The sequence below is a fragment of the Melopsittacus undulatus genome, chromosome 8 (assembly GCF_012275295.1).
Source record: "Melopsittacus undulatus isolate bMelUnd1 chromosome 8, bMelUnd1.mat.Z, whole genome shotgun sequence".
NCBI lineage: Eukaryota > Metazoa > Chordata > Aves > Psittaciformes > Psittaculidae > Melopsittacus > Melopsittacus undulatus.
The window spans coordinates 43,789,348-43,933,526 of record NC_047534.1 but is presented as its reverse complement, the minus strand read 5'-3'; the positions used below and the strand labels follow the sequence as shown (position 1 = coordinate 43,933,526).

The 144,179-nt window shown below is 37.6% G+C and overlaps 1 protein-coding gene across 1 annotated transcript; it reads left to right on the top strand.

Annotated features, from left to right (window-relative positions):
- Positions 1-86,984: 86,984 nt before the first annotated feature.
- XIRP2 (xin actin binding repeat containing 2) lies at positions 86,985-127,466 on the top strand. The gene is given in 12 exon segments (XM_005155208.2): positions 86,985-87,296; positions 106,310-106,451; positions 107,710-107,727; positions 111,160-111,317; positions 113,822-113,947; positions 119,857-119,964; positions 120,277-120,349; positions 121,023-121,156; positions 125,011-125,144; positions 126,144-126,627; positions 126,754-127,018; positions 127,021-127,466. Coding segments are annotated over 12 exon segments (2,400 nt in total).
- The last annotated feature ends 16,713 nt before the right edge of the window (positions 127,467-144,179 follow it).

The following is a 144,179-nucleotide window of genomic DNA, read 5'->3' as shown; positions in this document are numbered from 1 at the left end:
CAGATGATCATAAACCAGAACAATGGAACTTCAAGGCAACTTTTCAGTAGTTTTCTTTGGGGCTTGAATCAAAAAGTCTTTATATTTTCTGAAGTATTTGTTCTCCCTCATCCCTTTTTCTTCCTCACTTTCTATATTATTCGGGTCTATGTTGTGAGACAAGTCTGCATTAGAATTCATCTGACAGTACAAGCAGTTGTCAGAAATAAAACAGGAAACCTTCCTCAACTTGCACAAAACCATACAAAGCCCACACCTGCCCCCAGAGGACAGGTGGAAACACATGTTTTTATTTACTTTTCTTATTTACTCACTTTGTAACAAAAAACTGGATTAGATGAACTTACCAAAACCCAAACCCTAAAGTTAATGCTACCCTTACACCCACAGGGGAAATGATGGACAAAAAACAGATACAACAGTATCCTGTAAAACAAAATCAAATCAGCAGAATGAAAAAGGAAACATAAATCTGGTCTAGTAATTTCATTTCATAAGCATTTTATTTCCACTGAAAATGTTATGCTTTCCATATTCAAATTCAGAGGTTCAAAATCAAGGTTGCACCAACTGATATTGATTGCCAGCTGATACATGAGTAAGAGACAGCAGTAAAACACTATACCACATTGGGTTGTTGAAAAATACTGAAATGTTAATAGTTATTAATGAAACATTACTATTAAGAATATTAAAATCAAACCAGGGAAATACATTCTGCAACCAATTTACCTGATTCAGAGGCCAGTTTAAAGGACATTACTGCTACGTGCAATGCGAAACAACTTTCAGCAATTAAGTATCCCTGATTTTTGAAGATCAGCAAGTAAAGAATCAACCTCTATGAGCTATTTCACGATAATCTGTAGACAAAGATAAATGATGCAAAAGATTCTGATGTAACACACTCTTCTGGTCATTGACAACAGATAATAAATTCAAAAGGAAAACATCTTTTTCCCCTTGTACTAGTATGATAGATACCCATATTTTCCCAAACATGATTAAGAGTAACAAGACAAAGTTGATCGTTCTATTGACCTAGTTTTTGATAAATTGTGAAATTTTCAAAATGTTTGCACTTACTGTATCAGCTGTGACTACATTAAAAAAAAAAATCTCTGCCAAGTTCACACTGCATTATCAGGGTCTGATACTTGGTAGAAATGAAAGCACATAGAAATGTGTCTGCCAGTAATACCTATCAGAAGTCACAGAATCACCTACAGGTTTATAAACACTAGTTTTCCCTGCCTTAACCCCAATGATTCACAACCTGTCTGAACAAGCCAACCTAGGCACTGCTGTGGTTCAAGTCAGGTTGAATGGAGCTTTGCGCAACCTGATCCAGTGAAAATTGTCCCCATCCGTCTACGATGACAGGCCTCTCTGCCTGTCCCTGCCTGAAAGATGTCCCTATCTCCAATACAGAGAGATAAATAACCTTTTGATAATTACAGGCCCCACCTCAGACACAGAAGTACTTCACAGTCCCACTTCCATTAACACAGCATGATCAGCACAGGAAATCCTCAAAATTGATTTCTCTGACAGTTATCAGTATTCTTTATCAAATCTAGAGCCATTAGGAACAGTTCCAGAAATTATACCTGTTATTCATTTACTTTGCAGCATAAAGCACCAGAAGAATAGAGGCAACCTACAAGCAAATCATTGAAAACACACCTGCAGCGTAAGCATACAGGGCACAGATATTCCCCCCACTCTTCCAACTCTCATTTGCAAATGAAATGAAGGCTGTATTACAAAGTGCCTTTAAAAAAATGAATTAGAGTAACCTAAAATGATATTCCAGGTGAAGGATTACTGGTAAGGTAAAAGGTTCAGCATATGCAATATGCTGTAATTAATATGGTACATGGAATAATCTATTGTTTGGTACATATGGACTAATCTATTGTTCCTTGATAAAGGCACACAGAGTTTTTTACTATGCATGCAGTAGTACATAGTTCCCTAGAAACAAGGAAGTCTTTGCCCCAAAGTGCTACCTGGTTGCAGAAAGCAGAGATTATACTGCACAACAGCCATTCAAGTAAAAAGAAACCACAAGACATTTACAGAAAACACTTTTTCAATTAAAAAAGCACTACACAAAGTACAGCAGCTGGTTAAAAAAAAATCTTTTTCATTTTTTTTTTAAACATAATTCACCATCATTTTCTTTTTCAGGAAAAAAGCAAGCAGCTGTTTCAGACCAGAGCATCAGAGCCATTGTACTTTTATCAGCACTGTGGAATGACACACAGCTTCAAAACCTTCCTTGTTCCTTCCTTCCCAGTCATACAGAGGGAATAAATAATTTAATCATGTATTCATCAGGCAAGAGGAATAGCCTATTAGTCTGTACCTGCGTTCCTCCCCCCCTCACTGCCTTGCTTCTCTTACAGCTCCAGAAGAGGTGGAAGTGTACATCTGTCTCTTTGTGTGTTTTTACAGCTCAGCCAAAAAAACCGCTCTAGGAGCTTAAAAACACAAACAAACAAAACAAAACCCAAACCTGTGAGTATCTTCAAATCCACACACAACTTTCTAACATTAAAATTGGGTAAAGAACCAGGATAAATTGAATGTTACGATATTTGGAAAAGAACCATAAAATTCACACTGCATGAAAAACTAGAAGAATGGCACTGAAACAATACCACTTTTAGAAAAATCAGTTACAAGAGACTTCTTCAATCATTAAACACTCATCTCCCCCTAAAAGATACCTACGAAACATATCACCCGAATGCAAACCATGAAAAAGAGCTACAGGTTTTGCAAGTAGCTCATTTGCTAATAAACAAATGTACATTTCTTATATTACTTGCAAAGTACCAAGCTACTGTCATTGACACATTTGTCCAAAGATGCAAGGAACACTGTCCTCAGTCTGACTGACCAGGGGCAGATTATAAACAGAAAAACTTGAAAGGATCATTCTTTTTTATTATTTCCATTTGAACTGAGCTGGAATCCTCGTAAACAACAAATACAAATGGAGCAGCAACTAGCATCCTTGTCAAGTACCCTTGTCCAGCTTCTAGAGTTTTAACAGAAATGTTTTAACAATGTAAAAGCTTGAGAAACAGAAAAATATATCAGTGCTGGTAAACTCACAATACACCCGTGTTTGGCCCTAGAAATTACTGCATTTGCTTAAAAGAATGGGAGTTGCTGTTCTGATGCTTATGTTTGATGCTATTTGCCTGCTGTTTTATCTGCCTCTCTAATTCAGTTGCCACACTGTTAACCACTCCTCTAAAACCAAAAACCATACAGTCATCATTCCCCCAGGAATTTGAAATCGTTTTACTTTTTTCTAACACTGAAAGCTGTGGCATGGAAGCTGTAGAAACCAACCAACCAGCAACACACAAACACAAAAACCACCCCAAATCCTCACACAGAACAAAAAACCTAAAAAATGCTTACAATATTCACTCAAGATTCACTTCTAGGACAGAGGTACTTTGGCTTCAGTGCAGAACACCCTAATTCTGTATCTATGTCCCTCAGCAAAATGATGAGATAATTGTTCAGCATATCCATGCAGTACTATTTTAAAGTAATTCCTGTAATTTGTCATCTTAGAGTTGTCAAACCCATTTTTTAGATTAATAGAAACACTCTCTCACCCTCTGCATGCCTTTACATTCTTAGGTACTTGTTTGAATCTTGTGGGATCATGGTCCATTTGGCCTTGGGTCCATCTCAAAGAAATACACGAAAAGTAAAACATTACGCAACAGGAAATGCGTCATTTACAGCAATATAGAAAAGCAGTATTTCTGAAAGGCTCTGGAAAACTTCTGGAATCCACAAAACAGAAAGATGGAAAAGCGCAAGGCTATGATAATTTCTGTACTCTTTTCACAGCAGATAAAATGAGCGTCTGAGGGTTTTGTCAAGAACTGAATCAACTTTCTAGAAACAAGAAACAGTTTCATAGTGCCTCACCACAGTCCATTTCATGCTTTTGGACTCCTCTAAATTACCATCTCAGATATATTGGTGCACATGTTTTATAAAAACAGTATGCGTCACAGTCTTAACCACTGTGATTATTTAGAAATGAAATAAACACACATACTTTCGCTCATAGGTCTAGATCATCACAAACCCAATTCTGTTTACTTAGTGCAACAAAGCCCCTGGAAGTTATTATCTTATTCCTTTCCAGCATCCATGAAGTAGTATATCATCACTACATGGAAGGAAAGAACTCTGTTTGAATCCAGAGAAAGGACAAAGATGCAGCAAGATGAAAATAAAATATGTCTCCAGGGATTGGGAGACGGAAGGAGAGTGAAGGAAAGAAGGACTAAGTAAGCGAACATGGCTATTTGGTGCTCCAAACAAATGGACTTTTCTTCCATTCAATTTATTAAATCTAATTAACAAAATAATCTTTTCTAAGCCACGGAAACTGCTACAAAATACCATTAAACATGAAACGTCATTAAGTATTAACCACAAGTATCTACACCCTGAAAGCTTTAAACTGTATCTTCTCCATGACAATCTGCAAATTGATACATCACTTGAAGGACTTTAAGATTACAGTCTTTAAGGTTACAGAGGTAAAAAAACAATTATCACTGGTTTTACTTATATATTCTTCAAAAGTTTTCCAAGGTATCTTTGTAATTTTGAAATATCTTTTCCTACATAAAACTGAGGATCATGTTATTAATAAAATTAATAACACCAGAGCAAGTAGAGATCTCTGTTTGCAAAAAGAGCTGTATACTCTTTAATATAGGAAAATATAGTAAATCCTTCTTAAAGATACATCAGCCTGGAAACAGAAAAATAAGCTTCCGAGAATTAGGATCTATTATTGAATCTAAATGTAAATTAACATATTTTTCTTAGGAAATGTAGTATAAAATACATAGCTCAAAATTTGCTAACACAATGGTCCACTATTAGCTATAGATATGCCCTTTGAAATCTCATACACAGGCTACAGAAGAAACACGGGCTGTTTTGATCAAGAATTTTGAACCCAACAGTGACACAACTGACTGCAGACAGAGGCCTCTAAGACACACCATGAAATCAACCGATGTTCAACACAACCCATCACCACCACTGCTCTGCAAAAAACCTGGAGTCCAAGTCCCAAGCAGTGTAACATAGAAGGAATTGTATTTTTACAGGGATAGAAGAGAAAAATAGATTACACCACGAAAATCTCTCTCCTACCCATTAAGGGGCTTTATTCCTGGACAAGCTCCCTCTGTGCTGAACCTCAGGTCTCTAGTTTAAATAAAGATCTTTCAGGTTTTGATGGATTGGTATGGCAGGCAGCACCTCCGCAGCACGCTTAACACGAGATGACACCAAATATGAAGTTTCTCCATCCCCACTGCTCCTCTTATCAATGTGTTTACCTAAGCAATGCCTCCACATACAATTTTCCTCAGTAAGCATCACCTGCCTGTGACTGTTTTTAAAGCCCCACTCTCTCCTTCCTCTTGCCTTAGTTGTGCTGTATGTACTCAAAGACAACCAAGACTACAAGTACTCTTCCCAATATTTCAGTATTCTCAGATCCTAAATAATGACCCCTTCTTCCCCACCCCTCCCCCCCCCATCTTGGGGCAGGAATAAAAAAGTTAAAACTGTGTGCCAGATAAATAAATCCAGTCCCACTTGCAGCAAACCAGAAGGTTGTTTTTCAAACACATTGTAGCCACGCAGTGTGTAGCTATCTGTACCAATTAATCTGGCTATACATGATAAAAGCTAAAGGGATGGTATATCTTCAAATCACTAACTTTCTTTCAATTCCTCTGAGGTTTTCTGCTGGAATATAAACCTTGCTGCATGAGAAGTGTTTCCAGATAGAATCAGGATAGAGATAAAAGGGCTGAACAGCACAAAAAACCACACCACTTGCTAGCTCACCACAATGTCAATGCCAAAAAAAAACATGCAGCACCCAGGCACCAGGTACCAGAGAAGCCACTGACGGATTTAGGCAAAGAAGCTCAATTCCCTACTAAGAGGCAGGCCTCCAAAACAAACACTTCATCACTGGCATACTAGCTGCTCAGGAGGCACGCTTCTCACTATTGCAAAGAATCTGAGTGCCTGTTGATCAAGCCAGATGGCCAAGAAGTATACACACATTAACTAAGCATTTGAGTACCAGAAGCAAAAAGCTCCTTCCTGCCTGCTATCCCTTCAAGTATCAAACAATTCCTCTACACATGCAGTTAAACTGCCAGCATGAGAGCTGCACAACTGTGTCTAGCCCTGGAGTGAAATGGCCACAGCGGGTGGAGGCAGCAGGATAAAAGTCAGAAGGAAAGTGTGGAGACACAAGGGTGGCTATGATAAGAAGGATGAGGTGTGAAACAGTTAAGAATTGCTAACAGATTGAAGAGAAATGCAGCAAATGCAGTAGGAAGGGAAGCCTTTATGCAACTAGCCTATCCAGTGATTTAGAAATTATTTATACAGAGTAAAAATATTTGGGCAAAACACTTCTCAGGCATGTTGTAAATATTGAGACATGTATTATACATTCAGGAAACCTGGAGATGCATTAATGAGCACAGCAGTATTTAAAATTGCTAACTTAAGGCACAAGAAAAAAACAACCCTTTTCAATACCACTGTAGCAAGGTAAATGGGTATCTGTACAAGTTTTGTTAAGTTATATGCACTTTAAAATAAGATCAAGGTGAGTTTCAAGACTGTGTATGTTATTTGGTTATCTTTCTTCTACAGTATCTTTTCACTACACTTACTCATTTTCATATCAGGATTATCTGTACAGTAAATCACAGTAGTCCAGACACAAAGCCAGTGAGCCAGATGCAAAGGGCTTGCCCAGCTTTTTCCAGGAACCCAGGTAGCAAGACTTGGTGGTCTCTCAGGAGAGACGGATAAAAACTAGAGACAGCTTGCCGCCTGCTGCTTTGGGTCAAGAACAAATGGCATCAGCACTCTACACCCTGGCAAGTACGGTGGGCATAGTACCAGTACCTATGGCACCCCAGCACTGCTTACCTCCAGATACAGGAACATCTAATAGAGAATGCATGCTCCAACCCATCTGCAGAAGCAGGTTACACTGCAAGGGCACAGAGGGACACCTTATGTCTTTTGGCTACTAAGATATGACTTTTCTAAACAAGAATTTCATGCTCAAAAGTTCAGGATAACACTGGATAATGATTCTGCAAACCCACCACTTGAGAAAAATGCCATTTCAGGCTGAAAAAAATAAATTTGATCTATACAATAATAATCTTGCCAACTGTATACTAACGCAAGAGGATCAACTAAACATGTAGGTGGAGGTGGAACTCCCATGTAATACCTGTCATGAAAATTCATGCTCCCAGAGGCTTGCTGGAACATTGTTGTTGTTTTCCCTCACTTAACTTTGTTGAACTCAAGGCAAGAAAATTTCACAGCATGACTTTCAAACAAAGAGTCCAAACTTGACACAGAACTTAACAAAACTTCTATGGAAATAACTCTGTTAAACTTCCTGCTCACATGTGAAAATATATTCAGATTATGTTGGGGGTTTTGTTTTTCTCTTTTCCAGAATGCAGCAGCTGCATGCAGGATAATTTTTCTTTTAAACTTTGTTTTGCTACTGATTTTTTTCCAAGACTGTAAAAAATCTATACTGAATTTATGACGCTGCATGGGAAAATGCAACCTGTATTTAGAAATGGGAGAAAGGGTTTATCTCTTGTCTGGAAAACCACCAGTTAACAGTGACAAAAACCTTAACAAGAAGAACAAGACAATTAATGGGAAAACTTCCCTGGCAACAGATCAATGGGCTTTGGACACAAGTGCTTCAACCAGCACAACCACTCAATGTTGAGGATGACTCAACTCTCTCTAAGGAGCATGACATCTGTGATTATTATTGATAAACTGTAAACTCAGCCCAGGATGAGGATGTATTTATTTCAACAGGAGGGAAGAATCTTTCTGAAGATTAAATTATATGAGCTTTCTCTCCATGTGTTCTGGACTGCATGCACACATGCAGTCCCGAAGGACGTGCTGCAGAAGGCATCCAAGTTAGTGTCCTTGTAAAAAAAGTAAATGAGGACATATGTGCCTAAAGGCTTTGATCCAGGGATAGTTTGTTTCTTGGACCTGAATAAGGTGGAATATCTTTTACATGCTATCACTGTTTATTAGTAACATGTATGTATTAAGAATCAATTAGATTTGCTTACATGAAGAAAACCAAAGTCTTTATCTTTTCAGCACTGTATCAAAGCTTCATCTTTGCCTTAAACAACAGAAATGAGTTTTAAATAAAGTATTGAAGGTAAAAACTGTCCATATCAATACTGTTCTGCTGGGAATAAAAACTCAGATTAACAGAATCTGTGTAAAACCCCAGGATTTTGTTCATGTCTCATACTATTTATCTGACTTTGCATTTATTTTAATGGGTCTAATTTTAAATATCAACAACCTGCTTCACTCCTTTCCATTTCTCTGTTGAGCTTCAGCTGCAAACACTGGATATTTTTTTAAATATGAAAGGGGCAATGTTTGCTTTTGTGTCTCTTACAAATAATATAAAAGTATCAGCCTAAGATTTATGCAAATCTTGTATTTTCATCAAATCTGTCTTGGTAAAAACTTCAGGTAAATAAATCCTTACAAGACCACTTTAAAAACGCAGTATTTAATACATATGTGTGTGTGTTTGTAAGAAATAAATAAAAAACAAGGTCCTAGATGAAACTGTCCTCTTGAATCCTTAACCATGATAGGTGATGGGGTTGGAGTGTGGGTGAAGATGACATTAAACCCTTGGCCTGGCCGACAGCCAACCTAGCCCTTGGTGTATCTTACAGCAGCCTGTGCAGCCCTCCAACCGCCCTGCCCCTCAGTGTGTGAAGCACACAGCAGAGCTCTGCTTCCCATCCTGACACACCCTTTTCCATCAGGACTGGCCAGGGAGCCGCTGTGTTTCTTGCAGAGAGATCAGAGCCAACACACAGATCGGGTTCTTCCCAATTGCCTGCAACAGTTCCATTTGGCAAACAACAACAACACAGGAACCAATCAGATTCTAATAAAAAGTAGATTTTTCAGACCACCGAGAAGCTAGAAGACATTCCCCCCCCCCCCCCCCCCCCCCCCCAATATTGACAGGCAAATGGCAGTGTCAGAACTACTTTCACCCCATATGAAAATTCACATCTCAATACTTGTGTGGTACTGTGCATTAAATGGTAAAATGTCATTACAGTAATTCATCCTACAAAATACCAATTTTTTTTTTATCATGGGCTGGGTTTTTTTTATTGCTAACTCCCACACACAGATTTGCTCTAAAACAAGTTTAGCTGGGAAAAAAAGAAACCAAGTTTTACCTTCCACTCTTAATTTTGCTTTTTGCACCCCACCCAAACTAGATGTCTTTTTAACATACCCCAGGAACAGAGATGTTTGGGTAACAAAGAAATGTCTGGGTAACAAAGAAACATTATATAGATTGGAGTCCTCAAGTGAAACAGCAAAATCAAAATTTACACAAGTAGGTAAAAAGTGTAAGGAAATTTTCTTGACTGAAACCATCCACTTTTCATAAAACAATCACATAATTTTGTATGAAGGATTGCTCCAAAAATTCATTTTCCTATCAAGGTTTTTATAAGGTTTAAGCAGTACCACTCACATATAAAGTACAAAGTGTGTTTTTCTAAATTACTATTCTTTGTATAAAAGTAACAACAAACCAATCTGGATAAAGCAAATAACTCTACCCAGAGTAGGAGACAGGATGCGAGAAGTTTAGAGTTATTGTAACCAAGCACATAAGAACAATAAATGTATCATGCTTTTACTTTCTACACAAAAACCCGGGCATTGAGGTTGCCCGAGATGAGCACACGCTGTTGTTCCTGTTGCGCTCTCCTCTGTGAGCTTCTTCCATCTTTCCTACAGATGTTGTCACCCCTGCTCTGCAACCACGGAGACCCGATGGCACAGAGGAAAATACCCCCATCTAAATCTCACCCTGCTCCACCTCCGCAGCTGCAGACTCTCTTTCACAGCAAATTAAGAATTCGTTTGCTTTGTTGCCTCAGAGATACCAAGTGGGACCTCGGACACAGCTTGGAGAGAGATTATTTTTTCCTGGGTGGTTGTATGGGACAGAACTGAACAAGCTGGATACCAGGAGAATCTGGGTTCTGTCGGCAAAGCAGCTCCCCAACATAATGCCAGTTTTAAAACAACCAACCAAACAAAACCGACCAAACAAAACCAAACCAAAACAAGCAACCCAAGTAAACAAACCGAGCAGGTGCCACACAACGATGTGGCGATGGGGAAGAGAAAAGCAATGGAAAGAAGGGATGCAACCGAACACATTACCTACTTTTACTCAGCGCTCCAGCCGCCCTCCCAGGCTAGGAGGGGTCGGAGGGACCCGCAAGAGGCAGCTGAGAGCAAGTTCGGGCACAGCCCCATGAACAAGACTGGGGAAAGACAATACTCACTTCTCCCATGCCACAGGTAGCGGTGCTCTCCGCGCCCAGGGGCAGACACCGCCTCCCGGCCGCTGGTGCCGTCGGCTCCACCCGGCTCCTCACTGCCTGCGAGCGCCTCGCCCTTCCCTGCCTTGCCCTGCTCCGCCAGGGAAGCGGCCTCGCCCGCCGCCACCGCAGCGCCCCCCCGCGGACTCCGTGGGCCGGGCGGGGCCGCGGGGAGAGGCCGAGCTGTAGCACAGCCCACCGTGGGCGGGGAGGGGAGGGTATCAGTGCCCTGGGGCGAGGCTGCCCGTCCGTGAGCGCGGACGGACGCAACGGGAGCGAGCAGGGACCTGCGGTAGCTCTGTGGGATGCCACTGCTGGCAGGTGGCCATGGAGAGCCTCTTGGGCTGGACAGCGCGTTTGCTCCGGCAGCCAACCCGCTGCCGCCTGCCCGTGACCGCCGCGCTGACTGCTCCTGAGAGTCCCACGGGAACTGGAGAGGGACACCATGGGCCCTGCGGGACAGGTCCACGCACCTCCGGATGCGGCTGTCTGCGGTCTGCGGGCACCGGACGCTTCACATCCGTGTGTCGTTTCTTGTGAACGCAAAGCCAAAGTGGCTCTTGACAGCCGTTCCTTCTGCTGTTCTTTGACGTTTAGTGCTAAATGGGTTTCCGAGTGGAAGTCATTCCTTGGTGTCCTTGGGCTGTAATCCAAGGCAGTTATATTATGTGTTTGTGTAACGAGCTTTTAAAAATATTTAGGCCCATTTTGCTTACTGGTGACTGACTGTAATACCTTTCAAAGGTCCCTTGGAGAGCGAGCAATGAAAAGTAAGTTAGTCTGCAGCTCAGTGCGGGAAGAGGTGTTTTATGTTATTTTACTAAATGAAGTGTCTCAGTGTGGTTGTGTCCTGCGTGCACAATAAATTGTCCTCCATGATAATTCTGTGCAGATTTTAGGAGAAAATAGGAACCCGAATACCAGCAAGCATTAGAACTGTAGTACCTCATTTCTCACTGTGTGTATCTAAAACCGTTACGGATAGCCAGCCACAACCAAAATCACAACTATCCATAAGTTAAATGTTTAGCCCCTAAATTAAAAAGCCAACCAGTCTAGGTTCCCCAGCGCTTTCACCACCAGCGCTTCATAATCCTGAATGCCTCCTGCTGTGGGGTGGGTACATTGTCTGCACTGATTCCCCATTCTTGATGTTCTTAGCACCTCAGTGGATCTAGAAGGCTGTATAAATTTATCACATCTGTAGTTTTTGACTGCCATAGTGTAAGACCATGAAAAGTCACCAGAAATATCTTGAGTTCCCTGCTGCCTCAGAGCAGGGATGGGCAACATAGGATATGATATCGGATATGAAAACTCAGCATATACCTGTCACAACAGAATAATAATTGAAGTAACAGCAATTGTTTTCTTCATCTTTCTAAATAAATCTTCACCTTCCTTAGAACTATGAAAAATACACTGTAAAAATTCAGAAGCATAGATTTGAACGTGTTCCTATGTGATGTCTCCTGTGCTCCCATTTGCTTGCCCCAGATCTGCCACTTTTCCTGTACAGACTACAGCCTATTTACTTATTTCATCCTTGTTTTCACGCAGCATCAGCACACCACAACAGGAAGGAAGAGATGTCAGGAGGGTGTGTTTCTTTTCATTTCTACCTTTTTAGCACAGGTAATGGGTCATGTGTTTCTGTAGCACACTAGGTTGTTTTGCCAGGTTGTGTGAGCTTTTGAACCAGCCCACAGCCACATGGAGCCTGCATGGAACAGTACCCATATTGCCCTGTCTGACTGCCAGAAACCAGATTCTTAACTGTGTCTAGTTTTCTCTTATTTTTAAATAACTAAAATAAAGAACAAATGGGCACTTATTCCCTGCAGTACAGTAACAGTATTTGATAGCTTCAGTCTGGTTGCTCCAAAGACAGACAATCAGGGGTCTGGAGCATCTCTCTAATGAGGAGAGACTGCAGGAGCTGGACCTGTTTAGAAAAGAGGAGACTGAGAAGGGATGTCACTAATGCAGATAAATATCTCAAGGGCAGTTTCCAGGAGGATGGTGCCAGACTCTTTCCAGTGGTGCTCAGTGACAAGACAAGGAGCAGTGGCCATAGACTAAAGCACAAGGAGTTTCATCTCAACACAAGGGAGAACTTCTTTACATTGAGGTGGCAGAGCACTGGAACAGGCTGCCCAAGGAAGTTGTGGAGACATTCAAAACCCACCTGGATGTGTAACCTGCCCTAGGTGGCCCTCCCTTGGCTGGGGATTGGAATAGATAATCTCCAGAGGTCCCTTCCAACCCTAACAATCCTGTGATATTCTAAGAAGCTGTAAATTAGCATAGGAGACTGTTGTCTGACTTTGGTGACTACAAATGAAACCTTTAGATTTCTGTAGTTATTTAAAGCTGAGTATTAAACTGGAACAGATCACATGCAGGAGAATTTTCTTTTTCTCTTCGTCTTTCTCAAAACACAATCCAAATTGTCCCCCTTTTTACTATGCCCTTTTACATTTCCTTATTTTTTTCTTTTCCTTATTGTTTTGACATTTTAGTGCTGGTGTACGTTTGCTTCCTGAATGCCTTGTACATGTTGAAATCTAAAATATTTCAGTATCCAGTGTTACTGGAATAGTCCTATTTGTCTTGAGGAAAAGACAGTCCTGTGATATTCCACATAATGATGATTATGTAGTTAGCTAAAAATGGCAGTGTTTTTAAAATGCCTGCATTATAGAACTGGTAGATTTCTGTATGACATAGAATGCTAAGTTAATATTTGTTACATTAAATTGAAATAGGTCATTCAAAATTGTCCCCATACAGCTGTGGCAATTTTATCTGTTCATATAACATCATCTACTGCAATGGGAAATGGATTCATTATGAGACTGTGATTACTCAGTGCTAGAGTAGCACAGACAGTGAGTACAGACTACAGCCTATTTACGTATTTGGTCCCTGTTTTCACGCAAAGTCTTTGTCACACCTCATAATAATAAAGCCATTACTACTATTTAATACAAGTAATAGGATCATAATTGTAATTGCTAATTAATAAGTGAAAAGTGATCGGGTTTGTCAGATGGTACACCCTGTTTCCAAGGGAGAAGACAGTGATTTGGAATAGTTAATATCGTAGCACCACTCAGTGTTCGAAGTGGATATTGTTTTGTAATCAGTACATTTCATAACAACTGCGATGCCACCTGAAGAATCACTGTGATTGTATTATTTATAATCTTATTAGTCCTATACATATGGTAAAGTGCAGCTTCCTTCAGGTATACCATAAGAGAAGTAAAGTATGAATACAAACGTGCACTGAACATAAACATATTGGAAGAAAAATATCTAGTGCCTATCTTGATATAAATTAGTCAAAATGGAAGTCTTAATGGACTTGAAATCACAACAGTTTATTGCCAGCATCTTTTCTCCAAAAGCTAAGAAAGAATTTCTGACCTCTTTAGTACTTTAGTTCCTCATTCATCTATTTTCCTACTTACAGTATATCATCCTGAAGGACAGAACAGACTTACTGTCTGCCCACACTTCCTGCCAAATAATGTTAGACCATATAATGTGCTAACTTCTCATTCATGGACATGATTAGCAAGGAGATGGTCGGTAATTGGCTTCAGAAAGTCTAATCTCTTGAATCATATTTCCAGCTTGGCATTCAGCCACGTTAAAGTCACAATGCTTGTATTAATGTGATGGTTTCCTCACAAGGACTGAATATATGTGAAGTTAAAATGATCAGATTTTCTTTTCCAGAAAACCTTGTTTCTGTCAGTCATGAAATATGCTGTCTCAGGAGCTGCTTCACTGGTGCCTCTGCAATAAGCCAAGATCATTGACTTCCTCAATGCCTGTCAGCAGTCAGAAACAATTAATTTTTCATTGATTTTTTTTAGTGTACTTATATTAATCTTCCCTTCCTCTTAGTCAATAGTTGTAATTTTTCTTTAAACATTGTATCATCAGACTTCACTACTTATGCTGTCCAGTTAGGTGTTTCTTTCTGGCATTATGCTGCCTACATTCTCCTGGCATTTTTTTACAGTATCTTCTGTATTTTTAAGATAAGTTATTCAGATGGCACCCTACAGGAGAATTATAATGTGTGTGAACTCATTCTGTCATGAGAGTGGTCTAAGAGTTCAATATCAAACTCAATCCAAAATGTGTTTTAATGATATGAGTCAATATTAGCATAGAAAATATACATGCCAAAATATGCAGTATGTGAATAAAGCCAAAAGTACCATGTCATAAAGACACTGCTGCAACAGCCTCATGAATTACTGGTCTAGATTCAACTAATTCTGCAATGCTATTCCATCAAACTACTTAATAATTGTAGAAGGTAAAGCATTGCTGGCTTTGTGATTCCTCTGCTCTTCTACAGTGTATCTGCCATTGGCTAGTACCACAGAAGTAGTGGACTATATCACTGAAGTATTAAGATCTTTCAAAATCTGCCAATGAACTAGAATATGGCTATGAAATTATCTAACTTTTAAAAATACTGGAAAAGTAAACAGCAGTCAAAATTTGCAGTTAAAACTTTTCCTACTGTTCATCCACTTCATTTTAAGCAAAAATTAAGTTCTTGCTATGCAAAGAAACCTAGATGCAGTACCTGAAGGGTCTCACTAAGTTGCAGTGTCACTGGGCTCAGACGCTATACAGAAAACACTGCTTCAAGACAGTGAGTTGAATTAAGAGAATTGATGTACTGCTTTTACTCTTTCACCCTCTTTCAACAGCCCATCAAAAGTGATCTCCTACTTCTTACTGAAGATTTTTTTTCCTCTTATTTTAGCGGAATTGGCATCCACAAATACAGTGTGTTTACAGAGATGAATTCAGCTTCTTGTTGATTATAAAAAGTTTTCAAGAAAATAAGTATCTCTAAAGCACAGTTTATTTCTAAATGAGTATTGCTTCTTTTGTCTCAATATGAGTGTCTGAGCCAACCCTGTAGAGCAATCAAACTAAGGATAGTGCAAAATCTCATTGGATTGCTGAACTCTTGAAACATTTGACTATCAGTTTCACACTGGAAACACATTTTTTGCCACTGCATTATAAATACCAGAGCAGGTGAAGTGGATGGAAAAATGTATTTTGTATAAATATCATAACTTGTACTTAGCCAGGTGTTTGAAGACTGGATCCCATTCTGTCTGTTCGAAGTAGAACCATTATCAGTAAATACCTGCAGACCATCCAGTTCCTTTAGAGAAGCTCAACAGATAGTTCTTTATACACTTACCATCACACATATTTTCCAGATTTAAAATTATTTGTTCTATTATTTTCTTACCCTCTTCCAGTTTGTTAATTCTTTGAGCTGTGGTAGCAGTAGAACCATTTTCCACAAATAGGCTCACTAAAACTGGATTTGTTTGTTAGAGTAGCTCCAAGGGCAGCTTTCCATTTCCCTTCCTTTAAAGCAAAAGGTAAAATGTGTTACACAGTGCTAAGCAAGAGAAAAATACATTGGTAATTCAAACTGCTCCTTAGGCGATTCCTTTTACACTCGGACACAAGTTATTCGCATCTTTAGATATTAAAAAGATATAAGGTTACTTTCAATCTTCAGTACTTTCAATGTTACCAGTGAATACAGATGTTTAAAAATGTTTAAGCCTTGGTTAAGCAATTCATTAGCACACTACACTAACATCTAAACCATTCTGCTTAATTTAGAACAATAACAGGAAAATTAATAACAGTATTTTTTGTATTATAACTGATAAGTTCAGATAGTATTATAGCACCACATCTTACCTGAATATGACCTGGATTTTACACCCACCTTTCCAATCACATTATATTGGCATATCCACATGAAAATACTGCATTGCTGCACATGTCATTATACCTGTGAAGACGGAATATGAAACAATGGAAAGTTGTGGATAGCTGAAAAATGTTAATAGCATTTTAATTGCCATTTAAAAAGCACTTTTAAGTAGAAATAAAACAAAAAAAATGTATGTTTGACAATAAGTAATTTTTTTGTGGGAAATTAATATTTCTATTCTTAAAATGGTTTGCCTAAATCTCCCTTTCACAACCACATCAATATAGCCATTTATCTCAGTTTCCAAAACACAGAGTAATACAGATAAGGTTGAATCTACTTTACATACATGAAATGTATACTTAAGCCGTAATCAAATGTTACTAAATTATACTGAAAATTAATGTGGGAAAATATTAGGTGCTATTAATTATGTTTTTATTTAAATCAAGTCTTTCCCCAGCTATCCACATTTCTTAAGTCTTGTTTTCCCCAAAGGTTGACTAATTTTTTCTGCATCACTTTCAGTTGCACTGGCACAATTTCTATCTGTGACTGAAAGAGAAATCTAGTTGTTTCAGTGAAAGGTAAAATTGCCCTAAAGAGAAAGACTCTCATAGAAGCATCCTATGAAGAAACAAAGTGCTTATTTCAAATAGTCTCTACTTTCTGAGTCACATTTTATTACTTCTCCACCTACGGTAGTCTGTGTTGATTTGTAAAGAAAACCATGTCTATTAAGCCCATAAAAAACTTGAAAACTTCAGCAAGACTTCGTGCCGACAATCTCCATAAGAGGGCACTATTATCTAACAGCTGATTTTAAAGCAAAAAAAAAAAAATATATATATATATATAAATATAAATAAAAATGAAAATGCCCTTCTAAAAGCCTTAGGAGGGGATAAAACCCTATGCAGAGTTTAGGGGGAAACAAAGCTATTAAATTATCTTAATTGTAATTTTATTGCTGATCAGGCAAATCTAACCTAAAGTATGCATTAAATTTATATTGAAGTTTTCCTAAAACAACTTTGTTGAAATTTCCTTGTAATCTTGAAGTTAAAATAACATAATTAGCTCACCAGATTTACAAAGCCTTTTTTTGCATTGTCTAGTAGTATAGGTTTATTTAACCAAGACAGACTTGCTAGCAGAAGCAACGGTGTCTAGCTAACACATCCTTAAGCAAGAACATTCCACCACCCACTTTGTTTCATATTTTATTACCATAGTAAGGTCAGGCTTTGTAATGTTGTCAATAGGGAGCCAGTACTGACAAGACTGTTAGCTACTGTGTCTGGCTCAATTACTACTAATATGTCTGTGATCATGTCAGTGATAATATTTACATGGTAAAAAGTTTGTAAACAGTGAATAAAATTATTTCATTTCTACAGTGTCATCTTTAAAATGCCATGAAAATGTCTGTCCATTTGGTATGGTGTTCAGAAGAAAGGAATGCCATTTAAAAGTGTCAGATATATATTGACGTGTGCGTCTGTTGCAAAATAACTATTGCTCTGCCAAGAAACGTTAACATTTTCACTCATCTTCCCCCCTACCGTTTACAACAGAACAATTTCCATTTACAAGAAATTTGCACTGGTTCTAACTTCCAACTTGGAGGAACACTGTCATACAGAAAATGTACTTTGGTTAAAACAATATGGCTATTGAATCTTGAACAAAGACAATTATTGCTTAAATATTAACCCACATTAAATTGTACTATATATAAAAAAACAAAAATAACAAAAAAAACCCAAAAAAGATACCTTTAAAAGAACTTGTTTTAAAAATTTTGCTATGTCCACTTCAATTTCTCATTTTACTAGTTCTAAAGACATCACACATTTTAAAAACTCTAAGCATGTGTGAAAAGTGGTTATATGTGTGGAATGGGAAACTTAATGCAGCAATAAGAAGGTCTGTCTAAGAGACATGTTCAACAAGATGAAGGGTTTTCTAGAGTACATGTTTTGCAGCTCGCTGATTAGATGTTTATGCAGACTACTATAAGGGGAATGGCAACATAACCAAATAGGGGCCAAGAAATTTCAGTTTGTGCATTGTCAGAAAAAAAAACCAAACAACTAGTCGCCATCAGAATTATGCAAAAGGGAAATAATCACTGGAAGAACTTCAGCATCAGACCCTAAGCTATCTACACACTGGGTTTGTGTCCTTAGAATGAGATTAACCTCCCCTTAAATCCTAAAGAAATATTTTTAATAGTAATATCCAAATAATTGACCTGTTAAAGTATTTCAGGGTGCTGGTGACACTCTTGTTTATTTTTCTGTCTGTTTTGTAGGTCTCTGTTAGTACCAGATTTCCTGGGCAAACTCAACACAGCAAAACTGTTCAGACCAATGGGACTGGGCTTCCTCAGTGAGCACAGCTGTAAGGGATAGGCTGCAATGTGTCATCTTCTTAGGATGGTGGCAGAAGCTGAAGTACTCTTCTCAGAAAGGCTGAACACTGGTAGTTTCAAGCAACAGACTTGTTTATATGAAGGAGGCAGGGAGGTTTGGTTGTTTTTTCCTCATGAGCCTTTAATTTGACTATTTTTTTTTCCCCACTCAGGGTGTGTTTGTTCAAACAGGCAGTTTGAACAGACCTTCTAAACAGATATTTTAGACCGTTCCAGAACAAAAGGTCCTTCATGGGCTTGTGAAGTCTGTATTTTGCATTGTCTGGCTTTCTTTTGTAGTTAGGTTTAACTACACTTAACCAGGGCCTAACTCTCCCTGTCCCCAGATGTAATGTCTTTAAGATCAGACATCATTTGTTGTTACCATCTTCTGAGTACAGTAACACAAATGGGCAGAATCCCTGGAATAATGAGACAAGCACAAGCTTAGCACCAAGATAACACAAATTGCTAACAAGGTTAGCTACAGCTCCCTTCTGACTAGTGCTGCTCCTTCTAATCAGACGGGGGGGGGGGGGGGTGGGTGGGTTCTGCTTTCTCAGGCTATGATCTCAGGATTACTCCTTGAGTCTGAAGTCATCCTCCTTTGAAAAGACCTACTGCTTGCTTGGAACCTGTCTATGTCACATGTGCAGAAACACACAAAGCAAACTTCAATGTATGTTTTGGCTCAGTAAGCTGATGAAAAATCACTCCCTTCTCATTAATTTCAGAGGATGAAAACCATCAGAGAAAGGGCTTATGTTGGCTACACCTTCTGAAAGAAGGGTAGTAGCTGAGATAGAAATGACCCCAACATTCATCACAAGGGTGAAAAACATGCCTGTTCTGACATGGGAAATTGTCAGAAATTCCTACTGACTGATGCAAAGCATTTATGAGCGTTTCCTATACAGAGCACTGTAGGCAAGACGAGTTGTACCATTACTTTGTTATCAGACTAGTAAATGCATTGCCAAACCCACTATATATTAGGTCATATACAGTATTATGTACAAACTTCATTTTTTCTTGAATTTTGAAGATCATAGAATCATAGAGTACTTAGGATTGGAAAGGACCTCAAGATCATCTAGTTCCAACCCCCCTGCCATGGGCAGGGACACCTCACACTAAACCATGTCACCCAAGACTTCATCCAACCTGGTCTTGAACACTGCCAGGGATGAAGCATTCACTACCTCCCTGGGCAACCCATTCCAGTACCTCACCACCCTCACAGTAAAGAATTTCTTCCTTATATCCAGTCTAAACCTCTGCTGTTTAAGATTCAACCCATTACCCCTTGTCCTATCACTACAGTCCCTAATGAATAGTCCCTCCCCAGCATCCCTGTAGGCCCCCTTCAGATACTGGAAGGCTGCTATGAGGTCTCCATGCAGACTTCTCTTCTCCAGGCTGAACAGCCCCAACTTTCTCAGCCTGTCTACATATGGGAGGTGCTCCAGGACCCTGATCATCCTCGTGGCCCTCCTCTGGACTTGTTCTAACAGTTCCATGTCCTTTTTATGTTGCGGACACCAGAACTGCACACAATACTCCAGGTGAGGTCTCACAAGAGCAGAGGGGCAGGATCACCTCCTTTAACCTGCTGATCACGCTGCTTTTGATGCAGCCCAGGATACGGTTGGCTTTCTGGGCTGTGAGTGCACACTGAAGTCGGCTCATGTTCATTTTCTCATTGACTAACACCCCCAAGTCCTTCTTGTCATGGGTTCAGCCGTAGCAGTCATTTTTCTCCTTCTTGTAGCTGGTACAGTGCTGTGTTTTGACTTCTGGGCTGGGAACAGTTGCTTGATAGCGAGCATGTTTTGAGGGTGTTTTTGTTCAAGGCCTTTTCTGAGCACATGCTCCAGCCAGGTGGAGGAAGGGAGGCCGGAAGGAAGGAGAGACAGGACACCTGACCCAGGCTAGCCAATGAGGTATTCCATACCATAGCACATGATGCCCAGGATGCAACTGGGAGAGAGAGAGCTGGAGGAGTGGAGCTCTGGAGGGAAATGGAGGAGGGAGCACGCGGTGCTCAGCCGGGCAGGGTGGAGTGAGTTATGGATCAGTGGCTGGTGAGGTGTTGTATTCTTTTCGCTTGTTATTGGCTGTATCATTAGTATTGTGTTATGCCTTGGCTATTAAACCGTTCTTATCTCAATCTGTGGGGGCTACATTCTTTGGATTTTCCTTCCTAAATCTCCGGGAGTTTGGGGACTTGGTTTAAACCACGACACTTCTCCACAGGACTGCCATGAATTTCCTTTTTGCCCAACCTGTAACTGTGCCTGGGATTGCTCCCACCCAGGTGTAGGACCTTGCACTTGGCATGGTTAAACTTAATGAGGTTGGCATCAGCCCACCTCACAAGTGTGTCAAGGTCCCTCTGGATGGCATTCCTTCCCTCCAGCGTATTAACAGAACCACACAGCTTGGTGTCATCAGCAAACTTGCTGAGGGTGCACTCATTTCCATTGTCCATGTCAGCAACAAAGATATTAAACAAGACTGGTTCCAACACCAATCCCTGAGGGACACCACTCGTTACTGATCTCCAGCCGGACATTGAACCGTTGACCACAACTCTTTGTGTGCGACCATCCAGCCAGTTCTTTATCTACCAAGTGGTCCACCTATCAAATTGGGGCTTGAAGAATGGCGGACTAGGGAGGACTATCAATCTATTGTTTCATTTGTGAGAAAGGATAGTTTAGACCCTGTCCCGCAGGTGAAAAAGGGTACTAGGACAAGAGTTAGCAGAGCTAACTCACAGAGCTTCAGGTTAAATTCAAAGTGCGAGGGGGTCGTAGCTGAACTAGTGAGGCATTGTTCTACTATTAATGAAGACCAAAAGGCCTCCCACCTCCCAAGGGTGCCATCAGCGTGCTCTGCTCGCTCCCTGAAATGCCTGTACACCAATGCACGCAGCATGGGGAATAAACAGGCGGAGTTAGAAGTCTGTGTGTGGTCTAAAGGTTATGACCTAGTGGCAATTACAGAGACATGGTGGGACAGCTCACATGACTGGAATGTGCTCATGGATGGCTATGTCCTTTTTAGGAAAAATAGGTCATCAGAGCGAGGTGGTGGAGTTGCTCTTTATGTGAGAGAGTGACTAGAACATACTGAGTTCTGTCCAGGGGCAGATGAGGAGAAAGAGGAATGTCTGTGGGTACGAATTAAGGGACAGGCTGGTACGGGTGATACAGTTGTGGGAGTCTATTATAGACCTCCTGATCAGGACGAAGGAATTGATGAGGCTTTCTACAGGCAACTGGAAGTAGCCTTGCGACTACATGCCTTAGTCCTCGTGGGGGATTTTAACTACCCTGATATTTGCTGGAAGACTCACACAGCCAATCATTCAGAGTCTAGGAGGTTCCTCCAGTGCATTGATGATAACTTCTTAATGCAAATGGTGGACAAACCAACTAGGAGAGGAGCGCTGCTAGATTTAGTACTCACCAACAAGGAGGGTTTGGTTGAAGTGGTGATGGTCAATGGCAGCCTTGGCTGCAGTGACCATGAGATGGTGGAGTTTAGGATCCTGTGTGGGAGGAACAGAATACCTAGCAAGGCCACAGTTCTGGATTTCTGAAGGGCCAACTTTGGCCTGTTCAATCAACTGCTAAGGGAAGTCCCATGGGAAAGGGTACTAGGTGGTAAAGGGGCTCATGATAGTTGGTCAGCATTCAAGGACCACTTCTTCCAAGCTCAGGATCAGAGCATCCCAATGAGTAGGAAATCAAGTAAGGGATCTAGGAGACCAGTGTGGTTAAACAAGGAGCTGCTGGGCAAACTCAAGTGGAAAAGGAGAATCTATGGATTATGGAAAGAGGGGCTAGCCACTTGGGAGGAATATAGGACAGTTGTTGGAGGATGTAGGGAGGCAATTAGGACAGCTAAGGCCTCCTTGAAACTTAATCTTGCAAGTCGGATTAAGGACAATAGAAAGGGCTTCTTCAAATACATAGCAAATAAAACTAACACAAGAGGCAATATAGGCCCACTGTTGAACGAGGTGGGTGCCCTGGAGACAGAGGATACAAAGAAGGCAGAAGTGCTGAATGCTTTCTTTGCCTCTATCTTTACTCCTGCAGACTCTCCCCAGGGGCCCCAGATTCCTGTAGCCCCAGAAGGAGTCAGAACAAAGGAGGAGTTTGCTTTGGTAGATGAGGTTTGGGTTAGGGATCAGCTATGCAATCTGGACATCTATAAATCAATGGGTCCGGATGGAATGCACCCATGGGTCATTGCTAGACCACTCTCCATAATCTTTGGTAAATCATGGGAAACGGGAGAGGTGCCTGAGGATTGGAAGATGGCAAATGTCACACCAGTCTATAAGAAAGGCAAGAAGGAGGACCCGGATAATTATAGACCAGTCAGCCTTACCTCCATACCTGGAAAGGTGATGGAACAACTTATTCTTGACTCCATCTCTAGGCATATCAAGGATGAGGGGGTTATTAAGAACAGCCAACATGGTTTTATGAGGGGGAAGTAATGTTTGACCAACCTTATAGCCTTCTATGAGGAAGTGACTAGGTGGAGGGATGATGGTAGAGCGGTAGATGTGGTTTTTCTTGATTTCAGTAAGGCATTTGATACTGTCTCCCACAGCATTCTCATAGATAAGCTAAGAAAGTGTGGGCTTGACGATCAGGTAGTGAGGTGGATCAAGAACTGGCTGAAAGGAAGAAGGCAGAGAGTTGTGGTCAATGGGGCGGAATCTAGCTGGAGGTCTGTGACTAGTGGAGTCCTCAGGGGTCGGTATTGGGACCAGTGCTGTTTAATATTTTCATCAACGACCTGGATGGCAAATGGCATCCTAGGGTGCATTAGAAAGGGTGTGGTTAGTAGGGCAAAGAGAGGTTCTCCTCCCCCTCTACTCTGCCTTGGTGAGGCCACATCTGGAATATTGCGTCCAGTTCTGGGCCCCTCAGTTCAAGGACAGGGAATTGCTTGAAAGAGTCCAGCACAGAGCCACAAAGATGATGAAGGGAGTGGAACATCTCCCTTATGAGGAGAGGCTGAGGGAGCTGGGTCTCTTTAGCTTGGAGAAGAGGAGACTGAGGGGTGACCTCATCAGTGTTTACAAATATGTAAAGGGTGAGTGTCAGGATGATGGAGCTAGGCTTTTTTCAGTGATATCCAGTGATAGGACAAGGGGCAATGGGTGTAAACTGGAGCATAGGAGGTTCCATGTTAACATCAGGAAGAACTTTACTGTAAGAGTGACAGAGCACTGGAACAGGTTGCCCAGGGAGGTTGTGGAGTCTCCTATGTTGGAGATATTCAAGGCCCACCTGGACAAGTTCTTGTGTGATGTACTCTAGGTTACCCTGCTCCTGCAGGGGGGTTGGACTATATGATCTTTTGAGGTCCCTTCCAACCCTTGGGATTCTGGGATTTTGTAATTGATGACACTCCAATTTAGAGACAAGGATGTCATGTGAGACAGTGTCAAACGTTTTGCACAAGTCCAGGTAGATGACGTCAACTGCTCCACTCCTCTCCATCACTTTTGTAGCCCCGTCATAGAAGGCCACCAAATTGGTCAGGCAGGATTTTCCCCTAGTAAAGCCATGTTGGCTGTCACCAAGCACCTTTCTCTTTTTCATGTGCCCTAGCATGCCTTCCAAGAGAATCTGCTCCCAGATTTTGCCAGGCACAGATCTATCTATAGTTCCATGTACTTTGCTCTGTGCCAAGTGCGTTTCTTTCCTTAAATCTACGTCTAACTTGTAGCTACCGTCTTGTGTGTCTCCAGGTACACTCAGATTTTAACCCTAGTTAGAGATGCAGCTGCACTGAAGAGTACATTATTACTCCTGAATTATGTGGTGTAGCTAACTTTTAAGAGCAGACTTCAGCCATTCCTATGAAATACCAAAGGGGACAAATCTGAATCACTCCCTGAGCAATTTCTGTTAAATAGCAGTAGTTCAAAGAAAAACATCACTTATTTAAGAAGAATAAAATGGAAAAAAACCCAACAAAGGCAGTAATTTCCATGCCACAAGTCACAGACATAATTCACAAGAAAGGAAACTTTAAATAAAATGGTAAATGTGTTTGAAATTGTTTTTAAATGAGAATGAAGGTAGGATGACTTAACCTTGAATTGTAAATTCAATATTTAACCATTATTTTTAGTGTCACAGGTTATTTACTATTTATTTTAAGAAGATGCAAGTTGTCTCTGCTGAATTTTAGGAATAAAATTACTGATTTCCAAAGGAAAACCGTTTTCATTTCAGCTGATACCTCACTTAAGGATTATTTATGTCAGTAGCTGCAATTAAGTGCCAAGAAACCTGTAAAATGACAGGAACTTTGTGTCCCAGCTGTGTTGAGCTAAGAAACAGTTTCTTTAGGTGCCTGTTCCTAGTTGGAACTATTCAACTCACAACTCTTGTTGATAGGGAAAACTGACACTAACATTTATGTGTGTGCATTTGCTCCCTTAATTGTGAGACTATACCTTTTCTAGACTTGTTGACAAGCTTTCCCTCCTCGCCATATGCTTACATAATATAAAATACTTTCAGCCTAAAAATAAGGAAGTTTTAGGGAACTTTGAGTTTTTAAGGAGTATTTAAACTATGAAAAAATATGTACGACACAAGAATAAGGCCAGCAGCAATTGAAAACCAAGACTGGGGTATCAGTAGTAGCTGACATACTGTATTTTGTTCCCTTCTTTGTATTTTACTTTCATAATTTTCCTTGTTAGAATTTTTTTAAAAAATGGCTATTAACACGTGGTAAACAACCACATATGCAACACACAATTTACATTAGCAGAACATAATAGACTAACAAACTTAGCACTACTAGCGCTATGAATATGAAACAAATTATTTGTTACACAGGGGCTTTTTGTTTCATTCAGGAAGAAAGAATTCAGAAGAACATGCAAAGTAGCCCATTTACCCATAATGCCAGCAGACAGCTTTTGACAATCTACTTCATTTACTTTTTTCTCCATGGAGCTTTTAGTAGTTGTGGAAGGCATTGAACTGATTTTCCTGGAGACAGAAAACTCTGACTTACAGCAAAGCAAGCTTTCTTTATCTCCAGGATAAGGGATGGGGGAGGAACCTTGGAGAAGTTTCAACACTCACTCATTCTAACCAGAGATCAGAGATATAAATGGTGATGGTTCTTTTTGTGTCCACTGGAAGCTGACCTACATTACAAAAGTAGTGGCACTATATTTCTCAATGCAGCAGCAGGCTGCAGTGTTTATCCCATCTATCTTTAATGTTACCTTGAGTGCTTCTACATATGCATTACAGGTGACAAGAGTACAGCAGCAGGGCCATAAGGAGAATGTCAATAAAAAGTCAAATTTGACCTACTTACCCAGAGATTCGTAGCATCTTATTTTTAAGCAGGAAAAATTGATGGCACACCTTATCTACATAAGCAAACCAGATAAAAATAGCAGGAACTTGACAGGTAAGCTAAAAGGACTGCTATAAAATATGAATTCAAGAGAATAAGGTGGTGAAGAGGCAGCCCCTCCCTTGGCTTATGTCTTTCTTCTTTCCAGGACTGAACATTCAGACTTCTCACTTTATTCCACTCAAACTGGGCAGTAGGAAAGAACATGATATGAGAGGGTGATTTGCTAAATAGTACCTGTGAGGCCTTACTGACCAATAGCATGTGCCAAATTTGAACTTTGCCGTCCCTTATGTGACTGTCAGGTATATACTATGTTAAATATTGACGACTAATTTATCACACTACTAGATGCACATGTTGATGGCACAACCATTCTGGTTCTAAGAGAGGTTAAAGTACAACTGTTACATTTTTGTTTGTTTGTTGTGCTAATTATTCCAGCCCATTCAATATTATCAAGATAAAGTGTTTGCCTTCATATGACAGATCTAAGCTTTCATCTGTACAACACCCCTCCCTGCTTTTAGGGATTCTCAGCAACTGGAAGTCCTGACAAGTACACTTATTTATATTAACCTGGTCTTCCAGTTTCAGAGAAGAGAATACAAATAGATGAAGAGCAGTCTCTCTGACCATGAAACAAAAGAGGGTTCTCACATTAAAGGAACCAAAAGCAACTGAGTCTGTTTCATAAAAGGATTATGCTTTTAAAGGCCTAAGTGTAGGAGAGTTGTGAGCTGTTTTGTATTTTCTGCTAGTAAGTGCAAGATGAAAGTCTTGAGGAAACTTAATGAGACACTATTTCTTAGCAGTCATTCTCCAGTAGGATTTTCTTCTCCTTTTTTCCTTTTTCTTTATAAAGCAAGGGCTTTATATCCTAGCTTTTGTTTCAGAGGCTGAAACCAAACAGAAAAAATGGAGCATTTGCACTATGAATATAAGAAGAATTAGATCTTCAAAAGGGATTGCTGTGTTGCTGAAGAGCCTATCTTTCACCTGAGCATCCAGATTAATATCAAAGGATTATCACTGCTGAGATACAGTTAGCTGAAACCAGGTCTTTTTTCTTTTTTTCTTTTTTTTTTATTTTCTTTTGCAGAAAGTTGATTCAAACATTGTGAACAGAGCAGCAATAATCTTTGATCTGTTCTGTGGACTTCTGTCGCTCACAAATCAAAGAGTTCCCTTACTGGTTCTAGATGATAAATTCCTCTCATCTTTGAAACTGTATTATTTTTGCAGAAAGAACTATATTTATAAGAACACATTTATAAGAACATAAAGCTAAACAATATCACTTATGCTTTCAATACAATATGAAACATTGAGTGCATTGTGCACTTGAGTTGTACATGCGCTTGTACAACAATTTGAGTACATCACATTGCAGTACTTTGGCAGTAGGCAAAGTGTATGGTGCAAGCCTGAGGGGACAAACCAGGAGGAAGACTGGAAGGAAAAGGTAAGTAATACACAATTTTGTGTGTGGGTATGGTTTTTTATTAGTTTGCTTGTTTGTTTGGAGTTTCTTTGTAGGAAATAGAAGAGATGAGAAATCAAACAATTCCATGCAATTGGAAGCCTTTCTGAGAGCACACATGAAGAGTTCAAAATGAATCTGGGCAGAGTTCAAATTTCATTCTACTAGAAAAATTTTCATTCTGAATCAAAGGGAAAACCCAGAAATTGTGAAGCATCTGATTGGTAGGAAACTGAGGATGTCTAATTTGTTTTCATCTCATTTCTTTTCATCTCATCCCATCTTTGGAGCTACTTCTACTGATTAGATTCCTGGCACCCATTTATATCTACTAACAGAGTTTCTGATCCTGGGGAAAAAAAAAACAAAAGCCAAAAAAACAAAAAAGCACTATCAAACTCTTACTATGGCTATGATCCCTAATCTGCAGAACACTGAATCCTCAACTACAACAGCATCACAAGCAAGAGTGCTAAGGCACCTACTATGAAGAAGGCAGCCTACAAATGGAGAACAAAAGAATAAGACAAGGCTAAGGATGCAGGAATCTTCACTCTAATATCATGGCAGCAGGAATCCTCCAAGCACTAGAAGTTCTGGGTTTAGGCTTCTATGCTGGGACAGTTCTTGAATTTTTTCAGTAACTTCTAAGTAGTGGTACACGCAGAATCTGCTGAGCAGGCAGAATGCAAATCTACCTACAGATTTACCAAATAAAACCAGGAACAAAAGAAAAGCCCCCAATCTCTGCAGAAAATAGCACAATGTCATTCACTCTCAATGGCTCTGATAAACAGAATATAATCATTAGTTTTCTTGCAATGGCCTCAGGAGGAAGGATTAACCAGGCTCTTACAAGCCATACTATTTAGCAACACATTTTGATGATGAGATTTCTCCTCCCCAGCAATTCAGACTCCATAACATCCACTGTCTGTTTATACAGAAATGGACTGTCTGATGATGGACACTTTTAAACTGAGTTAAATTGACTGTACGTACAGCTATTTAAACACTGAAGGCACTCAAGCAGCTGCTTAAGCCATTACTTGCTAAAGGTACTACATTGTGACTCAAACTCTTAACTAGGAAAGAAATTGTGCCTTTCATATGATTTTGATGAAATATACATAGCGAGACAGAGTTACAGGGTGGGTACTTCTATAAATATTGGTTGTAGAAAAATTAGTGAAAATTTATACATTTTAAGTCTATTTGGATAACATTTTCCCCAGGCTTTCCAGGATTCTATTGTGATTTTTTCATAATGCTTATATTCCAAATTTAAGGAATGTGATCTACTTGGAAATGAAAATAAGTATATTAAGCTAGAGCAACAAATTCACTAGATTGTAACCTGCTTATGGTATAACATTATTCTAAAACAACAATAGGGATATTTTTATTTTGTTACCTGCAGAAATCAGAACTGTTTTGAAGCAAAACCAGTCTTCACAGAAAAGCATTCATGTTAGTGGATATTTCTGATGAAAAAAAAAAAAATAAAGTTAAAACCTCTGTTTTATTTGCTTACAGCATAAAGAACAGAATTACAAAAACAGTTCAGCACAAACTTCTCAGCATTTCTAATGTTTTGAACTTCACCCTGGAAATCCCAGCTGTCATTTCTGATCTTTCTTTTTCTTGGGTGCTTTTTTAGTTTGGTTGGTTGGTTGGTTTGAGGGTTTTGTTTGTGATTTGGGGGATTTGTTTGTTTGTTTTTTTGGGTATTTTTGTTTATTTAAGTTTGGAGTTTGTTTGTTTGTGTGTTTAAAAAGCCAGCTGCTTATTTTAGATTGTATTATCTGAATATGATATTGTTCAAATATTGAATATAATTATGTTCAAATACCCCATAGAAGACGACTACTAAAGTAGCTTTTGCCCTCCTTTCTCCCACAGTAATTCTTCCATTATGCCTTGCATAGCAGGGCTGCTTCTGTCATGTCACTTGTGGTAAAATAACCTGACAATGGAATCTTGCAAGAGAAGGAAGACGCTAGGAAGACCGGTCTTCTGCTTTGAGGTCAGGACTAAAACCAGCCAGCTAAGAAAAGCGCCCATGTTTTAAGGTTAGCAATACTATTAACAGCACACATTCTTGAAAACAACTCAGAACAAATGCTGGTTTTCTTACTTTCATATTCCTCACAGGAACATAATGATACAGAATTCATTCTCCTACTATGTAATATAAATGATGACCCTCTATTAATCACTAGAATTTACAAGTTTTTTTGCACCTGGGTAAACTGCACAAGGTTATTTCTCTGTATAGTTTAAATAATAATGAAACAGCATTTTATAAAAGATATAGTCTCTTGATTTGTTTTACTGTCATAAAATGGCTGGCTACATGGAAAATAAATGCACAGTTTGTTAAATTGCTTTCCTGCTTGAAAAGATGCAAATGTAATTCTGATTATTGCAATACCAAATATCTTTGCTTTTAATCAGAAAGGGTTTTCTAGGGTTTAGCTATAAGGACAATAAATGGGCATGAAGAAACCAGCTCTCTGGAACAGCTTTGTAAATGTTCAGTATTTGAATAACACTTTTTTTAGATTAAATAGTTTGGAATATAAATGAAAATCTCTAATATGACATTTGCATGAAGATTAGCATTATTGCTAACAAAATACATATCCTCAGGATACCCTGCCCAACCAATTTAGTGGTCTTCTATGATGGGGCTACAGAACTGATGGACAGGGGTAGAGCAGGTGATGTCATCTACCTGGACTTGTGCAAAGCATTTGACACTGTCCCACATGACATCCTTGTCTCTAAATTGGACAGACATTAATTTGATAGGTGGACCACTCAGTGGATAAAGAACTGGCTGGATGGTCGCACGCAAAGAGTTGTGGTCAATGGCTTAATGTCCGGCTGGAGACCAGTAACGAGTGGTGTCCCTCAGGGATCAGTGTTGGGACCAGTCTTGTTCAACATCTTTGTTGGTGACATGGACAATGGAATCGAGTGCGCCCTCAGCAAGTTTGCTGATGACACCAAGCTGTGTGTTTCTGTTGATACGCTGGAGGGAAGGAATGCCATCCAGAGGGACCTTGACACACTTGTGAGGTGGGTTGATGCCAACCTCATTAAGTTTAACCATGTCAAGTGCAAGGTCCTACACCTGGGTGGGAGCAATCCCAGGCACAGCTCCAGGTTGGGTAGAGAAGAGATTAAGAGCAGCCTGTGGAGAAGGACTTGGGGGTATTGGTCAGTGAGAAAATGAACATGAGCTGGCTCCAGTGTGTGCTTGCAGCCCAGAAAGCCAATCATATTCTGGGCTGCATCAAAAGGAACGTGACCAGCAGGTCGAAGGAGGTGATCCTGCCCCTCTACTCTGCTCTCGTGAGACCTCACTTGGATTATTGTGTGCAGTTCTGGTGTGCTGAATATTAAAAGGACATGGAACTGTTAGAACAAGCCCAGAGGAGGGCCACAAGGATGATCAAGGGAATGGAACACCTCCTGCATGAAGTTAGGCTGAGGAAGTTGGGGCTGTTCAGCTTGGAGAAGAGAAGGCTGCGTGGAGACCTCATAGCAGCCTTCCAGTATCTTAAGGGGGGCTATAGGGATTCTGGGGAGGGACTATTCATTAGGGACTGTAATGACAGGACAAGGGTAATGGGTTAAAACTTAAACAGGGGAAGTTTAGACTGGATATAAGGAAGAAATTCTTTACTGTGAGGGTGGTGAGGCACTGGAATGGGTTGCCCAGGGAAGTTGTGAATGTTCCATCCCTGGCAGTGTTCAAGGCCAGGTTGGATGGAGCCATTGGTGACATGGTTTAATGTGAGGTGTCCCTGCCCATGGCAGCGGGGTTGGAACTGAATGATCTTAAGGTCCTTTCCAACCCTATCTGTTTTATGATTCTATTTCTTTAAGACTTGATTTCACTTAAATACAGTACGATTGTAAGAATTGTAATGAATAGTAAAGATAACATTGACAATTCCAAGTTTGAAATTCACAGATTTCAGAATTTTTCCAATTGTAAAATTATCAATTTACCTTATTTGAAATTATCAAACGGTTTCTCATTGGGGCATAGTCAAATGGTTGTGGTGTGAGATACAGTTAGCTGAAAGAAGGTCTCTCATCATACTTGGTCATGCACTATAACTTCAAATGGACAAAATGGCACCTTGGGAAGACTATAATAATAAGATCTGCAGTGAAAATGGAATAAATTTATAAAACTTATAGTGCCAGCCTCATCATATTATGAGAAAATAAGAAATTAATATTGTGCCATTCCTATCTCCCCTTACAATCTTTGTCACAATCATGAGGTGTAAAAGTCTTTAATACACAGAATGAGTAGGAAGCTAGTCAGTCCTGATTCAGTCTCAGAGGCTTTCATGAAAAATCTGGTAAGAAAAAGCCCATTATAAGCTTAAACTTGAATTATCATTTAGAGATCTTGTATAGTATGTTGAAATATGGTAGTACCTTGTCACAATAATAGTTATAAGAATGACAGACAACACTGATTTGGTATTGTATGAAGATAGTCAGAATATCATTGTTTTCAGGGGTGAAGAAAAAAAAACCTGTTTATACATATCAAACCTTTCAGCCTTGCAATCACCTTTCCTATAATGAGCCAATGCAGACAGAAAGGAAATGCTTTGAAATGAGGTAAATAGTCTTACCAGCTGTTCCGAAACATATCAGACAGCTGAAATTTGGTACATAAAACTAATGGTGCACCACTGACTCCCAGCTGCAGAGCAGACAGATGGCAGCATACAGCCATACATTTGTGAAATGTTGTGGAATTTCAACACTGGCATTCTGAACCAGGATCCCAGAGGCTCACAGGAATCCTATACAAGTTTGACAGTGAGACATGGTGTCTCACCATGGCTTCATGGCCTACTTACAGGTAAAAAGAAAAAGCAAAAAGGCTGTTCACTGTCTTTACTGATACCTTCTGAGAAGAAAAATATAGGTAACTAGAGAACAGATTGCAGAAAGAAATTACAAACTTGACATAAACCGAAAATGCTGCTTATAATGCCCCACATACATAAACACAAAGATATATTTGTAATTATGGTTCTTTTTAAGTGGGATATCTGTCTGCATATGGTCTTATGAAAAAATTACAAAAGTAGAATAACATATGGTTTCAGTTGGAATCTTTACATTTAAAGGTTTGTTTTAATTAAAAAAAATTGAGTGTTGATACAGATTTTCAGTAATTTCAGTGCCTTATGCACCTAAAGTAGGAATTCATGCTGGTGACATTTCAAACAAGAAGGACATGTGCAAGCATGTTTAGGAATACCACATGAGACTGTCAGTCTCCAGGAGAATTTTGGCAAGAACTTGCTGCAGAAACTATTGATAGCTCTTGTATGGGCAACTAGCAGGTATGCAGGAGGTTTAGATATTACTAGTGCTCTCAGTGGGAGAGAAACTAGAACCTGTCCCATACAGATAGGACAGAACTGTTACAAATATTTAGTTAAAGTCTGTATCTCATTCAAAGGCAAAAATAATATTGAAAGCCTTAATAAGTTAAGATCCATTATTTCCATATATTCAAAAAACCCCAACTACTGGAAATGTCCCTTTGACATTATAGAGCTTTCTCATGTATTGAATGTGGTTTACATGGCAATAGATATGTGAGTATTCACATGAAATAAACATATGATAATTTTTCAGATTTGCACACATGGAGTGCAGGCTGAAACAGACAGCCTGAGATTCCTCTTGTAAGAGCAATCTTTACAAAAAGAAAGACAGCTAGAAACAGTATTTTCTGTTCTGTTTTCCATCAGTTCTGGCTTCAGCCCCGTGATCTGGCTGTCTGTTTAGACACTTAAGTCATCACAGTAAATACATCATGGCCTACTGGGTATGGAAGAAAGGAGAAGAAAGACTGTATAACCTACTGCTACAGCTGTGTAACAATTAAGAAGAAAATTTGGTTTCAATTGCACAGACTACAGTGTCTTACAGCTACTGTGCTGTTCAGGAGATTGTCTTTGGGAATAAGCCTATTCCATAGTTTTGGATGTCAGTATTAAATTACTTTTATTGCTTTGGGAATTTTCATCCTTAGACACTGTGAAACTGTTTCACACTTGCATAAGATTTGGAATGAGTCCTAAGCTAATTAATCATCATGGTTTCATTTAAACTATGCAGCTGAATTTAATGCTAACTAAAGGCTTTGCCAATTTGTTTGCCAGAATGCAGGCAAAATACAGGTAGCAATGTCAGGAGCTGAGTTCCTGTGTCTAGTTATTTGATGGGTTGGTTACATTTTTAAGCTCTTTTTTCTTTTGTTTTGTTTTTGTTTTGTTGGGGTTTTTTCTTCCTTAGCTTGTAATTTACATTATAGACATCAAAAAAACATTTCATCTATTACTTAGCTTCCAAGTTCTGCTACTCAAGTTGCCCTTCCTATGTCAGGTTTTTCAAAGGTAACTGCTGTTGCTCTCTGCTTCCCACTGACATGTAGCACAGCTAGTTGACTTTTCAAAGCTTTTCTAGGTGAGCATGGGGCTCTGAAAGCTCTTCATAAATGGCAGCAGAGTGTTTCTCAGGGTGCCCTCTACTACTGACAAAAGCATGCTTGGAAGAAATCACTCCCTGTGCCTACTCTGATTTCCAAATTGGGCATGGGTAGACACTTACACTTAAATACACAGCTGAAATCAATGTGACTTCCCTTTCCTTATCTTTTAAATAGACATAAACTCTGAACTTCAGGATGGGCAATTCAAATGCACAGTGAAATGTGTTTAGATGGTAGGAAGAATCCAGCTGAGGCTCCTCCACTCTTAGCTTAAATGCACAGGCGTCTGCTTCATAGCAGCATATACTCAAAAACCATTATGCAGATTGATGTCATCTATGTCCATTTCTACATTAGCAGTAATTTGTGAATTCTTACCTTTTACTAATAAACACAGCTTCAGGAAGATAATGCAGGCGAGGTACAAAGGTAGGGAAACTGCCTGTATGTCCAAAATTGCAGAGGAGATAGCATGGGCACACACAGAGCTGAAATTAGATAACAGAACAGAAAGAAATCCAAAGCTATGAGAACATTAGTTGGATTAGCCACTAAAATTATCCAAAGTCTATCCTATTCTATCAGCCTATCTGTGTAAATGAGGGATAGAAAGGTGGTCAGATTTTCTACAACAAAGCTTTTACTTCCCAAATATCCTTCTTTTGGGTCAGTTGCACCAAAATACCAGGAGGGAGGGACTTCATATTCTGTGGAATATGGAACTGGTCAAGGTGACACTTTTGGATAGAGCTGAATTGTTTAGCATACATCTGATAAAGTGCATAATATAAGAAAACAATTTCCATATTGTTTCTCAGCTGGGTGCTAAATTATTTCTGCCAACCAGACTAATGAATGCACTGGGTTACATTTCTAGTCCTTATTTATATAGTTAGATTCAGAATCCCCTCATAACCCTACTTTAAATTAATCCCCATTTATATCCTCATTTTAATAGTATATCTCACAGATGCCAATTTTGTATTTAAGAAAGCATTCCAAAAATGAAACAGCAGAGAAGCAACAGCACAGAAAGAATGTTTCACAAGAGACTATTATGAAACGTATTAGTGAAAAAATACAAAGCAAACTTTTTCATGGTGTAGCTATCATGCTGTAATTCCTGCATGAACTGAAGATTGAAGCAGCCTCTATATACTCCATTATATGAATACCCTGATTCTCTTCGCAGGGCAATGCCATGGTTTGGATGACAATGCTGCAATAGCTTTGCTTAATTGCTTATGGTCATACATCCATATTATTTAAATAATAACGTATATTTTAGAGTAATTGTGCTGATGTGTTAGAGGAGGATAACATTACCAAAGCTCTGTACCAAACCACTGAAGCTGGCACTGCACATAAGCCAGCAGACTTTCAAATCTCACAGGCCTTTTCCTTGAGTTTGATGGATGAGCATGGCTTCAGTGGCAGTCAGGCAGTGGCAGGATACACAAGCTGTCTGAACAGCATGACAAAGAGGGAGCTGAACTGAACTGGAGCAGAAACACACCCTGAAGGGACTGGGTCACCTGCATGCAAACTAAAATGGCTCTTTCTGCCTGATTTTTGTCCCTATGGCCATCATCATAATAGCATGCACTTTTTTGAAGGAGTAACGTGTTTTAGAGAAACAACATACATATTTGCATATATAGGAAAGAACTTTTGCCCTACAGGTTATTTTGGGTAATATACTTCATTTGCTTCTTACTATTCCTCCTTAATAGCATTTCATTATCTGTCTGGCCATACTGAAACACTTCTGCCACCTTAACCCTAACCATAATTCTCTTAATTGTAGGGATCTTCCTCTATGGGTTCATGGCCAAAGCATTTTGTACTTCGGACAGTATCATGAATCTTACATCTATACTTGTGAATGAAGGCAGGATGGTAAAATATCTGTGCAACTGTTTTGTTTGCAGCAGAAATTATAGTATATAAAGTACAGGTCAAAGAGATAAATTTAAAGCGAAAACAAAGGCCTGCATTATTTGGATAATTACAGCACATAATACTTACTGCCCTAAGGAAATGCAGGAGAATGAATAAAACAGCTTTCCTTCCTTTGATGCTGGGAATTATACATAATATAATTCTAAATTGGTAGAATCACTCAGCAAGTTTTGTTCTTCTGTGTCAGCTTTTTCAGTGCCTTGTCCTGAAAGCTCTTTTTTGTGTTTAAGTGAAGAGACTGAGTGACAAAGACAGTAGATGAATCTGAAGACAGACTAACAGCCATATGTATTTTTTCTGAGTGAGTAGTCACCTACAGTATTTGGTTGTATTTTACTTTATATCCTCTTGTTTCATATAGCTAGACTAAGAATAAACTGACACAGACGCCTCAAGTTTCTTACAACAGTTCAGAAGTGACCAAACATCTTCAAACTATATGAAAAAGACAGTTCACATTTTGTATATTTCTTGAATATTTTTTTCTGTGGATGAGATTATTCTACATAGATCTAATTAAAAAACTACAATAGTGTAGCTAGTTAAAACCGAGAGCACAAGAATTTCCTTCTACATTCCCACTATACTTACCCCATCCCAATTCAGTAGGAGTAATATTTTCTCTAGAAACTTTTTAGCCTGCAAAGTATAATCATATTTGAGATTTTCTCTTACTTTATGTTTATCTTACTAAAAATGCTATGTAAGCCAAAATCATCTTTTAAAACTCAGTCTATCTTCCTGGATAGTTATTCTGATTATCACACTATCTAAGAATCTGTTTAATGATAAAAGCAATTATAGACTACTCATTTGAAAAATAGTATATTAAAAATTCAGTTACAAAAAACAGTAAGATACAAACTCTCTTTATTTCCCATAGATTTTTTTAATTTATTTTTTTAATTATTATTCCCCTCACTTTATAGTCTGGAATGTACAGAAACATTGTCATTACTGTCAGCATCCAATAAAGCATTTTTAAGTGTTTTCTTGAAACTGAAAATCATCTAGTTTGTACCTCAAAAAATTGGAAAGGAAGATGAAGAATGAACCAAATGATTCCGGAGCTATTCAATATTCACTTGTGGTATTTTAGCTATCAGCATAAAATGCTTCCAAATTATTAAGGACATTTCATCATTCTTTTGCAAAAGTGCATGCTTTCGATTTTAAAGTTTCAACATATTTGTGAGCAGTGGTAATTTAAAATAACCTTTCTGTCTCGAATCATCCATGTTAATTTCATATCTAAGACTGTGTGTGTCTTAACCTTGAAGTAATGGCTGTTGATAGAAGAGCTGTAGGACATCTGAAGAAAACATAAAGCCATCAAGGGAATGTTTTTAGGCTCAGGCTTAGGTTGTGCCTCATAACTACATTTCTCTCAAAAAAGAAAACCCCGAGTACTTCTTGCTGCATCAGCATATATTTTCCATCTCAAATAAGATGCCCTATTTGAATTTCATTTTTTTTGTGTGAATACTATCACCAACATCCTCCCCTGAGTACAGAGAAAACAATAACTTTTTTATATCAGAATTTAATGTCCAGCTTTGCAGTATAACTCTATGTGATTATGATTAATGATCTACTTATTGCATTTTCATAAGGGTTGGAACTTTGATGTATCAGGTAAAATATTGGCCTCATTGAAGACAACAACAGAGTTCCACTTGACTTAAGTTTCAGAATTTCATCCACTGTTCTTTGATTTCACATTATTCCTGATTATTCTTGTATCTAAGTATTCAGAACATGATATGGATAGATGAAAAATACATATTTTTATCTATTAATATTATTTTAGATAAGCTGCAAACAGCTGTAGTTTCTTATAAGTGTTCTTACTATGCACAAAGAAATCTGGATTTCAAATATCTGTCAAAATCATGTGAAAGCAGCACACTGAGTTGATACTTCTTTTGTGATACTTTAGATACATTCATAGACAAATGTATATACAAGTTTCAGCAATTATGTGTTCATATATTTAAACATAAAAATGCATTTTGAATATTTGATTGTGCCATGACCCAAAGATTAGAAGTTTAATTTTTTTCTAAGCCTGAAAATTCTTTAAACAGTCTTCTAGAGATCACAGGTATTCACTGGTAATAATGTCCAAACAATAAAGCTCTATTAGCTGTGTTAGATTAGCTGTCTAAAGAAGACTTAAACATGAGCATTTATATAAAACTTTGATGCCATAGAAGAGAGATTGGGTGATCTTACATCATACTATACTGTAAAACAAGTGCTCAATAGCATCAGAATAACAATAAATCCCTGCTGTCTGACTACACAACCTCAGCAGTGTTACTAACATTTCTGTTTTTGTACATAGTACATCCATAACAGCTGGTTTGGTCCTGCCATCAGAAGAAAAGTACCAGAGCTACAAAAAATATTTTTACCTGAGCTGCCTTATTTTATCAGGATTTGAATGGTTTTCTTCCCAATGAAATGCTGGATTTGTCAGGGAAGAATCATATCAAATACGAGCAGAAATGTGTGCACAGTTGACATGGAATAGCAAAACATATAAGCAGTAGTTTGTAACCATAACTATCACATAGAGTAGATTAGCAGCTGAAATTGTAAAAAGGCATGCTAGAACCCTGACATCAGTCTTAGAGAAGATATCCAAGGAGGTTTGCAGAATCCCATTTCATGCTTTTACTTGCAAGAAGTATGTACACAGAGATAAAAAGCTGACATGCTTCTTCTTCCTTCCAACCTGACCAGCTCTAATGGAATTCTGGCTATCAATAAAACAAAAGGATGATTGAATTTTTACACTCTTCATGTGAGAGTGACTAATAAAACAAAAACCTCTATCTTTGATCATGCTCCAAGAGAAATTCCCCTGCATTTTAAGTTAAATAAATATTTGATGTCATCGCATTTAAATTTTTTTGATATAAACTATAATTTTGTAATAATCATTTCATTTCAATTTGGTTAGATGCGCTTCAGCTTATTGTCATATTCATTAACCACATTCACTGCAGTGGGACTCTTACGCTAATCTGTTTGTTTGGGTTAAATTCCCACAGTCAAAAATTGTAGGAAGAATTGAAGTGCTCTTTCTGTGGTTTACTGATATGTAACTTGAGGAAATCTAGGTCTGAATTAAAAGCGTGAATTTGAGATTACCATCCTTGCTGTTAACATAGGTGTAAAAATAACCAAGTTCCAACAAAGTGCCAGCTTGATGGTACTTGCCATTACTTATGATTCACAAAATTGTTTTCTGGCCTTACATATCTTTAAGAAACAGTCGGGCTTTTGAAACACCATCATTTTTCATAAGCTGATGAGTAAGACTGAGATTTAGAGCCTCCCAGCAAACATTCCTGCCATGATCCAATTCTCAAAAGAACACATTTACAATATGAACTCCTCAATTTTGTTTTTCTGCTATACATTTTTTGTGAAAATCCTCAAGACTTCCTGGAGCGTTCTTTTCCTGTATTCACATGAAGATTCTCACCCTTCGTCATTACTTTTGCAACTGTAGCTAATAGGACTTGACTTTGTAAGCACACAGGGAGTTAGGTATCTGTATCAAAAATTATTTTTGTGATTTTTTTTTTGGTCAAAATAAGAGTAAAACTGATAATAGGATAAGATAATCTTTTCTCATCCTTTTGAGATATTCTGCCTAAATTTACTTTCATTTGGAAGACAAACTGATAGTAAAATGAAGATAAATATTATAGGTGCCCCTATCTACAAAACCAGACATGAATCCTAGGTTACTCAAGATACAGTACTGCATACATAGGCTTGAAATATCACGTTTGGGTGAAGGAGCACCTTAAGGAGAACTTCAAGTACCTCAATATGATATTAAATGCTCAACTCAAAAAGCTGCCTTATCAGTCTGAACTAGCCCTAATCTTAACAGAGTCACTGTGAAGGACTCTCAAAACACAAGTCACCATTTAAATGTTGATTACCTAGTACACAGGTGTTTCTGTGTTTAACTGAAAATATCACAGAAAATATAAACAAAAGATGTTTGGACAATGAGATGTGATGTTTACTGAAAAAGCTAAACAACATCAAAACCATGATTATGAATTCTTGCTCAAAGAGGAATTATTCCTGAGCTTGCAAAAAGAACTTAAAATTTTATGAAAATTACTTTAAGAATCAAATGCTGATAAGAAAGTTTAAATTTCAAAAAACAAGCCCAAATAGAAAACAGTAGGAAGTTGCCTATTGATAATTCATATCTTGATTACAAACTGACTTTACCAGACTGTAATCTGCTATTTTCAGAACTCTTATTACTTTAATCACAAAGCAGCAGCTACTAGTAAAAGCCCCTTTTTTTACAGGCATGTGTGCTTACTCAACCACCAAACGCCATAAGGTGTCCTCTCTCAGTAATTGTTCTGTAACAGAGCCAGGGATTAGCACTCCTGTTTCAAATGGATTTTTTCCATCAAATTACAATTTCAATATCAAAATTTAAGTGGTTCTTTCTCCCCTGTTATACTCATTTAATTTGACTATGCAGGTGTTTGAAAAGGATTCGAAAAAAATCTTAGATGGCTGACCATCTGGAAATAAGGTTTATACATTGCCATGTTACCGCTGTATGGTAGCATAGAAGCTTTTGTTCCAGATTAAAAAGTTTACAGCTGCAGCTATGTAGATTTTATGGAGTTTACAATTTTAAACAAAAGCATCAAACCCCTTGTTAATAAAGGGGTCACCAAAAGTTCAGATTTGCCATAATCGGGGGGGGGGGGGGGGGGGGGGGGGGGGGGAGGGGGGGGGAGAGTGTTTTTTATTTTGGTGGTGTTTATTTTTGCTTTGGTTTTTGCTTTCATTTGCTTGTTTGTTTAGGTTTGAGTTTTTTTTCCTGATAGCCCTTATTGCATTAATGATACTTTGCCTCTATTGGAAAGGTTTTCTACTCAGCCAGGAAAGTCAGCAGTCTTTCATGCCTCTGCTTCTTTTTGTTGTTGTTTTGGTAATTATCTAAGTTCAAGCTGCCTGAAGTGTGCTGGGTCTGAGTTCTCACTCTTTGATACCCCCCGTCTGAACAGTTCAGGCCCTATTCTTTGCCCAGACCTCTAGGGAACTCACAAATTATACATTGCTCAGGACTCTTTTACTTAAAATTATATCCTACGTAATTAATTCAATCATTACACAGAATGGATTGAGCATGCTAGGAAGGTTCTTTACAAACTATCATTCACTGCAAGCAGAAGAAGGATGAGAAGGAAACAGAAATAATGGAAAAACCTGTAGGGCTTTTAGTGAAGGCAAACAAGAATTCATTCAAATTCTTATTCTAGCCATAATCTGTTCCCAGTGACATCTAAGTGGGGAAAGTGGAAAGGAGAGATCAAATGTCTTTAAAAATATACATTAAGAAGAAAAATTATTCATTCACATGAGGCCTACTAACAGCAAGAGTAATTTAAGTTTTTAATATAGGCCTTGCTATATAGATTAAAATTACTCTTCTGCTACACTTTGCAAAAATATATATAGTGGAGACTATAAAAAGAAAAAATACAGTTATTTTTTTCTGTCCTGACATTGTAAGCCCACTGTCCAACAGGACAAAGTGACTACTGAAAGTACACATGAACTCATGGTTATTCCTCGTTATTTAGAAGAAATATATCCTGAATAAAATTTCTTCATTATTAACTTACCTAAATAAATGACAGAGGGAGTGAGGGCAAGAGTAAACACACAAATAACCAGTTTCCTAGCTTGTGGTGGGCTCACATCTTACATGTTACATCTATGAAGTAACAGAAATTTAATATCTGAGTTACAGTATTTCTTTCACAGTCATTAACAGGTGTTTGTATTTGGGGTTTAAGCTGTAAACTTACTGTAGGAAAAAAAGTATTTCAGTTCTTCCACTGTCAAGGGACAATGCTTAGACATATTTTTAGGCTCCCTGTGTATTGAGTTTTCTAGGGTGCAAAATGGAGATTAGTACCTACCATTGTAAAGGCATCTTAGAATGCTAAGTGGTAATACAGCAAATCTAGGGGCGTTCAGGTCATGAAGCCTGTTGTGTAATACAGTCACTATGGCACCATAGTTCCTGTTATTACAAAAGTCAGAACCATCCTGCATGTCAAGACCAGTCCTCTACCTTGATTTAGAAAATAAGGTTTGGTTGCATAAAGGTTCTGAACAACATCCAAACAATTTATTAGATGGTGAAATGAGGTATCTAAAACCAGCAGCTGATCCACTGCAGTCGTTTAGATGTAGGCAGGCTACAGAGCCAGTTTCTTTAAAATGAGGATTGTGTCATATAAAGTCAGATATAGATCTTTGCTGCTGTGCTTTGCTTTCAAAGTTTACTCTGTGTAGCCAGCATCGAGCAGTGCATCATTCTGTTTGTCTGTAACAGGGTGAAGTATTCTACATGTTAAAAGTCAAAACTTCAAGAAAAAAAATGAATCATACTGATGTCTCTTTTTTCATATAACTTCCTCAGCTATTCTGCATCTTACAAAACAGTGTCACTTTGTCAAACATTTTGTGTTGCTTCTTATGTCTGTATCTTGAGAATTTCAAAGATGTTTGAATCGTAATACACGATGATCAGATAGACATCTGTCAAGCCCAGACATACCAGAAGCAATGATTTCCTATGGCTGTTTTGGGACAGGATGATTGATCAGATATTCTCTTTTGCTGTGACCTCCTGTAGAAGTCACAAGCAGAGCGCTTGCAGACTACATCTGCTTGTTTATCCTCAGCCAAATTCATATCTCATACAGTTCAGAACAATCCTATATGCATAACAGAAAAAGCTACCATGGTAATGCAGACCCAGGGAAGAACAGCAATCTTTTCCTAGTAACAATATCACAAATACATTGCAAAATTAATTCCAACACTTGAGTCAATATCATTCTATCATTAAGTATCAAGTGCAGGATTTTCAGTTCTTCCTTACTGGCAAAACTTATAAAATCTTATCCAACCTATCTCATTGTGTCTAATTTTTTTACAGTCTTTCTTTTCTGATGTTGTTGCAAAGATGAACCATAAAGGGTATTTGCACAATATTAGGCTTTTGTATGTTTGGGTTTGTTTTTTTTTACATGCAAGGTGGAAGTGAATGCTTTAATTCTAAAAAAAATTAACTATTAAAAATGTAACTCACTAAATTCTGAAGCTATTAAGCTAATTAGCTTATTAGCTCGTATGCTACTTTGGACATTAGAGACCACGAAAGTCAAACATTATTTGTCACTTACCTTAAAGGTAGTATGTCAGTGCCTAGTATTTGCTAATACTGAAAGAATGTGTGTCCAGGCTACTACCCTTAGTGAGGCTGTCATGCAGCCATTCATTTGAGCATACCTCTAATTTTGAACATGGACTCTTTGAACCCAGCTCTTGAAGACAGCTGTTTAACTCAGGACCTTGCTGGATCAGAATCCAAGAGTTTCATTTCAACCTACAAGGGCAGAAATTAGAGAGACTTTAGTTTAAATAACTTACAAATAAGAATTGTAACAAATTTATAACCTTTCTGTACTTGTATGTAGAGACAAATGATTCACAAGATCCAGGATCCAGCCTATCAGAGCACAAAAAATTTAGCTGACTTGCCCAAAGTAATGCTTTAATTTAGTGGCAGAAACAGGAAAAAAATCTGGTTTCTCAATTAATATTTGTAGAACATACCATCTCCTTTTCTTTTATCTTTCCCTTTCATTTCTGTTCTCTCCTGTCACTCCATCCCATGTTTTTTTCCTGCAAAGCGATTAAATGAAAAGTGTGCAAAAATGTCAAGGACAGAGAGTTTTGTTACTGATATTTGGAAGAGGTATACAGTTAAGTACTGACAAGTACATTCAGGAGTCATCCAGCTATATTCTCTTCCCTAAAGAAGAAAAAGATGAAGCATCCACCAGCAAATATGTACTATGGCATTAGTATATCTCATCACTCATATGCTATTAAAATATCAACATAATATACTACTTTTCATTACTATTACTTGCCTCACTAGAGACATTTGTTTTGTCTCTATCAAACCATTCAGCATTACTTTCTATTTTATATCATACATAGCATTCCTGGAAAAAAATAATATATTGCTCATTGGCATATGTCAGTCCATGGAAAAATACAGTTTCTGGGTATTTTATTTCTTTGTGGACTGTGTTTTCTTTCAGTTATTTTTCTGTAGCTCTACTCACACACTTTCTACTTAAAGCACCAAGACTGCTGCATTTACAGTGTTGCTCTCTAGATGACTTTCTTGCCTTATTTTGTCAGTCTCTCTCTTGATTCTTTAATGGATCTGATTGATCAGAAGACAATAGAACTGACACTTTAATTCAGCACTGCAAGTCTGTGCTTCTGTAATCCCTTAGAGTGCACTGAAATTCCAAAACATCCTACTTTTGATTAAAACAAACTTCAAAACATGTAAATTTGCCTCTAAAAATATCCAGCTTTCTCATTCTCAAGTTTTGAATGTATCTGAAAACAGGGAGAAGGAGAAACAAAATATTGGTTTAAAATAACCCACACACTTTTAAATCAATATTATTGTTTAGCCATACTATAAAAGAAATTCAAATGATTTTTTGGATGAAACAAGGATCAGATGTCCACATTCTCCACAGGCAAACTTCCCTATTCCACCTAACCACAAAATCTTAATGCCATAAAACCCCTCTCTTAATCAAGCAAGTATCTGGGAAAAAAAGAGGAGGTGTTAGCAAGCTGAGCAGATTCTGCCCAGACTGGAAAAAGCTCCATATGATCCTGATAGCCTCAAACTCTGCAATCATCAGGCAGTAACCTTGTGTGACACAGAAGCAGGCAGGAATCTGAGTGGGGAATGGCTGGCCACTTAGGACAAATGTAGGCTGGATCCAGTTCCACCTGAGATTAACAGTGAAATCACAATTTCTTCTAATGCTGAAGGAAATGCACAACTTAGTCTATTAAAGAAAAAAAAAAGTTCTCTCCAAATGTACATATGTAGCATTTTACTTTACTGCTTCTTCAGACTTCTAGATATATCTTAATGTAATGTATAACTTCCATATACTTATTAAAATATGTACAATAAAAATGCATGCTACATCAAATAAAGCTTTATATATAATTGTTTGGATGTTTTATCTTTATTAAACTGATTTCAATACAAAATTTCCCATACTTGTTGCCTTTGCAATGTTTGTCTTTTTTTAAAGGAGGATTTTCTCCCAATCCCAGGTATCTCAGTCCTGTTGTGAAAAACTTTTCATGATTTACTCAACAATTTCATCAGTCTACTTAAAGCATTACTCCCCTGGAAAACCAGAGAGGTCCCTCTTCCCTGTCCCTGCAGCTACAGGACTTAAATATTGCCTTGGAGAGCTTAAGCTGGAATGTTTGATTCTGCAGGGAAACAATTGTTTTATTCTTGCTTTACACATTCAGATTGACTAATTAATAAAAATAAATATGATATGGAATATCACCTGACCCTGGCAACAGAAGTTTTTTGATTTTATATCTAGCTTTCAGACTGCTATTATCACAATGAGTGAATCTGCAATGCATATTGTGGTCCAGTAACATTTATTATGGATTGCCTACAGTCAGTACCTGATTATGTCTCATTTTCTCTAAACAAAAGGCTTTTCCTGAGAAAACTGTAATAAACTATGCTCTTTCATAGACTTAGATTTTTTAAAGAAGATTTGAAATACTGAAAGGACTATCAGGGAATTCAGACTAACCCTGAAAGCATGAAAATGGGAGGTGAAATACTTTGAACCACTTGTAAAATAAGGATGAACTCAGGTGTTTTTTTAAAGCTTGGATGTTCTCTGTGTAAGTCTGCCCTGCTTTAGAATAAGTACTTGCCAAAAAATATTACTGTGTCACTAGACTATCTTGTCTGAAGAAATGTTCTCTACTGTACTTTTCTTGTTTACAAATATTGTCAGTGGAGTGCATAGGTGCTTGAAAAACACTGTAGGCCTAGTGGGTATGAAATTGCTCTCTCACTAGAGAAAATTGGAGTAACCATGCAAAGTCATAAAACCATGTTGGCTTCAAATAAGTTTAAGGGCACACTCAAGACAACGTAGTGTTTTTTTAAATGATGATCTCAATGTGATCAGTAAATAATAAGAAATTAAATCTTAAATTCACTCTAAGGTAGATAGTACCTGCTTTAAAAAATTAATGAATTGAGCACAGAATTGTGGTACAGTTGAGAGGAACTTCAGGAGGAAGGATGACTTCTGCTGATGCTCTGGTCTGAGCCTTGAATGATCTTGAGTCTGTTCCTAGCTCTGCCCTCAAATTCACTTAGAGTCACATAAATACCTTTAGTCCCATTGCAAAGGTTTTTAGATATTTGAAGGTGCATAGAGCTGTCTACTGAGGTTCTGAAAACACTTAACTATACTAAGCAATTGTATCCTCTTGTCTTTAAATTCAAGACCTGATCTCAAATGTGGCCTGTACACAACTGATACATAGCATAAAGTCCTTGTTCAGACAACACCCTATCCAAGACTCAAACTGATCATCACACTTTAGCAACTGAATGAAAAATTTAAGTCCTCCTCAGTCCTGGGGACAGTTCACTTTCAGTAACTGATGGAATTTGAGTTGCTATAATTTAGGGCACAGATAGCCATCCATAGGTCTTCTGAATAGTCCTTTCCTCTCTAATTCCCATGGTCACCAAGTAGAGAATCTTGAACAGATACGCACCCTTTGGTTACAAGAATAAATCCCATCATTTAACTATGAATACCAGTTTCTGGTTGAGATTTCTTCATCCTTTCCCCTTCTCTCCCCCCCTCCAGGAATGCTTGAGAATAAATGTATTAACATTCTCTGAAGAGATTCTAAATGGATCAGACAGTGTCATAAGAAAACTGTGTGCAGAAGTATTTGTCACGCTAAGGCTAGACATTTTCAAAGAGAAAACAGGATGCAGTTTCTTCTCTGTATAAATAATTAAGAATTCAGAAACATTTTCATATTATTGTTTACTCACATAAAGATTCTAATTAGTGCAGCTCACTGAAGCCCATGATCAATGATCATCTTACACCATTTGGAAAATCCACTGACAATAAGACTCTCACCTTCCTTAACCCTTCTTGGTTAAATGATTGAAAATCAATCTAAGTGACAGATTAGATGTCCTTAAAGATGACCTGAAGTCTGTTGAGCTCTAGAACATAAGGTCCAGAAGAGGGAGTAATTCCAAGACACAATTTTTTTTCTAGTGGCACTAATGTGTCTTTAGGACAAGTGTGATAGTTTGTGCAGGATATCTTAACTGCTTTAATCAAAGACTTTCTATGTAGCAAATGCACTGGGCTACACCTGGATATAAAACGGAGGATGAGAACAGCAAAGTTTAGAAACTACAGCTCTTGGTATGATAAACTCCAGATGAGTAACTCCACTGGACAAATACACTGTGTATGTTGATGTACTGAGTGCTGTCCAGCAATGGTGCAAAACAGAGTGCACTTGTAGTCCTGAAATAACACACAAGGTCCACATCAGTATAGATCGAAATCCTCAAGGGCAGCATAAAACTGTTTGGGAATTAATAGATAGTTGTGGGTAAAGGAATACAGGATGTGAAATCTAAGTTTTCAGTTCCACCCCATGGAGGCCAAGTGTAAGCTACTCTGTTCAGTAAAATCTCTGGCTACCGATCATGTGTGAGAAGTCTCATTATCTTTCTTCCAGAAGCCATGAAAGAATGCCCAGGTGGAAAGCAACATGCAGGCTGGTTTTCCAATACCTTCCCAACACCTTGGCCTTCAAGCACTCTTCAGATCACAATCTGATTTCCCCCTAACTAAACCTAATTGTTATATATTCTTGATAATGGTTTCACGAGTTATGGCAGTGGAGTGCAGGTACAGGCCCTATAACACTCACTGAATACTCCTGAGCATCCAGTACCATTTACAACTTTGCAAGCTCAAACTCCTTATGAATGTCTACCATCAACAACACATTACACTGTGAATGCCAACAGAGGAGAAAATATAAGTTTCCTGTTAGGGGTAATGGTAGAAAAGAGTGCATTCTATTCCCAGTCTTTTCCAGACACATACACATATTATTGCACTGAAATTTTCAGAAGATATTAAAAATGGGAAGAAAATTAAGATTGCCACTGTTGGATAGCTTTCAGTCATTTTTAGTCATGCTGCTACCATAACACTATTTGTTACAAATTCTTGCACAATGCAATGACAGTTAGTGGGAGTAGAAACTGTCCCTGAATAGTCACTGACTCAAAAAATGGTTTGTACTTAAGAATATGATGCCCCTTAGTATCACAAGAGGAGCAAGCTGTAGAGGTAGTGGCTAAAAATATGTCTACAGTATCATATATTGTTCATGAGGCAAGGCAAAATAAGGGAATGCGGTAGAAGATGGTTTGAAGAATTTCAGAAATAGTTTCTGAATCTCGGTAGGCACTCAGGCATATTGAAAGAAAGTTCATCCAAACTGGATGAAAAAATGGCAAAGAGAATATAACATGTTTCAAAAGTGAAGGATTTTTTATTTTGATGGAACGCATCCCTAAGATGCATGTATACTTTAGCAATATAGCTTGGAAAAAGTATCATGTTTGTGGAATTCAATTAAGTTGCTGAATTTTTTTCATCTGATGTAAGCATCCAAAATTAATCTGTCAAGTTGATCACTTGGTATTTTGAATAGGCAAATTCCACCACACATGTTAAAACTGAACTGTAGCAAAATATTGGGAATTTGGAATAATATAAACGAACACTGTGTATTTAGACTGTTTTGTGTGCAGAGAACTTATTCTTGCTGAAATTCAAACCATGCTGAAACTGCTACGATGCCTTCCACCAAATTAGAATCTGCTGACTTTCTGAAAGGAATCAACTCTTATATGCACCAAAAACTTATTAGGAAGAAAACGTTTTCTTAGAAGTACTGGGTGTACATCACAACTCCCATTAAAACAATGTTTAGTAAAATGAAAGCAGGCAAAGCCAAAAAGATGGTGTTATTGAACAGAACGCCTTTTTATCACTTCTTGGGTGACTAAGTTACATGAAAATTAAAGCTCCTCAAATTTGGAGAGTTCCTAAATAGCCATAAGATCTTATTTCCACCCACTCAGCAGGCAAGCAAATGTTTCTAAAGTGGCCTGAGGACATACTTGTAATACATGACAAGAACAGATGTGCCAGCTTACCCTGGTGGGCACCGAGAAAATCCTGTCTTTGTTATCACAGATATTTAGAGAAGGTAGAACCCTTCACCTTTAAGCAGAAATACTACTGTTACTTAGACAGAACATACTTCATATATCACCTTTGTCCTGACCCAAGGTTGATACTATCCTTTGGTCAGGAATCCTAAAACAAACATGAAAACAGCTGGACTGGAACACTATAATGCAAAAGCTGAGTCTTTCAAAGCTGATGAAAATATAAGCACAATAACATTTAATTCCAGTAGATAAAATTCATCTTTGAAAATCTCAGAAGAAAAGACTACCTCTACCTCTTAACAAAATCTAAGCATCAATTAAGGTTTTGAGGTGTTTAAAAAATCATTCAGGGTTTAGTTAAAATTTTGTTGGGTCAGCTGGCATGGACGTGAGAACCATCTCATCTTTTCTAGGAATGTAGAATGTAGATGTTTTTCTTTCTATCACTTTTGCTCAATTGAAACATTTTCCTGATGATTTATAGATATAAATAGACTTTCCAAATAAGCAACTGATTTTAATGATTTTTCATATTTAGAAAAGAGCTGCAGCTTTCACACCTGAATGAGTATTCTATAGGAGTTTTTACAAGGGTTCTGTTAGCAAGAAGATAACATTAATTGAAATAAATCTCCAGAAAAAAAAATGTCAATTCCTAATTGTGTGTGTTTAAACTACAGTTATACACTTGGATTAAATTTTGCAGTTCAAATTATTTTGTACAGACCCCTAGCCTGTCTGGAATTACTGTAGCTATAATATAAAATCATAAAAATAGACATGAAATAAGCAATGAGCTCAAATGATTGAATGTCTTTCTAAAAAATAAAATTAGAAATACCTCTACATTCAGTAAAAACCTAAAATAACTTGAGAAAGAGCATTAGAAGAAATCTTAAAATCATGATCACAAAATGGAAGTGAAAGCAAATAATTGCTCAAAGATCCAATTCCATAGAATAGGTTGGAAGGCACCTTAAAGGTCATCCAGTTCCAAACACCCTGCCATGGGCAAGGACATGTTCCAGTAGATCAGGTTGCTCAAAGCCCCGTCCAACCTGGCTTTGAACGATTCCAGGGATGAGGCAGCCACAGCTTCACTGGGCAACCTGTTCCAGTGCCTCACCATTCTCAGGGTAAGGAACTTCTTCCTAGTATCTAATATAATCTACCCCTCTTCTAGTTTAAACCCATTTCCCCTTTTCATTAAAAATTCATGCAAGAGGTGAAAATATTAGTTTAAAATAAATAGACAACATGCAAAGTAAAAATGCTTTTAGAAAATAGCAAAATGTGAATACATACATTAAAACCTAATGGTCATAATTTAAAATAACTGTAGCCTTTGAAAGGAGCCATGATCCCAGTTCTCCTCAGTGCTAGGACAAGACAACTCTCACAGTATATGATCACAGTATATATAACTGTGCAGGTATTTAGTCACAAATGCTGCCTCTAGGGATCTAACTCTACCTTGTGTAGGTACAGGGCTACCCATTTAATTATTATGACTCCAGATTTATGAGAATAAAACCCGTAGTTAACTGCAAATTTATTTATGCCTCGTGGCTTGCTCATAGGAACATTGTAAAAATGTTCAACACGTCTGATAAAAACATGGAAAAGGAGAATGTATGTGCATCTACTGCACATTTTCCTCTAGGAAAAAAAGTCTCAACTTGGAACTTCTGTAATTAAACAGCTAGAAGACTTGACTTTCCTCTGATTGAACAGGTAGCTGATAAGCACAAGCTACTATTATATAGGCACTAATAATCACTTGGATTCCATTTTTACTTTCACATAGTTGCTACTGTCATGTGCAGATTACAACTGCTGTAAGGTAACTCAGTGTGTGACACTTTGCTTTTAAATTCTTGGGAAATAGATGTTCCAAAATATGTATGTACAATCTAATTGAATCACGTCACACAATAATCTTCCACAGGGCTTAAAAATGTCTGTGCTAAGCATCAGGTAAGCTCTGTACGTGTATTTACTGTCTGCCTTTGTCAATATAATCCTTCCCTGTAAAGATGATTCCAAATTTGAGAGAGAAGCTCCTAGTAGTGTAAACCAAGGGAAAAGTTTTTTCAAACATCTACCACAGCATCTGGGATGGCAGGACTGTGTAACCCTGGGAAGTCCCACCATTGTTAAGCCCATGGCCACATTTGAATTCCATATAATAGAACAAATTGCTATATCTGTAATAATCCTTAATGGAAAAGGATGGTGTAGTGAGACTACATTAATACATTAAGATAACATACCACTGAATTCTGGGGAGCAGTTACCAAAACATGAAATAGCCAAGGAACTTGTATGCGTCAAAATACTGCATAAATCACCCCAAATGTTGGGAAGATACTTGCACATAAGCATATTGTCTATACAAAATAAATGAATAATTAAAATATATAAAGAAAACAGACTAAGCTGTTTGTTTTGCTATTTGAAACAACAGGCTTACATAGTGCAATGAAATATTTATTCACTGTGTTCTCCTTTTGCTGATCTATTTTTCTGAATTGATTACCTCTGAAAGCTTTCCTGACATGAGCTTTTGTATGCTGACAAAAGGGAAGTGAAGCGAAGCATCTTGATTAGCTATCAGCTTCTAGTCAAACTTACCAGACCAGGAAGAACAGAGAGCATGTGGTCAGAAGACAGCATCTATCACAAGTCAGATTTTATGGGATGAGTAATCCACCCTTACGTTTTCACAGAAAGCAGAAGAGCCAGCAGATAATACTTCCAGCTGAGCTTTTAAATTGGCTGGCTCAGTCCTTTTGAGAAATTGTAACAGAAAGAGCAGTTAGATTTGATTTTTGATAAAGCTGTAGTTGTCATAACAATGTGCTGCCTCGTAATTAGAGGGTTTCAAACAAAAGCCATGGCTTGAGCCATGTCTGGGTTCCTAAGGTCACCTTCCTTTAGCAAACTTTGATTATACTCAGCTGTAGCTATATCAGTGTATATTGTCTATTCAGGAGACACTGAAAAAAATATACTTTTTAACAAAAACCCACAGAAAAGTTTTTATGACTATAATATGACTAAACTTAAAAGGCAAGTAGTCTTACTAAACTACTTCTGCATAGTATATTAACATCCTCCAAGGGAGTATAAAATGTCCTCATATATGAGGATATAGCCTTACTATTAATTACTATGAATACCACTGCTCACATTGTGCACAAAGATGTATACATCCATCTATCTATCTATCTATCTATCTATCTATCAATCATCTATTTATCTATCTAAACAGCCACAACTGTTAAGCTTCTATTTTAACTGGTGTTGACTAGGTGCTCTACCTGTGGAGCACTAGCTTGCTTTCCAATTGAAAACCACTTAATTTTCAGTAATGTTTCTGACAGACTATCATAAGTAGTTACGTGCCCGTGAAATAAATAAGACCTCTTTATTTCCATGCAAAGTTATGCTGTGATCTGTTAAACTAAGCCCAATGTACACAGAGAGTTTTATTCTATACATTACTATAGTTAAGTTACAAATCTCTTAGAACTTCAGAAATTTATTTTTCTTTTTCTGCTTTGTAGACCAAATGTAGTGAAAACAGCATTTTCTAGCAAATATCAAAAAACAACACAGCCCAAACCCAGAAAGGGAAAGTGAAAGGATGAGAGCATCAATTTTATGCACCTTGTTCTAACACTCCTCAGCTGTGATTAAAATTGAGATCTAGCAATCACTTGGTTCCTCCTAAATAAACTGTTGTTGCCTGAACATATGGCATCCTGTCATAAAATCCTTAAATAATTCTTAATTGCTACAAAAGCAACCATCCTGTCCTATCTTTACCCTGCTTACAGTTACCTATACAATAATGTATGTTAAGTGATTTATCAAATATGGCTGTGAATGCAGTAAAATGCCAGATTTGCACTGTTGCATGGTCGAAAATTAAGTTGGATTATATACCATAGAATTTGAATAATATAATAGTGGTAATTTCTTCTCTTCAGAAGGACCCCCCCTCAAATGCCACAAAAGACTGATTAGTCTTCTTCATCAGCTGTATTTAAACATGTCCCTTATATCTAGTCGTATGTTACACATGCTGATTGTTAGTTTGATTGGTTAGTTGATTTTTGATTTGTTGGTTTGGTTTTTTTTTAATATGAAAGGAAGTGCTTTTGTGTATTATACCTCCCTTGACCACCTTCTTGGGAAGAAAACAATGTGGGGAGGCTTGAAGGACTCCAAACAGTTGGTATTTCCTACAATCCAATAAAAAATAAGTACCTGTACTTCAGCTGTGTCCTTCTCTTCAGGTAATTACAAATAGTATTCACTGTGTCCTCTGCATTACAGTATCCTGAAGACAAGGACCTCGAGAAGTGTCTGACCTTTCTGCTAAATTGTAAAGATGACTTGAGCATGTTTTTCCAACATCAGTCATCTCGGATCTGTACACTCAAGTACTACAAGCCTTGCAAATAACTTCTCCTTTGCTGTATAGTAAATAATTCTTATTAGCTCATGCAATTTTTTAACAAAATCATTTGTAAAACCCTTAACTTTCATTACACACGGGATAATTTGCAAAAATTAGAGGAGTTCATCAATTCTTACTAATATAAGTAGCAGAAGTTTTGAAAGAATACTAAATTTTGTCATTCACAACAATTAAATACCAAGTAAAGAAATAGCTTTTTTTTTCTTTTTACTTTCTGACTATTACATTTTTCACTATTAATTTCTGATCTATGGAGTTTTAGCTGAATGAATGGGTACTCACTGCTTGAAAGCTCTATTTGACAGCTTGTATCATGCAAAATGTATCAAAATAATTTTCTTATTATAAGACAAACACGTGGATTTTCCAATTTTTCCTTTCTGCATGCTTAGGATGAATGCAAAATTGAGAGTTTAAGAGAGATGTAGCAGGTGTGAGGCTGTGAGCTAAGGGTGAGGTTGAGTATGACATCAGACTTGTCAAAGCATCAGTGGAAGGGTTGTAAGAGTCACCTAAGCTCTTCTGCCAAAGTGCGTAATTCCAATTCTAGTGCTCAGCTAAGTTGGAATCTATTATTCAATTCATGCTAATTTGGTTTCAAAGCTTCTCACTAAGGTGAAGAGAGGAAATGCACACCTGACCTGATGCTGTTGCAAATTGTGATTAAAAAAAAAAACAACAAAAAGCACTTAAACAAACTATTTACAATATTGTTTAATGCTCCCTATTTCTGCTTTGCCATTTATCATTTTTAGCAATTAATCACAAAAGATGGGAGTAGATTATTTTAAATGTCTGTAATGCCACAAGCAGGAAGGACAGAAGTTTAAAGGTAAAAGAGTACAGAGAAGCCCAAAGGAAATACAATGTTGATTTTCTGTCCATGCTTTTAGGAACATAAAGGACTGTAGTCTGAACAAGGTTATGTTGTTATTGCATCTTGATCAGTCGCAAATATTCCATATAAAATACTGCACCCTTGGAACTCATTTAATTTTGGAACCATTAATTTCAGTGACAATTTATGATCTCCAGTGAAAAGAAACTTATTCTTAAAATGACTTTTTAATATGAATAATAATAATAATAATAAAGAATCAGTGTGCAGTACAGACTTTTAGATGGGCTTCTTTCTGCACATATCCTTAAAGTCACAAGTTATTTTCATCCTATTTAGAGTGGTCAATATTTCAATGAAGTACAGGGACACCATAGCTACCCAATATTTACACTAACAGGAGCCTCTAAGACAAAAAGCCGGGAAATGAGCCAATGATAGATATGTTATTTTCTATATGAGATACAAACTCTGAATTCATCCCAAAACACCCAAAATGTCAAACTTTGTGAGCTGTGAGTGACATACAATTTGAAGGGAAAAAAAAAACACCAACCCAAAACCAAAAGTAAAAAAATGCTATGCTTTAGGAACCCAAGCAGAACCAGAAAGTTAGAGCATCTCCTCTGGTTATCAAAATGCACTTCCACGGCCAATGTGAGAACTTATGGATGTTATCAGGAATACAAACAGAAGCTGATTAGCAACTGCAGTTTCACAAGGACAGGGGAAGTTTTTTTCCTGAATGCAAAGATAACCACATCCTAGTTTTATAGTTACTACTCCCTCTCCTATAAAACAGGCAGTACCAAAACATCACAAGCATATTCAGTATGGTTATGGTAATATATAACATAGGTGAGTAAATAGCCCTCACACTTCTGTTTTAGTACTTGGGAATCTAGAGTGGGAGCGGAAATTTATACTGCTTTACCATGTAAACCATATTCCCAAAAGAGTCTTTACACACCATCTTGTTTTATGTAAAGACTTCATTTTCTGGAAGTACTTGTGCAAAACACAACACAAAGACCATACATAATTTCAGAATTAGGAAGTAATGTGTGTTTTGTCCATTTTGAAAACTGTACTCTAGGATGAAGAATCTGTTATTCAAATGCTTTATGTCTCTACTGTTAGGAATGAGTTAGAGTAGAATGTCACATATAAAGCTCACAATGACATTTTCCTATACCAAAATTTAATTTAAGAGGGATATGCTGCATTTTAATAAAACATCTCATAGATTTCAAGTATATTTTTTATGGTTCTCTAGGGAAAATGCAGCAAATTGTATTTACATCCACTGAAGTTCTCTTGCTGATGCTTTAAGATATATTTTCTGGCTTTGTTTGAGTGCCATAGTATTTACATTTTCAGATTTATCTGCCAATCTATATTCTCAGTAGTCACTCTCAATATGATTATTCTCTCTTTTCACCATATGTTCACTATAACTCAATTGTTAAAGGTACTTCAAAATGTCTTCTATAACTAAGCATCTAATCTGGAAGAAGTTTTGTGTTGATATGTTCCCTGATCATTTTCTCAGGCAAAGAACAGAATAAATCATTTATTAGATTACTTTCTATGCTGTATACATATTACATAGCTCAGTTTTTTAGCCTTAGATTTCATAACCTGCTTTGTACAGGTAAAGCATTTATATGTAGAAGGTTCATTAGATCAACTAATTTGTTCTCCTGGTAGGGAAGACCTTTAACACCATTTTCTGACTTTCAGTTGTGAACTGTGTACTGTATATGATGAAACAGGATTAACAGCCAAATACTTAATTGAAATCCCAAATTCCAGGATACACTTCATTACATGAAACAAAATGACAGGTTATTCTTCTGTCCTATTTTTCTCCACTGTGGAATGACAGAGGTGTAAGAAATATATACTTAGCACAGAGCTAAAATAATTCTGTCACAGAATCACAGAATCCCGAGGGTTGGAAGGGACCTCAAAAGATCATCTAGTCCAACCCCCCTGCAAGAGCAAGGAACTTGTCCAGGCGGGCCTTGAATATCTCCAACATAGGAGACTCGACAACCTCCCTGGGCAACCTGTTCCAGTGCTCTGTCACTCTTACTGTAAAGAAGTTTTTCCTGATGTTAACGTGGAACCTCCTATGCTCCAGTTTACACCCATTGCCCCTTGTCCTATCACTGGATATCACTGAAAAAAGCCTAGCTCCATCATCCTGACACCCACCCTTTACATATTTGTAAACACTGATGAGGTCACCCCTCAGTCTCCTCTCCTCCAAGCTAAAGAGACCCAGCTCCCTCAGCCTCTCCTCATAAGGGAGGTGTTCCACTCCCTTCGTCATCTTTGTGACTCTGCGCTGGACTCTTTCAAGCAATTCCCTGTCCTTCTTGAACTGAGGGGCCCAGAACTGGACGCAATATTCCAGATGTGGCCTCACCAAGGCAGAGTAGAGGGGGAGGAGAACCTCTCTTGCCCTACTAACCACACCCTTTCTAATGCACCCTAGGATGCCATTTGCCTTCTTGGCCACAAGGGCACATTGCTGGCTCATGGTCATCCTCCTGTCCACCAGGACCCCCAGGTCCCTTTCCCCTTCACTCCTTTCCAGCAGGTCAACCCCCAACCTGTACTGGTACATGGGGTTGTTCTTCCCCAGATGCAAGACTCTACACTTGCCCTTGTTGAATTTCATCAAGTTTCTCCCTGCCCAACTCTCCAGCCTGTCCAGGTCTTGCTGAATGGCAACACAGCCTTCTGGTGTATCAGCCACTCCTCCCAATTTAGTGTCATCAGCAAACTTGTTGAGGGTACACTCGGTTCCCTCATCCAGGTCATTTTAATATGAAAATATTAAACAGCACTGGTCCCAGCACCGACCCCTGAGGGACTCCACTAGTCACAGACCTCCAGCTAGATTCTGCCCCATTGACCACAACTCTCTGCCTTCTTCCTTTCAACCAGTTCTTGATCCACCTCACTACTTGATCGTCAAGCCCACACTTTCTTAGCTTATCTATGAGAATGCTGTGGGAGACAGTATCAAATGCCTTACTGAAATCAAGAAAAACCACATCTACCGCTCTAAAAATTTAAAAAATAATAGTGAAAAAAGTCACACTCAACTTACTGGAATCACAGTAAATTAAAGTAAGCTAAATTTCTGGAACCACCACATTATTACCATATTTAGAAGAGATGGGGGAAAGAGGGAACGGATTAAGACAAAACACCCCACCAAACAAATACCATCTATATAATAAATACTAATACTCCCCTCCTCCCTGGCAGAGCACGTGCTCAGAAAAGGCCTTGAACAAAAACACCCTCAAAACATGCTCGCTATCAAGCAACTGTTCCCAGCCCAGAAGTCAAAACACAGCACTGCACCAGCTACAAGAAGGAGAAAAATGACTGCCACGGCTGAACCCATGACAAAGACAAAAAAAAAAAAAGGGAAATAAATTGTGTAAGAAAAAGTATACGGAGTTGATGTAAAATGATGCACATTGAGCAATTAACTGTAGTGATCAGATTTGTGTATAGTGGTCTCTTACCAGAAACAGGCAAAAATCAGACAGAAGTATTTCTACAGAGTCACAGAAGAATTCAGTTGACTAAAATGCCTTGGGAGTTCTGCTGGACAAGAAAATGTAGCAGAAGAGTACTTAGGAAATGCATAAACAGCAGTGCCATGTGAACATGAGAAGTCAATTGTTTGTTGTCTGCACCAAAAAACTATTTAGTTTGTCCAGTGAAAAATCCAGTGGCAATGAAGTATCACAGAGCATGTCAAGTTGCAAAGGGAGATTCCACTTTACAAACTTGACAATTGTTTTGTTCATCATTCGATTTCAGGTAGCTTACAAAAACAGTATCTAAGTTAAATTAAACACGTACAAAAAGCATATCAAGGGCATTACTGTGTCTACAGAAAGGAAACAGTCCTTGCAAACAGGAACAGAAGAAGAAAGTATTAAGTAATTCATATGGCTGAGCACTTTGCGATAAATGCTCACTGTGAATTGCATATGGATGTCTGGTTTTATAACTGGAAAACTGATCTTGAAACTCCCCTCAAAAAATAAAATAAAATAATGTAATTAATTTTAAATTCAAAGCAATATTGAAAAGTATTGCATGAAGATCAATAAATAACTATAATTATTGAGGAAAACTATGAATAAAACATTATATTGCAGGCTGCGAGCCTCTAGGCATTTTGCACTATTAAATATATTTTTATATCTCAACTCTGTCTGAAAAGAAGGAAGAAAATGAAGAACTTTAAAAGAAAATTACGATTCTTTTACTGAAAGAAAAAGAACCTTGGACACCTTCTTCATTATAAATAAAAATTACATTGAAATGAAAGTCAGCTTCCAATACTATATTATTTAAGTAGAAAGAGCAGAAATTTGTTCAAGAGAGAAACTGCAGGGTAGGCTATTTCCAATACAGCATGTACTTTTTTCAAATACAATACATATATTCTTATTCACCAAGTTTGCTGACCATTGGCATACAAAAGTGTATCTCAAGGTGGTAAAAATGATTCCTAGAGATTCAACTGAAGAAGCGATTATAATCACTTTATTTCCTTGCTAGGAGCTCATGATCCTTTGAAAATTTAGTTTGAAGGTCTCTTTGATTTCTAGATTAATTACGTGAGAAAATTGTACAATCTTTTGATGCCTTCCATTTTACAATTGCTGTGTAGATCAAATAACAAAAAGGTTTTTCCATAAGAACATATATTGTATACAATCTAAAATAAATGGAACCTGAATTTTGTGTATTTTTGGTGCATGTCTTTTTTATTTATGTCATTTCATTATGTAACTGCTACTGCTTCCATGAGTATGATGTCAATACAGGACTTCAGTTACAAAGGTACGTGCCATAACTGCACTAATCATGTTACTACTTCTGCTTCATAATGTAAACACTGTTTAATTTCTTTGTAATGGTTCTGTTTAAACATTTATACCCATCTCTCTTGCTACACTGTTACTTTATGATACTTGTTAAAAGTTGATGACTTTTTTCTGCCTTTTAAGTTTGTGAATTCATTCAGTTTCACGTACTCATTTGCCTCCATTCAATATAGCCTTTGTCAAACATTTATTTTGCAAGTATTTGGTATGTGTTATTGAAAGTTTTTTTCAGGTGGTCTGCATCAATGGTTTTACATTGTCTTCATTACCAACACCCAAGCTTTGGTCAAATGCTTCTGAAATCTACTAGGCTGCACATACCTCAATTTGAACTTGACTGCTCAGTCTTCAGCACTCTTCCTCTAATGCAGCAAGACATTACAAAAGAATCGCGTGCTTGGATTCTTTATATAAAAGTAGTTCTACAGGTGGATTAGTCAAATATTTTAAATCCAGCAACCTCAGTGATAGGTTTATCACTGACCCAATGCCAAACACTGAGGAGTGTTAGGGAAAAATAAAACAGAACCCAAAGTACTGTCTAATTAAAGGGACCATAAGGCTGTATGAACTGATCTTAAAATACAAGAAAAAAACAGATGTGATCAGTGTTCTGCTGAATCTAATTTTGCATAATTTAACATAATTTTGCATAATTATTTTCACAGTAATTTACCTATTTGACTATTTTATTATTAAAATAGATTATATTCTACATCTACTGCTATGCCAGCTATGCTTGGGATAAAATAGCAAATTTTTAATGAATCCTTGCATTCTGCTACTGCAGAAAAAAAGTTAATCCCACTAAGACAGCACCAAAGCAGGAGAAAACCCAGTATTACTGACTCTGAAGGTGACTAAAATTGTTTGTGGAAGAGTATCAACAGTGCCCTATTAGCAAAAATTACAGCTCTAGAAACAGGATCAGCAGTTCAGAACGTACATGCTAACTACTGCATAGATAAAATGTCCTTTATAATAACTGACACTTACCTAGCCTCTGTTGTGCCAGTGTTGATGCTGCACTAGGAGGTAAGTGCAGTGAGCCCTGTAGACTTGCAAGTGTATCTCATAGAAAGCAGATAAACTGCCTCGAATGTTGGAGAAACATGCTCGCACTTTCACCTTCAGAATTGTTCAGCCTGATCAACAAAGCAAAAATTTTGGACATCACAAACACGTTGAACCTGTTAAAGAACACATGGCCTGACTCTTGAATAACCTACTTAATGACCCCTTTCAAAGAGAACAAACTTCTAGGAGCCATAATGAATCAAGTAATCTGTCCAACTCTAAGAAAGTTACATACATCAGAAAATAAACTTTTCAACCTCTAATAGCTTCACTATCTCCTAAACCATGGACAACCTACTCTAGTGAATTATCTAAATCATTACTTCTTTTCTCCCTCTGCAGTCTTTATGAACAATGAAGATGTGGTTACAATAACATATTCACAAGTTCAGTCAGAAATAATCAGGTCAACACAGTGATGGGCAGTTTATCAGACAGAAAATGGTAGTTTTCTATACCTGCTCCCCGTAACTATTAACTTATGAGGTAATCTGCAGTGTTATTTCACTTCCTATTTCCACACTCACACTAAGCTGTCATCAAAAGTGTATCAATGCTGCAACACCTCTAGGAATCCATTGCACATAGCTCCTGCCAACATGTAGTGTAAGACAGCTTCCCTATGCTGCTTTGGTCTTCTAGTGCTCAAAAGTTTTTTTGAACATTATTCTGAAATTCTGTTGAGCACAAAAAGACCAAAGAGGCATATGGAAATTCCCTGATACTACATGTTGTAAAAGGAATTCCTGTACTCCAGAGAGGTCAAGTTGTACTTGCGCACGACTATAAGCTACCCATGGAGGTGACATAACTGCTAGCCTCCATTCCCACTTTCAGGCCAGGCACATAGCAAGGAAGCAAAGTAACTTTTATTCTAACATAGTATCTTATTAAAAAAAATAGATATATTTTATTTATGATGCATAAACTGATAATATAACATATATTTATAATATATATAATTTTATGTACATATTTTATTATTTTTATGTATATATAAAAAATCTGGATTTGAAACAGCATCCTAGATGTTTATGGTATAGCTCTAGAACTGAAGACATCCTTCATTGTCTGCCTACTATTTTTTCTGAAGGCATGAGCCACTCAACAGGTCCTTATTTGACTTAATAATTGGGATCTGTATGTGTCTTCAACAACTAAGTAAAAACACAATGCTTGCAAAACTACAGGTAGATTTTTTTTGTAATGGAAATGGGACAAGACAGTTGCTCCACCAGTGGTACAAAATCAATTATATACAAAATGAGTTGCCATCTTACCAATTCTTAACAAAGCTGAGCCACTGAGCTAAATAACATGTCTTCCAGGGTTGGACTTTAAAGTGCTCCTCTGCTTGCTGGAGTCTGCCAAACTGCTAAGCTAGACAAACAGTGCTTGCTTGAATATAGCCACATAAGAGGGGAAAAGATATTTGAGACTATAGACTGATTTTTGTAGAAGATACAAATAGAAATGCTAATAATCCCTTTTCCTTCAGATTCTTATGCATGGTAATACCACCATGTCTCTTAGTGTGCTCCAGCTTCTATTATTAATGAGTATGAAGTAGTATCTGAATCCTACACATTAAAATGTTTCAACAACAGTTTTAGAAACTGTATTCTAGACTCAGCTTTTCTCTGTGATAAATGCCTTTGTTCTTAGCAGATGAGTTCCAATGTGATGTACCCCTAGCGTATAACTCCTGCTGCAAGACCTCAGTGAGAATAGGTGAGTCATAATGCCTTCATTGCTACCTAATCCCATTATCCATCTACATTTCCTCTACCTACTTATATAGCCTTATTACCCTCCTGACAGATCCAAACTGAAGCAGGAAATCAGCCTAGAGATCAGCACAACTGTAACAAATCTCGTATAATTTACCAGCTTCCTAAATTATCCCTATCAATAACGATTCTCTCCATGATTTGCCAAATAACATCTTCATATCTTGGTGAATTTTAACTAGATATGTGGAATAGATCTAAAATTTTACTTCTTCATCCAGGAATTTCTCCCTATATTTCCTATAGATGCTTCATACCACCTTTTATTCTTTTTTTTTTCCAATTGGCTAAAAAGTTCTGTGTTTATACATGAAATATACAAGCATGCATGCATATACAAAAATACATATATATATACATATCAAATGTTCATGTTATTTGCATGAATAATTGTGTGAGTTCTTCTCACACACACAATTGCACACATAGTGTAACACCTCTGTCACTTTGTCGGATGCATCTTGTTAGAACACATACCTTGTTTTTGCAAAGGTCAGACTGAGCTTCCATCTCCCTTTTTTTTCTACAGAAGAAGAAGAGGAGTTTTCCAGTAAGACTTCTTGGCCTAGGCTAGTAGATCACATACAAGAAGTGTCATTATTCTATAGATCTTCATTGACTCTCCTTTGTGGTCTTCAGCTCAGTCACAAGGTTTTTCAGTGTCTCTCTAGGGACACAATTGTCTCAAAGATATTTAAAAGTAAAAAACAAATAAAATTCTGTTCATATTTCCAGTGGATAGGAGTTAATTTGGGGGGGGTTGAGGTGAGTTGTTTTGTTGGCTTTTTGATTGTTCTGTGTTTTTTTGTGGGGTAAGTTAGGGGTTTTTTTTAGTGGGAGGCTTTTTTTCTTTTTTTTAAATTAGAAAATTGGCAATTTTATCTACCAAAGAATAAAATAATTTTGCATTTCTTGAGGTATTTTAATCTTTCCTGTAATGCTATTTCTCATTCAAAATCCCATATGATTAAAATATACATGCCTTTATTCAGCTGGTAGATTGACATCACTTTAATGTATAATGGATTGCTTACTTTATCATCTGATGAGAATAGAAATATGTAACTGAAAACTTTACTTAATTAGGACAGCTCATGAGAGACAGGACTATATATACCTTTAAAAAAAATATTCTGAAAATACTGTAATTGTTTTGACCCAACAATCAAAGGAGAATTAAGCTAATTATCCATGATTCTTCGGTTTCTGAGCAGTAATTGGAGGACAAACAGCATGCTAAAAAGCAAAACTTGGGCTTTAATAATTAGCACCATAAAGTGGGAAATTAGCAGTGAATTCTCCATACACAAAATAACTGCAGTCTGTTGCATGCCTATAAATAGTATCCTAATCAGAAGATTGTCAGAATTTCAGATGAGGAATTGGAGAAGGGTGCCTCTTGTCCTTGCTTTCAGATGCACATTTACCTCCTGCTTGAGCTTTAAAATACAAATTAATTGAAGAATTACTTTGTGATGATTGTTATAGAGGGGGAAAAACTAGAGGAACAAGCAAAAGAGAGATTGCATTGAGAAACTGATTTGTAGACAAGTCATCAATGCTCAGTGTTTCTTGTTTGTTATAGTTTTCTTGACAGCAGGAATACTTTGTATACCCACTTTTGATTAGCATGAGTAAAAATACAGCATTAACTCCCAGTGGTCTGTTCAACATTCAGGGAAAGCAGACAACATCATATAAACAGCAGCAGGCAATACATTAATAAATCAGCAGATCACAGAGTATTTCAAGAGTGCCAAGTGACACTTGGCAAGTGACATAGTATCTAACTTCATAATATACATCTTACTGATGTTTTTTCTATTGCCAAAACAAAGCAATATTTTATTCATATAGGCAGTATTTTCTACTTTAGTGGATTCTTACATTACTTCTAGCATAGCCAATTCAAACTACCTTTTATCTTGAATATACCTCATCTGTCCAAGAAGATTTCTGAAGATCTTGTAAAAATACTTTTGATTTTCATTATGATCCTTTTAATAATGAATTAGTACCTGCCTGCAATATGTCAACATTGGAGGTCAAAACATCTTTAAATACAGTAGAATCCAATGCCATGTGCATATTTTCTCAGACCACGTGAAGGCAACTGACAATGAGTTTACAGAACATTATAACTGACGGAAAAGCTGTGGCTCCTCATGAAATCGTTAAATATAAAGCCTTGCCCAGATGGCTAAGAGAGCAAGTTCACTAATGGCATTTATATCAGATAGCACAAGGATATCAAATAATGTAAAAATGATTCTTGGTAACCATCACAGAGATGGTCTTCTCTCTCTTGGGGTCCAAATGGATAAGGAAAAATAATATAGCTTGCAGCAACCCTCAGATGCCTACAAAACACACCAGAGCAGAGAAAAGAGGGAAGGAAAAGGCAGTCCTATGCAGCTGTAGAATAAATGCAAGGTCTTTATCCTCCCATTTCTGCTAATAGCCTGAGTGTCAGAATGGGTAGGGACAGATAAGAAAAGCTGTGGCATAAAAGTCTTTAATCCTCTTTTTCTACTAGGAACCTCAATTGCTAGTCAGAGCAGTAATGCTGCTAAGTTGGAAGAACTACAGAGGCATCACATCACATAGTCAAAATAAATCTACTATGTTTTGACATACTGCATAGATTATGTCCTCTTATGTACTACCACAGAAGGATGATAAAGAAAAACACGTTAAACCTGAAGTCAAGCCTCTAATATCTCTGGAGTACAACACAACATTGTCCCACTTGGCATATTCACCAAAGAGATGAATGAAATCTCCACAGTGATCTAATATATACCTCTTCACTTGACACTTTTAAGGTAAGTTGGACTGAAGTTCAGTTCAGGTCTTTGTCACTCCAAGCTTGGAGGCTGTTTAGCTAAGAGCAATTCCTGAGATAAATAAATTCGAAGTTCAGCTAACCAATAGTGTCTTAATCAATCAAAAATCTGGTCCAACAAATAAACTGGTACATTCCTCTAAAGGCAACCATATGGTTAGCCTGACAACCCCATCAATGAGATTGCCAGCAATTCATAAAATATTACATAGTATTAAGCAAGCTGCTGAAGCTCTGGCAATAAAGTCATGTTGGGCCAGCTCCTTTCTGTGCATGCATGGATTTAGTTCCAAATAAGATAGCATGAAATGCATCAAATATGTATACAAGAATAAAAAGCTCAGTCTCTCCAGTTTCTCTGAATCAATCTGTGTTTCTCTGGACACAGGAAGATCAGAAACCAACTACATTTCCCCAGCTGAGAACTTTCTTGTGACTGCAGAGCTGGTAGAGAGCCCCTCTGGTAGGCACAATACTGGCAGTTCTAATCAGCTCACAGCCACAGTACAGGAAATGCAAAGCACTGCTGGGCTTTCTCTCTTCTCTATTGGCAGGAAGCTATTTAGAGGCCAGTTGGAAGACTTCAGGATATCTCCAAGACTGGTCTAAACTATAGTGAGTTGGCATAAAACTAGTCTGGAAAAAAAGAGGACTGCAAAGCCCAAACATTCATTTTTTGCTCAGCTTTTCCCCATTAGTTTTCATGCATTCTACTTTTTGCTCATTCAATCTCTTTCCTTGCTGCAATTCCCAGATATTTCAAGCCAATCAGTTTCGTAGAATATGAGAATTTGATATTAAAGGGTCCCCATTACTGTGAATTTTCAAGGTACCTTCATTCAAAGGACAAATATTAATAAGGAAAAGAGATTAGGTGGTCCCCTAAATCACCATGTGTGAGCTTTAATCTTTGACCTTATTCAAAACAAGCAAACTTAGAGAATACTTTCTTTAGCTTGCTTTAATAACCTTTACATCTTTCCTTGGTTTTGTCTCTACATGCTGAACTCTTCCTCTTTTTTCTGCTAGAACACTGGTGGGCTTGGAGACTGGCAGTTATGTATGATAATTATGGTCTACACTGTACCCTTCAAATAGGTGCTTACTTTCTTTTTTAACTTCTTGACAGATCGTTTTCTAACTTGCAATTTTGATATTACATGGCTGGCAATGCAACATGATTCCTTTGCACCAAACTTCTTTTTCCTAAAAAGCTGTTAGTAGCATGCTAATCTCCATGTAAATTAAAAGAGACTGAAAAATTTCTGTGGGTGGAGCACATGTTAAAGGAATATATTCATCCCTAGTAGCAGTGTGGGAATAACAACTGTGTTTTGTCATTAGTCATAGCTTGGAATTGCACATTTCAGCCAACAGCATTATGCAAAAATATTACCCCCCTCAAACCAGAGTACTGTAGAAACATTAACTGGTTAATCCTCACAGTGCCACTTCCAACATGTGATTGGTAATTAGCACTCTTCCTGTTCTGTAGAGGAAGAAGTAAAGCCACATTTCTTCTAAAGCATGCTGCAGTAGAAGATGTGATCTGCTTGTGGCAGCAAAGCACTTCATGCAGACTGCACTCACTGTGCTGGTAGTTGTTACCTCTAAGAATAACCTCATATATATCTGGAACATCTTCACTGTCAGAACAGGCTAAGAGGTAAAAGAGACCAATGCTTTCTGAGTTTAATAAGTGCATCTGGAAAATATAAAACAAGAAATGCATTTCCCTTTCCGCTGATCAGAAGACAACATTACACCTTTACCTTAAAAAAGAAACTGGCCACTCTACCACATGCTGCCATCACACACAAAGCAGAACACTGAGATCATACTGAGGGCAATGTTAACATTGAAGGGAAAATACAGTTCCTACAATGGATGAAAATCCGTGTATCAAGCACAGGAAGATTTGGACTCTCATTCCATGAGATTCTGGTTCCCTTGTCTCTGGAGTCTGCCTTTTTAATAAAAGTCCTAAATTTGTAAGAGACAGGATTTTCAGGGTCTTGTTTAAAAGCGTATGTAGATAGTTATTATCTAGGAAAATAATTATGTGGATGCAGAAACAAAAGTAAAGTCCAAAATCTCATCTTGGAACCCCTGTGAGAGGGTTAAATTAAGTAGAGATAACATAAACAAAATCAGATTATCATGTTATTTGCTGACATGAAGGACAACTGAAAAAGTAAAAAGGATATAAAAGAGACAGTATTTGAAATACCTACCCAACAGATCTTACTGTACCTATGATCTGAAATCAAAGAATAGAAAAAAAAGACCTTTTAACACATTATTAATACTACCTAATCATACTGACTCATACTAGACAGAAAAATCCATTAGAAATACTTAATAAGGATAGATAAAATTAGCTTCTTCTATATTTAATTCCATGCATGCATTGAAGGCTGCCCTAAGCCCTTCATGAACCTTAATGGCATATTTTAGCCCTTTCTCATTCAATTTATTAAAAATTTGAGCGCTTAAATATGAAAAACTGTATTAGTAATACGTTAAGACTGCAGAGTTATATTAAATAAATCAGAAATACTTATTTCTCAAATATACACTCTAATGACCTTGACATGACATAATTTTTGTTCACAGAACTTTACTTTTCCATATATAATATTGCTACCTTAAGAATCATAGATTTTGAGCTTTCTGGCTCTCAAAGGCATCAGGGTCTTTACTGTTGGATCAATACAGACTTTGGACTCCTTTAATTATTATCTTCTTTGGACCAGAATGAAGGAAAATATCTTGACCTATATTTGAAGGGACAGAATAGCCTGAGAGAGCCCTCTTGCTGGGGGCTTTTACATGATTTCGCTTTTAAATGATGGCAAACTCAGGAGGGTCATTATTATAGAAGGAGGAGATGAAGTAGAACCACTCAGCTTGATATCAGCAAAGGTAAAACACAGCTAGAGTTGGACAGGAGGATTTTTACTTTGAACACATAGATAAATAGGAACATCTGTAAGGACAAAAGACCACAAGAACTGAGAATACCACACATTATTTTTCCTAGGAAGTGGGTATCATAATGAAGAAGCCTGAACTGCAGGAAGAAGAGTAGAAACTGTCTTGCAGAAGTCATGACTCCTAGGGTGCTGGTAGTAAAATTTTGCTAGAGGCTAAAAAAAGATAAAAATAAAACGGCTTTCTCTGGGGAAAATTGAGTGGGACAACAACAATGAAGGAATTTTTTTATGTCTGCACTGAAAATGCATTCATCTTTCTAAACAGGCATATACTTTAGCCCTTTCCTTCTTTGCTGCTCACAGGAAGGTGAGAGAAATCATATAATCTCACAGCACTGACAGCTGCCTGTCTCAACTCATTAACTAGCTTTCTTGGTCCCTATTCTCCATATTTGAACGGTTCCTACAGTCCTTTCCACTTTTTTTTTTAATTTGTTTTCCTCCTTGTTTAACTGCATTTTTTAAAATTACTAATTTTTCTTCAGCTAGAATCATTTTCCCAGACAAGATGGTTTGATATTACTTTTTCTATTACAAAAACACTTCCTTGTTGATGCAGGGACAACCCAAGCTAATGACTCTACTGGTGAAGTAAGGGTGATTAACACTGACCAGAAGATAGAATGTTTTCCTTTCACTCCCCTGAAATTATATCAGGCTCTCTGTGGATAAATAATTAATATTTCAAGAGAAACAAACCTGTAATTTCTAAACCCAGATGGCTGTCAAGTATTACTACCTGCATATGTGAGGTGAACTATTTCCTTTTTTTGAGTTCTTCATAAAGCAAGGACACAGTTCAAAACTTTTCTAAAAGACAAGTTTTTCAATAATGTAATACTGGATATGGTGTAGGGTTCTAGTTTATTATCCACACGAGATCCATAACCTATGAATACAGTACTGTTAAAGAATGTCATTCTTCTCATAAAGGATATATTTTCCAGCTGGGTGCAAGTTAAAATAGTTTGATATTTATGTTCTTGTGAGACTAAAGTGCAGATGGACATAAAATTTGTCATGGAGCTCAGGAAAGAAAAAGAAGTCTCCGGGTGGGTTTTTTCCTACCACAGCAGTCACATACAATTCAATCTGTGCTTCAGAGCATTCAGTTCTCCTAAAAACCATGTCAGCAAAATTTCTGGGTCTCTTTCATAAATATTTTAAAAATTTTAATCAGGCTGAAACATGAATGTTCTTTAGCAAGAAGGCTACATCTCACTGCTAAAGGATTAACAAGTCAGGAGAACAACAGCACAGAGCTGTAGATGGGTAGATTCTAGCAATACTTTTACTGTGTACTTAACTGGATCTGCACTTCACGAATGGGGTTAAATCTGAGGCATTCAATGAGCTGCCAAAGTCTGGATGTTTTTGGAGTCTCACACAGAAATACACACACTGCTGACATCTCAAGTGTTCTGCTGACGGCAGAGCTCAGGGACACTGTCAGAAATCTGTATTGCAATGCGGTTGCCTGATGGCTGTCCCTCAGGAACTCTGGCAGCTCTCTCAGAGAATTCCTGGAGTCTCTGAAAAATGAGATATTTCATAAACATGATACCACTGTAATTTAGAAAAATTACTGTGTACAGTTCTATTATAGAAAGCACCTGATAGACCTCATGTTTAACATGAACTTGCTGCTAAGGGTGTTGGCAAGTCCAGGATACAATGAGCACACAAGTAGCAGGCCTCATTTGTGCTCATGCACCAAGCACCATGTATAATATACACGACACTACTAGACTAGTATAATTTCTTATCATTGTAAGGCAATTACTAATGTCAATATCAGCAGCATTATTAAAATACATTGCTTTGGCACACAGAATCTTATGATTCCTATTTTTAACTTAAAAAAAAAGAAACCAAGAAACCCACCACAACCAAAAATCCCAAATAAAAAAACATCTTTTCCTCAGTGTCTTTTCCCCCAAGGCATATTAAAGTCAAATTTTGAATTTATGCTATGTTCTCTTCTTCTACTAAATTACTAAATACAAGCTTTTAAATTGAGACTTTTTGTTTTCTTGAAGACTCTATCCATAACCAGATTTCAGGTTTCTTTTATGCAAGAATTTTCCTAATGTAACAAATATAAAGAAAATGGACACTACCAATCCATTGATAAAACAGAAAGCAGATACTGCTGGCAAATTTCTTCTGTTTCTGCATCTCTCTCGTATAAACTAACCAGAACTTTTGAAGTAGTCATGTGCTAATGGCACATTTACATTATGAATAATAAGTTATATAACAATGCCTGTAAATAGACTGGTCCCCAGATTTCAAGTTTCATTTTATGATTTTTTTAAATAAAAAATAAAAACAAGCAAACAAACAAACAAAAACAAACACCAACCAAATCTAGCAAATCCCAGAAACTCCAAAGATACTTAAAGGAGTTTTGCATCAGGCTCTTTACAAACATTACAGAAACAGAGTCTCCAGGGCAAAGAGCTTATAATCAAACACTCTGCTCCTAGAGGATTTGGGCACACACGCTAAGCAGCACAACTGCTGTCAAGCCTGGCAAACAAAGTACTTATTCAGATAGATATAAATGGATTTGATTACAGTTTCACTGAACTAAATTTAAACCACTCAAATTCTCTGCATTTAAAAGCACAAAAGTTCTGGGCTGACAACAATCTCAGCTTCCCAACAGCTTTGCAGATGTGGCTGTTTCGGGTGCCATTGGCAATAGAGTGCTTTTAGCATAAGGCACTAGGGCCTGCATACATGGAAGAGGATGAAGTGGACTGTTTCCAGGCCGTTCATGGTTTAGTTCTTGCAAGCCATGATATGTCATTTAAAAAAAGCCCTTAGCCAAATACCAAATCAGCCTCCATCCCAGTCTGGCTGGATAACGTATATTAAGAAAACAAAGAAGTCTTATAGGAAAAGCCTTCTGCACTGTTCAAAGCCATGAGAGGAATGACGCTGTCAGAATCAGCAGTCTCCCTGTTTGCTCATAGTGGGGCTGCCTCTCTTGATGTGCTGCTGCCTGCATGGGTAGAGGTGGCTGGGCTTGCCAGCTAGTTACTTGAAGAGACATAGATTATGACGGAGAACAAAACAGCAGACCTATATATAATGTTAGGGAAGGGCATTCTGGATCCAACATACTCTAGATGAGATGGTAGGGTTCTTTGGTTAAAAAATTTGCACCTCACTGCTGTTTTGGACTATGCCCCTAATAGGGCAAATATTGGTCACACAAATACAGGACTAGGAGTACATAATAAAAATTAAAAAATTCCCATCAAAATATTGCATATTAATGCCTTAGTTCTCTTTTCCTTTTAAAAGCTTTAATATTTTAAAAGATAAACCAGACTTTTATTTTTAAGTTCTTAATAGAAATGCTCTGGTGTATTCTCCCTGCCATAATCCTCAGGTAGCTACACATCCCGGTGTGTGAATGACTTAGGTGAGAAACTTTGAGCTAAAAGACATTGATAGAATTTTAGTCTTTCCATATTAGTATTTTCCTTATTAGTCTCCTTGTGGGAAAAGCACTCTGAACTTGAACTTTATTACAAAACCCAAATAAATAATTTTCAAGTATTCTGTAGCAGGTTTGTGTGAATCTCAACAGTATTTTATTTTTCCAATCAATAAAATAGGGATTCTAGAAATAAATCAAGAATATAGGCACTGTGATAGTGACAATCTGCCAGTTGAAGAGGTTTAAGAGACACACTCAGGGTACAGCTGCCCCAGAATTATACTATTACTGCTCAGTATGGTTTGGAAAAGCAAGGAAGTGCCATAAGATAAATAAATTATATGCACACTAAAAATCCCAATCCTAAGGTTAAATAATTCTTGGAATAATTGTAAGGTTTATTTGAATAACAAAAGTAATGCCAATGTCTGAAACCATGTCCCCATATACTCTAAAGTGATCAAATCTTAAGTTTGGTCCTGGCAGGACCACTGGCTCCACTGTAATTTTTAGCACACTGCAGAAAACTTATCAGTTTCTTGTAAAATATTTTTCTCCACAAAAGCAAATGCAGAGTAGGATTTGAAAGCAAAAATACCATGGACTGGCAGTAAAAATGCCAATAAGCAGATTGTGAACCTCTTCGCACAAAAATGAGTTCACTCATCTAAGCAAGTTTATCTTAAGCCTATATAGTCACTACACTGAGTCATGTACAAGATATTTTTTCTATTCAGAAGGGGAGACGAAGTATCAAGGGTAATGTAGGTGTTTTTCTCCCCACCCTCCCCTCTCCTCCCCCCACAAAAAAGGAACAGCAGCATATTGGAGAGAGGTAAAAAAAAAAAAAACAAAACCCCAACAACAAAACAGAACAAAAAAAAGAGGACAAATTATTAAAGACTTGGAAAAGAACCAATTTCTGAGAAAAAAATTAAAATACCTAGCAGCTTGTATTCTTGCTAAAGGATGAGTAAGAAAACATATAACTGTCAACACATACTGGACAGATTTAAGCAACAATGATAGTTTATTTAGGAGATGAATAACAAGAAGTAAGAAAATACAGCTGAAAAAAATATTTAAATCAGATACATAACATGAGGTGGGAAGTCTTAGGGAAAATCAAGACTGTGGATATTATTTCATGACCAGGTTTAATGAGAGCACCAAAATGCTGCTGAAAGGATACACACTATTCGCTCTACCCCTAGTCGCTCCTATAATATTTATTCTGTGTAAGCAGACCAGAGAGCACTCTCATGTCTTCTAATACAGGCCCTAAACATAGATGATGCCCTACTTCTACCATCTCCTGTTATTGCTGCCCTTTTCTTGTAGAGGCTGGGGAGGCTGCTCTCTAAGGGCTCTCAGAGCACATGCTCTTTCTCCCTTCCCAGCACTTTATTTACCTTGTGATTATACAGAATGAATATTTTTTTCATGAGCTAACAAAAGTCAATTGGCCATCATTTAAGGCCCAGTTAGATTAAACTTGGCTAGGGATGTGAAAAATAACAGGAAGAGATTCTATACATACATTGCAAAAAAAAAAAAAAGACAGACAAGGGGCAACGTGGGCCCTCTCTGGAAGCTATCAGGAGAACTGGCTACTGTGGATTTGGAGAAGGCTGAGGTTCTTAATGACTTCTTTGCATCAGTCTTCACTGGCAAATGCTCTAAACACACCACCCAAGTCTTGGAAGGCAGATGCAGGGACTGCGAGAATGAACAGAATGAACAAAAGAAGGACATGGAAATGATGAAGTCCAGAAGAGGGCCACGAGGATGATCAGGGGACTGGAGCACCTCCTGTATGAAAACAGGCTGAGAAAGTTGGGGCTGTTCAGCCTGGAGAAGGCAGCATGGAAACCTCATAGCAGCCTTCCAGTATCTGAAGGGGGCCCATAAGGATGCTGGGGAGGGACTATTCATTAGGGACTGTAGTGACAGGACAAGGGGTAACAGGTTAAAACTTAAACATGGGGAATTTAGATTGGATATAAGGAAGTTCATTACTGTTAGAGTGGTGAGGCACTGGAATGGGTTGCCCATGGAAGCTGTGAATGCTCCATCCCTGGTGGTTTTCAAGGCCAGGTTGGACAGAGCTGTGCATGACATGGTTTAGTGTGAGGTGTGTCTGCCCATGGCAGGGGGGTTGAAACTGGATGACCTTGAGGTCCTTTCCAACCCTAACTATTCTATGATTCTATGATTTTGATTAGTAATCATGAAAGAATGTGTCTTCTTAAGAGGTAAGAAGTCATTGTAGTAAAAGACAAAATATAAAATTTATGATTGCCTTTCTTGACAATAAGAACACGTAAGGCTTAAGTGAGCAAACACTGAAGTTATAAATTAAACAATATCCTACATCATTCATATACTGGAAAACAGGTCCTCTGTTAGAGAAAAAGCAGCATAATAAATATTCTGTGACTTATGATGATAGTACTCAATGAAGAAGAAGGTGAAAGGAGGAAAAATCCCTCATTAAGGAAGGAAACTGGAACTTCAATGTCATTTCAATCTCCAAATCTCTTCCTACAGCATGTTTAATGGAAAAACCTAAAAGAGAGTGAACAAATAATAATCTTACCACCACCATCTAGAAAGCATACCACAAACCTTGTCTCTTCCAGTCAGGCAGCCTCAGTAATGAAGCAAATTAAACTAGACGTCTTCATGCCCAAGGAACCATTTTTCTTAAGGAGTAGAGTGGTGGGGTTGTTCTGATTCTTGAGAAAAGCCACTTAGCATTAAACCTTGTTGGATGAAGCACTATGGCATCACAGAGATGTAATAAAACCTGTAATTTCATTTGGCATAAAGAGTCAGGGACAGACACAAAACAAAGACAAGTTAGTACCCTACACATTTAGCCACAAGGACGTGGGTGAATCAGTTCAAGGCTCACAAAAGTAGTCTCCAGGCACAACCAAAACAATCAAAAACCCCCAACCCTTGTTAAAATTTCTTAATCATGTTAGTGCTTCAAGTTGCACATGGAGTCACTGCTTTTAAATTATGTGTTAAAAAAAGGCCTTTAACTTCTAGATAAAGCTCATCTTAACAAGCATCCATACTGAATCAAGCTGAGATTTTAGATGTACATTCCAAACTTGCAGTGTGAGCAATGTGAATATACAACATTTAAATAAAATAGAGGTAGATATATATGTAAAAGAAAAAAAAAAAAGGATTTCATTGATTCTACAGTTCTCCTGCTCACATTTAACAACCAGAGCAGAGCAATAAAAAGGACAATCTCTTCAACCATTCTGTCCCTATTACAAGATCTTATTCCCCTCTCTGCTGGAACAAGAAATGAAATTGCAGTAGAAGGGCTCCACAAATTTTCAAAGAAAGACAAGAATATTTAATTTCTTCTTTCTACTGCTGGATTCATAAGGTTATATTTCTGGGCAAAACATATATTAAGAAAGAGGTATAAATACAAGTGCAAGTTATGTTTGATTTCCAAGAGTTAATCCTTACTGCTTACAGACATCTCATCCATTACAGTGGAAATTTTATGAGAGAGAAAGATAAATAAAACCCACCAGAAACAACAGAAAAATAAATATTTGTATGCTGCCGCGGAATGGACTCAGTCAGAGATCAATGTGATCAGACAAAAAGCTATTTATTGCAAAGCATTAACTCCTTATATACTATTGCTTACACACACCTACAGCAATTTGGCATATCATGATTGGATACTTGTCTTGAAGACCCCTAGTGACTAACATATAATTGGTTAAGCACAGGTGTGAGAACTTGACCTCAAAAGCTTGCCAACAGTCCACAGTTCTCATAACTCAGTGAATTCCAGCTTCTTCTTATCTTGTTTAAGCTTCCTCGGGCCTCTCACGGCCTTGCTCTATCTTTCAGAGTTATTCAGAGTTCATGTACCAAATATTCATTCTCCTGTGAGAACACTGTCTCCACAGTATGCATTTTACATTGCTTGATGTATGCTTTTCATTGATTCTAAATGTCAGGATTTTAACACTTCTTCCAGCAGTTCATCACTGTAGGGATATAAAGTTCTACTGAACAAGGTTTCTTCAGAATTGATTTAGCTATAGCTTTTTCAGCTACGCAGTGTCATGTTCACTTCTTAGTAGAACTCCTCCAGGTTAAAAATTACTCATGTTGTTGTTATATTTGCTGATAATTGTCTTCTTTCCTTCAATTTTTCCTTCTAGAAGCTCTATTAAATGTGCCTGTGGCTCTGACCTGCAGAACTTGCCATTAGCACTCCCTGAAAACTTCTTGCCAAATTTCTTTCACAAGATTCATTAATTTCCTACACCCTAGACTCCCTATGCACACAATTTAAAACTGAACAGTATAACAGATGCATCTGAAGGCAAATACTACAATTTGAAAAGGAATACCGTGCTTCATTTCAGCTTAATTTTGACTTCAGTTGCTTCATAAAAAACATCTGGAAAGACATTTTCTTTTTCCCTGCTTACTCAGCAGTACATCTGAGAAAGTATCGAGAAATGCTTTGCTTTCTCTTCAGTTTTAGACAGTATTAGCACTGTCTCTTTCCAGGAGAAAACCAATTTATTCGTGCTACTATTAGTAATGAAATCTCTCCAATACTCAGGGTGAGAAGTGTAGCCCAATGACAAGAAGATGACAGAAGAAAGCAGTCAAGCTCAGTTCCTGATGCAGAGGAAAAAAGACTTATTTATATGAGATACTAAATGCCGTCATCTTCTGAGAGTGCTCTTACAAATCCAGTGCAGACAAAGGACTTACTGTTCTTCACAGTAGTGAAATTACACCTTTCTGTAGTATCAGAGTTGAGTATACTAATATCATGCTGTCCTCACATATCAGAGATAGGATTTTTATTCTTTCTGCTTAGTGTTATATCGGTATTTTCAAAACCATAACAACATATTATGCTTTCTTATTAAGATGCCTGCTCCCTAATTAACTATCGCTCACCTGTAAATCAGGGTTCAATCATTCAGAATTATAAAGATGTCACAGTGCACAGAAAGTACAAGTATCTTACTTTGTGAACCCTCACTTCCATTTGTCTTTCTCCTTAGCAGTTTGCAATCAGTTGTAAACAGAGACATGCAGACATTTACAGCAATATCATATTCTATGAGGTCCCATATTAAGTATATTGAACAGCACAGATTCAGGCACATCTCACATTTTACTTCCCTATATTAGTGGGGTTTGTAAGGCCTGTTGCTTTACACGCTGAAATAATAACATCACAGAACTTGTTTGTGCCTCTTGGGCACAAGACTTCATTGAAAATGAGATATGTCTTATTCCAGTGTTCCTACTGTTCTGTGGAGGAACAAAAGTAAAAAAAAATCCCCACCCTACCTCACACTTAAAAAAATAAATAAATTTGCCACATAGTATTCTGAGTAGGAAATTCCTGCAGTTAAGAGAGGGCAAAGGAAGACCCCAATCACTGCTATGGACACTCACAAGCCTTCTCACTCTCACTTTAAATCCCTAGTGGAGAGACAAAAAGATTAATTAGGCATAAAAGAAAGGAGTAGTTAATGATCCTGTGCATCTTATTTCAGAATATACCATACTGAAGTGATCCATACCAAGATTTTACCTTCTCATTATATGTTAGAAGATATTTCGCTATGTTAACTGTAGCAGCAGCAAAAGCGGGTCAGATTATGTACCTTTCACATCAGTCAACACTAAGAAAAATCTCTCACTCCTAATACAAGCACAATTAACAATGTATACGCCTTCTGTGTATCATTAATTTTTTGCTTAACATGAGTTTTAGGTACCTTTTGCCATGTGTACACACTATACTAGTCAGGTTATATAGTTTTTTCTGTGCATTAAGTATCTCAAAGTACTGCTTCAGCCTTTCAGTACTTGCCTTCTTCCTTGGCTTTGTCTTTAAGGTCTGCCTTGATACTAATACTTCATTCAGTTGGTTTTTCTACTGCTCAGATTTTATCCTAAGCACCTTGGACTAGCCTGTCTTAATCTTACTCAGCTTTTGCGAGTTCCTTAGGTCAGCTCAAGGCTTATTCATTCACCTGGTCTGATCTCTGCTTCCCTCAACCAAGTAGTACCATTCTCACCTCTGCTTCATACATGGTATCAAATTTGAAATAATCCGATCATTTTCAATTTGTTTAATACTGTTAAAACAGACATCCAAGGCTACATATCCCAACTGTCTTGACTGATTCTGGCATGCAGGACTGTACAACACATCAACACATCGAAGGTCTCACATGCTGTTGCCCTTTCAAATGATTTTTCCTGCCTTTATGCACATAGGCCACAAAATGTTAAATAGCAACATTTACAATAGCACTAGAAAAGAATGACCCTTTGTACCACATCAGAGTAAAAAAAAAGAAGGTAAATTTAATATTGTCTAGAAAGCAAGTACTGAATTACAGAGAGAACAAACAATACGTCTATATTTTTAGGAGGTATTACTATGTCCATAATAATATTGTGATGTAATAATAAATATTCATATATTCACTATAATCATAACTGCTCCACTGAAACCTTTGTTTTCCTATACAAAGGTATATGGCAAATGCTACCTATTAGGAGAACAGACCAATTTGAACAATGTAATTTCATAGTACTGTCTTTCCTGTGGAAAACTTGACCAGAAGTCCTTGTTACAGTCTCAGAAAGATGGTAGACATAACTGAATCATAGAATCATAGAATAGTTAGGGTTGGAAAGGACTTTAAGATCACCCAGTTCCAACCCCCCTGCCCCACCTCACACTAAACCATATCACCCAAGGCTTCGTCCAACCTGGCCTTGAACACTGCCAGGGATGGAGCATTCACAACTTCCCTGGGCAACCCATTCCAGCACCTCACCACCCTAACAGTAAAGAATTTCTGAAACATTCTTGTTTCATGATCCCTCTGTATGAAGCTCCTTGCTGGCTTAGATACTGCAGTAAAATGCAAAAATCCATCATGCTGAAAAGAATGGCAATTCACCTATCATTCTTGAGAGATGTAAAGATCAAGATTAAGGCATCCTAAATATCTCTATAATGGAGGGTGAGAGATTAATCACAGTGATCTTTGCTTTCTTGAATTATAGGGGTAACCATCCACTATTATCAGCTGTGTTTTGACTGGAAGCCACCATCCTTTGAAATCACGTAAGGGTTATTATTTTTGGTGAATTATAGTGATGGAATGATTATTAACATACTCATAAGATGTTCTTACCAACAAGCTAGCCAGCTGCAATTTTCCATTTGAAAAATAACTGACCAACTAAAAAGTTGTCCGATTTGAGTAAGTCACACCATGATCCTGGGAATTTCACCAACACATTTAACACATGTTGCTGAGGTTCTCTCTGTTCACATGTTCACAAAATGATGCTGTTTTCTCTGCCTATTCAAATATTCCTGCTAAGATGAAGCCATAACAGTTACATGTGGCTGCGATTCAGAGCTCCCAGAACACTGGCTAAAGAGGTTATAAAACCTTCAGTTCTATTTCACTGGCTCTGGTCTATCTGTGTAGAAAAAAAGCAGAATCCTATTCCGAAACACATCATCTAAGCCTGTAATAATTACTTAAGCTCAAGCAACAGGACTTTTGTTAAAACTTCACATTAAAACTTTTGTTTCTGCACCCTCCCCCTTCAATGTATCCACAAGGGCATTTATTAGCTGTCAGCTAATGAATGTTCTGTGTAAACAAACAGAGAACAGATGGTACCCTAATGTAGACAGGTAATGTGCATCTCTGGATCACCTTTAAACGTATCTATGAGCACAGTTTTGTTAATTCTAGTCCTGTCATTATAGTTACAAACTTACAAATTCTTTTCCTGATTCTCTATAGGAGTGAAGAAGTCTACATAGGGCTTCTCTTCAAACTTCCCATTTACAAAGAACAGTTTAACCAAAAAAACCACTTCCACACTGTAGTGTACATCAAATAGCTTCACAGTGGCTGAGCTTTAGAGTTACAAGCACTAGTGATAGGCAGAGAGCGATCAAGTAAATTCTCATTTTAAAACATAGACTAAATAAAAAAAGTTAAGAGAGAAACAGATTTTCAAAAGCAAAAGCTAAATGCAGAGAAATAGAAAGGGGGAGAGGGAGGGAAGGGGAGGGAATCAAGGGGGGGGAAAAAAACAAACAAAACCAACCCCCCAGAAAACTCCTAAGCCTAAGCACAGCGTGCCAGAGCTGCTTGAACATTTCTAGCCAGTTGGCTATAAAATAGAAGCTGGAGTTAGCCAAGTACTTGAGAGTAAAATGAAAAACAGGTGCTGCCTATGTTTGGGTATTTTTATTATCTACTGCATAGTGCACCCAAAACTGTGTTTCTAAGGACATCAAATCATTTGGGAAGAGGTTATAGAACAGGTGCTCTCCCTGGAAGCTCCTGGCTGGTCTCTTTGGGAAAGGAGTTCTGGGAGGCCAGGCTGGTTGTGCTGACTTGCATATACCCATCCACGGATGTGGTAGTCCAGTAATCCCAGAATTTAGTTGTGTTTGCCCACAGTGGTGATGGGCAGGTCAGAAGGTACAACCTGTTGACTACAGTCTTTACCTGCCAACATGCAGTCATGACAGATGCGGACTAAGGACTCTCACAGAGATAGAAAACATGCAAATTAGAAATAGGCACAGCTGTACCCGAGAGTGGGTTGAAAGGAGGTAGGACTAGAGGTTTCTGCCAACAAAAATTATTCTGCAGCTCTAAACTGGACCATGAAAAGAGTTAGTAGACATTCACTCCTGCTCTTCATATATCTGGTGTCAGAAGCACTGACAGCTTAAAGGGATTTTCAAGCAAATTATTACTAAATAAAGGGCTAAATACTAAAAGTACATTTTCATTTATTTATGGTTGGTAATGCGGTGCATCATAACCATCCAATTTTCTTAGCACTTAAGATTAGCTGAAAGAGGACTATTAAGTGGAAGCTATACACCTGTAAGTATTTCTGTTTGACTTTCCATAAATATGTAACAAGGAATGGAAGTGCACAACACACCATTAGTGGAAAGGGATGCTTCTCAGCAGTTGTCATACAATCACCATTCTCTGTTACGAGGCACAGAAATGTCAGCTTTGCTTTTATAAGATGCTTGGATCATGCATCAGATTCTAAGTTTTGAGGGTTTTTTTAAAGTAAGCAGGAGTATCTTCATCAATTGCCAAGTTGCCTACACTTAAGTTTTAACATTTAAAAATCATTAATTTTGTATGTATACCTTCTATGAATTAATTTGTTCTCTCCAATAAGCACTATAGATCAGAATGCTAGTACCCATGGCTTTGGTAAATCTCCTAATGGGAAAAATAGCTAGAAAGGTCAAAAGCTCCTACAGATTAATCTAAACAATTTACTTATAGATCTGGGGGAGAGTAGTGGGTTGGAGTGGGGGTGGGGGAAGAAAATGTAACAGCCTTTTAAGATAGCAGACAAAAATAGAATGAAGGGGAGAAGAACATCATAGAATGCCCAACTACCTTATTTTTCTGTATGATTTATAATAGATACTTTTGGTCCACATGGAACACTTGGAAAGTAATTATTATTTGGAAAACCAGCTGCACTGGAGGGTAGTATCATTACATGGTCTGAATGATAATGAACGTACATAGTACTTTCTTATCCATTTGACTTATGACTTACCAATTATACTTGCCCTCCAAACCTTTTCTAAGTACTTCAGAACCAACTATTTTTTACTGGATCCTGCTCTGTTTCCTGCCAAAGAGCACTGAAACAAAAGCTGTTGCCTCCAGCCTTTGCCACTGCTAAGCAGTGTAAGGTGAGCACACGCAGCACAGCCAGAGGTATGGCAGAAAGCATACTTTACCTCCATGCCTCACTAAATAATACATTATCAAGGCAAGCACGCAAGAGATTTGGTGTCTTGTAACTACTATCAGACGTGTGTCTATCGAGCTTCATGTTTGTTAGTCAAATGAGACCGATGAATTAGAGAACGTTTAAATTTGTTTTCCTCTAAACAGGCACACAATGAGTGCAGCAGAGTCACAACTGGATAACTTGGCTGAGAAGAACACAGCGGTAAGATAAGCTCAGCACAAACATACAACTTAATGTCTTTTTTTTCTTTTTTTAATAGACTGTCTAGTGTGGGGCCTGACACTGCTCATGTAAAAAATGAGGGGATAAAAGGAAAGAAAGTAAGCATGTCTTCCTCAAGTTCCATGAATATGAATAATGCACTTTCTGGTCATCTCTTATTAAATGAGAAAACATGTTGATTATGCAGGTAAGAGATAAGAATTAGTGTTCCAATGTGATTTACCTCAAAATACTGGAAATTACATTTGCTAGAATAGAGTTCTGCCATAATTTAGAGTTAAAACAACATTTCTTTAAGATTTTTTATTTAACTATTTATATTTGTGTCAAGTTAAATGATGGCATGTTAGATGACAGCCCAAATTAATCTGTTTTCTCAAAATATGACCAGGAATTTGGAAGTGCCTTACATTTTGGAGTAATCAAGAACTATTGTATCTCTTTTCATAAACTTATCCAAGCTGCTTTTGTTAAGAAGTGTCTGAAATGTAAATGAAGAAATGTTACAGATACTTGAGGCTCTGCTTACCTGCAGAGGAAACTGCAAGCTTTTAAAGCAACGGTGTCAGAAGTGTATGCCTGGCTATCATGTGCACATTTAGAGTCTCTAGGGGAGAAGAGATTATTCAGTAAAGTGGCCAGTGAATACTGCAGTTGGACTAGATGATTGCTGTGTTGAGTGTGTACTTCCAACTGCACTATTTTGTTCTATTCTTGACTACATCAGAGAACTCAGGCAGCTACCGATCCTCTCTTTCATCCACCTGCTTCTCTGCCCAGTATTACGATAAACTAAGGGGTCATCTGTTTTTTTTTGTGCTGTAGCCTCCTCTGGACCCTGGGGGTTGTTCTTCATGGGAAATGCATTGGGTTGAACGATATACAGTCTTTGTTTGAAACTTATTGCTCATCCTCTCATAACTTAGCCCAAGAAGGCCTATGGATCCTCATACCAGGGATTCTTGACAGTGCACATTTACTGGAACCAGACATTAAGGGTGGGATAGAAGGGGAGCTGTCGGAGGCAATGCCTGGATGAAGCAGTGGGAGAGATCATGGAAAGGACTTCTCAAATCCCATCCTCACAAGAATTTTGTTTTGGGTTTTTGGTTGTTTGGTTTTTTTCTTTTTTTTTTTTGCTGCTGCCTTTTTTCTTGTTGTTGGCTAGTTGTGGCTTTCTGTGGGTTTGTTATTTATTTGTTTAGGGTTTGGTTTTGGGTTGTTTGTTTGGGTTCTCTCTGTTAATTGAAAAGGAAATCCAGCTCAATATGCAATGGCAAATGGCAACTGCTTGACAACAGACTGTTTTCTACTGTTAGGAGAGGACTTATCAGTACAATATGCACGATTATACCATCCCACAGGGATACAGCTAAATGAACATAGCAACACTGTTCACAAATAGTTCTACAAAGAAACTGCCAGTTTACTATTTGTACAGTTTCTATTTACTTATTTGTTAGTGAACCAATGAAAGACTTTGCATGTAAGAAACATTTAAGGTAGCAAGAGTATGATGAAAATGCAGGAAGCCATTTTGGCAAAGAAATACACAGCAGAATTGATACAGATTTTCTGAACAGCTCTTTTAATTACTTACATGAACATATTCACCCACAAATTGAATAAATAGTCTGTGAACAGTAGAAGAGGGCTTATCTCATTTAAAACGCAAGAAGAATACTATCATTTGAATGATCCTACTGTAAAGACAGATTGATCAACAGCTTGAGGTTTTAAAAAACCCTGAAAATTACTGGATATCTGCAATTTTCAAGTCTACAAAATCTACAGGCCTTTCTGTAGCTTTTTGATCAGCAAAAGTACACGTTGATAAGATTTATTACATGCAGTGAAGAATTACTGTAGGCCTCTTATAAAATCAGTGGGAGAGAGATCCCAGAGAAGAAACACAAAAAAAAGTAATGCCTACAGTTTGACTGCAGTATTTGAATGCTGTACTATTGCTGTCCTCATAAAACAAACACAGTCATGCAAGAGGTTTCTAAGTAGCATTCACAAAGACCTAATTTTGAAGGCTATATAGCATTTAGTTAGTTCCTTCACAAAAATCCACCATCACTACCCACCACAATGACTGCTCACCTAACTAGTTTGGTACTTCATTCTTCCTCTCCCAAACACACCAATTTTGGCCACAGAAGCACACTTTTGTCTCCCAGACCAAGGAAAATGAGAGGGCAGTGCTCCCTGCAGAGTTTTAACCTAGCTGAAACCCTTATCCTTGTTCATATAAGGATGCATCATTTTTATAGGCTCTTACTTGACTGTTATGAGCAGAGGTCTGGTGCAACGGGACTGAAAACATCAGTGTAAAAGACAAATTCTGCCTTGCCACAAGACCCATACATGGGCGGGTTCCTATTCTGCAGCTCTTGGGAAGAGGAGAGTAAGAGACCCACCAGTGTCAATTTGCCTGTGATTTCAGCAAATTGGACAGTGTGGTTTGGTTACTGTCGCTAGGAGAGCGTATATCAAGACAAAACTGGGGGAGAAGTGAATAGCCCAAGGGACAAATATAGCCAGATAGCCAAAAGCTAAAAATAGCACACAAAAAAGAGAGGAAAAATAAAAGATACTTGATAAAACCAACACTGTTTGCTCTCCCATTCACCTAATCGAGATAATTTTAGAGATGGCCAGTAAGAGTTAAAATCTACACTCAGTAGAGCCAGTATGAAATCATAAGTGATGCAGATCACCATCCAAGTCTGCGCTTATTTCCTCTATTTTCTTCCTTCATATTCACAAAGGCTCTACAAAAGCTCAGGAATCAGTGAAAATAACTGACAATCTTAAATATTCAATATTTATCCAGTATTTTACTTTAAATATATTCCTGTGAGTACTCTACCCTGATTTAAAGTACAATGAGCAGACAGAAGGAAATTAGAAGATCAGAGATCAGTTTTGGAGATAGCGGTAATAAAATATGAAACCTCAAATGACCTCTAGGACACACCAAATTCTGATTTGGGTTCCAGGGGTAGTTCATTGTCTTGTTGTTTGGGTTTTTTGTTTCTTTGTTGTTTTTGTTTGTTTGTTTTCCCCAATTTCAGACATCTTCATTAAGATATATCTTTAGGAATTGGCTTAAAATCAGGTTTAGGCCCACATTCAAATTTATTCCTAACACAAAAGCAGATGGTATAATGTTCCTGAGGGTGGGGGAGAAGGGAAGAAGCAGTGCAGCAAATCTCCACCTTTATAAACCACTGAATCCCCACACAATTTCACTTCACATAAATCAATGCAAACAAAACAAATGTGTTTGTTTTATCTGTTGTCTAGCAGCCATAGGTCCTGCAGTAGACAAGGGTAAAAGAAGCTGCCATTCTTAGTTAAAGGTATTTTGAGAGCTGTGAGGGAGATGGAGATGAATTCCAAACTATTTCTGAATGATGGCACAACACCTACCCTGACACATACTGAAACTAACAAAAGAACCCACTAGCAATGAAGCAAAAATTAGGAGAATGGGAATATTGAATAAGCACACTCACCTGAATTAGGAAAAGACTGCTTCATAGTCCAAAATCAACCCTTCGATGCAGAGTAACTCAGGAGTATTTCTAACACACAACCATGAGTTAGGTTGAACATTCTTGTGACTGGTGAATTCAACAGCTGTTCTTCATTTTCAGTTAGAAGTCAGACCCATTTAGGATCTTGGATGGAATCAGACAGCTTAGAACAACAGGTATATGTGGTAGAAGAAGGAAGGGTGTTACTCTTTTGCTTGAAGGAAGGGTGTTACTCTTTTGCTTGCAGGAAGGGGAGAGCATCTGAGACAGCTTGAAGGCAATTAGCAGGATGTTAGCCGTAGTCACAACACAGAACTGCCAAAAAGCTAAAGAAAAGACAAGTCTAGGGCCAATTTCTGGCTGGAAAGGAGGTGAAAGCTGTGAGCGAAGAAACTCTTTTTCTGTTCAAGGAAGGAGAACTACCGAGTTCTCCTCCTATGTTTTTTTCCTCCTAAGCAAAGTACTATTTCTAGCTAAATATTATCTCAAAAAAAATCCCAAGCCTAACTCCCAATGTTGCATATTTAAGCTCAAACAAATATAAGCATGTAAGAATAGTTAAATACGTAACAAACTCTCTTGCCAAGAAGGGAGGGAGTAATTAATTGATATTTTAGCTGGTAGCTGGGTCTCAGTTCTTGTTAACATTTCTCCATCTTTCCTGTTTTAAAAGCAAGTTCTATCTACTCAAATTCTTTTTGAATGAGAGATGAAAACTTATATTTGAGCATTTGCTACAGGGCAGAGAAACTTCAAAATCAAACCTTTTGGGAGCTGCTTTCAGGAAACGGGTAGCAGATTTCAGCAACTGGTGCAAAATGATAGAATAGCAATTTTCCTTCACAAACAAGAAGTAAGAAAGATGGAATGAGCCTTTGTGAGAACACAGTCAATTGATCAGAAAGATTTGATATCAACCCTTAGTAATTTACCTGCCAGAAGAGTTACAGTGCAATTAGGAGCACTGTACTGCAGGATGTGTTTCCAGACTATCCAAGTACTTTCACAGATAATGCAGTAGCCTTTCACTCCACTAGCAGCATTAAAATGCTGTGTCTTATTCTACACTACTGACAGCTGTATCAAATCTAAAGGAAACCAGCAGACACCTGTCACAACACCTTTCAGTGCAGCACACACTGATTACCAGGAACTCATTCAGTAGCCCCACTTTGTTTGAAATTCTCCTTAATTGTGTACTTACTGGTTTTCCATTCATGACAGACAGCAATTCTGATGGGAAGCTTAAAAATAAAACAGCTAAACACCACCTTTAATTCACTTTTTAATTAACATATTCCTGCTGTATAAACACACTGAACCTTTTCATTGACTCTTACCAAATCTGGTCTTACTGGATCTCACTTTCTATTGGGAAGTGGCTTCTGTCCCAGGCACCAACCTGTGCCTCAGTCTGTCCTTCAACCCACAAGGGCTATCAAGCCACACTGTGGTGCCCTTTTCTGGCACAGTGGTACCTGTCTCTGACCCCAGGTACATGTTGCATTGGCAGGACACGCTGGAGCTGGCAGACTTGCCCCTGCAGAAGGGCTCCGTGGAGCTCCTCAAGCAAAGATGGGAGTCTGCCAATGCTATGAGACCTGGCCTGATGCTTCAGTGCTCATCAGCCCCAGTGTCCCTGGTGCTGGATAAGATGAGCTGCAGCAGCACCAAGGAGAAAGTGCCAGCAGACAACAGAAGGACAGACACGTTCAAGGAGGAGACCCTTGCTGGCCCTCAGCAGACTGAACACTTCCCCATTACAGTGGAGGAGCTGCGGAGCCACTTCGAGGCCCTTGGTGGCAAGAAGGTAAGTGCCTGGGCTGGGCACACCTTGAGGGCATGGAGATGGGCCACAGGGCTGCAGGTTGGTTTCCCCTCATATCACCCCTCTCCTGTGCCCCACTGGGGGTGGGCAGTACCCACAACTGCTCCTATGGATGTCCTGTTGATAATTTGGATCAGTATGTTAATACTTCCTTTATTCCATAATGTTATTGGTCTGTATCATTTTGATAGTTGCTGATTAGTGCTATCTGCCAGCCTTTCAGGTAAGTTAGTGTGCAATTGTGCTTGTCTAGTGCTTTTGGGGGGGGAAAGGGGGAAGAGAGAAAAACACGATATTATGGCCTGAGTGATGAATTCTCAAAAGAAACTATTTGCAAAGACTCTAAAACTTTCTCAAGCAATTGCTTCTTATTTGTAGCATGGTGTTGACTTCCTTTCAACTGAGACACCTCTTGTCACTTCAGCCATAACATGACAGACCTGGGCAAATTGCCACCTTTATTTGTCATCAGATTTTTGTCTAAGAAATGTCTGTGATTTCTTTACATATCTGGGAAGACACTAGGTTCTTTCGAAGGTTAAAAAATGCTTCACAGTAGTTTAGGATACTAAAAAGGTTATTAGCAATCTTAATTAGGGCAACTTCATTTGGTTTTGCAGCTAAAAAGCCTTTCACCACACTTTAACTCTTCTGCATGAAACTAAAATGTCCCTGCAGGTTTTGGATGCTGATGGAATATTTTATACCTTCCACATTGTAATTCCTCACTTCTTGTTCAGTTATCAGGTTAAAAAAAACCCCAAACATAAATAAATAAAAAATCCCTTTTGAATATTTTTCCCCCACTTCTCGATCAAAGATATACTAAAACTTGATGTTAAAACTCTGTGATTTACCAACTACTAACTGCTGCAGGATAACCCTGCCAGTCCACATACTCAGACATTTACCCATTTAATTTTAATGCCCAGAGTGATTTAAACATTTTTTGTTTGAATTGGTTTTCTGGTCCAGAAACTACAGTTCAGAATAATGCATGCTGACCGTGATATAACAGCGGGATTTTGCACATATTATAAGATATTAGAAAGCCTTTTAATAGGAACAATAAAAACTCGTGTAATTTATGAAAAATCTTTTTATTAGCTTTAGACATATAACACAAAAAGTAGCAGGCACCAACAAAATAAGGGTTAAAACTTTATGGGATTATTGAACACTTTAAAGACCATGTGAAATTGTCATAGACTGCCGCTAATCAAATGGTTTTTAAGGTGTGGACCTTTCTGGCTGATCTAACTTAGTAATTTTTTAATAATAACAAAATAAACTTTATTTCCTATAAAGCAGTACTTTCTTTTAGCATTACAAACACAATCATTCTTGAAGAATTTCTATAAATTTAGCAAAGCCATGTAATGCAGAAAAGAACAGAAACACAATGATGACTGTGGGTTAGTTTGGTTCTTTTTTAATCTTATTGATACAAAGAGCTCCTTATTTAGTTAAAAGTAGTACTTTTTTTTTATTTAAACAGCATTCTTCACTTGATAGGATTGCAGACCTTTATTAAACATTAATTACCAAGAAAGTAAAAGGACTCCTTACTCCCAGTCTTAGAACTGTTATACCAATTATGTATTACTTTGGTTTAAATATACTTAAGGTTTCTTCATAAAATTTGCTACTGTTCTACCAGAAAATACTTTGAATTCATGTGCAGCTTAGGGTCTCATCATTACTATTATTATTTCACTGATATATTTCATAAAAATTATTTCCAAGTATATCTCTTTGCTAGGTGTTATTTCTCCAAGTGGAAAGCTGTAATTTCTAATACAAAAGGGAAGCAGGTTCAGTAAAAAGGGTGGGAGGTGGGGGAAAGGGTCTAGGAGGAGGTACTTTCCTCTCCCTTATAATTTTTTTACTGTGAGTGCTGCATATGAAGTATATTTGGTTAGTGCTCTAGTTAAAGTATTTCTTTTACCCTGGCCAGCCACAAAAGAAAAAAGAGGTGTGTCCTCCAAAGAGTATGCTTTCTTGCTAAATCACTGAATCTAATGCAGGAATTGCAACTGTTAAGATGCAGCTTATAAGCAGATGGTGCTTATAAACTGGGAAGTGGTATGGGGGAACAAAAGCATGAGGAATAGGTCCCTTTCTCAGAATTCAAGTGGAAAAGTCTGAATTTCTAACCCTGGTTCAGGTAGCTGTCTTAGAAAATGAGATCCATGTTGCCTGTGAGGATTTATTTTCCCAGCATTGTAAAACATCTTAAGGTTTCCAAGATACAGTCAATATGAAATGCAGAAAAATTGAATCTGCATCATAAAAGGCTTTCCACAGTGTTAGCATTTCAACTTTTTTTTCTTAAATATGTTTTCTTAAATATTTCAATATTTATTTCAACATTTTTATTTCAAAAGAAAAATCTGAATCTACAAAAACTGCAGACATTCATATCAGGGGTTTCTGAGGCTGAACAGTACGAATACCCGGGTCATTCACTTACAAATCCTAGCCAACACAGACCAAAAGCAGCACTGACAAAGTTAAAAAAAAATCTGTAGGCATAGAAGGTCTGTAAAAGGATAGATTATTTCAGTAATCTGAAAAGTTGGAGCCAAGCTGCTGCTGGTGCTAACAGTGGCATTATCATCTACATCTGAGATCTTACAGCACAAAAAAATGTACAAATTAAGAATTCCGCCACTCGTAACAGTGAATAAGCATGAAAAAAATAAAACCGTGTGAGATAAATGTGATCCACAGCAATCTCAGGCTTTGCATATACAAAACCTGGACTTTTTTTCCAGGCTTTATACATGCACACTGTGTCATATTTTAAATTAGTATCCTGAAGGTATTTAACAGTGCATACTAAGCATCTAGTGTGTATCTGGTTAATGAGAAAGACCCTACATGTTAGAGGTGACAAAGTAATTTATTACTATTAATGAATGTTAAGCATTTTAGCAGTTGAATATTACACCATGAGACAAGATACTTGTAATGAAAAACAACAGCCATTTAGTATGTCTTCAGAGGACACATTTTTACCACAGCTGTATCAGTGATACAAGAAAATACATGTATCACAATATAATGCAAAACTATGCCACGGTTTTAGCAAACAGATTGCTTAAGATTCAATTTCTTTCAGCCATAGTACACTCCCATGGGTAGGAGGAGTGAAGAATGTGGAATGAGCTGTTGTATTTTCCTTGCATTTTGAAGCAATCGAGGTTAGAGCAAAGTTAGAAATGGCTATGTGTAAAACTTAGTCAAAGCCATAGAAATTACAGTGGGACTTTTAAAATATAAGCAGAATGTCTTCTAAGGCTCAGTATCAGCTATCTATATTACAGTTGCATTATGTATAAATGAACATGCTCATTAGCGTTATGACCAGAAAAAGACCAACAACTGTTGTAATCCTTGACTTCTCAGACTTGTGAGACTACAGCCCATTTTATTACATTATTCCAAAGGAAAAATAGATTTTGTTCTAAAAAGGCAAAATACCACTGACAAAAAATTCTCTAACCTCTCATTTGGGTTGCATTTCCATTGCAGTGCTGTTATTTGTATATGAACAAAATCAATAGAGAAAAATCAGGGCAATTAAAGAATGTTAACACATGAAGTGACTTCTAAACAATTAGATCAATCACATAAAGAACTCTGCTGGTTCAAAAGTGGAAGACACTACTATAGGTACCTGCAAATGTATTTAGACTTTTGGCGTATTTTTCTTCCTCATGGCAGCTAGAAAGAAAGCTATGCCCAATCCTATTTGTTTGAATTGAATTAACACTTCTTATAAGGTAAGACAAAAAAGAGTAAACAGAGTCAGGGACTAAGTTCAATAATTTCAAAGCTAAATCACTTGAAGTCAAATTACTTTTGCCTGAGTTTATCCAAGTGGAACTTGGATGTATTTCCTTCTTAGGAGTATTAATAAGTTAATAATTAAGTCTGTTGCTGGAGCCTTTTATAGAAAGCCTAAAGTATCAGGCCTGTCCATATATCTTTCCATTATTTAGAAATAAACTGATGTCTTATTCTTATAAAATGAAAAGTATTTTCCCTTTCCCTATAGGAAAAAAAATCTTAAGAATAATATATTAAAACATCAAATTACTGTACTGATTTATCATTGCCATCAAAAAACTAGTTTATCAGCACTCAAAGACATTGGAATGTTAAAGCAACTAAGGACTGTTTGCTGCAAAGTGATTATGTAAGTTTTTCAAGCATCCCAACTGAGAAAGTAATTTCATGCTTACTTTTTAGAGAAACCTATTCAAATAACTCATTAAAACCATTCATTTAAATAATCTGGTATATGTTCATTAAACTGTGTCCTTTGCAGAAAACATATGAACTGCAGCCAGAAAGTAAATGAAAGGAACTGATGTTTAATGTGAAAGATTAGACCTTTGTTAGAATTGTTTAAATAAGCAGCATCTTCTTTAACACTCTCAAAAATATTTCTATGAATTTAGCAAAGCCATGTAATGCAGAAAAGAACAGAAACACCATGATGACTGTGGGTTAGTTTTGTACCCTGTTACCACTTGCATCATTTGTATTTTTGTTATGGATGAATGAAAGCAAATAGTGAGAATGCATGGAATGGCCAAAAGATTACCCTTGCTGAAAAGCTTGATATTGAAAGGAGTCTTGTATGGTCAGCCTTCTGGATTTTGGTTTCATACCTTTCTTACCTCACTCTTATCCTTTTTTTCTTTTACAAAGCATACCTCCCTATGTTTTCATGAACTTTGTTTCTAATAGCAAAAGATTCCACGACAAGAAAAGGTAACACTGTCTATGGAACTTGAATTGTAGATCACGGAGAACAGGTTTTGGTAACAATTCTTTTTATTTTCCTTTAAGGGAAAAAAAAAACCAAACCCAAAACCCACCTTTTCTTCTGTGCTTTACTTCCTCAGTAAACATATCAGGTCTTTACAGATACCTTACAAATCATCTGAAGAGACAATCCTCTTCCCACTTTGGTTATTCTTAGTTGACTCATCTTTGAACTGGACTGGTGGCTTTTCACTGTTTGTACCTTTCTAAAAACTGGATATGTTGACAGATTTCTTACTGTTCACTACAGTGTTTTACACCAGCAAAACTAGCTATTTCGATAGTGGGAATGGAGCTTTCGAAATCTTTATTCACAAACTGTTCCCATGAACCGTTGCAGTACAGTGTGTGTGTATATAATACATATATGCATGTGTGCATGTATATATACTTAAAGGTCTTCTGAAAAGTACTGCTGTTCCTTCCTGTTTAATCAGTGAATTCCATCCCAGTGTACCACCTGCAGTTCCTGAGTTGTTCTGAGCTATTTTCTGTGTTAGTTACACCTTTATAATTTCATTGCTTATATACCCAGAAGCAACTATTTTCTGGAGAGTGTACCTGACTTCCTCAAGGTGTCACACAAAACTGGGCTTGAAATCAGCACAAATGATTGACACCTGTGACTACTCAACATTTCAAACCTTCTTCTCCACCATGCCCCTGTTACCTCATTTCTCTAGTTGCCCAATTATTAAATACCTATGTTTGTACCAAACAACAAGTTATATTCTTTTTCTTTAACAGACACTTGAGAATGCTCTTATTCTTCTGCCCTCAATTCAGCTTTACCAATTTTTGTGCTTTATTTGTGGACAGTGGAGGAAACAATCTCTAATAGGATCTTACCTTAAAAAGGTAGAATCGTTCACTTTTCCTCCCAGTGAGGAATGTTAGTGCTTGAGCTACAGCAATGATGAAGTTTGCTAGAAAAAAAAAGTACAACAGTTCAGTTGGAACATTGAAACCTGTGTCACCACACACATTTCCTTATGAGAAATTAAATTTGGGTTTAGGCTCATTTATGTATTAAGTACTGCTGAGGAGGCTGCATTTTTATAAGGAACAGGATGGGATGGACTATAGTCCTATACCCTCAACCAAACTTTCCAAAGGAAGTTTCTTTTGTGCTGAGATTTAATAGATATGGGGTTTGCCTCTCAATATCCTTCTTACTTACTGCTTATTCAGAATCCACAAGGATTTGTCATGTATCGTGTTGTGGATGAGGGTGGCTTCTTACAGGAACACTTGCCTTCAGCTCATTACAATGATTTCAGGTGCGGGTCTTATTTTTGTCTGATTATTGTCTGAATCTATCCCTTACATTCTTTCTGCTCCAGTCCTAATAAAGACTTCTTGCCTGCTTTTTTGGCTGTTATATTTTTGATTTGAAGAGGCAGTTTTCATTTGTTCTGATGAGTTGAGTCTCCTGTGGAGTACACTTAGCTAATAGAAAAAAATATTTTGACTTTCTTAGGAAGGCAGTCTAAAAATCTGAAATATATTTCTGGACCAGGGAAACATTTTAAAAGGAGTATTTCAAAATCACAAAATATGTTTTTCACCACAAGATGAAGTACATTTTGGTTTTTGTGTGTTGTGTTGAAGACAATCACAATTCCATGATTACATGGTAACAGGTATCCCTAAAAAGTTGCATATATACACAGCAGTTTAACAAGTATTTGGAAGTCTAGAAAGCAAGAAAAAGTATAATCAAAGAGACTTTTTGGTAACATGGGTGTCTGACAGTTTTCTCAGGACTTCCGTCTGTATCGCTGCAGATATGATGTTGTTTTGGCTTTAGTTCTTTCAGTAAAGACCACTGAAGTTAAAGAGAAATACTCTTTTATTTTGTGCTAACTGAAGTTCTGCAGCTGAGCCTGTAATTTGGAAATGGAGAAAATGGAAGAGAATTTTATTCACTTCTGGAAAACTGAAAGAACTAAGAGCATCAGGTTGGGTTTTTGTTTCAAAGGGCTAATATTGTAGTATCAGGCTATTTGTAGTAGTAGAAGTGTTTATGTATTTTCTATATGCAACATTGAAAACTGAACAGATGGAAGAACACTGAGGTGCGTGAGAGATACCATGTGTATCATTTTACTCTCCCTCCCTTTACTGGGGGAGGGATTTAGGGAGTGTGATTTTTCTATCTTTTTTTTTCTTTTTTTGCGGTGCACTGTAAGCTGCAATTGTTCCAGGAAGAAAGAACCTGACTAACCATCCTATGAACCTATACTCCATAGGTTTTAAGCCATTAAATTTTATTCTGAACAGATAGAAGATTTGATATTTTTAATATTTCTTTAGAGCCTGATTTGGCAGAAATCCAGAAATTCAGGATTATAACGGACTCACTAGTCTTTGGCCTAAGTCTCCAGAAGGCAGAGAAAAGCAGAAGAGCTCTGCCTTCTGTATGTGGATTCTCTCTCTAATCTTAACTGTGTGCCATTAAGCAAGCACACCAAGAGAATGGAGAAATGAGGAAAATGGCCTTCTGAGCTTCTGAGGAAAGGTACGTACAAACACCATCACACACACCAAAAAAAGTCTTGAAAGGGTTCTTTAAATATATGGTTGCTTAGAAATTACCCAGAAATCAGGTGCAGAAATAATCTTTAACATTTTAAAATCCATAGAGATCAATAAAGTTAAAGCATTATAACCTAGAGAGAACTTGTATGTGATGTCCAAGAGGTTTTCTAGTTTGATCTTGAGGGTGAAGAATTGTGCTTTCTAGGTCATAAAAAAATTGCCTCTTCTCTTTCCAGACATATAAACCAGTTAACACCTTGCTTTACGCAAGTCTATTTTGTTGTATGGTTTTCAACCTATTACCCAGCAGCATCAAGGCTTGATAACCTCTGTGGGAAACTGACCATAAAGCACTCGGAAAGGCACAGCTCCTTTCCACAGTCAGTGGCCAGAAAATGATGTCTGGAAAAGTATGTTTTATTTATAACATGTTCTTTAATTTCCTCTCCAAATTTAGTTCAATTTTAGTTTGCAATACTTTATAGACAAACTTCTTACCCTAAGCAAAAAATTTCTCAAGTATTTGTCACTTGTGGCAGAAAGCAGCAAATCGTTAAAACATTTTCACTGTCATTTTGTCGGCTGATATTTGGCACAGTTTACCAGCCTGAGGTGTCTTAATCAATTCTTGAAGCATGAAAGTAATGTGGAAAGATGGGAAGTAAATACGCCCATTACTAGCATGTCTTGGGAAACAGCACTTGGAGGGAAACACAACATCTGGGTTAAGTTGATTAGGCAGGAAATAAGCTTGTGACATAAAGTCTGAGAAATCCACAGGTGCTGGTATTCAGAGGAGAGCAGATCCATAAATTAAATGGGAGTGAAAGAGACACTACTTGCCATTGCAGCATACATTGTGTAACATGTCAAATAATTCAAGTTAACAATTAAATAAACATCTGCACCAAAGCATACTCACAATTACTATTTCAATAGCAAATAAATTTTCAATTTATTTTACAAATATACAAAATAAAAACCCCAATACATCTACTTCTGTTATCTTTCCTCCAACCTGTATAATGCTTGTGAGGACAAACAACAATTCTGTTATTCTCTGATAGTATCTAGTGGAAAGAGAAATAAACTCACAATGCTTTCTGAAGTAGTTGTCATGAGGCTAAAATAAATGGGTCCAAAGTAAACATACTTGGGAGTTTCATGCTACTGTTCTGAATCTCAAGGAAAACAGATGAATTCTTGGGTTTTCAGAGAAGTATAGCATAGAATACTTTCCACCTTTATCTGTCCAAGACACAGGTAGAGTACCAGTATATTGGTAGATGCCAATATAGGCCATTGAAGTACAGGAGGTACAAACGATCTGCTAAGTACAGCTGTCTTAATAGAAGACCTTTAGGGTCTTCAGAAGATCCTTCAGGGATCCTTTTCACAGACAAGATCTCTTATGTGCATTTATGTTTGCCTCCTTTAGCTCAGCATCCTCTCCTTTTATCAGCTGTACTTTTTGCTCTGCTGTCTCTTTAAAAAAATGTTTGGTAAAGACAGGATCCTTTTTATATGTTTGCTGCCTAGATTTAAAGGAACATGGCATGTTGTCTTAAAGCTGAGCAAAATCTAGGAATTCAGCAAATAGGAAAGAAAAATTAAAACAAAATACCACTGCCATATTTTAACCTAGCTTGTTTTTTCTCTCTTCTGTCTCATGGCGCAATGATACATTTGTTTCAAATGTAAGACTTTGATTAATAAAATTCGAATAGTAGGTGTTACCCAGGATTAGGCAGTTTGTGAACTCTGTATACACAGGAGAGTTCAAGCAATGCACTGTCTTTTTCTCTGAAGCTCTTTATATGAATGTTTGTCACAGATAATAAATATCATTGCTGGACTATGGGTACCAGAAGGATCTTGTAATATCAGTTTTGAGAATCTCCCTATTTATGCCCACTGTCTCAGGGTCTCCATCATTCACCATAATTTATAAATCATCTTGAATTCTCTGTAGCTATATCTCTTGCATAATAGCCTCTTTATACACTCATTGTTAATCTTCCATTGGAGAGTATGTTTCATTTTCTCTTATTTCTCATTTTCAAACATCAGCCCAGTATGTGACCAAAAAAAATGCTATTTCTTAAAAATACAGAATGCTGATAATACTCAATTTTACTATCTTTTATAGGTAGTAATATTGGGGGGGACTAATTTAAAAACATGTAATGAATATGGCAAAAAAAAGCCTTTAAGATAATTAGTCAAGTCCATACAAGCATTGAAAAAAAAAAAAAGAAGATAAAGGCAGTGAGGTGAACACTGCAGACTTCACAAAAAGTTCCCAGCATGTATATTTCTAGTGCTGTGCAGAGCAAATGACTCAGAAGATTAATTTGATGTGCTCTGTATTATTACTGAACAAATGAGAAAATATGGGTGCTTGAACACATATTGCTTACTGTAGTTTTGGAAGCAATATCAGAGAGTACACCATATGTTCAAGTTTTTTAAATTAGTATATGTTTAAAGGAAATAAACTCATTTAAGACCTTAAAATATGTCAACTAATCAGAGCTCTTACTAAGGCAGAGATCGTCTTCAGTTAGGCTAAGCCGTTTTGCTCTTGACTACAATAGAGTGATCTGTCTGAGTTTCATGAAGAACAGAAGGAAAATGCTGCTTCTGTCCTGCTTCTAGAAGCGCTATTAGTGGACTCCGGGAGCCAGCATCCTCAATATTACTGGAAAACTATCAAATCTTAGAAACCTGACAATACTTTGGAAGGAAACAAAGTGGAGGGTCAAGTGAGAAGATTGTTGTATTTGAGTGTGTGCAGCTAAACCAGAGTGCTTACTAAGACCTAGATAAATATTAGTCATTTTGAAGGTAATTTGCTTCCCCTCTCTGCTAATGATTTTGTTTCTGCTTTGTTATTTTTGTTTTCTGTTCCACATCCCAACATTCTTCTAATAATTTCCAGCTATTGGAAATAATTACAAAAGTTATGAAATTGCAAATGACTGTGGAAGATGATAACAAAAAGAATGTAAATGTCTGCAGCAAGAGGAGACACAAAATAATCATGTTATAAAACAATTCTTTCAAAATCATTATTTTGTTTTTCTTAAAGGTAGACGTACACTGAGATATGTTAAGAACCTTAAAAGGTCTAAACTGATATACCTCTGAATCCAAGTAAATTTCAGCAACAGAGTGTGCAAAGAAAAGCATATATTGTCAGTGAATTTACAAGAAACAAACAAAAAACCCGAAGATACTCAGGCTTTCATGAAACCCCAAATAAAGAATACATTTTTTCTCTCCAATACCTGCAATTAACAGTGGCACTGTTAAGTATTAAATAATTGTTCTTAAATTTCCACTGTAAAGGTGAAAAATCTGAGATACACAAAATTACATCTCTAAATGCACATTCTAAGAGGGGGGAAAAAAGATAATAAAGAACAAAAGCATAAACTTAGAGCTGACATTGGAATTTAGTATACAGAAGTATTCTTTTTACAATTGCAATGCAAAAAAGATACTGAGTTTATTGTAGAAGCTTTAAATAAAACTTTATTGTTCTAAAACAGAATGGGATTATTTACGGAAATGTTGGGGTTTTTAATTCCGTGGTAAAACTTTTCTCTAATTACTTTGGAATTGTTATATAAATAGAAAGGACAAGTTCTTGTGTTTGACTGGAGTGTTTGAAATATGTATGTAAATAAAAAGTGAAAAAAAAACCAAGAGTAGATCAAAAAGGAAAGCTACTGTTTAAGTATCCATAAACTATCGCTATGCTTTGCATCTTAATTCGTGCCTCCTATGTGGTAAGATAGCATTCTATGCTGCCACAGGTCATGATTTTGGAAAAAGAACTCCAACATTAGCTGTAGTTACTAATCACACCGGTTTAGAAACCAGTTTCCATGACTTGAACCAAGCCTGAAAACTGTCGCCTGTGAATGCTGGCTACAAAGCTATGCTGCCTGTACCCTCTCCAGTCTTTGTTGCAGTTCCTTCTAAAATATTTCGTATTAAACACAGCTGTATCATATCCGGACTCCTTATTCTGCATGTTTTGTTGGTAATGTACTGCCAGTGATTTATATAGACATCTAGTAGCAACTTAGTATAAATTCTGCTTGATTTGTATGTGATTCTATTTCAAATTGCTTTAAAAAGCTGTAGCAAGATTTACTTCGACCAAGACATTTTTATACCAGAGTTTTCATAAATTTTATCCTGATTTATTATTTACAGATATTGTAGCTGGCCTACTTTAACGATGTTACTCAATCACTGTAGTATCACATGCTTGAAAAAATGCTCATTAAAACACACTTGGTCACTGTAGCCTCCGTTTCCTTAAGTGCTTTTAAAACACACCACTATTTTTCCTACAAAATTGCCAGTAGAGATGGACCATTGCACAGTATTGGTTTAGGAAGAAGAGTTTCTGTGGTTGTTTTATGTCCTATAGTTGTCTATTTAATCCACTGGCCAGTTGTCAGTTTAGCACAGATATTCATTATCATACTTTGAAAACTGCTATAACATTTCAAATCAATATCATACAATGAGCTAATGTAACTAACTGATAGTCTTTCCATAGGACAGAATCTGAACAGCTCAATAATTTGATGTATGTCAAATGCTGTTAACAGCTAAAAGAATTTCCCTTTCTAGTACAAAGATTAAATTGTTGTTTCTCCAGTAGTAAGACTAGGGACCCTGTATCAATTTTGCTGTGGTGATAAACAGCAAATCAGCATGACTTTTGCTAAGTAAGAATGAAATCTGTAGGTATTTCAAAGCAGAATTTAGCTCCTCAATGTTTCTTAATGTAGAGCCCCCATTACGACATGGTGTTGTGGTTTAACCCCATTCAGCAACTAAGCTCCATACAGTCCTCCCTCCCCTCAGTGGGAGGGAGGATGAAAGTGAGAAAATTCATAGGTTGAGGTAAAGACAGTTTAACAGGTAAAGCAAAAGCCATGTGTACCAGCAAAGCAAAACAAGGAATTCATTCACTATTCCCCACGGTTAGGCAGATGTTCACCTACAAAGCATGGAATACCCCTTGAGTCAGTTGGGGTCAACTGTCCCAGCTGTGTCCCTTCCCAAGTTCTTGTTCACCCCCAGCCTGCTCACTGGTGGCATAGGGTGAGGAGCAGACAAGGCCTGGACTCTGTGGAAGCACTGCTCAGCAATAACTAAAACATCCCCACATTATCAGCAATATGTGTTTTCAGCACAAATCCAAAACATAGCCCCATACTAGCTACTATGAAGAAAATTAACTACCCCAGCCAAAACCAGCACAGATGGCAATTCTGCAAATAGATCTTCCATTTCCCCAGGTTGACAACAAGCTCGTTTCAGGGCCTCTGTTCCATGTTTACAGCAAAGTTATTTTATACCCTCCCTCCAAATGAAAATACTGTCTTACTTTAATATTGTCTGTAACAGCTGAAAGGGATAAGCATCTCAGGAGCTGGTCTGGGTATAAAATTAATGAGAGGGTTCCAGGCAGTCATAGGAGGTTTTTTAAAGCCTCTTGAGAAATTCTGTCTTAGTGAAGTGGTGCATTGCAGAGAATCAACTGAGAATCATGGCTTTGTCTCAACAGTTTACTTACTGGCTTCATAGAGCTTATACAGCAGGTGTTATTAGCAATCCTCTGTAACAGTCACTTTTGGAGGTTTGTCATCAATCTTAATGCCATTGGCATTCCAGCAGATGGTAGACATGATTCCATGCACTCCCTGCTTCTAAATTGCACCAGAATGGATTTTTGTCATATTTTAATTAGAAATGAGAACTATATCAAAACCAGACTTGTCTCATGCTGGATTTCCAAAGGTTTTCTCTCCAGGCAGGCCAGAATTTTATCTTTTACTTTTTTATATTTCACTGTTATCAAGTGATTCACAGGAGATATTATCAGCTCTCTCAGCCCTAGAATTAACCTCAAATCATTCCTGTGTACTCCCCAGCTAAGCAGTCTCTTGTTTTAAATTGGAATTTGAGAAGCCAGCTTTTTGCAGGCAATAGAAAATGTTAGGAGCCCGTCCAGCAAAGCTCTTAGACGTTAAGTATAACTTGAATTGCGATTGAGAGCAATTATTTAAACAGCAACCCTCAAGTATTTTAAGCTACAAACACAATAGAATGCATTGATGGATTGAGATTTTATGTAACTATTTTTAAAGCAACAGATTTGATTTCTAAACACTTATCCTACTGCTCAACTCATTCCCTAAATCACCATTCACTTATGGATCTATTATTTTCCTTTCACCTTATGCTTTTACCCTTCTTGTTTGGGTCTACTCCTACTCCTCTGTTGTTTCTTACACATGCATTCTTTTTGTGGAGGCTATATATAAAAATGAAAGTCTGGTGGTAGCTAGCTTTCCTTTAGGTAGCACATGTAGCAAAAGTAGGTACAACATGATGGGATGGGGATAAGTGCATTTTTTTAAATACATTTGAAGATGTCCTTTAAAAAAGATTAAATACTTGGAGCATTAATAGTAGCTTTTGGCAGTCTATTTAATATACTGACTGTAAATTCCTCTTCCTATCCAGGTAGTTCAGTGTATGCAGAAAAGGTAGTAGTAACTTGGTAAACAGTTTTCCTCTATTTAAAACTTCATGTGTTCTGGCTTACTGACTTTCAGATTAGTGCAGGACTGGATAGCAAGTGGAAAATCCACTATCTAAAAGAAGCACAGTCACTCAGTATGCCACTGAAATTGGAATCTTTATCATAGGCATTTCTATAAGTAATCACAGTGTATTCCTTGAAATTTGGCACTTCAGTGCTTTATTCTTTTCGTTGTCTACAGTATGAGATCAGAACATATAAATAGCTCCTTGTGTCACCTGTTTCTGAGAAGTCTATTCAAAAATGGCATATATCAGAGCCAGTACGTAAAGCTGAAGTAATCACAATAGCAAGTTCTTTACATATAGGCAGATTGCAGCAAATTATGTCCAACAAAAAGAAATGGAATAAATGCTGTTAAGCAGGGTGCTCCACACAACAGTCCATGTCTCAGTTCAGTAATTGCCCCAACAAGAACTCACATAGGGTTACAAAAGCTTGACATGAATTGAACCCTGCATTAATCAGAAGGAAAAAATAATTATTCTTGTTTTAGTTTTCATTTGGCAACTTCTGCAAGTGTTGCATACATTAGCCTCTAATTAAGCACCTCTTGGCACTACCTCAGTGCTTTTTCGATAAGTGGCATTTATGTTAATTCTATCCTTATTAAGCAGATGTCTTTGCCATTCGCTGTCATTAGTTTGTCTGGATAGATACCCCAATAAAACAGTATGCAAATTAAATTTATCCTGACTAAAAGGAGTTTATGGTAATCATAACGCCTTCCAATGACTTTTTCACAGTAGGAAATAGCATCTTCAGAGATTAAATCCGAGCTCTAGCATTACAACTGGTGCAATAGTGCAAGAAAATAATCCTTCAGGAGCCCCACTAAGACAGGGATACTATTTGCAAAATGGGGCTGGGGCAGTTGGAGACTGTCACGTGGGGGACCCTGTGATAATGCAAAAGGCAGGAACAGAAGAACACATATGGACATAGAATTGGCTTGTTTAAAGGAAGAAGTTCTGGACAGTGATAAACACAGAGTTCCTCTGCCCCAGATTATAATCACTGTCAAAACAGCACCATCCTTACAGGGACCATTAAATGGACCATTCACTTACACAGTGATTCACCATATCAAGGATTTAAACAATATGGATTACTGTGGAAAGTTATGGTAAAAGATAATGAATTTATGGAGAATTTATTTAGAAAGAACTGAAAGAGAATTAATCTATTTAAAATTACAGATCCACTGCAATGTGGGAAATGTATTAGCAGTCCCCAAAAATGTCTGTATAATTATAAACTGTTATTCTTTTTTGGGTACATTATTACAGGCAGTAGTACAAAGAAATCAAAGGACAAATTAACAAAGAAGTTTGGAACAATAAACACCAGTCTCAATCTACTTAATAGGAAGCTACAGTAAATTGCATTCAGTCACCTATAAAGAAATTTATCACACAACCAGGTTGACAAATTAATATCAAGGCATAAAATCTGAAAGGAGCATTCCTAGAATTACTAATTGACACTGTTTACCAAAATCTCCAAATCATAAACATACCAAATAAAAACCCCACTGCAGCCTTGAAAAAGGAAATAATGCTTACTGCAAAACAAAACCAGAGATTTAGACAAGTTTGCAGGTGGAAAAATCAAACACTAAAGACAACAAACAGTAATATCTTATGTCTAAGCAATTTGTTAGTATTATTCCAGATTTCCAGTTTTGACACATGCTTTTCTGAACACAGAAAAATAAACTGAATGAAAATACCTTCTGCCCTAGTGGCAAACATCTCAGAAATCTGCCCATAAAATAATTTACATGAAAATCTCTTAAGTAGGGCAAATATCCCTGTAATTTATATTAAAAATTGACAAAAATAAGATTCTTTTTAAAATTCCTACTAAAAAATACTCCCACGATAGTAACACAAATTTTCTAGTTCATGGAATTGCTACTGCAGAGGTAAACATTAAAAAAATACAGAAACAGTCTGCAAGTTAATAAAATTAATAGGGGTAAGAAAAATGCAAATCAAACTCATATAGGTCCCTGGCCTGCAAGAATAAGAAACAGTAAATTCTGAAGTTTTTTAGCTGATACTGGTAACTGCAGGAAAACATGGCAGGAATAAAAAAACAAAACAAAACAAAAAACAAAACAAATCTAAATGAGTTCTTTTTTGAAGATGCCAACAGTAGCTGAAAACCCAGTACAATTTGAGTATTCCATTTTGTTCTAATACTGCAGAAGTTAGATCATCATTAAAGTGATGTTTGGTGTTGACTACTGAAAGCCACACAATGCTGGGGCAACATGATCCTGAAGCTGTTATGTATGCCAGGTACAGGCTGGTTGCAGAACTGGAGGAGACGGACATGATCAGGCTGACCTAACAAATGCTCAGTTGCATTTTTTTTATTTCTCCTCTCCCTCCTGCATCCTTCATTTCTCCCCTGCTTGGGCCATTTCTGCATCACAGATTGTCCATACCAGATTTCAGACATAATGGTCTGTTTTAAATAAAAATTTCATAATTAATACTGGGCTGCAATTGTAACTGATAGCCAACTCTGAAAAAGGTTACAAAATGAACAGCGGTTTGAAGCCATAGCCCTTCCCATACAAAATGCTCTATTCATTTCAGCCACCTGCTGCCTCCTGATACACTTGGCATGTATCTCATTCCTCTCAACATACCTATGTTCTGGCCAAACTCTCTATCCTACCTGTGCTGCAACTGCCCACCTGCACTGTCATGCCTGCACTGTAACCCAGCCTGGTCACAGAGCTTATCTTACTGGCACTGTGCCACCCTGTCATTTCTAAGTAGCATTACAGCCCAAAAGCATCCAGCAGGCTAGTGAGGAAGGGTACAAGGAAGTCTCATGGAGCAGAAGGACAGCTGCTTTCCTCACTCCAGAAATCTTTCTTTTGCTATTATTACCCTGCAAAAATACTTTCCATAATAGCAAAGTAAAATGTGCTTCTAACTATAAAAGCAATTAGAGAATAATTCAGTTAGATTCACACCAATTATCTCCTGTAAACATGATAAAAGTCAACAAACCCCACAGTATTGGTTAAGATCCCTTATATCACCTATAAATGTAACCATGTTTAGGTTTTCCAGTGTGTTGAATGTACCTCCTGGCCTATCTGCTAAAATTACCCACTGTATTCAAGATTACCTTTCAAGTTCAATTCGATATAAGCAGTAGCAGCAGTGCTCTTTTCAGTGAGGGGAGGAGGAGGGAGGAAAGACTGATGTGACATACATAACTGATGATTGGTGATACCACAGATACTTTTGCTGAAAAAATTGGGTTTACAATACCCATGGTAATAAAATATCTTCAGTCTCTATGGTCTAATCAGTCATTTGTTTCAGTGCTGACATATCATGCAAAAATCTTTTGGCTAATCTCAAGCAAAAGCTACCATAACTCACAGAAGAAGACAGATTGTTATAAAATTATGAGTTTCCACAAGACATAACCTATTGTACATGCACAGGAAGGAATATTTTTGCAAAGAATGGCTACAGGTCAAGAAATAAAGTACAGTACATGTTTAAGATAAAAGCTGTCAGCACCTGTGAGAAAAGCAGAAATTTATTAAAGACGGGTGAAGCACAGTTGTCCTGGATTGCTAATGATGCATGCATTTTAAAAGTACATTTTCAATGTTTGTTCACTGTTACTTTCAAAAAATTCAAGGTGAATGTATTAATTGATTATATGCTATGGTGAAAATGGCTTCTACAATTCATTGTAAGAGTTCTATTTGAGGATTCATTAAGTTGGATGGCATTAATATTTTTTATTGTTATTTTTAAACAGTTACTGGAAAACATTGTCCAAAGCAAGACAATAAATTCAGAAGTCAAATTTTGTTGTCTCTTACACACCATGTGTAATATCCACATCCAAAATCATCTAGGAGTTAGTTCAGTAAAATTATATACAAAGGTAGCATTAAATTAGTATACAATAATAAAGCTGTCTGCAAACAATAAAAAGGAATTAGGCTAATGAAGGCAGTACATTTTGAAAACCTCTGCCATTTAAGCAATAAAGGGCTCTGGGAAATAAGTTCCACAAAATCTTGTTGGAGAGATTAATGTAGTCACAAGACCAACCACTTACCCACCCATTTTTGTCATCATACCTCTCTTACAGGGACAGCAGATGTGGATCTGCTGGGAACCTTCCTTACCACCCTTGGTGGGGGGAAGTATATTTTTGCTACTCCAGCTGTTTATTTACCTAATTTAAGAGCAAGCCTTTACAGCTGTTGTGTCCAAGTCCATACTGAGTAGTGCTTTGCACGGAAGGATGGAGAAGCATCCCAGAAACACCAGCTTTAATGCATTAAAGTCTTGCTTAGCAATAATTTACTCATTTTCTCTTGAAGGGCTGAGGCAATATGAGATAGGGCTGAGGCAATATGAGATACTAATGATACCCTGTAAACTCTCTAGGAACACTAACCTGCTATTCTGATAAGCTAAATTCAGTCAGTAGGTAACATTAGTATTGAAAATCAAATTTCTGAAACACAAATATCCACACACAACGTTTCTCAAGCAATCATTTGTTGGTTTTATGTAGTCTTACATACCAGTAAATGAAATTAACAAAATTCCCTCTGTGAACTTTTCTATGTACAAACAGTGTTTAAACAAGCAACTGCTGTCTTTTATTGTGATCCTTACAATTACCTCCACCCCTTTCTTGTGGAAGAAAGCATGTACAAGAAACAGCAAGAGTTTGGAAATACTTGGAAGTATTTTCCAAGCATCACTGTCTGTTGAGTGATAAGCCAGGCAGCACACATGAATCTGCAACCTGCAGCGCTACAGAAACTTACCTTATGGCATTCTGGAAAATGTCTTCCCAGAAATAGCACCCCCTTCTAATCTGCTGCCTCTTCATCCTCTCTCCTCTCCCCAAAACCCACACCTGTTTCTTACCAATAGCTTTTAACATGCATCCTCTTGATGTTTTCTAACAGGAAGCAGAAAATGAAAGAAGTTCACATTCACTAACATCAAAGAGTCAGCCTGGGAGCCATTCCACCAGTACTCCAAAGGAGTCTAGCGTGAAAAGAGGGAGAGCAATCTTTGAAAAGATGTCATCAGAAAATGGCCTCAGCAACAGCTCTGAAGGTTAGTTAGCATTGCCATGTTGATCTGATGTCTCACATTAAGGCAATGGTCTTTAAACCTTTCTGATGTTGCACCCCTATAATCAAAACATTTTTGAGCATATGTGTATATGTATTTATTCACAAATTCTACTAATACATTATGGCGACATACACATAAAGAGATATCCAAGATATTAAATAGGGAGGATGGATGAAATTAACAAAAATCCATTCAAGAATGTTTATTTACAAAAAAATGTTCTTCCCAATGGATTGTCTTGCACAGCACCTGGCTTGATATATCCTAGTTTGGAGACTCCTGCTTGACAGTATCAGAGTGTCTACATCTATTTTGGTTTGTTTAACAGAGAAAGAACACGGATGATACAGATTTCTGACAGAAAACCACTTCTCGACTTGCGAGCATCTAGGACTTAACTTTATGTAAAACAATAGATCACCCAAATAAATAGCATAAAGAGACTTGTCCACCTCGCCAATAAAATTAATAAGCCTTCTACACAGTATCAACCACTATGAGTCCACTCATTTTTAAAATGAAGTGTTTAGCCTGCATATTTAGGAATTCCAGACTCCATCAGATCAAACGGAAATTACAGTGCACAAGACCCTCTTTAGCTAATGCTCCTACATTTTTTTATGCTCATTGTTCATATTAAATGCATGATCTTTTATAGGTTTAACTTTCAGCCATCGATTATCTTTTCCTCCTTTTTTTTTCTTACCAAATTAAAAAGATTCTTCTTGGAAGGGTGATTATATATCATAATCATATCAGACTATAACCTTCTCTTCCATCAACTAGATTCATCTGTCATTCTTCATGTGGGAGTATTCTTCTGTGGCTCTTCTCTACATCTTCTCAAGTCTTTCAGACACCTTTTTTATAATATAGCTTTAAGATATTTTTTGTTTTGCATCTCCTTTTGGGCTCTCCTTTCAAAGCCCTCCTTTTTCCTCTCTAACAGGAGAACAGAATCCTCCATTCCACACTCACTTTACCTCTGAGTCTAAATTGGGCACAGTATGTTTCAGAAGCATGTTTTTGTCCACGAGGAATAACAAAGAATATAACTATGTAAAAATGCACAGTCAACAATTCATGCCTCTTACAAATGAAGCTTTTTCTAAAAAAGTGACAGACCCATAGGGGATAATGTTTTTTGATGCTCCTGTGAGAGCTATAATACCCCATTTTGCATTCAGAGACTCTTATGAGAAGTAAATTCCCTATGGACTCATTTGACTGTTTGAAAGCACTGGTGAAAACTCTTAAACTTCTAATAGCTGAACTTAGGCATTGAAATTTGCAACTCTGCACTTGAATAAATATTCAGATCCTGAAAAATATAAGATAATGCTGATCCTCAGATTATTTCCCCCATCACCATGAGATCTGAGTTTTCTATAACCAGTGATAATGTATGTCAGCTTGCTTCAATTTTTCAGCAAGAAACACTAAAGTGCTATGGAACTTTTTAGCTAAATGTTTCAGTTATGACGAAAATCTCATTTTCTTCGAAGAGGTATCAAGCAACATTCACAGCAAGCTCTATGACTGAGTACCTGTAATTTGTATTTCTCCCCTGAAAAGCAGTAAGGCAATACTCATACTGCTGTTCAATCTATCCTGAAAACCTAGAAAAATTAGGACAAACCCATAAGGAATAACTAGTGTAGTCATATCATTAGAAAAATACGGCAGAATGACAGGATTTGCCAGTCCTATCATGCACAGATTTGTCAAGCTCCATTTACTTTATAGAACTGATGGAACTTACCGTTAATAAAAGAATTATTCTCTGAAATAGACTATTACATGAGTCCCACATGTCAAACACAAACAGTTTTTTGTTGGCATACCTCACTTTGGTAAACATAAGGCTCTTCTTACAGATGCTTTCATCAAAAGCACACATTTATCTCTGAACAAATCCAAAGATGTTACACCTTTAAATGCACTTGAATGAGCAAAAGTGTAGAGCAAAAGAAGCAAAACGAATGAGCAAAAGTTTAGATCATATAATCTCTCATATCAGCACAGAGTTTCACATTATGTTATAAACCAACTAGCTTCTAAAGAGAGGGCATTTCCAGTTTTAAAGGTAGCAAGAGAATAGTTTCCATTACCTTCACTCCCCAGGTGGCTAATAATATGTATCTATTAAAATGTTTTTTAAAACAGTCCATTAAATTCATTGGCCCCAAATCAGCAAGGAATTAAATCACATCTCTAGCTTTAAGCACAAGTATTCCTATTGCACTTAATGAGACTATTCACATGCTTATGATGAGATAGAATCCAACAATCCCTTCTTGAATCAGAATAATACCAGGAAAGTTTTTTAAATCCTAAATATTCCTGAGAATTAAAGCAACCTTGAACATCTAAACAGCTAAACAGCTTTACAGTGAACAGGCAGAAAGACCAGATATGCCTTGGAATTCTTCCCTCTTTGGTGAGGTACTCCTTCCCTGGCACTCTGGTCTGTCCCCGGTGAACAGATAGCTTTTTGGAAAGTCTCCTCTGTTGGCTGCATTTCATAATGTTAAAGGGAAAGAGTAGGTATTTCAAAAGAAAAAGGCAATTTGTTTATCTGTATCTTTTGTGTTCTCACTTACTGCCTTAGTATAACACCACAATACTCAAAAGTGAAACAACTTACCCAAGAAGAAAAGTGATTGACCAAGCACATGTTTTTGCAATGCATATTATGATATGTATTACTATTAGGCTTCCAGAACAAGGAGTTGGCCCTTGAAAATGCCATACAAACTTCAGGCCCTAAAACTAGTCACCAAGTTCCAAGCTATACCCATGGGGATAAATCAAAATCAGTCCTGGCTCTTTGCTTGCTCCAGGAAAGGACCCAATGGAGCTGGTCTCCACTGAGTGGTATATTCCAGGAAACTAGGAAATGTGTCTTTAAAAAAAAATATTAACAAACAAAAAATTCCTAGGAGAGGATTTTGAACATTTTTTTACTTTCTGTAAATGGTGTGAGTTTGTACTGAATGGTAGAAAAGGTAAGCACACTAGTATGTCCTCGGTGGTTTATATGCACATTATGAGATAGCCACACTATACAAAGAGAAGCTACTAATTTCCTAGCTAAATCATGGCAAGGAGGTTGATTTGCTGAATCTAATAAGTGTGGGAATGATCAGAAAGATGAAAAACAATAGATTACTTATGAAAAGTAAATATATATATATATGTCATTTCAAAAGAAAAAAGAAAAGGCAGCCAAAAAAAGTCATGCACTTCAACAAAGTGACAGGGCACATTCAGGAAGAGAAGGTGTCAGCAGCGCCAAAATATATAAGAATACAAGTAAACTGCCAATGGCTAGCAGAAAGACACACATCTGAAGTTTGCTCTCTGACTTTCCTGTTTGTAAATGGATTTTAAGGTTTTAGTTTGGGTACCTAGTGGTTTGAATTAAACACATAGAACAGGAGGATGTGTTTACACTGCTTCTTGCTTCCCCCTTATCTCCTTTAACTCAGTAATTTCCTCAACTTTGAGAAATCCCAACATATGTATCATGCTTGTGGGGGGACAGGATGGGTTTTTTAAGATAATTTTGTTCAGCTACAGACTGTTACTGTAATTTCAGAAAACACAATCAAAAAAAACAAAACAAACAAAAAAAAAAACCAAAAAACCAAAACCCCAAAATATCAATGCAGGTTGCAACAGATTTATTCTGGCCTATTACAAAAGGACAAGGAGAAATGTAGATGAACTTAGGGAAGATTAGGGTGCTCTGATATCTGCAGCACAAGCACAAGGATTAAAAAATTATATTCTGGGGGCTTTACTAAAAATATACCTTCTTGAAGTCCTAAAATTCTCTTTCCTCCCAAAACAGGGAGTGTACTGGTTACAGAAGTCCAGTGTCATGCAATCCAATTTTGCATGCACAGCAGAAGAACTTCCAGCCTGTGGGATTATATGAAATCTTTTCTGCCTCTTATCACAAAGAGGAGGGATGCTCAAAACATACTTTTCTTCTTTGAAACAAGAAGGCAGGATATCTTTATACTAAATTTCAGGCACTTTTCTGAGTATATGGAATTCTTCAAATACAGTCATATGACTGTAGATAGCAGCACAAAAAACTTCCTAGTGCTAGTAACTCAGTGCTGCTCTTTCAGGAGTACTCTGAAGGGTTTTCTCCAAATTCATTGTGGCTGAATTGCAGATGCTAATAGATAATTCAATAACATTCCTAAGTTGAAATAAGGTTAAAAAGTAGGTAGTAATTTAGATAATTTTCAATACAGTTTTAGTAGTACTAAACTAATGAAAACATACTCTAAGGCAGTATCAGCAAACAACTGAATTCTGTGGATTCTCTTTTATGCAAATGAATACTAAAATGTACACAGCTAATTAGAACATAATATATACAGTTATAACAGGTTATTTATAGAACTTACAGTCTTTTTTAGTATAAAATAATGCAAATGTAACACTATACTTTGTTATTTCCTCAAGAAATTTGCCTCAGTTTCAAAATCCTCACTGCATTATGTTTTCCTGTACTCAGTAAGTTCTAAACTGAAAATAAGATAGAGTTTCTAAAAATTTTAGAATACTTCACCTTTCTACTAGTGCCTTTCTTTGAAGAATTGGAAAGAATGTACCGCTTTCCTTAAAAAAATATTATGTCTGTTTCTATTTACAGTGGGTTCTCACAAACGTGTAAGAGGACTATTTAAGGAGAGTGCTTCCAGGGCTGATAACGCACTGCTGGATGTCCAGGAAACTGTCTCCTTGAAAGAAAGAATGGCTATGTACAAGGCTGCTGTGTTTGAGATAGGGGGTAGCAACTCCTTTGCTCATGTAAGATATCATCATTCCTTATCTTCTTAAGTGTGTTTGCTTTGCATAGTGATATACCCTGCACTCTTTATACAAGCTGTTGGGGATCAAAATTTAAAACCTAAATTACCAAACAAATCAGCTCAGCACATGCATTGATGTGTCAGTTTCTGTCCCCACTGAACAAGATTTTTCATGATATACATGTTTGGTCATTTGGAAAATTCCCTTTAATACCTTGGAATAACTGTTCTTTTTATTCCACTGTTGTATAAACTGAATTGACCAGGACCATAGGCTTGTGATAGATTATGAACACAGTTATTCTTTCAGCTTATAACAGCAAAACCCAGCAGTTTCTGCATTACTAAAAATATAACCAAATAACAAAACCATATTCAAAAGCACATTAAGTTTAGCCCTCTTGCTGTTCAAACTAAAGAATTCAAAATTGCTGCATTTTGAAATAGCAGGCGTATGAGATAAGGCATATGAGAAAGTATTGCTTTATAATAAATTAACATAAAATTGGCATTATCTGAAAAAATATTTATAAAAATAATCTTTAATGTGTCTTAGTCATCTCTCTACGTATCTGTCAATAGGAATTAAGTATTTTATAGCAAAATTTAATATTAATACCAAGTAGAACATAAAGTATTTGGCTAACAGAATTTATAATCTAGCAAAATAGAGCAAGACCACTGCACATTTGATTATCAGTCAGAAATGTCTGAAAAGCAGGCCTTCAGATCTCAGTCAGGAAAATCTGCCTCAGTTTTGCAGAAATACTAAGGAACAAAAGTTGTATTTTTACCATATCTTAAAACATAGAAGTTACAGACCAATCCCCTTGTACCAGAAAATGGCGGCCTGCTACAATGTTAGAATGACAATAGTCTTTATTTATGCTAAATTTTCTGCATATGGAAAAAACAACCTTTTCTTACTATAAGATAAGGCAGAGCAATTTCTGTAAATCAGAGAGCATAACCAGCAAAAGAAGGACTTTAGCTCAGCTCTCATCAGCTGACATCCTTATCAGTACACAAAAAAAAAAAAAAATCCACTATAGGATTCCCAAGCTTACCTGCTCTTTGGTACTTGAGAGCAGTGATCTGCAGCACCTGAAGGGACCTTCTGGGCTCTTATATAGCTCAAAGCTACATGGTGAACACAGCCACCGGTCACAACCAGTCAGAGTCCAGGTGTTTTCCAATCACCCAATCCGTGCCTGCTGACTTCATTATTTCTTAATTGCCTGCATGTATTTGGAGTAGATTCCTTCAGTTCACCTGGCTGAGAAGAAATAGAAAAGAACTGTGTGAAACCTGAGCCAACCTAACTGTGGAACACAGGAACTACTTCGTTTGCAGTCTAGAACTCCTCCCAGTTTCTTGCTGAAATGGATGGTTGCTTGAGAAAGGAGCTATATATCTGCTCCATTAAAGGCAATTATTACATTTCCTTGAAGGACCCATAACTGCATTTAACCCTTCTAAAGTTCTCCAAAGGGCTGGCAAGGTGTGCCTGAAATGTTCATTTACTAAAATAATTACTTTTCACATTCATATATCCATGCACACATAGAACTGTGCTATTTTCATCACAGGAAAAAAAAATCTTTTTTATAATCTGCTTACTTAGTCATCAGGGATAAGCAGTAAACCTAACTTTACTTAGTAACCTTACTTACAAGACTATTTCTAACTATTGGGTGGTTTATTTTCTGCATACTGATTAATAAGCTCGAATGCTGAAAGCTTAATTTTAGTACCATCTAAGAGGTAACGCATAAGGGACACAACTAGAACAGGGAGCCTGACGATAAGAGCACTCTTGTGACCTTCAGCACTGTTAGTGAAGAAAAATCATCTCACAAAGGCCTGCTTGAAACTCTCTGCATGCTCTTCAACAATACCTATGGAAAAACAGAATTTATGATTGTCTGAGTCATTCCTACAAAGACAGAGTACTACACAGTTGAAAATACATGGCTGACCCCTAAAACTTCAGAGGAAACCACTGAGTCCTCAGACACTATTTTAGGCAAGATGAAAACGCAGTTACACCAGCAGGATCAATGTGACACAAAAACATTTAGCAGCTAATAGATCGCAAATATTATCACAAATATCAAATTAAACAGATCACAAAATTCCAAAAGAACTTCATAATTTGCAGGTGCTAATTTTTGGCTGATGAGTCAAAGTCAATCATTCAATAGTTAATGTTTACTGTATTACCATTCCTATTTTGTTGAGAACATCTGAAAAATAACTCTTATTATTGTGTCTATTCTGAATGCTAATGTTATTTTATCTGTCAATCTGTTAAGTAGGGTTAACAGATTCACGTCAGTGGAAGTTGCCTATAAGAGGCTAGAGACACAACCAAGTGTTTCCAAATTTTCCATATGAAATTTAAAAGCATTACGTAGCATACCGTTTTTAACTACTTAAAAAAAAATCAACTCATAGAAGTACATTCTTTGTGCAAATGGAAAACTTATTTTATCACTCTAGACTTCAGAGAAAACCAAGTTCTGCACTGTGCCTGGTGGCCTGGCAGCAGTGAGGAAACAATTCGAGAAAGTGCGGACGACCTCTTCACGAAAGACCTTTGCTTTGTACCAGCACAAATCTGTACAGGTAACAATAGTATTTTTAATACTGACAAATGAGGTATGCCCTGCTAGATAGTTGGAGGAAAAAAATATGATTCTTTGCTTTACTAAAGAGCCTTCATTATGAATAAGACAATTTCCTTAATGTTCATAATCATAGAATTTAGTCTTTGAGATATACTATGGGAATAGTGTATTTTTTTCTATGGAGGAATGCTCAATATAGGCAATACAAGATTTACAGCAAATAGATGAGTAAATCAGATTACTACCAAACCGGTATTTTATACTTAACCTTCTCTCTAAGCCTGTAATTCATTTTCAAGTATCATGGTGATATTTTGCATTTATTGCTCTTGATGTGATGTTAAGCCATTCTCTCTCAAAATGAGTTTCCTGCTTCCATTGAATTAAATCTAATAAGCTCCCCTAAAAAGATCAAAAATTGCTCAGAACCACCCAGATGCTACATAGAAGTAGAACAAAGCAGCAGCTAAGTGTTATTTTTGATAAAAGGTCTTTACATTGTATTACTTTGTTAGCATGTGCCATGAAAACTTGTTGTAGGAGATAATGATTTTGGACTGTGTGAAATCCTCTGTAATAAAACACATTGTACAATCTGTCCTGTGCACTCTGAAAAACAGTAATGGCACAGTAAAGTACTTTACCCTCCATTTAAGCAATATTGCTCTTCAACTTCATAGGACAGGACACACAAACATTCTGCTACAGGTTCATTTTCATGTTAAATGAGTATCATGTCTACCCATCATCTCTCATTACTTCTACATTAATACCAGTATCAACAATCTGCACAGACAACAAGAAAAGCTCCAGTTTGTAGGGTAGAAGACACAGTTCGCTGCAGAAGTATTAAAGCATTTTTTACTAAACAAAAATGTCCCGTAGTTGGGCATAATCATACTGGAGGATACTGCTTGGTAATAAGAAGTGTGATACACATACATCTCTGGTGACAGGGTCCAACCTAGCTGCCATGTATCTGGCTGAAGAAATGTAGAACCATGTATAGAAATTATGTGCCTTTTTCTCTTACTCAGAATTAAATAAGATGCATTTTCCTTTTCCTAACAGTGATGTCTACTTCTCCACCAACCCATTATGATGGTTCCATTTCTTCAACCAAGATGTGACCTCTAAGTATACTTATCCCTGTATTTGTCCTAGGTGGCTATTTGAGGAGGCAAATCATCAGCAGAAAGAGTCACATTCACAGGAAATAAAATCATTCAGATTATATGGAACAATCTTTAAATTTAGGTTAAATAACATACTGCAAGATCATAAAATCCCATTTCTATCTGACATAACTGCACTCTCATGGAAAATGGGATTATACACTTAGGTAGTTGAAAGATTACTCAAGGTCACTGAATCAATCCCAGGGCAAAACAGAGAAATCATGTAGTTTGAAGACAGGTCTCCAGATCTGGATAAATTCAAACTATTAGTCTCAGCTAAAATAAGGAAGTATTATTTTTTTAAACAGCTGGTTTTACAGCAGCTGAACATTTTACTACATATTCTGTTATTGTAGAAGGAGTGCCTAGCTTTTCATTCAAAATATTGGCATTGTATATGCAAATAACAGCTTTCTGTTTTTCTCTAGCAGCAGCTGTTACTCATAGGCCTCTTCTTTGTAAGGGAGGTTTGTTGCTTGTTAAAGGTGTAATATTACCAGTAGGATGCACTAAGCTCTCCTCCAGAATGGTGAGCAGCAAACTGGTCACAGAATTTGCCATGTCTTCATTGGGGTTTGTTTAGACTCAACCAGGGTTTGTTTAGAGACCTGGTCATTAATTTGACCACTGGCACCACGAGCACCTTTTATTGTAGGCCACCAAGCTGAGAAGAGGTCATGAGCTTCAGTGCTATTCTGCAAATGCCAGCCTGGAGTGGTTTTCTACACCACTTCAGCTAGCTAGCTGCTCAGTCTCACTATCCAGTGTCTGAAACAAGCCATTTTCCTCCACTGAGGGTCATTCCTGACAAACTTTGTAAGAGTGTTAATGTAGCAACTGCCAGTTTTCTAGCAATTGCAGAGCACAAAACTGAATAACAGGACAATGTTAGTGAATGGTGAAAACCTTACCTTTTAATGAAAACCTCCCATATAGTGTCCAAAACACCCTTAGTATATACATAGAGCTAGAGATGAAGTGCAGATAAGTGAGGTTATGAGAAATTTCTGCAAGAACCTCGCAGTACTGATGCACAGATGATACCATGTTAAAAACATAAATAGGTAAAAAAGCATAGCTTTGAGGAAGAAACAAAGATTCACACTGAGTAAACCATTCATCAGGTCAGTCATTCTATTATTACAAATTATGTAACTGAATTTTTAAGATCACAATTTACTTCTATTGCTGCCCAAAGGGAACTGCAAGCTTGTACATACTGACAACTTAGAACAGTAAATTCTAAGTTGCATTAGCCAACTTCCCACAGAGCTTATATGACAACCATAATGTACAGTTCAACTAAAAGCTGTATGTTTCAAATGTGTGCAAGTAAAAGGCTTTCTTGTTCTTGGACAAGCTTTGGGGCCATACGATCCCCTTAAACAATACATACATATATAGAATTGTATAAATGTTTTATGTACATATGCATATAAAACCCTCAAAGCTTTTTTAAATATATTTTTTTAGTAAAAGTATGTTTTTGTTGTCAGAGCAGTTGATCAAAAATACACAGAATAGTTACTGAAAATTCAAATCTGGGCACATTTTGCAATGAGAATTCTATCTAAATTATTGCAGAGCAGAGGCGCTAAAACTGATGTGTAAACCTCTAACATGTAAAATGCATGTAGCAATTACAGTTCTCTTCAGTACCAGAATCTAAATGCCTACATATAAATGTACTCTTCTAACAAAATGTATACGAACTTATTCCAGATCTACATCTTTCTTTTTTAAATAATATCATTTTAGGTTGGAATGATGACTTATCCAAATATGCAACAGGACACTATAGTCCTTTGTATTATATACCATAAAGATATTCATGGGGAGAACAGCAGTCCCCATAAAGGGTAACTTGAAACAAATGGAAGAGAATGGATGGCAATAGAAGTCTGAAATAAAAATAGAATGACCGCAAGAAGCCATTCATGAGCTAGCAGCATGCCAACAATCATCCAGCTGATGGTGATTTCTGAAGCTCCCTTATGAGACAACATAGAATAAACAAAAAGTATTTTAAAGGGGATTGTTGGGTGAAGGGAAAAGCAACTGTTATAGTTGTTTTTTTCATTTCTGCCACCAAAAGTGACTTGTGAGTTGTCTATCTGTGAGTTGTCTATCTGTCCTCCTCCCTTGCATAGCTGGAAGGGAGCTGTTTGCTTCTGACACTGGGATGCAGAGCTGGTTGATTAAATAACCTTACTTGATTAAATGACTTTGCTTGACTTAGTAATGCACAGTACAGCAGGAATTGTATATTCCACAGAAACGAGGGACCAAGTTCCCACAAGTACAACTCTTAACTAGTTTTAAATCTAGATCATGATCTTCAGCCACAGTCCCGCATTGGAGGCATGATTTATCCTGCTTATTTAGAGCAACCTTAGCCCATGCAGACCATCATATAATTCTCCAAAATCTGTGGGGTCTACAAAACATGCCACAAACTCTAATGGGGTAGACTACATTAATTCTGTCTGCACGATATCCCATATCCAACAGCCAGCCATTACAGAGAAGAGATGAAACTACAGGTCTTCCTGCTTGCCACTTGTTTGGAAAAATAAACAATCAGCATTTTACCCTCTGTCACTGGAATTTCAATTAGCCATATTGACAGACATACAAAATATGAGAACCTCCAAGATCCTCTTCCTCCCTGCATGCCCAGAGCAAAGCTGTGTAATTATATTGCCAAAATCTGGCCCATAAAGTTTAGGCTGTTGCATTAAACAATTATAATCTTTTGCAATATGGCAACTACTTCATAAGCAGTACCAAAGTTATAGCAATAAAGCAGTAGTGACATTCATATTAGATTTGCTTCCTGACTACATTAAACTTAATTATATTCCTTTTTAATACTCCACACCATTCAAAGGACACATAATGACTGTTATGAACATATTTCATGTCTCATGAATGAGCTTTTACAGTAATGACATCTTAACTTACATATCTAAAACATGTACATTAGAATAGAAAATCATCTCTTAAATGAAAAAAACATATGTATGCATAAATATATTAAAAAGCATATCCATATAAAATAAAAAGGTATACTATACATAAATCAACACATAGGCATTAAACAGAGATGGAAAAATTTGCAATTCATTTTGTTTGAACTGCCTCTTTTCAACTTGGTGTAGAGTTAGCTTTACATTTCCTCCTGTTGTGCAGCTCCCTCACAACTGTTACACATACAGAACTTGTGAGTATAAACTGTGTTCTGACTTGCTCTCCTCAAGCCTCACCTCACTTTGACAGTTGTAACTTTGCAGTAGATATGGTTAATTTTGATCCTGGTATTAAATCATTTACTGGGCCAGGAATCAGAATATTTATTTTACCTTTTGTTGGTATAATTTTAATGCATATTATCTATAAGACAGATGGTTTGGCAGTACCAAGGTGGAACAGATTCCTAAAGCCCGCAAAGGGGATTCATGTTCTTTTCCTGCCACAGAACCTAAGAGCCTTTGCTGCCTACTATGTGGCAGAAATTACTGGTAAGGCAATGAATGCTCTCCTGTATTGATTCAGCAGAAATATCAGTGAAGATTCAAGCAGTGTAAGCATTACTTAGTTTGAAGGTGGAATAAATCCCACAAATACATGCTTTGCCATGGAATGACTAAAGGAGAGAGGTAATTTCTTGCCCCACAGTTAGCTGAATTTCAAGGAGGTGCCAGGATTTTGAGATGCAGGAAGCTTACTGATCTCTGTTGCACTAGATGTATAGTAGCAATCTCAGAAACACAATTTCACACTCGTATTACATCAAACACTTGGGAAGCTCTTGCTAGAGGGACAAGTTGCTTTCATTTGAAAGCTTGTTATCAGTAGAAACTAGTAGGCAAGCTTCCCTTTCACAAAGGAAGAAAATTTGACATGAGTGAAATTATTTGTTAGATGTCTCTGTGTGCATGCTAGTGTGCAAGAGAAAGGAAGCACACAACTGCTATCTTGATAATATCAATCTTCACTAAATTTCAAAGTACTACATGAACACAGATAATGTGATGTAACACGAGTCCTGTGACAGGATTTAAATAAGAAAATTAATCACTGCCAGAGTCTGGAGTTGAACTAAGTTTAAGATAACCTCAGAAATCAGTTTAAACAGACATCTTGGACAGTGCTTTAAACTCTCAACAATATGTTCTGTTTATTACACTTCTGCTATCAGACTTGTAGATACAATGCCAGCCTGAGTATTTTATAGGATGTTCTGGTTACCCTGTGGGTCACATTTTTCACAGCTGCAATTCAGCAAGATTTTTGCATCAGAAGAGCTCTATAAAAGCATATGTGGGAAGTCAGCAACTCTTATTACACTTCCTTTTACAAATCCTCCTGACTGATGATAGGTAACAAGCTGATAGCAGAACACATAAAACTGGAAGCAGTACTCCTAGTCACCTTCATCCCCTTCCAGACTAACGATACAGTGTGAGTATTCATGCAGCTTTCTGTATCTGCTGGCTAAAGTCTAGCTGCAGTAACAGAAATTGAGATCTGTTTTATAAAAACGTCTGTTCCAAATTTCATGGCAACAAATATCAATTTCCTCTGCTGTAAAATACCTGTTCTAGTTACACCATTTAAATTAGAATTTATTTGTGAAAACCCTTCATAGGCAAAAAAACAGCATAAAAAAGAAAATAAAATTCTAATTTACTATTAGCTATTAATGTGCAATTATTTTTGTCTTTAGGAAAAGTTAAGTAGGAGTCAAAATACCATATCAAGGAGCACCAGGGAAGCTGAGAGCAATGAAATAACCTCCAAAGAAAGTCAAATGGAAGCCTCTCAAACACAAGAGGTAATTATATCAATTCATAATCATCTCATTGAACAATTATACTGATGCTGATAAATATCTGCTTTGCCTCTTCCACCTTTACCACTTGGTGCAGCCACATCTGGATGTTCTGCTGATAGCCTCCCTCATTACTCAGTGCGTAAGTTTTTAAAGGTGTTTTATTAAGTGGTTTTAATTTATTATTGTTAATTAGGTTTCCATCCCTTTTTTATTTATTGGAACATTATAAATACATTTATTTGAAATATTGAGTATGTAAAATTCTTACATATTTCATTAAGCCCTGTAGTAAAGTGAAGGTTTTGTGTACAGGTTTCTCATCGCGGGGAAGTTACTCATGAGATAAAAATGGCTTCCACATTCAGTCAGAATACTGATGAAACAGGTAAGCAGTGGCAGGAGAATAAAGGCTCACAAGTGACCAATGGCAAATGTCTTTACTCACACACATGTGCTGCTCTTAGCACACAAACATGAAAATGTACATTGCTCCGAATTCTCTGCAAAGCACATTCATTTCCTTCGATGGGACTTAAGAAATTAGTTTAGAATTTGGGACAGAGATGGCTTTTGCATAAGGAGGTGGTTTAACATATGCATTTAGTTGCCTGAAAAAACTGGGAAATTGAAGAATTGTCTGAAAACATAGGCAAACACTAGCCCATGTAAATATAGAATTGTAAATAAGAAAGGTTTGATTTATACGGAACTGAATATCCCTGCAGAATATGACTGCAGGGTTAAGAAACTGCTACTCCTGCAGTTTAGTACTGGTATTAGAATTCACATAATATTCTCCCATAGACCAGTCAACCTTTAGCCCTGTCACTCCACTCAGGTATGGCAAAACAGCAGGTGATAGATAACATGTCCCTCAACAACTATTCTGTCACTTCCTCAATGGATTTCTGTTCACAATCAAGTGACTCTCCACACTTCTGCAAGGCTACGTGTAATTTTTCTAATGTAATAATGTTTTAAAATTCACTGATAAAGTCAATTTCATAAAATGCAGGGTGGATGAAAAACGATCTTTTTTATTGTTCTTCCCATTGCAGTAATCAATGCAGCTCAGAACAAAGAGCTCCCAAAGACTGTAACAGAGATTTTGAAACAGCAGATTGAAAGGACAGCTCAGGAAATGGCTGTTCACTCTGACAGAGAGACTGCAACACCTGCAAAAGAAGTAAAGGTCTGTGTTTTTAATAAGAGGGAATTTTCTTTATGGAAATTAGAAGGGGTGAAATTAAGACATTGGTCTGCCAAGCAGTGTGAATTTCTATTTTAACTGTGATTAAAAATGTAACCTATGAAAGTGGTGGGAATATATGGACATTAGAAATCAAGTGCATGTAATATGAAATATGTTGAAAGCTCAAGTACTCACAGCATGTGACAGACAAAATAAGTAGACCTTTATAAAAACTTCTGCATTCCTGTCCTCCTCTGCTCAATACAGTCTCTTACTTCCTTGTTTTGAATCTGTAATATGTATAATTTCTGTCACCACAGATTCCAAGAAGCATAGAAAATGTCACTTTCAGAAGAAATGAAAATGAGCATAAGCCACACATAACTTTACATTATGCTTATTATGCAAAGTCTTCATTTGTTCATTTTGATGACTGAAAGTGTTCAATCATCATTTTCCATTTTGTAAGAATTTCACATTTCTTTTCACTGTGCAAATAGTGCAGCTTTTATTTCAAAAGGTCTGTTTTAAGCATTCTGAGCATTAGCTGATGCATTGTGTCTTTCCAGATTTTACTATAAGACTATTGCTTCGATGCTCGCAGAACTAGCTTTCGACAAGAATAAAAATAAATAAATAAATAAATTTATATGTAACTATACTTTAAAAAAAACCACAACCCTTTTTGTTCACGAAAGATGGAAAATATGTACCAGGAAATTACATTGCCTTCAACAGTTAGTTCATCACCCACCTACTGCTACTACTTCAGCAAGTGGGCTACAAGAAACTTCAGTACTAAGGTAAAGAAAGGACAGAACTGCTACTTCTGCAAAGATTTGCTCCAGATCACATGAATATGGAAGCACAGAAAATTTTCCATTACAAAAGCTCCACTGGAAATGACGTAACTTCTCAGTCCACTGAATCATCCATCTTTCCAATGAAACATGGGGTCTCCATAGATCTGTATCCAAAGCAAAGCAATTTATATGAGCTAAGATGTTTATACAAATGTACAAGTGAGAAAACACTTAGAGAAACATTATCTAAGATTTCTAATATTTTATCTGGTGAATCTGAAACACAGAGTGTGATGTCAGATGTGCAGCAGGCTATATATAACTTTGCCTTCATTATTCAGATGTTCACAAGACCAGAAAAAAATGCTTAGAGTGGTGTGAAATCTGGAGAGCAGATATCCTCTCTATAAGATGGGTCTTTGAGAACCAGCTGTTAAAAGACAACCCTCCAGACCCAGACAGAGCTAGAAGCATTGCAGACCAGAAAACTATTGCAGGCAGAAATATTAAATACGTAGCCAGCTTCTTGCACTGCATGTACATGCTCCCGGCTGTGCAGGAGGTATGGACAACACTTTTGCATTAATTAGAGAAGGTGTTCATGCAGTCACTTGGATGTTTGAAATGCAGCCACTGGACCCTATGAATAAGAACTGTCATGATGAGGAATAGCAGATGAAACTCTTATCCAAGAAGTTCCTAGTGGTGCTGTAAAGAGTCTGAGGCATGTGCTGGAAGCACAGAACCTAGATAAACTTGGGCAGCTTAATCCACTGGATGTCCTTAACTTGCTGCAGCTGAGGTCTGAGCTGAAATAGCTTAAAGGAAGCGTGAAGAGATGCATAAAATATTTTGAACCTCAGTCACTGTCTGTTACCAAAGAAAACTTCAGTCAAAAACTGGAGAATGAAGCTGTCCACAGAGAAGACAGTTAAAAGGGGCATGTCAGAGTAGTAGACCACACATTTAAAACGCAGCCTTTACTTGTGACCAACCTTTTTATCTGTTTATCTTTAAAGTGGTACATGGAATCTCAGTAGATGAAAACATGAGCAGTGATGGGCACAAGACAAACAGTTAATTGAAACACAGCCTTGGCACGCAGAGAATTCAGACAAATTAAGTACAGCTGAAACTTCATCACAAAAATCAAAGCAAGATCAAGATCCCATGCAAGAAGCAGCAGCCCCTGTAACATCACAGCAAAGCACGGTTGCTGATTCTTAATTTGATGGCAATGATTCTCAGGTAGTACAAAAATACGATGTAGGAATTCACATAGATCTCCATAAAGACAAGAAGGCTGAGCAGCTTAATGGAACTGCAGGAAGATGCAGGAACTGCTGTGAAAGCTTCTAGCTGCTACCTCTTCCACCATTATGAGGATTAATGCTACAAGAGCTATCCTGAAGAATTATATAGAGAAAATAAAAACAAAAATATATTAAAAATAGGTATTAAAATAGCATTACTGTTGTATTTGAGAAATAATAACATGCTAGGAAATGTGCACAGAATGCACCTGACTTGTCATGCTTAAAATCAACACAACATCCTCTTAACTGAAGTAAAACATTGCCTGTATAAAATAGCTCGAGAGATAAAATAATGGTCATGTTTTGTGCACATCTGTTTTCAGTTTCTTAAAACACAAGATGTGACTTAAGACAAAGTAAACTACATTTCAGTGGGTTTCCTGTTTGAGAAAAATTACTGCAAGAGTTTCCAAATTAATGTAAAAATTTGCCTGCTATTTCCTGCTGAGCACTTTTACCAGTTGACACAGTCTTAGTCTGAATTAAGGGCAAACCTATCTACCATCAGAGTCCAGGTTTCACATCACTAAGGAGTGTAGCCACTCACTGTCCCTCAGAAAGCTGAGCTACATTTGAGGCTTTCTATTTTATGACTAACAATTCTTTGGGAATTTTTTTGTTTGTTTTTACTGGTGGTTTATTCTTATTGCAAATTCCACATTATTTTGAAAATATTTAACTTTCAGCATTTTTCACAGCTCCATTATGGCATGAGAGATATTTTGCAACTAAAGTTGTACTTACAAAATCTACATAACTTTCTGTCCCGATTTGTGAATTGCTATAAAATCAATACCAGCAGGCAAACCAAAACCAGACAGAATTCTGAAAGGGGCCAAATTTTCTGCTGATGTCAAGGGCCATTATTATTGTTAATGAAGATATATTTATACAAGCAATTATTTGGTACACCCTATTTGTATTTGTCTGCTAATGCAGTTCTCACAGCAATATGGGAATTGAGACAGAAAAGCCACATGCATTTTTGCAAGCCCAACAGATTATCCATTATTTCTTTCTGTCCCTTCCTGGTATGAAATAAAACTTCTATTCATGCTTTCTACTTTACAAAGAACTAATTTCTTTTATAATTAATTATACTTCATAAAAGAAAGGATTTGATTGAGTTGGCTAATATGATTGTAGCTAACTCAGCCTTAAAAATTAACTGAAGAAAGTATCAGCTCTGATAATGAAAACTATAGAAGTCACAAATAACTACGTCCATAGCATATCTGGGCCACAGGGGTGTACAGTCTGCAGATTACCATAGAAGAACTCCCTCATGTGTTTTTGGCATGATCAAGCAAAACTTCCTCATCAGAATTTCAAACATTTTCCCTGTTTATTGATCTCTAAATCACGTTGTTGATTCAAAGATTATACATACATTATACTCAATTCCACTTATATGAGTAAACCTTTTATCATCCTATCTCATTTCACAAAGTAAATAGTTATTAAAAATAAATGGAAATACTGTACCTGGTGTAGTGAAGTGAATAGTCTTTTCAAATGTATGGATTTCTGAAAAGGGAAAGTTGAGTAGCATTTCCACTTTCAAAGAATTATTGTTAGTTGAATAAAAAATGAAGCCCTAAAATTGACAGCTGAGATACCAGTTAATGCATAAAGAAAACTACAGTTTTAACACAACATACCAAATTATACGGTTAAAAATAAATTATAATATGTGACTTAAATTAATTTATGCTTTTTTAATATGTGGTTCTAGAAACTGCAGATTCAGGAAAATGAAACGTGCAGACTCTGTCAACAGAGAGTTTACCCAATGGAGTGCCTAGTTGCTGACAAGCAGAATTTTCATAAATCATGTTTCCGATGTCACCACTGTGGCAGTCAATTAAGGTAAGAATTAACTGCGTGCTCGCTCATAGAACTCTGCATATGAATATAAATGCAGCCAGTGAAATTATTTCTAACTAGGCTATTCAGCCTGTAGGATGTTGGGTTGGCAGGGAGGAAACCTGGGTTCCCCCCTTTCTTCTCTGCTACTAACACCTGAACCATTATTAGCCAAAGGCCTTTAAATTCTCTAAAGAACTGCTTCATCCCACTACCTTCCAAATTCTTCTGCATATTGTTTCCTACTGACTGCTCCAGACCTTCAGGACAGGTCACAAACCAGAAGCAGTAGACACAGAAACTTGGGTGGAATTTTAAGCATTTCAACCCAGACCAAATTTCCTCTTACTTTTTTTAACCCATAAAATGAACGATGATGATTCTCTGCATTAGCAAACCACTCTTGTAAAGTTTATACGAAATGCACTGGTTATCTAACAGTTAAATAGGCTAACAGACTGCTTAGGCTAACAGTTCTGAGTTTAACACTTTGGAGATTAGCTACATATATTTCCTCTACTTCATTTAGGAGCAGAATCAAAATATAATTAAACAAAAATTTCTATAAATTGCACAAAGGTTACAGAAAATTGGCACTGTATTTTCTTCACCTATTTTGTAGAAAAATAGAGAATTCAGTCTTTAATAGGATGAAGAAAAAGGTCCCAGCAACCCCAAAGTGCTGTGAAATTTTGCTATTTGAAGCTTATGCTATGCAACAACTGAATAGATTTATGTTCTTTCTAAAATCACAAAGCATGACTCTTCTCCATCATTTTGACTTTGAAATTGTATGGGAATTTGCATTAGTTTTAGATACTTTTGTTTTGGGGTACAGGGTGGTCAGAATTGGCCAGTACATTGAATTTGCTCTCTTTTTGCTCTTCTTTTACTTTATATATTCAGTCATGTAGAGGTACTTGAAATACCAAGTAAAGTTTAAAATTCACAGTAGATTTATGATATGTAAAAGTGTAAAACAAATTTCCTTCCATTTGGCAGCTTGGGAAATTATGCATCTCTACATGGAAAAATATACTGTAAACCCCATTTTAAGCAACTTTTCAAGTCAAAAGGAAATTATGATGAAGGCTTTGGACACAAGCAGCATAAAGAATTATGGAATTCTAAAGACCGATGTAGCTCAGCTGGCAATACTCATGCTGAAGAAACAAATCCCATTAGCAGTGTACCTGTTGATCCTAAACCAATTACAGACATTGACCAAGACTTGTACTCACGTACTGATGGTTCCCTACCTGATATTTTGGACAGTAATGTAAAAAAAAACACAGAAAGAGGTAAACTAAAGCTGACATGGCCTCCTTCAACAGATGAGGTAACACCTAAGAAAATATTTTCTATTGAAGAAGTGGCTAAAGTAAATAAGCCAAAGTGGCCCCCTGAAGGTTTTGCTCAAGAAGGTTCTAATTTAAATACATATAAACCTCTGGGCAATAAAATGGATCCTCAGAAAGAAAATGCTGTGAGCAAACAAAATAAAAATAACACTGCAAATGCACAACAAAATCAACACTCATCCTTCAGTGCTCTGTCTGAAAAAGAAGCTACGAATACCACTAAAGCAAAGAAAAATGAAGCAGGCCATAAGGGAAAAGAGGAGGAAGCTGGGAATGTGCAAGATAAGTGGAATAAAACAGGAGGATCACAGAATATGGAGGAAAGTGGGAAGGATTCTAATGAAAGTGGTAATGTGATTGTTTATGCTGCTGGGAAAGAGCAAGAGAAAAAAACAGATGAAACTGATGGTTCAGAAGTTGTACAGGTTACTAACATTGACGATGTAACAGTGCAAAAGAACCACAAAGAATTCAGCTTAAATAACAATAACAATTATGCCACTTTTTCGCACCTAAATATTTTAGGCAAGAAACAACTCTCCCAGCTACAGCTAACCCAATGACAGCATTAAGCCATGCAATTTGCACTGTATCGCAGCATGCCTTTGCAAAGCTGGAGAATCAGTATGGAAATGAAGAAATATTTGAGATGTATGAATCTCACGAGAGCTATTGTAGTGATACTGTAACTGTTTCACAGGATGAACAAAACTCAAAAGATGAAGATGCTGTTACCTCTAATAATCTTGCTCAATTTAATAAAGACACCACTTGTCAGAAGTCTCATATTAGTAGCACATTAAAGGAGGCAACTAATACAACGTTGCCTGTTGATATGGAGTTGGCATGCATTGGAGAAGAATCAAAATATGACAAAAACTTAAACACTAGTTTTTTATTTGACACTCTGAAAACATCTTTTCTTAAAAAGAAGCCCAACAACCTGGATTTAGACTGTGGTTGAATACACTCTGTAGATATAACTAAAGTTCCTGCAGCCCATATTCAAAAGAACATGGGAATTATGCTACAGAACTGAATGATATTAATGCCTGTCAAGAAAGTGAAATAATCAAATTGTCAAAGAATGACATAAATACAAGCTTAGATTTACTGTGCTCAAGATACACAGCTGTTCCATCATTCCAAGGCAAGAAATTCAAGTTCAAACAGCTCGCTGTAGAAGAACAAATTAAAAGAAATAGATTCTATGATGAAAATGAATAAAACAGCTAAGTGATCAGCTTCATCTGTCACTCATTATAAAGTATGTCATAAATAGGTATTTCTCCTGTTATTCTAGTCCTTCTTGAGAAATTTAATATCCATATGAAAATTTGTATTATATGCTGTCAATTACTCAGACTTTACTTGCTGAGTTTATATGTAAGGCAATGAAGATGTATAAAACAGATTTTTTTCAGTCTGCAATTAAACCTACTTGTCTTTCATCACAAGACATATTTTAAACAGCACAAGAAATATTTTACTACATGACTGTCCTGCAGAAGCATAATCATTCAATTTTACTGTTCATCATTTGTAACAAACTGAGATGTGAATCACCTAGTCGTGTGCACAAAGAAAATAACATTTCCACAGTTGTTTTCTTATGTGTTGTTTTATTGTAACTGAGCTGTTGCTTCATGATGTATTATGTACATTTGTTGTGTTAGCTCATACTCCCAGATTTGGGATTTGGTTGGGTTTTTGGGGAGTTGCTTGCTTTGGCTTTTGGTTTTTGTTTGATTTTCTTTTTCAATAACATGCAGTACTTAGTTTAAAATGGACTCATTGTTGAAAAGTAACTACAACTGTTTGGTGAATGATACTGTTATGCTCTATTCTTAGAGCTGCTACTATGGCATGGTATTGTCTGACAGGGGAGAGAAAAAAAACAAACCAAAAAGAAGTGTGTAAATTTTAACACAGGATAAACCCAAACATCCAAGGCAGAACTGGAACAAAGTTTGGGAACACTGGGCAATTAAGACTAGTGGTTGTTTTGATAACTAATTCAAAGTCATTTTAGCCGAAGCAGCTCTCCAGTTTCATACTGAAACCTGTAAAAACTTATGCAGATTTAGTACTTTTTTCCCTTTACATGTTTATGAATTAACATGTGCTCTCTTAACACTATTCCAGCTTGCATGAAACAGCAACATATCATTTAACTGTTGACAATGCATAATAAAAAAGTACTTTACAAAAAAAGCATTTTGTGACGGTTTTTTATAAGAATTTATACTTATGATTCTCCTTAAACAGTTTGTGAAATTCTTCATGTGATAATTAAACTAAAGTTTTGTCAGAGGGAAAGGGCAGGATAATTAAAATATAGTTTTCAAAATAATTTCTGAAGGAACTGACAGAGACAGGTGTTCAGAGTGTTTTACACGAAAGACAGGTTGATGTTAATGAAAACATTTAAGAAATGATTGTGCAGAGCTCTAGAACAAAATACCTGCTGCACTACAACTCATTGCCCAAAGCAATGGGACTGTGGGGAAGTGGGATACCCACATGTGACTCTTCTTCTATACCTACAAAGAAACAACTATAAACTACACACACACAATATAAGCTTTACATAGTATTTCTTCCACAGTAGTCTTGAAGAGAGTGAATCCTCCTCATTAGGCATCATGCTTCATTCCTCCCAAATATTCTCATGAAATACAGAAATACAGAAAAGACCCCTTAAAATAAATGTGCTCAGAAAGGTAATTAGCCTTCATTCAAGGCACTCAGATACAACTGTGTTTGATCCCTTTGTCAAAAAACATGAGCATATAGGCCACTGTGAACATTTTAAAATTATTTTGGCGAGATCCCTCTCTCATTCCATGGCTTTAAGCATGATAAATTATTTTTTAAACCCCAAGAGGTTATTAAATAGTTATCCGTGACTTTGTTTGCCTTTTTGAGTAGATAACACAACTAAAAATGACATCAACAAAATTCCTTCCTAGGCAACAACAACCAAAAAAAATCTCAGAAAATGCAAGCCTGATGAAAACCAATTGAATTTATCTAAACGTTTAGAGCTCTACATTGGCTGAACTTTTAAATCTCCCCTATTCCCCAAAATTTCTTCTTGTGTATAAGACCAGTTTTGATCTTAAGGATGAAATGGTGGATGTCTGTTTATGTGCACATACATAGGTGTGATAATATACAAATTAATCATTCAAGTACAAAGCTAATATGGTTGCAACATTTGTACCTAAAGTACAGTCCTGTGCCAATTTTCATTCTCCTACATGTTCTGATTAATTTAAACTTATATCCTACAATTTAGAGGAATGACAGATTTCAGTTATGAAAAAACCCCCTCATTTACACCAAGCAATGAATGCCTCTGAAAATATCCTTACAAAATACAGACCTTTCTGCTTCCCCTAAACAAAATAAAACCACCACCAAAAATGAGTTACAGAAAAAGTGTGTTCCCCTTGGCCAACTAGGGATGAAATAAAGCCTTTGATGAAACAGTAGAAAAAGCAGGACTACAGGGAAAAACTTCTTTCCAGAGGAAATAATATGTAAAGTCAACATGCATAAATGATGTCCTGTATGGGGCAAATCTCCTTGGATATTCCATGGTCTGAATTCTGCTTAGCATGGGACAGACACAGAAGTGCAGAGCCTTCCTCTAGTAGATTCATTTGCTTTGCACTCTCTTTTATCAGTGGGTGGCCTTTTTTCTTCCTTCAGGAGTGAGGATGAATGGTAAGGAAAAATTAAATGACATTGCCTAATTATTCATTTGAAACACAAGCCAGGTGTCCCATTATAATGTGTTGGAGTTCTTACAACACCCTTTAAACCTCTTCTAGAAAACTCATGGCTATGGGTAATAAAAAACATGTAACGAATGTAAATCAGCTGGAGAGAAGGAGGAAGAAAAAAAGGAGAAGAGTTCTTCAGAACTTCAGCCAAGAGCTTGCAGCAGGACTAATCAGACACAAGATAAGGCTGGAACACACTGAGGTGTGTGTTTGTCCTACTCCCTTTTTCCATACAAAGCAAAAGAGGCAGCAGATTCATAAGTCACTCTAATGTATACATATATATATACACACACATTACTATTACAGAAGTCTTACTCTGGAAGAGAATGCATATAGGAGCTGAAAGTGAGATTGGGATAAAAGCTACAGCTAGAAAGTAGAAACCTTACATTTTTTCTTTAAATGAAATGGTTTTAAAAATCTTAGCATCCACAGGAGCTATAGTTTTGTGAGACAAAGTTGTTATTCTAAGTTCTAACTATCTTTAAGTTTATCCCTAGTCTTTCCAAGTTTTAGTTCCTGAGTCTAAATAACCTGTCATCAGTTTGCAAAAGTCCTACTCTGTGAGGAGAGGTTTGAGGGCTCCTGAGAGAAATCATGGCACCAGGGCTCTCCTTCTCTCAGCTGGATAGCTTCTTCTGACTGCTCCTTGGTTTCTCCTCTTAGCTCCCAAACCGGACATTCAGCAATGCCCACGAATGGAACGTTACAGACATGGAGGACAGAGCTGATTCATTTCCAGCACAGCTGCAGTCAAGCACCATTCAACAGCAAAGCTGCACTGACAAGTAGCATTGAAATAAAACATCTGCATCATCATTTAGTACAGGAGAGGTGCAGCCTGAAATTCTGTTTTCACTAGGTATTACTGGCTAGTGAAGATGTTCTACTGCTTTTAGAACACAGCAGGGTTCACGTATTCTACACTCCAAAGTACCAATTAGAGAGATTAAAGAGCCTTGCTTAAACGACTTGTTAAGAAGCTTCTGAATTGCTGGGCCAGCACTGGACTTTAGAGGACTTATAAATTTGCAGTCCCTTTGCAGCTTCATTAACATAATTGGCACAAAGACTTACTTAGAGCTACTTAAATTGTTTTTATATATGCAGCATATCAACTGATCCCTTTGGAGTCTTTGGCAAGTCAGAGGTATCCTTAGAACTACAGAGGGACCTAAATAACACTTTTACTATAATGCTGAAGTAGACTCCTCCTAAGTAAAGGACTTGCTGAAAGCAAATGCTTGATTACTGCAAAAAGTGTACTTAACTTGTTTGTCCTCTGTTAAGCATTTTTCTCCTTCATACATATTAATAGGTATACCTAGACTAGCATCTTAAATGACACAGTGTTCAGCACTTACACTAAAACTATGTTAAAGATCTGCCTTATTCTAACACAGAAAAGTTCTTGCAATATCCCTCCAATAAGTAATTATAGTTGAGGCCTTATTTTCAAAGTGCAGGATAATTATCAGAATTACTTACATAAGATTTGGGTCACTTCAGTCAAGCACATCTCCAAATGCTAGGTATAATTTCAAAAAATATTAACTACCCTGGATACACTCACAAAACCAGGAAAACATGAAGCCAAAAAGAGACAGATTAAAACCTTTGTCTCTTTTCATGTTTTCATCCATTAAGAGGCACCTAAGTGAAATGCTTTGGGTGAACTTTACTGACTTTCACAAGCAGCATTTTACCTTGTATGTGAGTTACATTTGATGATTTTGACATGAAAAGCTCTTTAAAATGTTTTAAAGACAGTAACTGTGTTAAAATGGGCTTAGGAACATAATCAGACTGACCTTACTTTTGGGCTTTCTAAAAAATTAAATGACAATTTAACCACAAAAGGTTTGACTTTTCAGTACAGTCCTTACACCAAAAAATAAGGCAGCTATGTACTGCTTCAAGAAAGAGATGAAAAATTCAAAGTTTTACTTCTCCATGGACCTATATCCTATACCTTCCTCAGCTCCCCTCCCTTAGGGTAGAGTGTGGGAAAGCGTAAGAAAGAATAAAGTCTTCACATGTATTACGAATGTGTTTCTCATTAACTGAGTACATTACAATTTTATTAAAAACAGACATGAAAAATGTACCACACAATTGCAGCAGGTGATTTCAAAACCTCATAATCTGGTTAAATTAAAAAAAAAACCACCCTACATCTAGAAGAAACTCAGAGGGACATCTACATGACGACAGCTAATTTCAAATCCATTTTGCCTTTTAGCTCTCGACAGTGTAACCATCACTATCAGTATCCATTTAAAATTACTTTTAGACTGATGCAATGATACGTGTGACAGATGTTGACAAGGAATAATGTTCTATTACAACAGGTACTTATGAAAAAATTGTTCCTTCTGCGCAAAACCTGCATATTCCAAACTGAAAGGATGGCTGCCACCCTTAATGCAGAAAAAAACCCAAACCATACAAATACTTAATTTCATAATAAAGTCACTTCTCAACAACAAAAAAAAAAGCAAGATGACTTTTCAGTACAAAAGGTGGATTGTTTAAAAAATTATGGGTGAATGGAGGTTCAACTGTACTGTGAGGGGATGAAACTTTAAAGAAAGTACTACAATATACTGTTTGGCAAATTAGGTTATGTCATCTTATTTGTAATACTGGTGCATATGTTATAACAAAAAAGAATAACTAATTTATATTAAATAGTCTCAGAAAGCGCTTCCACATTGTGTCTGTGATCACAGTTAAGAGCTCTACAGGATATTAGATGAAAAAGAAACAGAAAGCTGCGAATTCAGAATGTATAGCTGGACACAAAAAGTAATTTTGCAGTTCCAACCTCAAGAGGCTTTGTACAGCTTTTCATAAAGTAATATTAGAGTGGAAATAGCATATACAGAATGTTATGTACTGCTTAGAATCTCTTTTGCTTTATTGTCTCCTGTAAGCTGCTGTTCTAAGTTGTTGGTAGCGCACTCTTCTACTGAAGGCTATAGATAGTGTCTTGGTGGCTTCCACTGAGGAAACTATTTTGCCGATGTGGGCAGTAGTTTTTACGTGCCTGGAGAGAATGTAATGAAAAGTTGCTTTAACAGGATCTGGCAGCTATCCATGCTGACAGCATGCCATAAAACAGAAACCACGGACTCAGCTTCTTGGGCCAGAATGTGAAGCCTAAATAGTTTTCTTCAAAACAAAGTATTATGACAACAACCAAGACTACCTTTATATGTCCCTGGAGGCAACACGATATGAACATTTGGCTAGTTATTTATGGCAAATGATATTTGAAAATACTGATGTTTTAAACTAGCATACTTTAGGCTGCTCCAGCATCTTCCTTTTTTTTTTTGTTAAAGAAAGTGTATGTGCACTATAGACACCAAGACAGAAAAATGAGGCGGAAAAAAAATATTAATAGGGATAATTTACCTTATTTGTGAAAGCATCTGTGAGAAAACTCAGCTTTATAAAATTCTTCCATATAGCTTCCAACAAATTTGGTGAGGCTGGGATTAGGTCTCCAGACATTTATGCTCTGTAATGACATTTCAACACTACTGCAGCACTACAGAAAACAAATCATTTTCTTTAACCAGCTATAAATTTTATCACCTCCAAGAGACAGAGATGACATACCCATAAAGAGCATTATGATTCTGTGCTCTGGCTATTTCCATTTGATAAAGTAGATTATCATGGTCAAATGTTGTGGAGGGAAGGTAAAAGGAGCTATGAAGACAATCTGCATTTGCCACTCTTCTGCCAGCCCCAGAAATGAGGAAAACCATGTATTTCTTTATACCGTTACTCAAGCACCAGTTTATCCAAAGTGAAGGACATAATCAAAATCATCTTCCCCAAAATACTTAGGATAAATAGTGTATGAATCAAAACGAATTCCTTGAGTGCATATGGTTATCCTGATCAAAACATATTTTTTAATTTCTAAAGTAACCACTGTAAAAACAAACCTCAGTTACTTTTTATCTTCTTAAGGAAAATTTCCTGTGATATCTTCATGTCTGCCCAGCAAACTTCTTGTATCGTACTACAGAACTGCCATTTTACTGTGGATGTTCAATGTCATCAATTACTGTATACATTTGTATGTACAAAAGGACATTCGGTAACATGGATCCTTGTATGTATTTGCTTGCATCTGAAGCTCAGGTGTTCACACTGCCCCTGTTAAGACACTAGCAGGTGTCAGTCTGGAACTTGTTCCATCTAGAAACTCAAAACCAGAAAGGCAGAAAATAGAACTAATCGTAAGGAATTTCTTTGTTGACACTAAGAGCGCTGTGCTGTCCTGTCTAGAAAAGGCCTATTGAACTGCTAAACAACCTAAATGTGAAAGGAGGAAACCTGCACCTAGTGCCAGAGTGGAATTATCATAACTCTTTAGTAGTTCTAAATTAACGTTCATTGGGGATTTCCTAGGAATGCATTTTTCCAAATGAAGACATGCTTAGGCAGAAAAGGTGGCTAACATATGAAACTCTGCACCTCCTGTACCTTTACTGAGTTTCTTCCACTTGCATGTACATGTATTACTATATGTACTAATATCTACTACATTATTCATTATTATGTGATCGTAATTTTAAAATGTCAATCCCAGTTCACAAGGTCATGAAATAAGCTCAACTGGACAACCTTAATTTTGTCATTCACTAACATCTGAGTGCTTGATTTTGAAACTTCAGTGTTCCTTTAAAACATTTGCTGAAAACAACACATATATGCCAAACAGAATTACACTGGTTGAGTTCTGAAAATTCAAAATCTAGATCCACTTGAAAGTTCTGGAAACTGTTAAATCCCAGAACCAAAATATCACACCTAATGGACTGCTGGACTTTCAAGTTTTATATTAGCAGTAATTCCTCCCTCAATTCAAGTTTAGGAATGATATTTTCAAGAATTTTCTAGAATCATTCTTCTTTAACACACATTAAATGCTTTTGTGGAGCAGAAAAAATACACCAATATCAATACCTGTCTGGAGTGACTTCTGTAAGGGCACACTCCTACTACAGCAGTATCCTGCTAAGCTGTGATACTAAAATCTTTTATTCTATCCCATGGAATCATGTATGCGTCTTAATTGAGGGAAAAGGTGATATTATTCTAGTAAAGGTTTTGCATACTTCCAATTAAAAAAGAAACACTGTTTCCAATAGCTTATAATTTTCTCTACTGTTGAAGCTTTTCACATAGGAAATGACAGACAGACTGATTTATTTTTAAAGCTTTTCCAAAAAGGCTTCCTCCATTTCCAGGAAAGACATCTGGTAAGATGTCTGCCCATGCTAAACAAAAATATATTTTAGCTGAATAAACTTAAATCAATCTAGTGCCTTGATTTTGATGTGGTTCTATTTTGACTCTATTTGCAATATAATTTTCAATTTCAACATCTCACATTATTTTTTATGGTACAGATCATGTCCTGGTGATATACAGTCAGGAGAATGTTTTTATTAGGACTTTTAACTGAATTGCTGCAGCAGCTAGAAGATACCTAGAAGACTGTAATCAATAAGCATGAGGTCATAGTTTTAATAATTGAATAGATAAAAATACTAAATACTTGTGCAAGTAACAATATTCATCCCTTCTATGCTCTGATAAAGTAAGAGTCCTAAGAAAAACACCATGCAATCACAAAATTGAAAACTGCATCAGACAGCTTTTGAGTTCAGGCATTCTCGCTTTCAGACTTAATGTTTTTTTTATGCAATATATGAATATCATATGTCTGGATGTATATAAATACTCATGTATACATAAGTAAACCACAAGCAATCAGCAAATTACTGTAACACCAGCTGTGTATATATAGAACTACGAAGCTCTGTATCACTAAATTACTTCATAATCTGGTAACTTTACTTGTTTTCTACCTCATTCTTTCTATCCAGGTACTCCGTTTTTATTTTATCATTCCTTTACTTGCATTGTAAGTTCTTTGGGTCTGAAACTATGGACAATTTTTTTGCTTCTTCGATTAAATTTTGGCAGCAATGACCTCAGCCCCTTCCCAGACAGACATCCTTAACTACGTGGATGCCACTACAGAAACAGCAATGCGTGAGTAATTTTTCTTAAGATGTTCTTCAGTGAAAATACAGGTGATAGAACCAGGCCAATGTGTCACTTATAAAGTAGTCCCAGAGTTGACAATTCCAAGCTTTGCAGTACCAGGGGACATGAATCCTGAATTCTGGTAGATGTGTCCTTCTAGAAAATGGAATTTAATGTCAAGTCACATCCCCTTGATGGTAAGCAAATCAAATGGCATCTTTATCAGATGAAACAGGACCAAGCTCTTTGTTTATGAGTAGCAATTGCCAAATCATCCTGCAGGAGCCTTAAAAAGAAAATTGCATACAAAATTATAAAATAAATGAAAACATTAATCACGATGGAACAGAACCACAATGATTTTTGCCAGCTGTATTCAGCCACTGACGGTGATGTGAAGCCTCTTCTCTCTGGGTTAACCCGAGAGGTGGATTAATTTTTCGATAATTAATGTCATAGGTAATAGTGCAAATGTTTTCCAAAGCAGCAGATGATCCACCACAACATTAAGTATGGGCTGGGGAGCAACAACATCTCTAATGCGTATTAAAAAATAAAAAAAAGGATAAAAATACCTAAATTGACAGCACCAACAGAGGAATTAAAAAATAATTCTATGTCCTGGTCACTCATGCAAAGCAGGATTGCTTGGATCTGAAAACATGCTTCACCACCTATCCCTTCCTCAACGGGGATTTTACATCACTGTTCAAGGCTGTTGCAAGGAAATATATATTTATGGAATCTTTAAATACTTCTAAGTATATTCATTATGTTCATAGTGACATTGCTATGAAGGACACTATATAAATGGAAGCTGTGCTTGCAACTGATCACTTCAGATAAACATCTTGAAGGACTCACCTAGCACACAAAGGAAGTTGCCTTGCTTTACTTATGGGGAGATTAGCTCTCTCCAGCTGACATAATACATGAGAGATAAAATAATGAAAGGAAATACATCTTCATGCAGTGGGAAATCAGATCACAATGCACTTGTGGAAGAGATAATGTGAGCAAACTATTTGGGGCAAGAACTTTGTTTCCTTACTCGTCTATACAGCACTTAGCACATAACTGTGATTTGCATCTCAAAACATATATCTACATAATATTAACAAATGGGTTAGAAAATGAGGCTAAATAACACTAGCAAATTGTAATGTGTTTAAAAATGAATAATCAAATATTACTCCCACAGATCCATAAAGGCAGTGCTGCATCTATGCATCAGTTAAATATTCATACCCTACCAAAGGGAGGAGTGAAATAATGTTTCTCACCAAAAGGTTATTTTACAGTTTGATGTAAATGATCTGCTGATACACTGTGCCTCACAGAAGGGCTCAGTTAGTACATTGTTTGCCTTCTAACACTAACTGCCAATACACAGTTGGGACAGCTGACTTCAACTGACCAAAGGGGCATACCATACCCTATGAAGCTGTGCTCAGCAATACAAGCAGGGAAAAGGAAGGGACGGTGCAGGTGTATGTATGGGTGCACGTGCATGTGTGTGCGTGTGTGTGAAATCCATGGTTACAAAGGTTGTCTTCAGATGCAGTCACTGTGTATACTGAAATCCTGCTTCCCAGGAAGTAGCTGGACATCACCTGCTGATGGGAAGTAGTGAATCAATTCTCTCTTCTACTTCACATGTCTGAGCTTTGCTTTTCTTATTAAATTGTCTTTATCTCAGTCTTCAATCTTGTCCATCTTATTCTCACCACTTGTCCTGCTGAAGTGTTCAGAGAGAGCAACTGGGTGGGCATCTGGCAGCTGGCAGGGGCCAACCCACCACAGCAGGATACCCACAGCAGGATATAACCACAGTATTTTATAATCTGGATGTTTTGTCAGCCTATCACCATCCTGGAAATGGTTTTGTGTTTTCTGGTACTCCTCCTGGATATCAAACTCATGCTGCAATTACTCGCCTTTGAAAGCTGGTCTGCGATAGGCTCACTTGTTTAGTGCCCCATTATTTCCTCGTAATCAAAGATATGACTTGCATCAGAAAATATTAGCAAATAATTACATAATTTACGTATGTCTATAGGTAGAGCTTGCATCCAAAAAAACCACCAAAACTGGCAGGCAGGGTATTAGAAACAGGGAAGACAGATGAATCGGTGAAGAAAAGAAATGATGAAGCATAGGAAATCTGAAGATTTGATGTTTAGTATAATGAGTCTCCAGTTGGAAGCACAGTTAATATCAAGACATAATACTAAGACTCCACATACTGCTACCTACATTAGCAAAACATTAACTCTCCATTAGGTGATTCTCTCCAAAACAAATACTTTCTTATGTATAAAACAACAGCAGCAGAGAGACAGGAAATCATGGACAGAAGACATAAAAACTTAACTGGGAGCCTAAACCACTTTCTTTAGTTGGGGAGCCACCTGGGGCCACAAAGACTTTCTGGATGAAAATGGAGTAATTTTTCAAAGCATATGCAGTATTAGTAAAAAAGCAGACCTTCTCCTAAAAACAGATGTTAGAGACCAAAGGATATACAGCAGCTTTATTTCTTTTTTTTGTAGCTGAATTTCAGCACAGTCTCTTCTGTCTGTCGAGGTCTCCAATACCAGACCACAGTTTGCACCTTGTTGGCAGACTTAACAGCTAAAAAAACGATTTAGTATGTGTGAATCCTGATTTAAGTCACTTCTAGAAATCTGCTTCTCCTGCTGACAGAGCTGAATGTGGATTATATTTTTTACACCGTTTCTGCTATGAATAAGAGTAGTTCAGCTCCTGTACGCCGTTGGTACTCTTCAAGAGTACTGCTACACTATATTGTTTTTCAGAAAGAACTATCAAACTCTTCTGCCTTATGGGACCAAAGGCTAAATTACAGTTTTGCAGGCTAAACCAATCTATGCAATTTTATTGGGATAAAAAAACCAACCCACAACAGTTTCCCAAGGTACCAAGAGGTCTGCTAAAATTCAGAAAATGTTACATGTACTATAAAGCACTTTAATGAACAACACCATATTTCAGGTGTGCTGCTTTCTCTTTCTTGCATGTTTTTCTTTTATAGTTATTTGGTGCTTCTATGCCTGTAACAAGTCTCCCTCTGAGACGTTCTGTCTCATAAACAGGATATTTAGCTGTTATGTGAAGGATCGCTTTTCTATTTGGAACAATTGCTGTTTAGAGCTCTTTAGACCTTTAATTGTGTGAAGATATATTACTTCATCTTTTTTGGTACCTAAACTGCAGGTTTATCCTGTCAAGTAATGATTTAGTCACTTTATATGCTGAGCTGTCTGCATGCTAGTGAAAAGCTGCTGTTGAAACTTAATGGCTACTCTTTTAATATGAAATCAATGTTAAGACAGGTTATCTGAATTATCTGAATTTCTGTTTACATTTTTATATGAAGTTTAAAATATTAAAAATAATGACACTTATGTTCTAGTTTCTAGAAGATCTTTACTTATAAGGATTATTTGTCATATTTCGTCCTTCTCTGTAGGAGTTATATCTGTACAATGCTTTAGTTCTGCAACATTTGCAAAATTGCCAACTGTAAATGAAGTATGTTTGTTGGTTGTTATTTGGTTTTTTTCCCCCAAAAAATATGGCTGGCATCAAATGTTAAAAAATGTTTTAAAAAACCCAAACCAACAAATACCTCCTGCTTTAACAGAGTAAAATATCTCATGCTTTTTAGTAAGTACAAAATACTATTAACACTGTACTTTCTCAAGGCTTGAGGTGGCTTCTGAACTAATAAAACCAATTTGCTAGAAGAAAGACACCTCAGACCAAGCTATTGCAGAGTCTAAACCCATAAGCATTTAAAGCATTTATTGTTATTTTCCTCCAAACAAAAGCAGGTATATTCAATGTTCATACTGAACACAGAAAACACAAATGTATCATCATTGCGACCCAAGAAAACAGGTGAACAGTGGAAGAATGTGAGGAAAAGAAATCTACTGCTGTAGTGGATCAGTCTCACCAGAATAAAATTTGCATTAAAATGTTGCTATGAAAGGAAAGGACATGACTTTCAGGTTGTTTATCAGCAGTAGCAGTTCTAAACTCAGCACAGATGAGGGTACCTGCACCGGGTGTAACTGAACAAGTATTTCTGCCCATAGTTTCCAATATTAGTATTAACAATAAATTCCTTCATTAAGACCTAACAAACATTTGCTTATGACCAGAGTGAAAGGTCGTTTCATTTTAGAAACATTCCAAAAATGGCATGAAATATGAGGGTAAGTTATTAGGAATTAAGACACCTCCACACCCTTTTGAATCAGTTGATACACTACAAAACTGGGTAACTACAAAACTCGTACAAAACTGGCATTCTTTTTTTTTTTTTCCTAAAAATCAAATGCCAAAACAGTGGATGAAGACTACCAACATTGGAAAGAACCCAGCGGAGAAACATCTTTCTGAAATGTTTCCAAATATTATTCACCTGGGTTTTTAGAGAACGAGACTGAAAACAGGGTAGAGACATTTATTGTTACTAACTGAAATTTAAGTGTCTGTTAATCATTAGTTACAGAAAAAGAGTGATGATAATGCAGTTGTTGTACCGTTATCCTGATGTTACATCCACCCTACAACTGATCCTCTCCATCCCCTGTCTGATCAGTTTCACTCTAGGTTAGGAGAATGAGGGGGTGACAACAGTGACTTATGAGCATTTGGAATCCCTGTCCAGATGTATGAAGCATGTGTATATGATTTGTTCTTCCTCCTCTAGAGTCCACTTCAGGTCATTTTTAATCTCTGCTAGTATGGTTCTTCACTGGTCTGCAGTTCCAGTTCTACAGCTGAACTTACTACGTATGTTACCTTCCAGATAGGTCAGATACTATTTCTTTATTGTCCCTAAAACCAGTTTAGTCCATCTCCAGGCCTGAATTTCTTGAACTGACCATGGGTAAGACATAGCCCTTGGGTCTCCAGCACCAAGACTGTGCCCCTTGCCAATACTCTATGGTGCATGCTAGGTCTTCGCTCCTCCAGAGCCTCTGCTACTCTAGCAGGCCTGCATACCTCTACGCTACATCACTGTGGCTAAGGTGCAAAGGACCTCATTCTACAAAGTGATGCAAGACTATCCGTATAACCCTTAAACGCAAGTTAGCTATAGACTCCTGGTGCACCGGTAGAATTGCTGCTACAGATCAGCCAAGGGGAGCATGGGTGAGGGCAGGCTGGGCACAGCCCGCTGGCCAAGGAGCAGTTCCGAGGCCTTGCGAACTCGGTGCCCTCGTCACAGCGCACCGCCACCACGGAGGGGGATACGCGCGGCTCACTCACACCCACCCCGCACCGCGCAGCCGGTCGGGACGAGGTCCCAGCCTGCAGCGGCGACGCCAAGGTCGGCGAGAGCCCCAGCCGCGGGGATGCTGCCGGCGGACACGGCTTCAGCCGGGCGGGATGCGGCCGGGAAAGAACCGCCTCTCCCCTTCCTTTCGTTTTATTTCTCCTTTAAACAAAGCGCCTCAGTGTGAAGTTTGACGCTCCTACGCGCGCGGGGGAAGGGCGATGCACGTTTCCCACCTGAACGGCCGGCCCTCAGCTCCGCTCCTGTTTAGCGGAGCAACCGGGGCAATGAGAGACCGGCTCAGCTGCAAGCGTTACCACTGCCAGCACCCACTGCCAGGGCTCGGAGCGAGCCCCGGAGAGGCCGAGGCCCTGCCCCAGCCGCTCGGACCCGGCTCGGCACAGGGAGCCGCACAACCCCACCGCCGTGCCTGCGGGCTCGCTCAGACGCCTCTCACCCGCGGCGACCCCCTGCCTAGCGCGGCGCCCCCTCCCGGAAACAGCGCTGCCGCAGGGGCGAGCTCCCATTGGTCTCTTCTAGTCACACCTTCCCGCCTCCTCTGTGCTGAGCGGGCGGCGATTGGCTACTAGTCTTTGTCAGTCGGAGAGGGCGAACCGTGCCGGTGCTCGGGCTGCGCACTCGTGGGGCGGGTGCTGCTGTGCTCCGCGGCGGCTGGTGCGGCTGCAGGCGGAGCAGTGATGCCGGCTGCAGGGCGGTGTATGGCAGCGGGTGCCCAGCACGGAGCGGCGTGCGCCCAGGTGGGCGAAGGCGGCGAGCGTGGCCGGTAAGGTCCGTCCGCGGGGAGGAAGGATGCTTGCCTCCGTGCGCGGCCGTTACACCTTGGGCTGATGGGGCTGGCAAAGCTGCGGGCGGCGGTACCGGCGCAGGCGGGGAAGCGGGCGGGCAGGATGCCCAGGGCGGACGACAGCGCTGAGCGGCGGTGGGCCGCGGCGGGCTGGGGTCGCGGGCGGGCGCGGTCGCCCGTCACCCCTTGCCGTGCTGTTCGGCGCGGCGGTTCCGGCCGTTCCCTGTCCTGGTCCCTGGGCGGGACTGGCGGCGCGGTGGGAACTTCGGTGCCGCCGACCAGTTGGCGGCGGCCGGCGGTGCCCGCGGGTGCCACGGTGGGGGGCGACAGTAGCCCTCCAGTGGGGTCTGGTGGAGTGGCTGCGGTACTGCCCCTTTAGCTCCTCCGTCACCTCGAGAGGGCTGCTCGGAGAGCGGGGCGGGGGCGCACCGCACGGTGCCGCTGGTGCGGGGCTGCCGGGGAGGTGCGGGTGGGCTCTGGGAAAGGCAGACGGCGCCGCGTCCCCGCACCCATCGGGTGCTGCGATCCCGCCTTCCGCAGAGGGAGCTGAGGGGCAGCGGGCGGGACGGCCCCGGCGGATGCCGCTCTCTGCGGGCAGCGGCCTGGTGGCCGTGCCGCTGTCGGCGCCGGGGTGAGCGGCGCGGCGCGGTGGGGCCGTGCGGTCGCCTTCCCTCCGCGGAGGGGTCTTAACGCTACCGACCGCGGTACCGGGCGCTCAGCTGGGCGATTCACACGCGGCGGAGCTGATGGAGGTAGTGATGGTCTTGTGGCCGCAGACCGTAACCTGAAGTTGTTAAAACAGTTCAAAGTTATGCTAAAGTAAGCGTAACGGTGACGGTTGATACGTGACCACTGGCTGCTGAGACGGAGGAATTCCGAAGTTGAGATCCCTCTTATCCTTGGGCATTCTTTTTCATTGTTCTTCAACCAGCTGTACTTTCAGTGATAGAAGAGATTATTGGAAGGCTTTGAAGTGTTGTCAAATCTTGTTCATTTAGAAAAAATAAAGAGCTTTTACATGCTCTTTATAAGCGTTAATGTAAACATTCAGAATCTTGTTTGTATAACATTTTAAGGAATTGTTAGGATGCTGACAGACTTTCTGATGATGGACCTGATCCTTCAATCGTGGAAATGGAGAGGAGTTTTGATACAGATTCAGGAGGAAGCAGGGCAGCATCCACAATGAACGGTTGAAGAGAAAATTGTTTCTGTTATGTGTTGATAATTTTGCATGCTGTGGTTTAGACATTTTAAACATTAAAAACATAGTCTGCAGGAAAGAGGAGCATCCAGTTTGATTCAGTGTTTTGTTCTCTTGTAGCTGTAAGCTTTCGTCCCTACTTTCTAGGAGCGTATTGATTTGGTTCTCTCTCGTTTCAGAGTATTCTGATACATTAATTAAGTTATAAGGATGCATTCCATCACGGGATGCATAACATGCTTTCAGATATTTTTTAAATCCTGTGGTAGATGGCAAGGATGAATGACCAGTGCGAGCACCGTTGTTACAAATACACGCTGTGCTTTGGGGAGCTGAAGCCCAGTTTTACAGCTGAGGGGGAGGCACTAGTAAGTGTAAAAGATTGGAGGTGTGGAATTTATAACTGGTACAGGTTAATAGCGGTGCTTCTTGACAGAATGTAAATTCCTAATGAAATTTCAGTTTCTCATACACAGCCAGGA